This window comes from Drosophila hydei, unplaced genomic scaffold, assembly GCF_003285905.1.
Source record: "Drosophila hydei strain 15085-1641.00,03,60 unplaced genomic scaffold, DhydRS2 tig00008119-arrow-pilon, whole genome shotgun sequence".
Classification (NCBI taxonomy): Eukaryota; Metazoa; Arthropoda; class Insecta; order Diptera; family Drosophilidae; genus Drosophila; species Drosophila hydei.
This window is the reverse complement of record NW_022045830.1, coordinates 143,360-246,605: the sequence shown is the minus strand read 5'-3', so window position 1 is coordinate 246,605 and position 103,246 is coordinate 143,360. Positions and strand designations below refer to the sequence as shown.

Below are 103,246 nucleotides of genomic sequence, written 5' to 3'. Positions count from 1 at the left end.
ATGCGCTTGCATTTCAATGACAAATTGTTGCATCTGCGAAGAGCGACCTGACAACCTGGTGTGTGTGCGCGTCAGTGTGTGTGTGTGTACGTGAGGAATGCCTGTGTGCAGGCTTGAATCAATATTCCGTTTACTGTTTGCAATTTCATTTGCTACTTTTTTTTACGTTTCGAAATTGTTTTGAGTGATTTTGGCTGTTTTTTGTTGCATACTTTTGCGGGCCGCTCGCAAGTGCAAAAACGTATTCAACAAGATATATGTATGTGTGTTTGGGTGTAACATATTACTATTTGAATCAGGCAAGCACTTGGCTTTAAGCATTACATTTTAGTGTAAGACTTAGGTAGAGGAATTTTTAGTTTAAATATGTGAGTGCATTTGCCATGAAGGCAAATCATGATTTCTATCAATTATTATGATAATAAATATAATTAATAGGCAGCATTTAAGAGGTGGCCAATAAAAACTCATAGAGAGCAGTCCAGAGCCATTGTACTGGAACTAGGAGAAGAATAAGATGCCTCCATTCTCTTGACCTACTTGACCCGGCCTTGACTTAAAATTAATTTATTAATTTCATTTGAGATTTAGTTGCCTGAAAGAATACTAAACTGTGTATATATACAATAATGCATATAAATAATAATAATAATTGTGCATATAAATATATATATATATTGGTATTTTAAAGATTATTTTCCTAATTTGCTCTGGGGCCCTCTTAAATATTTAATACTTCGATTTATTGATAGCTCGACTATTCACAGTCATAGAAATAAAACAACTTGGGCCACAAGCACTTATTTCGAAAATATTTATGTGCCTACTGCACGCAGAGCCAGATGTATGTGTGAATATTATTCATGAAAATGGCTTACAAAGCATTTAAATTTATTACTCAACAACAAGAACAGTAACAACTGATAGCGAAAAGTTTAATGGGAAATGTAAATGTAACGCCATTGTATGACATATGACAATAAAATGAAATGAAACAATGGAATAAAACGAAGCCGATGTCGCCGATGCCTATGCCGCTGCCGTTGCCGATACCAATGCCAATGCTTATGCTGCTGATGATGAGCGGGAGAATGAGGTTGAGGATACCGGAGCTGGTGCCGGTATCCGCACTAGGCCAGCATCAGGCCAAGTCAGATTCCTGCAGAGGTTGTTGCCTCCTGCAGTGCCGTTGCCAGCTTTAAATTTTCCCAACAAGCATTCTAAATTCGTAACGAAATGTGTAACAAGTGGAGGAAATAACACAGCTCCTTAGCTGGCTGCCTCGCTACGGAAGCCTGGCTTTCTGCAGTCATGAGAGCGGGCTTAAAGTTAAGGCTTGGCTTGTCCTTTTGCAATTTAAATTTAAGAAGTTAAATTACAATTTTACATACGTTCACTTTGAATTTTTTAATTGAAATCTTTATTGTTAGATGAATGCTTTAAATCGTTGAGCCCTCAGCTATTTAGGGTCTGTGATTTGGTCTATTCAATATTTTTGTTATTTATAAAATATATTAATGTTTCAGTCTGGCAAGACTTCAACTTTGTTTAATATAAGCTTGTTAGTTCATAAGCTTTTCACCATGCTATATCTAAAGCCGTATTTAACCCAAGTCTACTCTGTCGTCTTATATAAAACTATGTAAATTTAGCTCTTTATCTTTTCTGCAAGGGCATTCAATGTTCGTTAGACGTCAGTGTAAATGCTTTGTTTTCCTTTGTTGATTTTATTTGCTGTTATTTTTCTGCGGCCGTAGCCATATTTTACAGTAACAGCAACAGCTACGGCAATGGCAACGGCTACGGCGGCAGATACATAAATGCGAAGCTGAAAATGAAAGAGTCTAACAATGTGGCATGGCTGCTGCTGCTGCTGCTGCTGTTTGCATAGCATCCATTGCGAGACCATGTTGCCTGCCCCTTCGCCCGACGCCATTTTCTATTTCAGTTACCGTTACGACGCCAGCGTCGGCGTCACAGCGTTATGCAGTCAGAGAGTCAGATATTTCATTACGTCTCGCTCGATATGTCAGGCTTCAGCTACACCATTGTGTAAGTGTGAATGTGTGCGCGTGTGTGTGTGTGTGAGTGTGCATGTGATTGCGTGTGTATGTGTCTATGAAAGCTATAATTCAATTTCAGCCATTGCGTTGCCCTGGTGTCTGCCTTTTGCATATACGCAGCACCCAGCCACTGGCCCACACCTCCACCGCAAGACATCGATATGTGCCCCATAGGGCTTTATGCGTGCTATGCGTGTGGCTGAAAAGTTTAACGACGCATCAACAAACATCGCCAGCACCGCACTAAACCTATTGTCATTTTTAGCGCCTGACAGTTATCATTTGAGCCGAATGATGCCTACAAATATGGGCTAACAGCCGTCACAGTTAGTTGGGAAATGTCCCTCTTTTACGACTTGTCATTTTAATAGTAGAAAAATTGTGAAAAAGTGTGCAAAATTTATAGAAATGTAAATATGCTATTATTTTCATCGTAGGTCTAAGCTAGTCATTCGTGAAATGCACTCGATCGTAGAAAAAGTTTTGTAAGCAATTGAAATATTATCGTTTGATTAGCACGATGCTAAGAATCGCTTTAGGTAGATAGATCGATATATATCGAACGCAAAGTCAAATGGACTGGAAGTATTTAATGATTGAAACTTTGTTTTATGGAACGTATACGTAACCTGTACACAAAATATCACGAGCTTTATTTTTTTTTAAATTCTTATTTTCTTATGGATATCCATTTTAACCTCCTTCTTTTTTTAGATTTTTCTCTGGCTTTTGAATTAATTGTTTTATTATTTTTTTTTTATTTTTTTCCTAGATTTTAAACTTGATCTTAACTCTCGTAAATTAATGATAATTCGACTCAAGCATTACTTCGTATTACTTATATATTCCACGTAATATTTATTCTTTAAGTTATAATATGAAAATGCATATTGATTTGCTACGATCAGCGAGCACTTAATTAAATCATAAGCAGGTTATAGCTGAAACATCTTAACTAGCTAAACGCGTTAGCCTAACTGCAGCTAGTCAACACATGCAACACATACATGGCTTGGCTCCCCTGACGCCCATCAAACGCACTCGAAATTGCTATAAAAATCGATTAGCGTTGTGTATGGCAGCCAAGCAACCAGCCAACAGCCAACCAACCAGCCAGCCAGCTAGTCAACCAGTCGATTGCCATATGCTGCGCTGTGTGTGTAATTTCCAAAGCAATTAACCTGCGCTTTAGCTACACACATATATATAAACCCACACACACACACACACACATCGACTTCAAGTTCTATGCAACATCCTTCGTGCATGTCGCCTGTTGCTTTGCCAGCTGGCTGCTAGCTGTGTGTATGTGTGTGTTTTTCAACGCACTGAATGCGAACAGAATGTTGTAAATGAATTTCGAAAGTCAATCAACAGATTCGCTCTCTGACCCCAATCTTGGCTATTATTTGTCGCACTTGATTGTTAATTGGATTTTGTTTATTTGACACTTGAGCCATACGCCATAATCTACCGACGTCTTCAGTGCATTGATATTGAAATGGCCACATTGTTAGCTTCCGGCCGTTTGCTTGATTGAACTCTGATATTACGTATACGACACGGCTGCCTACGCACATTTGCGAACTTGTTAATGCTAATGAGGCAATTATATAAGCTGAAAGGCGGCGCTTTTGTTTTACATTTCAATTGAATTTCAGTTAAAACGTCGTTAGGCTCGTTACACGCATATCAGGGCAACATATTCCATCAATAACTTTATTAACTCACTTAAATGGCAATCAATGCCAGCCCACGGCTTATGGGTAAATAAATAAATGTGTATGCGTGTGTGTGTGTGTGTCTTTTAGTCTACACCCTATATGCCAGCAGCTTTCAAATTAAAATAAAAAATTATGGAAGTGTAAAAATTTTATAAAAATTGGCAAATGTGTGTCCTTTATACACATTCAATTGGCTTTTATACCCTATTATTTAAAATAACAATTTTTGGCATCAGAAGAGTATACACTGCGGAAAGCGCTTACAGTCAAGATTTATTTGTTTTTTCTTTACTCGTTTAAAAAGTGAAAAGAGCATATTGGTTTTAACTGTCCTGCTATCCATTTGGCTTGTCGTACGTCTATTGCTTTAGGTGGTAGTGATGTTGGAATATATATGCCTTTGTAGAATTAAGAGTAACTAAATAAAAAAATTATATATATATGTAAATATAATATATATATATCTATATATAAATATAAATATGCATGAATGGCAGAGTTAATCTGATGTCGAGTATTATGCAGTCAGTAGCGCCCATCTACACGCATTCTTATTTCTTTTGCTTTAAGTCTTGCAATTTTCTTTTGTTTTTCTTTTGTGAAACTTTTCATGTGTTTCGAACCCAACAAACTGGTGGCAGCTTCGACCATTCTACAGGGTATACACAAGCCCAGAGCACTCTTGCTACCCTCTTCATGCATACATATATATTTGTTTCCCTTAATTGACTTTGGCGCTGACTGTGTTGGATTAAGTGCTTGTTGTTGTTGTTTTTTATTTTTAATTTAAAAAGGAGTAAAAGAAAATCAAAGGAACAAAAAAAGTGTAAGGGATAACTGGAACTGTCATTTACACGCCAATGGCGGCAACAATTGAAATTGAATGCCAATTTTATTGGCATGCAACTAGTTGGTTGGGCTGTCAGTGCAGCGCCCAGATATAATAATTCAGTTGGCCAAAGCGAATGCTGAAGCAGCAAAAGAAATTGGCGCACAGTTTTTCTTTTTTTCACTTCTTTTTTTTTGTTTGTTGGCAATTTCTATTCTATTTTATCCCAATTTTTATTTTCGAAAGTTTGCTGCTTGCAACGCCTGTAGCACGTGCTGGCTGCCTGACTGCCTGTCTGTCGCAGTAAACTGGAGAGGAAAAGCAGCGGAAGAAGCGTTTGCGCGGCATGCAACATCCGCATCAACAGCGAACTGTCGTTGTCGCCATTCTCATGATGAAAATATAATTAAAGTTTATGACAGTTATCTTCCAGCAACAACAATGACTGACACTTTAAGCTGTGCGTGCGTGTGAGTGTGTGATTAATGACAGCGCTTTCGCTCTAAAAGTATTTCAGCAGCTGCCGCCATAGCAAATAAATGGTCAGCAGCTGCCCAGCAATACATCGATTTCCATATCCAGAACGAAACGTGCTGGCTGAGGCAATAATGTTGCTGTTCAACATATAATGTGAGGCAACTGGTTCCCCATTGATGATAACGATGAGCGCCATTAAATCGTGCCGCAAATCTGCAATTTGCGATCGTCTTGCTGCAAGCAAATTAGAAAACGGGACTCAATTTGCATATATTAAAAATATATAATTATAATTATTTTTTAATTATAATATATATGAAGCTATCAAATGTCTTTATTCCTCATTATCATCTTCAGCACGCACGTCTGCAGTCAATTTGAAAACTGTTGAAGTGAAAACATGTTGCACCATGTTGCGGCACGTGAAAATTTGGGTTTGCAATTCACAAATTGATTTTAGACAGCCGAGATTCCCTCTCTCTCTCTCTCTCTTCCTCTCTCCTTCTCTGTCGTGCAAATTGAACTAGTTAAACGGGTAATTAGAGTTGACAGGCGACCACAGTTGCATACAAGCGGAAGCCCAGTTGCCACTGCTGCTTTTGCCACATTTTCCATTAATTGCGTGGCGTAACTTTGCTTTGATAAATGCAGCTAACGGATTACAGTGCACCGAGTGGAAAAGACAGAAACACCAAGAGAGAGGGCGAGAGAGAGAGTGAGAAATAGGGAGAACGTTGCCCATGCAGGTGTCTGGTTACTTACGGTTTATGCTGGCAGCAACTGAGCCGAACGGCTTATAATCAGGTTACATATGTGTATTTGTGCGTATACGTGTGTAGCTGTCCTTGCCACATGCTTGTTGCATACTGTCTGCTACTCTGACAACTTCTGACAATTTCCAGCATCCGACTGCTAAAGCAGGTCATTTACCTGTTCTACTTGGAAACTGAAATTAGATCGGGATATGAGCTTAGAACTAGAATAAAGACAGGACTTAATTGACTATAGTTGACTATAAGCAACTCATTAAATATAATTATAAGATGCTGAATCCATCCATTGTAAGCGTCAACTTATATAATACCTTAAAACTATATCTTATACTTCATACAATCTTCTTTAAAGTTTCTCTTCACTTCACATTTCAAGGCTTTAATTTTCAAGATCTGCCCAAATATCGATCCATACAGTTGCTCTTTTACGCCTTATGGCCATGACTTGTTGCATAGCTCTTGCCAAATGGGTTTGTCATGAACATTTAATTTAATTTGCTAACATGTGCAGCTTTAACTGCAGCCGTGTTTTTTACAGAGCAGCACGAAATAATTTCATTAAAGCCAGCAGGCAAATAAATTCGGGCACATGCTGCGTATACTCAATGCGGCAGTCTGTCGGCGTCTTCAGCAAACGTATGCATGTATATGTCTGAATGGTTGCGTGTGTATTGTGCTTGTATATTTAAGTGTAAGTGTGTGTCTCTGTTCTGTATTGTCGCAGAGCTTTGACTTGCTTTTGGCATAGGCTTTGACAAGAAAATCCTTTTATACCACATTGAGGTTCGCTGTTGTTATAGTTGTTGTTGCGAATATTATTGCGGTTGCTGGTGTTGAAGCCTTTGGTTGTTTTGCAGTCGCTTTGTTGCGTTATGTTTTGTTATGCTTTGTGGCGTGGAGTTGCCACAAGCACAATTATGCTCAAATATTTATGCAGCACAAAAGTGTTGCACAGAGCTCGCAGGTTAATAAACCAACGGACAAAGCGTGCAAATCATAGACAACATTTGACAAGAAATGGCAAGTTGGCAAGCAATTAAAAGTTTAATCTACTAGTATTAAGCTCTTTCACTCTCAGCAAATATTGATTGAATCCAGTTTCACTTTATCGAAGTTAAAACACATTTTCAGCTACAAGTTGATAAGCAACAAATTCTTACTCGATTAATTATTTTAATATTAATGTATTCTTGTTCAGCTTAAGATTCATAACGGAAAATAGTTTAATTATAAATAGATTTATCTAAATCTTCAATCAGAATCTGTTAATTAAATGCTTTAAACTAGCCTTTACATGACAATCTGACAACATCTGTCGGCTGTCGGCTGCCGGCTGTCTGCCTGCTGGCACTTTCAACTGATTTCACTGTCAAAAGTATTTTCGCAAAAATTGTGCAGCATTGCAAGTCAAATCTGGACTGGCAACTGTAACGGCAGCGCAATCAAATCATAATGGAATTCAAATGGAAAACTAAATAAAAAACAAAAAATGCGCAGATAGATATAAAATGTTTAGCATGTTGTCTGCTTGTTTCTATGGCAACCCAAGCAAATTCCCAAAGGTCAAACTACTTTTGGTCAAACTGTCGTTCGCAACTGACAAACTGAATGAAATGTTTACGACAAGCGCAAAAAGTTGTCAACGCTGTTGGCGCTGCAACAAACATTGGCCAAAATACACAGACTCACAGTCACACGAGAGGGCGTGGCTTAAGTGTGTGTTTGTGCGTGCGTGCGTGACACAAAAACCAAAATCACGAAAGCTCTTCAAAGCTGCTTTTTGGATGGCGCATGCATAAATTTTTGTTTGGCACACGGGGCGTATGCGTAACAAGCACTTTTAGCCTGAGCAATTGAAGTGCACACTCAACAGCCCGGCCATGGTCCAACAAAAGGCTGTTACTACACGCTTCACATTGTCATTTCGGGCCAATTCAATTAACACAACAAGTTGACAAAAACAAAAAAAAAGGCAACAGCAAAAATAAACAAAAGGCGAAAAAAAAAACAAAGCAAAAGTGACCAAGTCGAGCACAGTAGGCGTGGCAGAGCAGCTGCTTAATGGCTCATTAAATTGAATGTGGCGCCAAAACGGTCGCTCTTAATAAGCTCTCCTTGCTATACATATGCAAATTTCTGTAGTACATGCATTTTAAGTGGCCTGAATCCAATTAAAAACTCTTCAGGCTGGCCTTAAATTGCATTAAAAGTTTGAGCCAAAAAAAGGCAAATAAATTTTATCTTACATTTACCTTTGGGTTACGTTTTAATGCACTTATTTAATCATATTTTGCAGAGCTTTTGGCCTTTCATTGAACATCAAAGCGTTGCGTCTGATAAAAGCAAATGTAAGCGCATGCAAAATTTATTTTATAATTGGTCTGGACATGAAGGCGAGGCTGCTAAACGAAAGGATATCCAGTTGTAGAATTTAAGGTCTATAGAAGATAGAAAGATTTATCTATGAATTGTTGCCTAAAATAATAAATAGTAAAACATATATATATTTATCTTTCATCTCTATCTACCTTTCATCACTATCTCTCATATATGTGAAACTCAATCAAACCTCCTTCAACTCAGTTTGCCATGCACAGGGTATTCAAAAAGAAATCTCAGAGGCGCTTTCGATTGGAAAAAGAAAAAGGGAAAGCACATGGTCGTACAAGTACTTATATGCCATATAATGAGTTTCGTTTGAATGCTCAAAGCCATTCGCTGTCCAGGCCAAAGCCGCAGCTGGCAAACAAAGCGACAACCGTTGACACTTTGCCCTGTGTAGGTGTGTGTGCCTGTGTGTGTGTGTGTTTTTGCAACCATGTTGCCAGTCTGCTGTTGAAAGTCTCATAATGGTGATGGACATTCGCTTTGATTTGCTGCCGTTGCCGTTGCTGTTGCCGTTGGTCCTCTTTTTGTTTTTAGCCCCGCAAAGCCGCATAATGAGTTGCCATTTGATGTCCCATGTGTGGTTGGAAGGCCTAGTCTTATATCTGACTTAATCTCGCTCGTGCTCGGCCTTTTTTTCCACCTATGCTTTGTTTTTTTTTTGTAGCAGCTCTTTGTGTTTAAGCTGCGGTTCGGCAAGCCCCATTGACACGGCTTTTGGCAACGTGACGCTTAAAATCAATTTTTGTGGCAAGCCATACAAAATGCTGCTAAAAAAAGTTCAACAAACTCCAGCCTTTTTTTTCGTGTTTGAGTCAGTGTCGACTTTGTTGTTGTTGTTGTCAAGTCCAATGAGTGAGCCAGAACTTAGACATGTGCAAATATAAACAGACTTTTTTCTATATGCCTGAGCATACATCGCCCGCACACACTCAGTCTGCTTTTCAGCATTTTGTCATTTATTTTGAACAATTTTTTTTTTATTTTTTTGTCGAACAAACAGCTTCCGTGGTTTGCTCCTGATATGAAGGTCATTGCTGATAAGCCAGTCAAGCATAGAAAATTTAGTTACATTCTGCATTCCGCACTCTGCACTCTGCATGCTGCAGTCAGCCTGTGCCCGGTTCAATGCACTGCGAACGCTTCCTGTTTCTGACCAGGCGGAAGCAAAAGTTCATTTGGGTCATGTTGACATTGCCCAGAGCCCGGCCACAGCCCATGTCACTGGCAACAAGTAGTCGTACATTGGCTTCTTGCCATCAATTACAAGACAACTATCAGAAGAGCAAATGCACTTGCAAAGAGTTGTGGCATAATGTTAGCTAGAGCTTAATAGAGTTAAGTCTACTTTGATTTTAAAAAATGCAAGATAAAAATTTTAATTAAATCTAAATCTAGTTTTTCAAATATTTCATTAAGTACGTTGCATATTGGCAAGCATAGTTAGCATGCCGTTTGGTAGTGCTAGAAACAGACTTAGTTCACCTGCTGAGCAGCTTCAATTAAACAGTTTTTCAAATGGCAAAAGGGAAATTGCGCGCACTTACTGAGCAAAGTTCTTGCATAAAATTGAAGTCAGTTGCCACCTGACGTCGACGGGCAAAAAGTTTCATTTGAGGCGGCCGTGTTGTTTGGGTTGTGGCAAGCGAAATTATTCATTCGACGTTTAAGTGTCTGCTGCTGAGAGGTAAACGTAAAAGTTTTATGCACCGGCGCACACATAAGCCACAAAAGTAAAGAAAATTGAGGAAAGACATACTACGCTCTCTCACAACAACTGTCAAATGCAATCCCCAATAAAATGTAGGTGGCTCTTAGAGGCCAGGGCGGGGGCGCAGCACTTTCCACACATGACAAATTGCACGCATCTCACTTTCTTCGCTGCATACTTTAAGGCGAATCGCTTAAGCGTACGACACTCCACTCGACGCGATTGTGCATATGGAATTTTGATGGGCCCACGGAATCGATATTCGATGGAAAAGCTTTGCCGTGAAAAGTGATTTCCCGGTTTGGTTGCCCGCCTGCCAAAAAAAATCTGTTTACCCCGCAAACATCGTGTTCTCTTATCGTTCGCTATGATGCGACAAGGGACTGGCAGTGGGTGGAACAGCTTTTCAGTGCATGCCGGATATGTTCAACACTTCCGCAGATTTTATGTCTTCCTCAAGCTCGGAAAATAAGCACAAAATAATAATAAGTAGAGTAAAAAGACGAGCTCCTTAAAATCCAAGACACTAAATTGAAGCACGTGCTCAGCCAGAGGCTGTCGGCCACGAGCTGCTGTTTTATTTACCTTAGTGGCCCACGACCTTCTCCTGCCCTTTCGAGGGACCCACAATTTAGCTATGAATGCGATTTCTATGCAAATGTGAAAAGCGTATGTGCCCGACCAACACGTGTAGCCACACAAAATAAAATATAGACGAAATATCATTTATTTATGTACAATCGAATTCTATGAGCGCAACGGCAACGGCAAATGTAAAATAAAATTTAAATATTCCATTTTATTATAGTTTTTTTACCATAAAAATACATAAGTTTGACTTTGTATTGAACCAAAGATTTTGTATACAATAATTTATTTACTTAATTGGTTTTCGAGGACATTATGCCTTTATATAAATATATATAAACAAACAAAGAGGCAAACATAAACAAGTTAAATTTAAATACATATTGAATATGTGTTTAATGAAAGCAATTTAAAAGTTAAAAACGTAAGTATGAGTTTAAAAGAGTTTCAAGAGACTTAAGTATAAATGGTTTTGCAGTCTTGGTAAGATGATATGTGTAAACTGACTAAGACGAAGACGAAGACGAAGACGAAGACGAAGACGAAGACGAAGACGAAGACGAAGACGAAGACGAAGACGAAGACGAAGACGAAGACGAAGACGAAGACGAAGACGAAGACGAAGACGAAGACGAAGACGAAGACGAAGACGAAGACGAAGACGAAGACGAAGACGAAGACGAAGACGAAGACGAAGACGAAGACGAAGACGAAGACGAAGACGAAGACGAAGACGAAGACGAAGACGAAGACGAAGACGAAGACGAAGACGAAGACGAAGACGAAGACGAAGACGAAGACGAAGACGAAGACGAAGACGAAGACGAAGACGAAGACGAAGACGAAGACGAAGACGAAGACGAAGACGAAGACGAAGACGAAGACGAAGACGAAGACGAAGACGAAGACGAAGACGAAGACGAAGACGAAGACGAAGACGAAGACGAAGACGAAGACGAAGACGAAGACGAAGACGAAGACGAAGACGAAGACGAAGACGAAGACGAAGACGAAGACGAAGACGAAGACGAAGACGAAGACGAAGACGAAGACGAAGACGAAGACGAAGACGAAGACGAAGACGAAGACGAAGACGAAGACGAAGACGAAGACGAAGACGAAGACGAAGACGAAGACGAAGACGAAGACGAAGACGAAGACGAAGACGAAGACGAAGACGAAGACGAAGACGAAGACGAAGACGAAGACGAAGACGAAGACGAAGACGAAGACGAAGACGAAGACGAAGACGAAGACGAAGACGAAGACGAAGACGAAGACGAAGACGAAGACGAAGACGAAGACGAAGACGAAGACGAAGACGAAGACGAAGACGAAGACGAAGACGAAGACGAAGACGAAGACGAAGACGAAGAGGAGACGAAGACGAAGACGAAGACAGAAGACGAAGACGAAGGACGAAGACGAAGACGAAGACGAAGACGAAGACGAAGACGAAGACGAAGACGAAGACGAAGACGAAGACGAAGACGAAGACGAAGACGAAGACGAAGACGAAGACGAAGACGAAGACGAAGACGAAGACGAAGACGAAGACGAAGACGAAGACGAAGACGAAGACGAAGACGAAGACGAAGACGAAGACGAAGACGAAGACGAAGACGAAGACGAAGACGAAGACGAAGACGAAGACTAAGACGAAGACGAAGACGAAGACTAATACGAAGACTAAGACTAATACGAAGACTAATACTAATACTAATACTAATACTAATACTAATACTAATACTAATACTAATACTAATAGTAATACTAATACTAATATTTATACTAATACTAATACTAATAATAATACTAATACTAATACTAATGCTAATTAATGTAAATGTTCGGATGCGCTACAGACTAATTGATGCTAATTATAATAACAGATCAATTGTTAATGTAATCAGGCTTAACATATTACAGCTGTAATCACAAAAAACACCTGAAATTTATTGTCATACTGCATAAGCCCATATAGAATACAAAAGAATTAACTAACCCATGCATAACGGCAACAAAAGCAACAATTGCGACACCATCAGCGACGACAAAACCAAACAATTGTTGTCTAAATTCATTGTATCGGTTGTGTTTGGTTTGGCGCGAAAAATGGATCACTCGAGATAGGTGTGTGGCATGTGTGTGCATGTGCTGGTGTGTGTCTGGGTGTGTAAGGGCGGGTTTTGTATGGTGTATGTGTCAATGCTTGTGTATGAATATAAAAATTTACATGACGATTCTGGCGCATTGTCTGCAATGGCGGAAATATTGTTTGTTGTCGTTGTATAAGCGAGGTTGCTATGTGTGTGAGTGTGTGCATGTGTGTGGGTGTATATGAGTGTGTTAACTCAAGCAAACACACATACGCAAACAGCTGCCATTTGATTGTGCTTCATTTCACATTACTGTCAATGGGTGTTTGATGGGCGTGTCAGTTGATACAGTTTATTAATGCCAGTCGACTGAATGCTGACGACAACAAATTTTGAGACAGAGAGAGAGTGAGAGAGATAGTGACTGCATATTGATGATGCTGCCACACTAGTATTATATTCACACAAATCAAGTGCATGCCATTAATGTGCATGTCTTTATTGCAAAAGAAAGACTAAAATCGAGTTCCGTTTGCTACTTCCCTGAGTGAGTGCTGAGCAACTGATGCTTTCTTTTCAACTATAATTTCATGTGCAATTGGAACTAATAAAAACACTTTTTGGCAAGTATTAATACTCTTCGGAGCGGCTGCAGCTCTTGGTAATGCCTCCGCCAATCTCCATTAAATTCATGAGAAGAAATTTAAAAATTCTATGTAAAGTGAGTGAGATTACGAGATTTATAACTCATGAGTTAATTGTGCTGATTTTGATTTATTAAGCATTTCAGTGGAAACAGTTGGCAGCTAAGTGGCGAAGAGGCGATGACTATAGTCAATAATTGGGGGACTTTGCCACACGCTCTGCACTGTGTCGATGGCCACTTGATTGCGCCAGTCGCCGATGCCTTTGAATAGGTTCAGAAACATGCTGGTGAAGAGCGTCACATCTTCCGGATTAACTGAAGCCGTATTCTGCTTTGGCGGTATCAACGGCAACTTGATCGCTGTGGCATTGAGAGGCAGCGCCTTAACAGTCTGTTGGATGGAAAGAAAAAAAGTTTAATCCAGCAGCAGATGCAAGTCGCATGCCACTTACAGCTGCATTTAAGAGTGGCAGTAGCATTAATAACAACAGAATTGGCAGCATTTTTCTTGTCCTGGTGGTTCGTCTTTCTACGCTTGAAGTGAACTGAAGTGCCCAGTGGAGTGAAGCTTGATTTTAAGAGCAGTTTTTTTTTTAGTTAGTTGACCCCGAGGCCTTAATTAATTGCCAAGTTTGTAGCTCGTTTGACATGCTAGACTCTCTATTTGCTATTTGCCCAAGTCAAGCAGTTGGCAACATTTGTGTCAAGAGTTCGAGATAATTGAATATTCTCCTCAGCGAAATTACTGGGCAAATATTTAAACTCAGCGAAACGAAATGAGTCAGGTACAGATAACACTGAGTAGATATTAATCAATGCTGGACTGACGCTTGACCTTAAGCTACTCAATGCGAATGCACAGTAGTACAAGGTCTCATTGAACTGTTGTGAATTGCTACAACAACTGATATTGCATATATTGCATAAATTTCATTTGAATTCTACTTTTATTATTAAAATTCTGATAAGAGTAGAGCAAAACAAAATGTTTTTTCCCAAAAATGTTGTGAACTTTTACGAGCAAAATATAATTATCTGGAACCTGACTTTCAATTGTTGGAAATTTTTCTATATATATTTAGCATTTAGCACGCATTAACTTGTATTCCTAATGAGGCGGGTAATTTGATAAATGTGCTATGCATTTCATTAAAGTTTATATGAGGGCTTCGACTCATTTCAAGTTGCATTTACACACTTACCAATTACATTACATAACATGAAACTAGAAACTTTATACATAATATATACATATATATTTGCCAGCGTGACTCTTATGCTCATTTAGTAATATATATTATATTTTGTATATATATTTTATATATTTTATTTATAAATTTAAATTTATTCTTAACTTATAGTACAGTGCATTAACCACAAGGCTCTGTGTAGTTTAATCAGCAAGTTGGCAATTTGTAAACAATTTTCTTAATACTTTATTAAAATGAACCAATTAAATGAATTTAAAATTTCTGAATTATCAGCATCAAGAGCAAATATAATATATTCCCTTGGCTTTCATATACACTTGAGCATTTTTTGTGTCTTATTTTCTTGGCACTTCTTTAGATTAAAATCTTTTCATGCATATGAACAGTAAATGTTGTTCTTATACCTGGCAAAGTGGCAGAGAAGCAGATATATTTATTTTAAATTAAATCAGATATTTTTCTACATGCCATGCCCTATAATTGGGACAATAGTAAATAAATAAATAAATAATTCGATTAAATCTGAAGTCTCTCGAAAAAAGACAGATATACTCTTTAGAGCTGATGATTCAAAAAAAGCAATGATTTTAAAATATGTGTTTATTTTCTATACAGATCAAACACATAATTTCATGCCATACAAGTCAATAAATATTCATTTGGTGTATTGGATCGCTCCCTTATGTAACGCACTGATGGAGGTAGGTGTGACAGCGTTTTCTGCAGCATTGGCTGCTTTCTGTGCACTGAAAGTATTGTTATATATGTATATATATATAAGCAAATGAGGGGAAAGTAAGATAGTAAGTCGAAAATCCACTTACGGGTTGGCCGACAGGTAAACAGCTGGCAGTAAGACCAATGATTGGAGGATTGGATGAATCATGTACATTGCCCGCTTTCTCTGTTGATTGGATGCTGTTTCCAATGACATTATCAACATTTTTCAGCGTAACAATCTCAATTTCTTGTCTCTGTGGATTATATACAGGGTTCCAGAAGTCAAGAAAATAGCTAAGATCCGCTCCACTGTCTTTGTTGTCGTACAATGTCTGTGGTACCCTGGGCGCACACTTGTAGGTATATGTCATGCACTTGCCAGAGCAACATTGCCTATGCATTTGACACTAAAATAAACAGATAGAAATATGTTTGTATCAATATTAGTGCTAAGCACTGTATGTTCTATGTACTCACATATTGTCCATTCTTGGCGCAACTGGAAAAACCCAAATCTGGCCGCGCCTGCACATAGCTCGCAGCACAAATGCAGAGCAAACCCAATAACAACAACAGCTGAGCGCAGTGGTAAGTTGACATTATCACGTTAAGAGAGTGAAACGCTGACTGAGCTGTGCGGCTTGTGCAACTCAATGCTATATACAGTCGTCTAGAGCTGCCTATAGCCTGAAATCGATCGTGCACAAAGCAACGAACCGAACGAGCGCTGTGCCGAGTCGATCGTTAAAGAAATTATTTTAATACACTGTCAAAAAAACCTACTGTAAAACAAAAATAAGTTCATTAATCAGTTATTGAAATATGATTAGTAAAATGAAATGCTATATTTAAAAAAATAGCAACAGCTGCTTTAGCTACAACTGAGCATAGAGGTGTCTGAGCATCTGAGAGTGTGCATGAAAGAGAGCTTAAGGAGAAACAGGATTGTGCACTGACCTGTCTCAAATATAAGTGAGAGAACATAATTTCGTCTACGGGCGTATAAGAGGCCATCGAGAGCGCAACACTCGCTACGCTCTTATACGATGATCATCAATCAGGTCTTATCTTATCTGTGTAGGCTTTAAATGCGTTTAATTCAGAAACGACAAACGATCAGTCGAGTGTCGGTAGCCAACGTGTACGTTCACATAATCACACATTGCCGTAATGTGCACGCCGTGTTTTATAATTTTGCTGCTTACATCGGCGCTGGGGTTGTCGCAGGGAGCTGAGATAGTTGCCTCGGAATCGCCTCACCTGTTGACCGCACGCTCGCTGCGACTGCCCAACGATACGTATCCCTTGAGCTATCAGCTGCACATTAGCACCAATATACATCTCGGAGAATGGCGCTTTGCCGGAAATGCCACCATAGACATTGAGATTAGGCGTTCGACGAACGAGATTGTGGTCCACGCCAAGAACTTGAGCGATATTCAGATAACGCTGCGACTGCTAGACAGCTCCAGGCCAGAGGAGCTGGGTGAACTTGTGGATGATGTTACGCACACGTACGATCCGTATGCCACATTCCTTATCATTCATCCGCGCGTTGACTATCAGGCCTTCGAAGCCGGACAGCGATATCGACTGCACATCTCCTACACGGGTCTGATGAGCACACGCCCCAAAGGCCTCTACTGGATGTCCTACGAGGAGCCGCTTAACAATCGCACTGTGTGAGTTAGCCCTGTCTGCTTCCATTTGTTGCAGTTCCGGTTCGATTAGCTAAGTTCGGACTTAGTAAATTCATTACACGCATATATATATTTTATATATTATAAAAAGTTCTATAACTACGCGCGCGTGCTCTGCTATTATATAATCAAAACACTTAATTCAAATGATAATAATGTAGGCATAATCAAGTCCAGTTAACTTTTGCTTTTGTTCTCGCTTTAATTAGCTCTCACTTTTTATGCCGCGTTACCAACAAACTGCTAAAAGCCTTATCAAAAGCTGCAGCAATGTAAACAGAAGCGGCGATCTCAGACAATAAAAGATAAACTTTGGTTTGTATACCTCTTAATAATAGAGATATAAATATCAAATTTTGGAATTTGGTTATAGACTTTGGTAAACTTGTATAAATTGCAAAGTCTTTTATTTTCCCGTCACTGTATATCAGTTAATTAAGTCACTTAATGAAAACATGTTCACGGGGCAGCTGTGTCTAGTCAAACGCTCTTATCTAAAGCACACTCACTTGTTGATATTACGTCCAGCATGGCCTTATCAATGTTAGTGTACTCATATTCGCTATGCTTGTCATTCATGTTGCATGTAAACAAAAATATACAAGCAGAGTAACAGTATGGCTGGCTTAATGGTTTCTTCATAAAGAGGCATGACTGTGACTGCTGTCTTATCGACGACGCCAGCCGAACGGCAGCGCCGATAAAGAGTTCACAAAAAAAAGTATATAAAAATAAATAAAAATATATATATTATATATTAGCGTATTATTTATTATATTTATTGCTCTTTTCATGAATCGTCATGGAAACAAGGCGTTGCGTTTGTTTTGATTTGATTTTTTATAAAGTGAGGAAATTTTTTATGAAAAGATTCCCTAAAGTGCTTTAGATCACAGCTCTGGGAATTACCCAATACAATTTTGCCAAGATTTTGTTATTGTTTTATTATTGATTTGTCTCTCCAATAGAACAATTAAAAAAGTTTAAACACATTGCATTGTACGTACTGTACGACTTAAGGGGGAGGATAGCTAAAGAGGGAGAGCAGTTAGTAGACTCTAACATAACGATGTGGAAGGTCCAGTGGGTGATATTTGCTTATCCAGGAGATTGTGTGTGTCTAGTCATTCTATGTGGGCTTGGAAATCTCTTGATGAGCCCTTGAGACGAGTTCGAAGTCACACGTGGATTTCCTTGTTTGAGTGAAGTACATAATATGACAGTTGAAATGGCTGGCAGAACGCATGGGTTTTATTATGACTTTTAGAAACTTGTTCATGGTTTTATGGCATAGCTAAAGTCAAAAGTTAATTATTTGTTTACAGTTATGTGGCAGCCACACAATCGGAGCCGACATTTGCGCGGCTAATCATGCCCTGCTACGATGAGCCAGCCTTCAAGTCAAACTATAGCATTCGACTGACGCACAGCAGCAGCCTGATGGCCATTTCCAATATGCCAGTGAAGGAGCTGGTAAATCATGGGTAAGTCGTGCTCTAACCTATTCTGTTACTTAGTTATAATGCGATTTTATTGAGTGCAGCGAGCTGACCACAACCACTTTCCAGACTACACCGCCCATGTCTACGTATTTGGTGGCCTTTGTCATATCCAATTTTGACCACATCTCGGAGACATATCGAGGTGTTACACAGTCCATCTATTCGTCGCCTACCAGCAAGGACAAGGGACGCACCGCGCTGAAGAATGTCGTGTTGACCGTGGCAGCTCTTGAGGATTACTTTGGGTTTAGCTACATGCTGCCCAAGTTGGATCACGTAGCATTGAAAAAGAATCAGGGTGCTGCCATGGAGAATTGGGGCCTAATCACCTTCAGGGACGACAGCCTACTGTCGCAGGATGTAACAGACAAGCATAAGATGTTGAAGTATAAGGTAATGCAGAATCACGAGATATCGCATCAATGGTTCGGTAATCTGGTATCGCCCGAATGGTGGTCATACGTCTGGATGAACGAGGGCTTTGCCACCTACTTTTCATACGTCATAACCGATTTGGTAAGAGACTGAAAGAAATACGAATTACGAAAAGTGTATAAACTTGGGCTTATATTTCGCAGCTTCACCCCGAGGACAATGTGATGGAAATATTCAACAGGGATGAAGCGGAGCACGCCTATAGCTACAGCAGCTTTTTTGATGTACGTCCGATGACTCATTACGTGGAGACCGAGAGTGACATTATGAAAGTGTTCGATATTATAAGCTATAAGCGTGCCGCCTGCGTCATCAAGATGTTTCATCACGCTTTCCATCAGAAGACCTTTGTGCAGGGCATTAATCGTTATCTGAAGAAATTGTAAGTCCCGGATGGGGAGTCACTGAACTGATCAATTGCAATTGATGTGCCATAAGTTTAACGCTCTTCCAGCCAATACAGCGTTGTCAGTGAGCTGGATCTGTTCGATGCAGTTCAAGAGTCGGTCTTGGACGACGCTCGATTCCAGCATCAAACTTGGAAGCATATAGTCCGCGACATCATGCTATCCTGGACGCATAGCGAATGGCTGCCAATTGTCTCGGTCATACGCAATTATGAAAATAACACGATCACCCTGAGACAGCGTTCAATACACTCCAAGACCGAACACTGGTGGATCCCATTGAACTTTGCCACCGCCCAATCGCCCAGCTTTGTGCATACGCACGCCGAATACTTCATGCCACCTGTTGTGGAGCACACGTTGACTTTGGAGGAGCTGCAACTGCAGTTGGGTGGACGCGACTGGTTGATAGTTAACAAACAGCAGACGGGCTTCTATCATGTGCTCTACGATACGGACAATCTGCATGCCATTGCACGCCAGCTGCAGCTCAATCATTCGGTTATACACGCCATGAACCGGGCAGCGCTCTTCCAGGATCTGGCGCCACTGATCGAACGGAACGAATTCGAATCGGTTGATGCACTGTTCGAGCTGTTCAAGTATTTGGAATTCGAGGATGATCTGACGCCCTGGAGTCAGGTGGCCAATACCATAGAGTTTTTCGACAACAATCTCTATGGCACAACAGCCTATTCGCTGTTCAAGCAGTTCGTGCGTCGGCTAGTTGCGCCCACATTTCTACGTCTCTTTCACAAAGATAAGGCAGAGGTGGTCACCATGGATATACTGGTGCGTACGGATATTTTGAGCATGGCCTGCCGTGTGGATATGCCGGAGTGCCTCGACTATACGCATCGGCTGGTGCTCGAGTACGTCTTCAAGGACATCAACTTTGAGAGCGATTATCCAGACTACTATGCCATACACGATGCCATCTTGTGCATGGGCGTGCGGCACTTGAGCGATCAGGAGTTTGAAAAGTTAATCGATTTACTGATTGTCACCGACCAAAATACCGCAATGCACGACGACTTGATCTACTCGCTGCGCTGCACTCGAAATCATCGGCGCATGCATCACTATCTGAATGTATTGGTGGGCGAGAACTTCACGTACAATTTGCTGAATGAAAGAGAGTCCATGTTTTATCTAGTCTACGTGTTCAAGTCGAATGTGGCGGCACGATCGAGTATTTGGCATTTCATTGATCAGAACTATAAGCAGCTCGCCCGCTCGCCCCACTTTGTGGTGCTCTTTAACGATATTGCCGAATTTGTGCCAGAGCGTCAAAGGGCCTATGTAAGTACATAACAAACTAATTCCATACAGCTTATTAATAACAGTTCTTTTACCTTTCAGTTTGCCACGTTACATCAAAACATTGATATGTATCTGCGAGCTGAGCACCTGAATTCGAAAGAGCCTTTGATACCTGTCGACTCGCGGCGAGTGGGCAAAAAGATGCGGAACAGCGAAGAGTTTCTGGATAAATTCGAGCACCAAATACACAACTGGCTGCTCAAGGAACTCTCTCCAGCTGACAGCGATGCCGCCTATGCGGCATCCTTCAGCGTGGGCAATGGCTCTACTCGACCCACAAGTCTATTGAGTGCGGCCAGCGACATCGTTCGCAGCGCGATAGGCGTGTAGCTGAAACCTTGTATTAAGCATAACATTTAAGTCGAAAGTTAACTAAAATAAATGTACCTAAGTAGAACAATAATTAAATTGGAAATTCGTATGAGCAAATTAGCACTGATAGGCATTTATATGACAACTAATCGAAAGACTCGAGGCCTTGATATTTTTTTGAATTTTTTATTTACATTTTCTAAGGCCTCCTGTTTTTCTGCTGTTCTCTCTCTCTCTCTTTCTGTTTTTCTTTTTCCTTTTTTTATTACTCTATTTTTTTTATTTTTTTGAGAATTAAATAATTCACTTTCTCCGTCATATTTTTCTCTCTCTCTCACTATCTTACTTTTCTCTCTCTCAATACTTTATCTTTATGCCTTTATCTGTCTCTTAGTTCTCACTCCATCTCTGTCTCTCGCTCTCTCTTTTTTAAGTCGAATGACTTAACTCTTAATCTATTTCTTTCTCTCATGTCTGCCTCTCTCTTGCTTTCCGTTTATTATGTTGTTTTCCCCATGTCCCATTCGCTATATTTCTTTCTGTTATTCTTTCTCTCTGTGTGATTCTCTTTCTTTTTTTTCTTTCTTTTCTATCTTTCTCGCTTCTGTACATCTTCGTTGTCTTCTCTCTCTTTCTCTCTCTTTCGCTCTCTTTCTCTCTCTTTCTCTCTCTTTCGCTCTCTTTCTCTCTCTTTCTCTCTCTTTCTCTCTCTTTCGCTCTCTTTTGTCTCTCTTTCTCTCTCTTTCTCTCTCATTCTCTTTCTCTTTCTCTCTCTTTCTCTCTCATTCTCTTTCTCTTTCTCTCTCTCTCTCTCTCTTTCACTCTCTCTCTTTCTCTCTTTCTATCTCTCTCTCTCTCTCTCTCTCTCTCTCTCTCTCTCTCTCTCTCTCTCTCTCTCTCTCTCTCTCTCTCTCTTTCTCTCTTTCTCTCTCTCTCTCTCTCTCTCTCTCTCTCTCTCTCTCTCTGTCTCTCTCTATCTATATCTGTCTCTCTCTATCTATATCTGTCTCTCTCTCAATCTCTTTCTCTCTCTGTTGCACTATATCTTTCTCGCTGTGGCTTCTTAAGGTTTATCTATCTATTCTTCATACATTTTCAATCAATCTACTTAGATCTGACTGAACTACTCATCATTTACCTTACTCTCTCCCTCTCTTTCCATTAGTCTCTATCTTTCTGAGTACCTATCGGTATTCATTAATTACTTAGATCGCATTTTTTCAGATTAAATAATTAGCTCTTTTCGGAAGAAGCTTTGAGCATGAGCTGGGTAATAATACGATAATGAAGCGAAACAAAATTGATTAAGCAACTAAAAGTTAAAAGTCATTCAGCTTTATTGTTTTTATATGTATTAAGTGGAAGGTAATGTTCTTAAGTACTAAGTGCATATAGTTATTCCATAAACGGTTTTTAATGTTTGGACAGGAGGTATATTATAAAACATTTATAGACCTTGTCTAGAGATAAGCTGCTAGTTACTCATACATATACAAGCCGTGTGAATTGGCATAACTATTTTGGTAATAAACCAATCCCGTGTTGCGTTTATCAAAGCATTATCTTATATTGGCGATAGGTAGAGTGGATTAGATATGGCGATTGCTATAAATATCACATTATTCCGCACTCAATGCTTCATATACATCTAAAAAAGCGCGGACCGCTTAACATGGCGCGCCGCTTAGTAAATTCATGGCCGCTGCTCCTGCTGCTGGTGGCAGCAAGCCAACAGGCGAGCCTCATACCGCCGCCTGTTGATGATGTGGCACAGCTGGAGACGAAAGGAGATCAAAGCTTAGCTGGATACATCGAGTCGCGAGTGGATGACAATAGCCAGACTAACTATCGACTGCCGAACAATACAGTGCCCATCTCCTACAATGTGGAGCTGTGGACGGAAGTGCACAATGGCACAAGGGAGTTCCGCGGCGTTGCGAAGATCGATATTCAGGTTGTAGAGGATACCAAGACGATCACACTGCATTACCGGGAGATTGACGAATTTGGATCCACAATTCAAAGCAAGGATATTGCATCGAGTCAGCCAATACCAGTGGTATCCACCCTTGCATCGCGCGAGTTTCTGGTCCTTACGCACACAGATACCCTTAAGGCAGGCACCAACTGGACGGTAGTCATCACCTACACTAGCAAGTTGCGTAGTGATATGGGTGGCTTCTATATGTCCAGCTATGAAGATGATGACGGCACTGTGCAGTAAGTGCATACAGATTGTATATAGCTCAGTAGAGTTTTTATATTGATGGCTTACTCTGCAGCTACCTGGCCACCACACAGTTCGAGAGCACAAATGCTCGTCATGCCTTCCCCTGCTATGATGAGCCAGCCAAGCGAGCGAATTTCACGATTACCATACACCACGATCCCAGCTACACAGCCATCAGCAATATGCCAGTGGATGACATCGCATCTAGGTGAGTGCTATAGAGAGTGACTAGACGATAACATTATCGATTGCATGCCTAATAAATATCGATTTTATGATAGCGCCGGCACAACGGTATTTCAAACAACGCCTAAGATGTCCACCTATTTGATAGCTTTTATTGTGTCGGACTTTGAGTCCACAGGCGGCGAGCTGAATAATTTGCCTCAGCGCGTTTTTTCACGCAAGGGCAAGCAGAACGAACAGGAGTGGGCCCTGTGGTCTGGCCTGGTAGTCGAGTCCAGTTTAGCGAAATACTTAGGTGTTCCATTTGCATTGCCCAAGCTGGATCAGGCGGGCATACCTGACTTTTCAGCTGGAGCGATGGAGAATTGGGGCCTGGCCACCTATCGGGAGCAGTACATGTGGTGGACCAAGGAGCAGTCTACCGTTAATCTCAAAACTAGCATTAGCAATATAATTGGACACGAATATGCGCACATGTGGTTCGGCGATTTGGTATCGATTAAATGGTGGACCTACCTGTGGCTTAAAGAGGGATTCGCTACACTCTTTTCATATGAATCGAATGATATTGCGTTCCCTGAGTGGGATACCTATCAGATATTCCATGTGAGCGACTATTACAGCGCCTTGATTAACGATGCCTTCTTAACGACGCCCATGTCGCATTACGTACAAACGCCCTCGGAGATATCGAATCGATATGGTACCATCTCCTATGCCAAGCCTGCTTGCGTGTTGTATATGTTTAAGAATGCGTTTACGGATGCCGTGTTCCGACGAGGATTAAACCTATATCTATCAAAACAGTGAGTCTTTTAACAAAATATATTCGAAAAAATATATATCTAGCATCTTCTCTTCGCAGTCAATACAACTCTACGGATGAATGGGATTTGTTCGCCTCGCTGCAGAACGCAGCCGATGAGTTGACCTTCCCGTTGCCCTACGGCGTTGCCGATATCTTCTCCAGCTGGTCCACGCAGGTGGGTTTCCCCTTGTTGACCGTTCAGCGAAACTATGATGCTGGCACCTTTACCGTCAAGCAACAACGGTATTTGAACGACAAGGATAAAGCAAATGAGGATACTTGGTATGTGCCTATCAACTTTGCAACTGCCTCGAGTCCCGATTATCGCCAAACTAAGGCCTCGCACTATGTGGCCAAAGTCAAGGAGCAGACAATAAGCGATGTTAAAATTGGGAAGGAGGATTGGTTGCTTCTAAACAAACAATCCAGTGGCTTCTACCGCATATTGTATGATGAGCAAAACTATCGGCTAATTGCACAGGGTCTAAGGGATGAGCCCTATGCCTTCCATACGCGTAATCGCGCTCAGCTTATACACGATGCGTATCGCTTCGTGGACACGGGTCGTCTCAGTCAGAGTATACTGTTGGACCTGATGTCGTATTTGCGCAATGAGTATCAATATGCGCCCTGGTATACAGCTAGCAGTATTTTTAATATTTACGATACATATCTGCGTGGCGATGCGAATTACGTGCACTTCCGTCAGTTTGTGATCGAGCTGGTCGAGGATATCTTCAGCAAGCTGGGCGTCAATGAAATACCCGGCGAGCACTATTTGAACAACTATCTGCGCGTGATTGTGCTGAACCTGGCTTGCCAGGTGGGCAGCGCTAAGTGCACACAGCAGGCACACAAGAAACTGCAGCAGTTCCTGGAGGACGGTGTGGTCATTGAGCCAACATTGAGAACTCAGGCCTTTTGCGCCGGATTGCGTCAGGCCGAAGACACAACCTTTGATTTAACATTTAACATGCTGCTGGCCTCCAAGAATGGCAACGATCGCGGCACCCTCATCTCTTCGTTGGGCTGTTCGCAGAACGCAAATCAACTAAAGAAATTCGTAGAGAGCTCCCTCGATAAGAACAACTCTCTAAGCTCTTATGAACGCACCATCCTGATAAATGCCGCCCACACACGAAGCGAGACTGGTATGACTGTTAGCTTAGACTTCCTCGATGCTAACTGGAAGGCATATGGCGACCTGAACGAAAGTCAGAAGCCATTGGACACTGCCCTGCGGAGCATAGCCAATTCAGTGGTCAACGAGTCTCAAAAGAATAGAGTAAGTCCAAATGTTCAATTGTTGTTTAGAAAAATTCTTAAATTCATTTTCCTCACAGCTCACTGCGCTGCTGGACAAAATCAAGACAAATGGCCCTGAGTATCTGGCCGACAACACTGAGGCCTCTGTGCAGGCCGCCATGAAAGGCAACTTTGATTGGTTAGACGTGCACCGCCAGCCGATAATGAATTGGATAGTTGCCTATCGCACTAACGGCAGCAGCTCCCTGTCCGCCTCCCTTTTAATCGTGCTGGCAACGTTGCTAACTCTGCTATATCATGAATTCCACTGAAATTAGATATCTTTAAAAGAAATCTACGTTATTCACCTTCGATAAGCAATTAAATGTATTTTAACAAGTTGTGAAATTTCCGATTTTCCAAGTAGTATTATTAACAGCAGTTGTATTCGAGCTGATTGTAGGAAATAAGATTTTATTGACCGTACTTGACTTTGGTCAATATTATCGCTACAAGCTACCAATAAAGAAATTATAGTTCTAGGTGAAACCTATATACAATTGTCCTAAATAAATCATCTCATGTTTCGGCCATAATAGCGATACTTCAAAATGTTTATGATACATTTAAGCCTTGAGTTCTTCGATTGATGGCTTCGAAAGGTCAGCTCAGCACTTATGTAACGTGGTTGGTTTTAGTTCTATAAATGCATTTAACGACTCCACAAAAGTCTCGACAGATTAACATCAGTCTATATTCTGATGAGTACAGCTATAACATTGACGAGTCACAATATTTTAGGATTAGTAAAGAACCTATTGAGATCACTATGAATTGGTGAACTTTTTTTCTAGTCAAGAATTTGGTGTTTCTAGGAATTAAAATCATTATCGACTAAAGAAACCAACTTTCCCGTATTACGTTTTCAATAGAATTACTAATTTACCACTGCTAATCTATATGACTTTATTTTAATCGAGATTACATTTATAGATAGGCGAAATTAGAGTCAAGTACTTATTTCGAGATAATTTGCAGTTATTTGTTTTCAGAGTTAACCTTTGATTAAATATATACCATATGATATAGCAAACTCATATTGACGACTCTGCTATCAGCAGAGGCCGCCTGTATCTTCATCTTTAACTGGCGTCCACTTGATGTTCTATCTAATTAGTTAACACTCTGCCCATTGCCCACCAACAAATAATCTTGCTGCCTTGCCGGCCGATTAGACTTATAAGTGGCAAATGAGCGAGCGCTGCTCAGTTGTTGTCGCACCGTAGACAACATGACTCGTGTTTTCATTCCGATCTTGGTCCTACTGCTGGTGTTGGCCACCACCCTCGCATCCGTTGTACGTCAGTTTCCGCCCTTTGAGCTGCAGCAGCAGTTCATCGCATATCCCAATCTGCGTTTACCTGTGCGGCCTGAAAAGGAGAGCTATCGGTTGCCCAATAACACGGAGCCGTTGGAATATAATATCGATCTAACCACGAATGTGCACAAAGGCGAAACAGAATTTCAAGGAACTGTGATCATTAGCCTAAAAGTTCTAGAACCTAGCACAGATATTGTGGTGCATGCACGGCAACTGGAGATATTGACGGTGACAATACGAAAGTCCAATGCTGCTGAGTCAACTGCAGTACCGCTAGACGTCGAAGAAGATAAAGACCGAGAGTTCTTGAAGCTATCCGCGCAGGATCTAACCTTTGAGCAGGATACCACCTGGCTGTTGACTATTAAGTACAAGGGCAACCTGCGCACGGACAATGGCGGCTTCTACCTGTCCTCGTACACTGATGAGACCGGTGCTACCAAATACTTGGCCACCACTCAGTTCGAGAGCACCGATGCCCGTCACGCTTTCCCTTGCTATGATGAGCCAGCGAAGCGAGCCAACTTTACGATTACCATACACCACGATCCCAGCTACAATGCCATCAGCAATATGCCAGTGGATGCGTCCAAAACGAGGTTTGTTTTATCAGCAAAAATGTGGAATGTCCTAAAGAGATCATTCCTGTCTTAAGAAATGTTGTTCCCTTTCCTATCTTCCCTGGTATTTCATATTAAACATACTTTAACTATGCTATTCTATGCTATTACAATTGACAACGCTAGCACTGGAACCACGGCTTTCCAGTCCACAGTAAAAATGTCTAGTTATCTGGTGGCCTTCATTGTATCGGAGTTTGTGTATTCGGAGGGTGAGCTTAACGATCTACCCCAGCGAGTCTTCTCGCGTAAGGGCACCGAGCATGAGCAGGAATGGGCTTTGACCACTGGCATGTTAGTCGAAAAACGTCTCTCCGGATATTTCGACGTACCTTTTACTCTACCCAAGCTGGATCAGGCGGCTATACCCGACTTTGCTGCTGGCGCCATGGAAAACTGGGGCCTAGCCACATATCGTGAGGAGTATCTGCTGTATAATGTCGAAAATTCTACAATAAATACACAGACGAACATTGCGACCATTGAGGCTCATGAGGATGCACATATGTGGTTCGGTGACCTGGTTGCCATTGAATGGTGGAGCTATCTCTGGCTTAAAGAAGGTTTTGCCACACTCTTCGAGATCTTGGCTGTGGATTTGGTGAGTGAATATTTTTGTCGTTAACCGAGTTTTTATGTAAACTTGGTTGATTTACTGACAGGCCTATCCGGAATGGGATATATTCCAATATTTCCATATTGACTCGTATCAAGGCGCCATGATCGCCGATGGCAATCCCTCAGTACGTCCGATGACCTATTACGTAGAGGACCCTTCGGACATTGAACTACTCTATGACTCAATTGCGTATGCCAAGGCAGGTTCTGTGTTGGACATGTGGCGTCATGCCCTGACCAACACCGTTTTCCAGCGGGGTCTGCACAACTATCTAGTGAAAAAGTAAGAATATCATCAGGGTTGATCATATATTGGAAGCTAATTGTCGTTATTAAAGGGCTTACTCCGCTGCGAATGAGACGGATCTGTTCGATGCCATTTCATTGGCCGCTCGCGAATTGAACTATCCAGTGCAAGCTCCCGTGGGAGATATGCTGACCAGTTGGACCCGCCAAGGTGGATTGCCGCTGCTGACTGTGGAGCGCAACTATAACGATGGCTCTTTCACTATCAAGCAGCAACAGTACACCACCAACAAGGACGTAGAGACAAGCAAATCCTGGTACGTGCCAGTGAATTACGCAGTGCAATCGAATCCTGATTTCCGTCAGACCGAGGCTACTCACTATCTGATCAAGGAGAAGGACTTGGGCATCATTGATGCCAAGCTGAAGAGCGATGAATGGTTGATACTAAACAAACAGTCTACGGGCTACTATCGCATCAATTACGATGCCCGCAACTGGCAGCTGATCAGTGAGGGCTTGGCCGATCGTCCGTACAAGATCCATCCGCGTAATCGGGCCCAGCTTATTGACGACGCGTACCGCTTCGCCACTAGCGGTCGCTTGGCACATGGTGTGCTTCTGCAGCTGCTCACTTACCTGCCACAGGAAAACCAATATGCACCATGGTCGACTGCCAACGTCGTGATCAGTCTTTTCAATCGGTATCTGAGCGGTGATGGATCCTACGACAATTTCAAATTCTATGTTGCTGCATTGGTCAGCGATCAATTCGACAAATTTGGCGTGAACGACATCAACGGAGAGCACCACTTGACCAAGTTCACCCGCAATGTGGTCATCAATATAGCCTGCCTGGCTGGCTTGAAAACCTGTCTGGATGAGACACATGCTAAGCTATTCGCTTTGGTCGAGCAAGGCACTCCAATTCAACCCAATCTACAGATGCCCGTCTACTGCAATGGTCTCAAGCAAGCCGACGACCAAGTCTTCGACTTTGTCTACGACAAACTAATGACTTCAACGAATCAGGCGGAGCGTCGTCTGCTCATCTCCGCACTGGGCTGTGCTCAGGATGAGAAGCAACTGCACAAGTATGTGTCCAGTAGCATTGATCTGACTAACCAGCTGCTCATTCAGGAGCGCTATACGCTGCTCAATCCCACCTACTCTCGTGGACCAGTGGGACTGAATGTGTGCATTGATTTCCTGCTCAACAATTGGGAGGCGTATGCCAAGCTGAGTTCTGGTACCGGTGGCATTAATCCATTGTACATTGACATTGTGCTCATGTCCACCTATGTGGTCAACGACAGTCAAAGGGCAAAGCTGCAGGAACTGATTGATGAGGTCAAAGACTCCTCATATGTGTCCTCAATACTACAGACCAGTGTGGATACTATCGTAGACGCTAACATGGCTTGGCTGGCGACCAATCGGGGGCCCATCATGTCGTGGGTAACGTCCTTCCGTAACGGCAGTCCCGCTTTGACAGCATCTGGGTTGGCCATAGCGCTTTGCCTTTTCGTTGCCAAATTGTTCTAGAATGTTTATAGTAAGAATTTCTTAGTTTAAGGTACGACTACCTCGATTGACGAATTTGTTTGTGTAAAATATTCCGAAATTATCATTTCCCAATAAAAACGTTCAAATGTTTCAGTTGGGCACTCCTGATGGCATAATGCTCACAAACGATGTCAACTACAAACAATTGAAAGATACCCTTTAGACCATTAATGAGCATTATGCAGCCAGTAGCGTCCGTGTTCAACGTTTTTACTTGTTATAAACAAGTAACTGATTAAAAATGGAAAATCTTGGTATTCTGGTTTTATTAAAATATATGTAAAAGACGGTGGCGTGGCAGACCCCTTATAGTGTATACATTCTTGATCAAGCCGAGTCCTATTCATCTGTCCGTCCGTCCCTCTATCCGTATATGTGATCACATCGATCTCAGCATTTATAGACGCTAGAGACTTCGAAATGTTTTTTGGAGGTCCGTCGATATCGCGTGCATATCAAGTTTGTTCTCATTTTGATGTTATCGATTTAAAAGCATAAGAGCTAGAGCCTCTAAATTATGTATTTGGTTGTTTATTAATTATATACTAATATATGTAAGAAAACAGATGAGAAATTAAATATTACATATATATATATATATACGTATATATAAATATAAATTTATATAGCATGATCAGTAGCTGTTTATATAGTTGCATATATTTGTCTGTTTTTATATAATATTAAATGAGTGAAAACGTTATAAATGTGCTCAACAGTGGAATGAATAAACACATTTGAGTCACATATATATGAAATATATATATGTAGCATAAATATTCCCGACCAGAATGACAAGTTGTGTGTTTGGGTATAAAAGGGCGAAGCAGCGGCTGTGGGCGATCAGTCAATTTCATGACCTGGACTAGATCAGTGCAAATTGTGATAAATTTAATTTTTTTTTGTTAAATTGTTAAAGATTAAATAATGTGTATTTCTTTAATAAATATTGTATTTGTTTAAATAAATTTATTTTATGTATATTTATTTTATTTATATTTAAATATATATTTACGTTTTTCTTGTTTTTGATCATTGTCAATTTGCTAAATAACTATTTAATATTTAATATAATTTTATTATAATACTGAAGTTCGTCGGAATGCTCATTAGCGATAATGATCATTAGGAAGAATGATAATGATTATTACTGCTAATTATCATTAACGATAATGATCATTAGCAATATGATTTTTTAATAATCGTCTTCGTAATACTTATTAATTTACCATTCAAATACCCATGCTGCCTTGTTCTCTTTAAAATTGTTAATTAGTAAATTTGCTATTATTTGATAAAGTATATAATTATTAACAGCACTTTATTTTATTTGTTTCCTTGTGATATAGTGAAGTTAGTTGCAAAGTTTGCTAAGAGCAGAGAATCTCCTCTCTCAATTTTAATTTGTATAACATTATTATTTTGCACACATATATTAAATATTTACAAAAACACTTACATAGATATTGATATTTTTAATATTTAAATATAAATATAAAGAGTATTTAAAAACAAGAATTTATGAATGAATTATATAAATAAGTATATTTAAAATGTAAATGTATATAATATATATATATATATTTAATATATTAAATAACAATAACAATAACATTGAAAAGTGTTTGCTAAATAATTTATTCATGTGCTAAAAAATTAATATATGTGACAATTTTCTTTTTTTTAATTTATTTCAAAAATAAAAAATGTGTAAGCATACAAAAAATAATATAAAGTCAGAAAAAAAGGAAATTTGAAACAATTAATTAATTAACTAATATATATATATATATATTAATTAATATATATATATACATTATAATAATAAAATAATAAATATTTATACCTTTATTTAATACCCTTTAAATTTTATTAATTTAATAAGCCTTTAAATTTATTTATTTATTTGGTAGAGTTGATGCGGGTAGTGTAGGCGATGTTGGTTCTAATCTTGGTGTCCTAATATGAGTTATTATTAAGCTAAGGCAAATATTAAAAAAGGTAGATAGAACTGGGATCAGGGCATCACCTAGTTGGGCACTTTCTCACTTATTTTAATCTTAGGTTGTTCACACGAGTAAATATTCTAAATTTCCAGTTTTCAGCTTTTATAGCAACGAAATGATTTATGATCAGAAAGGCAATTTACCTTTTCTCTTCGATAATGAATATAAAAATCATAGCGTCAGCAATTGTGTTGTTTTTGTTTCTGCATGTTAACAAAAATTTCTTGATTAGAAATACGCTCGTTATAAAGTAAAATCACAATGAGAACTCTGTTATCAGCAGAGGCCGTCTGTACCTTTATCTTCAACTGGCGTCCACTTGATGTGCTGTCGATTACTGATGTACTGTCGAATCTACTCATTGCCCACTCAGACACTTGACAACCGTCTTTAGAGAGCTTGTTGTCTGAAGTCTAGGCGCACGCGTTTCAGTTTAAGATCGTTGGTACAATTTACGGCATTTATTTATTGGCCAACAAATTGAAATATGCTTGGATGGGTTTATGGGCGGTCGCATATGATTACAATAATCTTTATGCCCTGCCAGCCGATAAGATGAACGACAATAGTGAAGTGCGAACTAAAAATCTACAGCGATTCGCGTAACAATTTGGCTTATATAAGTGGAAAATCAGTGAGCGCTGCCCAGTTGTTGTCCAGTTGGTGTCGTACCGTAGACATCATGACTCGTGTTTTCACTCCGATCTTGGTCCTACAGCTGGTATTGGCCACCACCCACGCGGCCGTTGTACGTCAGTTTCCGCCCTTCGAGCAGCAGCAAAAGTTGATCGAAAACCCCAATCTGCGTTTAGCTGTGCCTGCTCAAGAGGAGACCTATCGGTTGCCCAATAACACGGAGCCGTTGGAATATAATATCGATCTAACCACGAATGTGCACAAAGGCGAAACAGAATTTCAAGGAACTGTGATCATTAGCCTAAAAGTTCTAGAACCTAGCACAGATATTGTGGTGCATGCACGGCAACTGGAGATATTGACGGTGACAATACGAAAGTCCAATGCTGCTGAGTCAACTGCAGTACCGCTAGACGTCGAAGAAGATAAAGACCGAGAGTTCTTGAAGCTATCCGCGCAGGATCTAACCTTTGAGCAGGATACCACCTGGCTGTTGACTATTAAGTACAAGGGCAACCTGCGCACGGACAATGGCGGCTTCTACCTGTCCTCGTACACTGATGAGACCGGTGCTACCAAATACTTGGCCACCACTCAGTTCGAGAGCACCGATGCCCGTCACGCTTTCCCTTGCTATGATGAGCCAGCGAAGCGAGCCAACTTTACGATTACCATACACCACGATCCCAGCTACAATGCCATCAGCAATATGCCAGTGGATGCGTCCAAAACGAGGTTTGTTTTATCAGCAAAAATGTGGAATGTCCTAAAGAGATCATTCCTGTCTTAAGAAATGTTGTTCCCTTTCCTATCTTCCCTGGTATTTCATATTAAACATACTTTAACTATGCTATTCTATGCTATTACAATTGACAACGCTAGCACTGGAACCACGGCTTTCCAGTCCACAGTAAAAATGTCTAGTTATCTGGTGGCCTTCATTGTATCGGAGTTTGTGTATTCGGAGGGTGAGCTTAACGATCTACCCCAGCGAGTCTTCTCGCGTAAGGGCACCGAGCATGAGCAGGAATGGGCTTTGACCACTGGCATGTTAGTCGAAAAACGTCTCTCCGGATATTTCGACGTACCTTTTACTCTACCCAAGCTGGATCAGGCGGCTATACCCGACTTTGCTGCTGGCGCCATGGAAAACTGGGGCCTAGCCACATATCGTGAGGAGTATCTGCTGTATAATGTCGAAAATTCTACAATAAATACACAGACGAACATTGCGACCATTGAGGCTCATGAGGATGCACATATGTGGTTCGGTGACCTGGTTGCCATTGAATGGTGGAGCTATCTCTGGCTTAAAGAAGGTTTTGCCACACTCTTCGAGAACTTGGCTATCGATTTGGTGAGCGAACACTCATTAATGTTAGCTGAGTTTTTAGGTTAACTTACTCTTAACTCGAATTGATTTACTGCACACAGGCCTATCCGGAATGGGACATATTCCAAACCTTCCATACTGGATCGTATCAAGGAGCCATGAACGTCGATGGTAATCCCGCAGTACGTCCGATGACCTACCATGTTGAGAAACCTTCGGAAATTTCACTGCTCTATGACTCAATTGCGTATGCCAAGGCGGGTTCTGTGTTGGACATGTGGCGTCATGCTCTGACCAACACCGTTTTCCAGCGGGGTCTGCACAACTATCTAGTGAAAAAGTAAGAATATCATCCAGTTGATCATATATTGGAAGCTAATTGTCGTTATTAAAGGGCTTACTCCGCTGCCAATGAGACGGATCTGTTCGATGCCATTTCATTGGCCGCTCGCGAATTGAACTATCCAGTGCAAGCTCCCGTGGGAGATATGCTGACCAGTTGGACCCGCCAAGGTGGATTGCCGCTGCTGACTGTGGAGCGCAACTATAACGATGGCTCTTTCACTATCAAGCAGCAACAGTACACCACCAACAAGGACGTAGAGACAAGCAAATCCTGGTACGTGCCAGTGAATTACGCAGTGCAATCGAATCCTGATTTCCGTCAGACCGAGGCTACTCACTATCTGATCAAGGAGAAGGACTTGGGCATCATTGATGCCAAGCTGAAGAGCGATGAATGGTTGATACTAAACAAACAGTCTACGGGCTACTATCGCATCAATTACGATGCCCGCAACTGGCAGCTGATCAGTGAGGGCTTGGCCGATCGTCCGTACAAGATCCATCCGCGTAATCGGGCCCAGCTTATTGACGACGCGTACCGCTTCGCCACTAGCGGTCGCTTGGCACATGGTGTGCTTCTGCAGCTGCTCACTTACCTGCCACAGGAAAACCAATATGCACCATGGTCGACTGCCAACGTCGTGATCAGTCTTTTCAATCGGTATCTGAGCGGTGATGGATCCTACGACAATTTCAAATTCTATGTTGCTGCATTGGTCAGCGATCAATTCGACAAATTTGGCGTGAACGACATCAACGGAGAGCACCACTTGACCAAGTTCACCCGCAATGTGGTCATCAATATAGCCTGCCTGGCTGGCTTGAAAACCTGTCTGGATGAGACACATGCTAAGCTATTCGCTTTGGTCGAGCAAGGCACTCCAATTCAACCCAATCTACAGATGCCCGTCTACTGCAATGGTCTCAAGCAAGCCGACGACCAAGTCTTCGACTTTGTCTACGACAAACTAATGACTTCAACGAATCAGGCGGAGCGTCGTCTGCTCATCTCCGCACTGGGCTGTGCTCAGGATGAGAAGCAACTGCACAAGTATGTGTCCAGTAGCATTGATCTGACTAACCAGCTGCTCATTCAGGAGCGCTATACGCTGCTTAGTCCAACCTACTCCCGTGGACCAGTGGGCCTGAATGTGTGCATTGATTTCCTGCTCAACAATTGGGAGGCATATGCCAAGTTGAATGCTGGCTTTGGAGGCGTTAATCCTCTCTACTCTGATATTTTGGGCATGTCCGCCTATGTGGTCAACGACAGTCAAAGGGCAAAGCTGCAGGAACTTGTCGATGCGGTGAAAAACTCCGTATATGTGCCCGAAACACTTCAGGCCAGCGTAGATACTACGGTTGACGCTAACATGGCTTGGCTGGCGACCAATCGGGGGCCCATCATGTCGTGGGTAACGTCCTTCCGTAACAGCAGTCCCGCTTTGACAGCATCTGTGTTGGCCATAGCGCTTTGCCTTTTCGTTGCCAAATTGTTCTAGAATGTTTATAGTAAGAATTACTAAGTTAGTTTAAGGTACGACTACCTCGATTGACCAAATTGTTTCTGAAATGATCGTTTCTCAATAAAAATGTTCAAATTAATGTCCTGTCGTTTAATTGACAATTATTATTATCGCTTTATAGGACCTGATAAGAAAGTGTTATCAACTATTTCCACGTTGTCATGCTAAAAATATTTTAGTATTTATGAAGGTTATGAAATGAATTTTTTGTATTTGATGACTTGGGACCTTTTAGTTTATGTGCACCATAAATATTTCATTGACTTATCAAAATGAGCAATTTGATCACATGGCAACAATAATCGTTATCGATAACAATAACGATAACGATAACGTCATATGCAATTGACTAATCCGTACATGACAACCGCCATTTCTTGCTTATCAATCGATGATGCTATTTAATTAAACTTCAAACAATTCTACAACAGTTAAGCTAACCGAAAGCGACCAGCATATATTTTGAGATTCGGAGTGCATTGGAAATGATTGGGAAATTTTAATTAACTTGTATGTGGGCTTACTATTTTGATTGACGACGATAGAGCTCGCTATAAATCGTATTTCATTAACAACTGAAACGTTTGGATTTTATAAGCGCCGATTAGAAAAACAAGTAATAAAGCTCTAGTCGGTATGCCCGACTAGGAGATACCCTGATCCCAGTCTTGTCGGCGTTTTTTAATATTTTTCATAATTTGCATTGAGTATTAAAAAAAAAAAAAATAACAACGTGCCTCAATTCTACCAACACCGCCACTTCATAATAAAAAAATAAAAAAATAAAAAAAAAACAAAAAAACAATGCTCCTTCGCCGCCAGGCTCGAATTCAGAGATTGTCGCTTACGAGCTCAGCCTCTACTAACACCACCACTGCACTTCTCTTGCTGGAAGCTGCTAATCTCAGCTTAAGTAGTAGCTGACAATTCATAAACAATTCATAAATCAATCGCAATTTCGATTCTTTGAATTGATCATGTTTTTAATCGAATATTTGAAACAAACTTGATACGCGCGTGTTATACACAGACCTACAACAAATGCCAGTCTCTAGCCTTTCTAGATGCTAAGATCGATGCGTTCACACATACATACAGACGGACAGGGCTAAGTCGACTCGACCTGTCGTCCTGATCAAGAATGTTTCCTTCTGCCTGTTACTCACATTTGCATAAAACCAATATACCCTGATTTCCCATTGTCAATGGGACCTGGGCAAAAAAGTTATAGCTGAATGGTCTAGCCTCATGTGATAGATTAGCAATAAACCCCACAAGCCTTTTATTGGCCTTAAAGTGAAGTACACAAACTATATACTATTATTTTATTAGAAAAAGTTGATTGTAACGTCCCTTATAATTTCAATTTATGATTAATGCGATTAGATAAAGATTTGTAATACATATATGGTTCTTTTTTCGTTTTTTTTTTGTTTTTCATTCTTGAGAGCAAGTCATACATAAGTTGTAAAGAGAAACACAAATACCTATGAAGTAACTATTTAGTAAGTGAGCTAAGTGACTCAACTGCATGGCTTGGGACTGAGCCGCAACCTATAAATAAAATATCAACGAAAAGTACATAGTCTATAATATTTGTAGATTTTATGATAAATGTTGTCGCTGTTTTCCGATGCCTATAAATCAATTTATGAATATTTCGCTTAAGCGAAATATTTAAGGTGCCATTGAAAATGGGAATGTTGGTTTTCAGCTGAAGACTTACTGTGTTAGTTTCTCTAATCTTTGTATTATTTTGTATATTTTAATAACATTAGAGACTTGTGCATTAGCATAGGACACATATATATTCTGAATCAATCAGAAAGTCCATCTAAGGGAAAAGTTATTCAACAATTAAATTTCCATAGCCCAAGCCAGCGCAGGATAATTGAAATTTCATCTCTACTCTGGATACAGGGTATCTCCTAGTCGGGCCGTCTCGATTAGAACACTCATTTGTTTTTTTTTCGCTGAAAATAATTATAGATTTAGTGATTTAGACTCTTTTTCCAATGACTATAAATCAATTTACGTATGTGTTTCTTAAAAATATGTTGTTTGTTTTTTTACTAACAACATTCACTAAGTGTTTAGTTGATGAGATCTCGGCATCGACTGACTCGTCGATCTCCCCATCGAATATTATTATCTAGTTATCTTTCCGGAATTTTGTTATCTATAGATACTGTGCATCTGTTTATGAACTTGATTGGAAAAAAATAGTGGAGTCATACACAAATTTAGACCTGTTTAGATTGTGCATCGTGACATCTGCTTTTTTCGATCAATAAGTGTCAATCGTGCTGTTTCGCTTAAGGACGCCACCTACTTGTGTCTAATAACCTGTGATATCTCTTTATCTTGAAGTGGAAAAAGCATATATAGGTCCAATCGAACGTTCATTCGGGACAAACATATTCTTTTTTTTCTACAATTTGGTGTGATTTACCTGCATTGTATGAGTCACTTCCGTTATGGTATTTGGATTAGTCTATCATTAAATCTTTCAATATATGTATAACTGTCGGTCGTACATAAGTCTGTGATTGGCATATTCTTATATAGGGCATAAATCACCGCTCTCTCTTATCGGCGTGGCACCGTAATCGTCGTTTAATCTATAAGCAAAGTGTATATTATCTTGACTCGAATAAAATGTTTTAAGGTTAGAGATAAATCGTTGCTAAAGCCATCATATATAGCTCACGCAATTGGTTGTCGACTTTAGTTTAGTTTTTCGCGTTTCTGGCCGCAGTTCTCGCGAATTATAGTCTAACCAAATATATATTTCAAACGGAAAGTGAGTGCTTATTAATTATATAATGTGGTGAAATACTTGGTGTAATTATCTATTAGATTACTGATTTCAAATCCCAACAATTTGCAGTTGAAATGTTCGGCCTGCGTTTGGCTGTCCTCGGAGCGTTCTGCCTGTGTGTCGTGTTAGCGGCTCCACGGCAGGAACCGGAAGTGGTGCCACCATCCACTCTTGCAGGACCAGAACCCTACGAATACAGATTGTCAACGAACATAATTCCGTACAACTACAATATCACATTGCGGCCGTACTTGCTGGAGAGCGATGAAAAACGTTTCACTTTCGATGGTGAGGTATTCATCGAAATTGAACCGCTCACGACGACACAGCTCTTGTCGTTCCACTCGAAAAATTTGACCTATAAGTTGTCTGAATACTGGAAAAAGCCAGCAACACGTGGTGAAATAGTAAATCCAATTAAGTTGGACGAGTCAACGTTAACGCACGACTTGGTAACTGATATTAAAAATCAGACCACATCCGAACCTCTTCTGGCCAACAATCGTTATATTTTGCATTTCGTATATACGGGACTGATGGAAGATGATATGCATGGTTTCTATCGCAGCTACTATGTGAATGATAACAATGAGACCAAGTGGGTATAAAAGATTCGGCGTCGGTGTCCACTTTTGTATAATGAGACTTACGTTTTAACTTTGCCAGATGGTTGGGTTCCACACAGTTCCAGACAAATCACGCACGTCGTGCTTTCCCCTGCTTCGATGAGCCACAGTTCAAGGCGACCTTCGATGTGAACTTGCAGCGTCATAACAGCTTCAATACTGTTAGTAATACAAGGCTCGTATCCTCAACGCCTCTGGATAATGGGTAAGTTGCGACTGATCACGGTAAGTGCTGTGCTAACTCGTATGTTTGCTGTAGCCAATACTTTTTGGATGTATATAAGACCACGCCCAAAATGTCTACCTATTTACTGGCCTTCATTATCTCGGAGTTCTCCATACGCAAGGACGACAAATTCGGTGTGCTAGCACGCCCCGAGTTTTACACGCAAACGCAATATAGCTTCAACGTGGGTCGTGAAATTCTGGATGCGATGAGCAAATATTTGGCCATGGACTACTACTCGCTGGGCAATGATAAAATGGATATGGCGGCCATACCCGATTTCTCAGCTGGTGCCATGGAAAACTGGGGACTGCTCACCTACAGAGAGCGCAGTCTGCTGGTGGATGAGACCGCCACGACGCTAGCATCCCGCCAATCGATTGCTGCTGTTGTCGCACACGAACAGGCTCACATGTGGTTCGGTGATCTGGTCACCTGCAAATGGTGGAGTTACACCTGGTTGAATGAGGGCTTTGCCAGATATTTCCAATATTTTGGCACCGCCATGGTCGAAAAGGAGTGGGAACTGGGCGCACAGTTTGTGATCGATCAAGTACAATCGGTAATGGGAATGGATTCGACAGAAGCCACAAATCCCATGACCGACGAGAACACTTACACTCCGGCCGATCTGAGCCGGATGTTTAATAGCATCTCCTACAATAAGGGTGCCACCTTTATACGTATGATTGAGCACACAATGGGCACCGAAAACTTCCAGAAATCTCTGCGGGAGTACCTCATCAAAAAGTAAGTAAATGCTGTAGAGCGTTATAGCTACGCATATTTATCATCTGATACTTGCAGCCAATATGAGTCATCGATACCGGAAGACTTGCTGAATGCCTGGCTTGCCAACTGGCCCGTTGATCAGTTCAAGGCAAATGCGACAGAGATCTTCAACAGCTTTACCACCCAAGTGGGCTATCCACTGATCAATGCTGAGCTGAGTGCCGATGGCAAAACCGTTAAGTTCGACCAGAGGCGTTTCCTGCTCAAGCAAAATGACAGCGCCGACGCCACGTTAGTCTACACAGTGCCAATTAGCTACACCACCAATCTGGAAAAGAACTTTACCAATACAAAGCCTAAGCTGGTGCTGGCCTCAAATGCTCAAGCGTCCGTTCTGTTGCCCGATGGCGTCACCTGGGTGCTGGCGAACATTCAGGAGACGGGCTACTATCGTGTCAATTACACTGAGAAGAACTGGCATGCAATTCATGCGGCGCTTACCAGCAGCAACTGGGGCGATATACATGAGGTAAATCGCGCCCAGGTGGTTGATGACCTACTCAATTTGGCACGCGCTGGATACATTAGCTACGAACTCACACTGAAGGTGATCGAGTATCTGGAAACGGAAATCAATTATATACCTTGGACATCGGCATTCAATGGCTTCAACTTTTTGTCCATACGCCTGGGCACAGATACCGACCACTTCAGCACATACATTCGCCAGCTGACCAACAAGGCCTACAGCACGCTAGGCTTCGAGGAGAGCAGCCAGAACTCGGCGCTTGAAATCTATTTGCGCACAAAGGTTCTGTCCTGGAGCTGTCGCTATGGCAATGTTGATTGCATCAACAGGGCCAAGAGCTATTTCAGGTCACTGTCAACTGTGCCCAAGAACATCCGCTCCGTGGTCTACTGTGTGGCGCTGCGTGAGGGCAGCACCGCCGAGTTCGATTCCCTGTACGCGAAATTCAAGACCGAAAAGGTGGCCACCGAAGAGACTCTGCTGCAGAACTCGTTTGGCTGTGTGAAGGAAGCGTCGCTCATTGAACGTGTCTTCAACTTGGTTTTGAGCGATGAGATTCGTCGCCAGGACAAATCCTCAGTGCTGAGCACCCTGTACACCGAGAACAACGAGAATGTGAGCCCCGTCTTCAAGCTGGTCACCGCCAATTCCGATGCATTGGCCGAAGCGTGAGTAACCACTTAGCTAACCCATCTATATATAACATTGAATTTGTTTCCCTATACAGCATGGGTGGCTACTCCTCGGTGGCCACAGTCATCTCCAACATTGCGGCACGCTTCACCGAGCAATCGCAGCTGGATGAACTGCAGAAGTTCACTACTGTTAACAGCGCCAAGTTTGGCAGCTCCGCAAGCACGTTGCTGACAGCCGAGAAGACCGTCAAGGAGAATCTAGCCTGGGCCGAGACCAAACTGGGCTCCTTCCGCACCTATTTGGCCAAGCGCAACGGCAGCGCCATGTTGAGTGGCTTCAGCCTGTTCACCTTGCTGCTGGTGGCCCTGGTCACGTTGCTGCGTTAAGGCCACATTGGCCTATTGGCCATATTGGAATTGCCGCCGTCGTCTAACTGTAAAAGTATTTGTACGTCTAACGCCTGTGCAGCAGGCCATAAAGCAGCCCGATAAGCGAGCTTTGAATAAAACTACGTTGACTTTAGCTTATAATAAAACAATCTAAATTTCTATCTAATCTGTGTGGATGTTGTCGCGAGTTTAATAATTCTTAGCTGTCCATGCTAGAGACTGGACGAATATTTTTCAGCATTTAACCAAGTTCAATCCATTTCATATCAACCACAAATATTGTTCATATACCATGTCTATCATTAACGATGTACGATAACGAAACAGTTTATGATCAGCTAATATGTCAGAGCTGTCCACCGGAAATAACTCAATCAATTTTACTGTTTATGTTGATTGGGAATATTTATATTTTTATAGTTGACAAGAGTATCAAAATAATCTACACAATCTCCATTGTGGAGATTATTTTGATACTCTTTCCAAAGCCCTCTTTCAAATCAATATCTCAGTTAGTAAATATTTTTGGCTAAGTTAACGAAAGCGTTAAAAGAGCTTTGAGCACAAGATTAAACTTTGGGAGAGAGCAGCTCGATAAAGTTTAATGAATAAGCATATATATATATATATATATATATATATATATATATATATATTTGTTTATGAAATGTAATTTGAGTGTTTATGAATGCTGTTAGCCCGTATTCAGCATGTTTATTTTACAAATACCTCGAAATCCCACTCAAAAACTGGTTTACAAACATTTTGAAAGTGACTCGAACACGAAGCCGTTTCAGAATGCACATCAGACGCATTGAAATAAATCTGTTTATATGAAGAGTTTATGTTGTCAAATATTTTATTCAAAATACTTTTTCTTTTAAATTCTGCTCAGTGTCTTTCTATTTGTTTAAATTTATGTTGTTTTCTTCTGTAAATAGTTTTGACGTTATTATGCAAGAGCTATATCGGAATAACAATAAGTATGCCTGCCTAATCATCTCATCGACTGCTATTGTCCACATTATCTTATCATCGCGCCAAAAACAACATCATCATCTGTGTTTGGGTGACTTTCAGTCTGCTCAATTTTAAATAGGCAATACGCTCAGTGCTAATACTGCTCTCGGCATGTACAGTTTTGGGCGCAGCACCTGGCTGCTCGCCGGGCTTTTATCTATAGCCCTGCTAGCCGGCGTCGAGTGTAGGAATTATCGGCTTGACCGCAGTGTGCTGCCTATGTTCTATAATATAAGTATAATTCTGGCGACCGATGGAAATAAGCCGAACACAACGTTTAGCGGCGATGTTTCCATAACGCTGCGGGCGATGCAGCCCAACGTGCAAGCGATCACACTGCACAAGGAAGAGATTCAATTGGCCCAAGTCGGACTCTACGATCAGGCTGGCTCTCTGCTGTATAGTATTCCAAACAGTTCCTTGACCTATGATAAGACCACACAAAAGCTGACTGTACACTTGGCGGAGACTTTGACCGTCGATACGAACTTCACGCTGCACTTCAAGTACACGGGCAAGGTGAACAGCGATATGAAGGGTCTGTTCTCCGCCAGCTATGTGGATGAGCCGACGGGTAAGACCAAATGGATGCTCTTAACACAGTTGCAGCGCATCTATGCGCGTCTGCTCTTTCCCTGCTTCGATGAGCCCGCCTTCAAGGCCAAATTTCAGTTACACATCGGACGACCCAACGGCGTGAAGGCCATCAGCAATACCAAGCTAATCAGAACAACAGAACTGGGGTAAGCTGATGTAGATAGTGCACAAGCGCGTTGCCAGCTTATCGATTAAATTTCAATTGCAGCAATAATTGGTTTATGGATCATTTCCAAGTTACACCTAATATGTCCACTTATCTATTTGCGTTTATGGTGTCCGACTATCAGGCACGTGGAGATATCAACGACTTGGCTGTGATAACTCGACCACAGGACTACAGCAACTCCGAGCTTAGCTATAATGCGTCTAAACGTGTGCGCGATGCATACGGCGAGCTATTCCGACAGGACTACAAGGATCTGGGCAATGAAGTTCTTTTGCATGCGAACTCACCTCGCTTCCCACACAATGGCATGGAGAACTGGGGTCTCATTATCTACAGGTGCGTTGCTATATCTCACTTGGCCTTAGACACAACTGAATCGTTCTTCAACCCATCGCCGTATGCTTCACTTCAGCCATAATATACTAGTACATCAGCCAGAGTATACGGACGGCTGGAGCCATAAGGAGAATAGCATACGCATCATCGCGCACGAGACATCGCACATGTGGTTCGGTAACAGCGTTACTTTTGCCTGGTGGAATAACTTCTGGCTAAACGAGGCCTTCGCTCGCTACTACGAGTACTTCATGGCGCATCAGGTAAATATATTAATATTGGTTAATATCTATGACGACTTGAACTGTCCTATTCCAGCTGTATCCAGAGTACAAATTGGATAAGCAATTTGTAGTGCGCCAGTTGCAGTTGATCTTTGGTACAGATGCCACCAATAACACGCAGCCAATGTCAAGCCATGAACTGGACATCGAAACCCCTTCGCAGATCGCCTCCAAGTTCAGCAGCATTGCCTATGCCAAAGGCGCGAGCATAGTGCGCATGTGGCGCAATGCGATGGGAGAGCAGAACTTTGATGAAGCCATTCGTAACTACCTCAGGGAGCAGTGAGTATCGTTGGCTTAACAACAATTCAATAAAGGTATTAATTCTCACAATACCCTCAGCCATTTGGGCAACACCGAGCCAAAGCATTTGTTTGCACACCTCAAGGAGAATTGGCCAGCCTTTCATAACGTTGACTTGGATCAATTCTTTTACGACTTCACGGAGCAGGTGGGCTTCCCAACGATCGTCGTGAATCGCCAAGCGTCTAACGCTTTCATTCTGAAACAATTCCGATTCGTAGTGAATCACAATGACGTCAAGAACGTGGACCTACGCTACACGGTCCCCATCACCTACGCCACAAATTTGTCGCCCGACTTTAAAAATTTAACGCCCGCTACGTATTTGAATAAGTGGGATGATATTACGCAACTTTCATTTGCGGAGCCCATCGACTGGATTGTGCTCAATCTGAAGCAGTCGAACTTTTATCGCGTTCAATATGCGCCATCGCTGCTGAAACGGATTCAGGAGGCCTTGTCCAAGCAGAAGCACAGCAAAATAGCCGTAGAGAATCGCGCAGCTCTCATTGATGATCTGTTCAACTTTGCTTTGATTGGATTGAATGACTATGTGGAAGTCTTCCAGTTTATGGAGTATATGAGGACAGAAACCCACTATGTTGCCTGGTATGCAGCCTATGTGGGACTGGATAAGGTGGCGAAGCGCTTGACCCCACATCAGCTGCCCAATTTCGCGATATATCTAAGCGACATCACCGAGGCGGCATTGGACAAGCTGGACGTGGGCTGGAGCGTTAACGACACCATCTTGGACGTGTACAACCGCAACAAGCTGGTGTCATGGCTCTGCAAATACCAGAGTGCCAATTGTGAGGCCCGAGTGCAAACAAAGTTCGATGAGATCAGTGAAAAGCCATCCCGAGACTATCGGGAGACATTTTACTGTGCCGCTTCCAAAGCAGGTCGATACGCAGTGATAATGAAATACTTCCAGGCCGAAGCGAACCCAGCGGAACGGGAGCTTCTTTGGCGCGCCGCCAGCTGTACGAGGGAATATCAATGGCACTACTACAATGAGATCTTAAGCAGGTCCATTAGCGTGTCTCTAAAGACAGTTGGCCTGGCACAGCTCTATGAACAGAATCCCGACCTAATCACTAACATTTTCTTTACGGTAACCGCGGACATCACTCAATTGGCTCGAGCGTAAGATCTATCAACGATTTCACTGTCAATCGTTATTAATAAACATAAATGCTTCATTTGCAGCTTGCAAAGCTGGTCGACGACTGCGACGGCTTTGAGCGACATGGCGGAGTACTTTACCACAAGTGAGCAGCGGGAACTCTTTGCGGAGTTCATCAATGAAAACCATATGCTGTTTGGCAGCTCCAAGGCAACACTTGTCAAAGCTTTGTCCACCGTGGACAACAATATTGAATGGGCCGACCAGAACTTGAATAGACTTAACGACTACCTGGTCTTGAGGAACAGAGCTGCTGATCTGAAACTGGGATCGGCGCTGCTAATGATAGCGACATCGATTTTAAATTTTTGTTGGTTTTTTATAAAAATTTAATCTATTTCAGTTGACTGGATAAAATGAGATTTTTTATATTAAAGAGAGCATAGTGTTATGTGAAATGTTTGTTCATCTAGAGACTTGGAGTACTCGTATGAGCCCTCGTTCTATAATAACTATGTACATAGAAGCTAAGCTTGGAATTTGGTTTATGTATTTATATACCTATGATCAAAACATGACAAGTATTCATGCACATCTCTTTACAACTAACTGTTACTATGAACCATTTTATTGCTAAAAAAAAGTTTGTCAAGTTTTTTTACTGATGGCATCAGCTAAAGGGGTTTGGATTTAGGCACACCAGATTGTGGAAATGAAGTACTATTGGACCTCAGTACATTTAGACCTATAAATTTTATGTTTAGCAAAGCGAAGTCTGTTGGGTTATGGAAGACTGAACTGCCTAAATGGGAACTAGTTGTATCTTTCAATATACGTGAGGCTTATGAGAGTTTGTTAACTGATTGCCCTTTTAGTTTTCTTTTAGAATATACTAATTAGAATCTAAAGTATTTATTTTCTTTATATAGTATCAGCAGTTAGAACTATATATATATATATATGAGCAATCAAGTGTCCACGTCCAACACACGCCCACTTTCGATAAGAACTAATAGTCAAAATTCATATAATCTAATCATTGAACAAATGTTCTAACATTATATCAAAGAGTTGCGACCACGCACAGTTCGTAAAGATATACAAATGAAACCTTAGAAACAGTGCGTCACACACTAATAGTAACTAATTCGATTGGCCTTACTCACGCTTAAAAACTAATCTTTCAGAAAAATCACCGATAGTTTGGAAGTGTTTCTGAGTCAATTTGAATGGAACTGACAACTCACTTGAATTAATCTCGATAGGGAATTAATTTGAGCACCTCACTATCAAATGAAAATAATATTAATTGCCTTTAAAGGTCAATTTGTCTTCTACATTTTCAGTAACCTTTGGCCAAATTAACTTAACATCATTTGGCATTCATAACATTTCCATAAACAAACCACAAGCATCGACTGCAAAATTTCTCTCTTCTTTCAACTACCCATTTATTGATTAAAGTCTACCTCTACAGCATTTCTAGTGATACCTACAACAATTATGTACATATCTTTATAGCTACTCGTGTGAGAAATTCAAAGATACTAGTTCAACAATACAATGATATGTACCTAATCATATCATTGGCTTATATGACTTTACGGATTTCCAAATAATACTACGTAATAGTTCCGAACCTATATAAAAACATATATACATACTTTCTTATCAGCGTTTCTATTTCCTAGTAGAGTGTGATTATGATAAAAGTAATAAATTTCCATAAAAAGCGATATCAAGACTTGGAACCCCAGCAGACCAATCTACAGTTGGAAACAATGTGCCAAAATCAACTCATTTACCGATTCTTCATCCCTAGTCATATTGTAATCTAATCTTTCAAAAAAATCACAATATTTGGAAGGGCTCACGATTCAATATTAAAAGAAATGGACAAAATCTAATTCAGTATTCGACGAGCCATCGACATGAGCAGTTCGTGGTTCAGCTTTTGGCCTCTGGTCGCACTTATCACATTAACATGGATCGGAGGATACGAGTGTGAAATCAACTATAGGCTAAAAACTGACGTATTGCCCTCGTTATATAACCTTAAAATACAGTTGCGCGACAATACGATAACACCTGATAGCCCTGCTACAAATTACGATGGCGAGGTCAGCATTACTTTGCAGACACCACTGGAGAATGTGAAGGAAATCACGCTGCACAAGGATGTTTCGCTTGTAATCCTGAAGTGTGTGCTTTTGAATGCCGCTGGCCAGCAGGTCGAATTGGTCAACAACGCCAAACTAACATCTGTAGAGCAGTCGCAGCAGCTAACAGTGGGTCTGACCCAAGCCCTAGCTCCCAATGTTAGCTACGCCTTGAATTTCAATTTTGTCGGAAAAATTCAGACGGATACTGTGGGTCTTTTCTCTGCCAGCTATATGGATGCGGCGGCAATGAAGACCAAGTGGGTGCTGTTAACCCACATGCAGCCCATCAACGCACGCTTAGTCTTTCCTTGCTTCGACGAACCCACTTTCAAGGCCAAATTTCAGCTGCAGATTACCCGACCAGCTAGCCTCAATGCCGTCAGCAACACGAAGCTAATTCAAACGGTTAACGAAGAGTATGTTTCGAAGGATTGACCCTTAAGTAGAGCTACATTAATTATCAAACCATTGCAGCAATAATCGCCAGACGGATCACTTCGAGGTGACACCCATTATGTCAACCTGCTCGTTGGCTTTCGTTATCTCCGAGTACCAGGTGCGAGGCAACAGCGATATCTCCATTCTTACCCGACCGGCGTACAATGGCTACATGGAGTTCAGCTACTCAGTCGCAGAGCGTGTACTGCCAGCATACGGTAATCTGTTCAATCAGTCTTACAAGCAACTGGGCAACCAGGTGCTGCAATACGCGTCCACACCACGTCTTTCCCAAAATAGCGTCGACAACTGGGGACTGGTCATAGCCAAGTGAGGAAACTCCTACATAAATATGCAGCTGTGCTTTAGGAAGTTGTGTTTGCATTTTAGGGATGACGTTCTGCTGGAGCAGCCAGGCGTTACTGATGGATGGACGCAGAAGGAGTTCACAATTCGCAACATAGTCCAGGAGAATTCCCATATGTGGTTCGGCAATAGCGTCACATGCAAGTGGTGGAGCTACATTTGGCTGCACGAGGGCTTTGCGCGCTACTATGAGTACTTCTTGGGACAGCAGGTGACCCCGCAGTGAATTACTTGTTATTGAAAATATAATTAAATACTTTTTAAATGTTCCTTACAGCTATATCCGGACTACCAACTTGACCAGCAATTCCTCGTGCAAACGCTGCATCATGCGATAGTATTGGATTCGAAAAATAGCACGCAGCCAATGACCAGCGCCCTAGTGAACATTAATTCACCTGCAGATATCGACTATAAGTTTGAGAGAATCGCCTTTGCGAAGGCAGCTAGCGTAATCCGCATGTGGAGCGTCGTAATGGGCGAGGAAAACTTTAACAAAGCAATCCGAAGCTTCCTCAAGGATTAGTGTGTGCAAGTTCCTTATGGTTCAATAGCCTAGTCTAACTTAAGCCTTCTCTATTAGCCATTTGAGTAACGCCTCACCCACGGACTTGTATCCATATCTTACGGAAAACTGGCCTAAGGAACAAGATGTCACATTAAACTCCTTTTATTATGACTTCACCATTAAAGTGGGCTATCCGCGGATAATTGTGACCCTCAGGCCGGATGACCAGACCTTCCGCTTTCAGCAGAAACGTTTCTTGTTAGATAGTAAAGATGGCAGCGATACCACCTTGCAATACACAACGCCCATCACATGGACCACGAATCTTTCCCGTAACTTTCAAAATCTGACACCCAACTTTTATTACGAAAGGGGAAATCCTTACTATGAGGGCTATATAAACACGCCAATTGACTGGATAATTGTCAATAAAAAACAGGCCTTCTACTATAGAGTGCACTATCAGCCACCACTTCTAGGTCGGATTCAAAAAGCCTTGACCAAGGACAATCACAGTGAAATCCCTGTCGAGAATAGAGCGGCTATCGTTGATGATCTATTCAACTTTGCCCTCGCCGAATTGATTGACTACGTCGAGGTCCTCGAGTTCATGGAGTACATGAGCACAGAAGCCGATTATATTCCGTGGTATGCGGCCTATGTGGGATTGGAGAGGGTGGCAAAGCGTTTGACTCCACAGCAGCTGCCCAACTTCAAGACATATCTAAGCGACATCACAAAGGCAGTCTATACCAAGCTGGGCGTGGGTTGGAGCACCAGTGACAAGGTGTTAGATGTCTACAATCGCAACCAGCAGATCTCGTGGCTCTGCAAGTACCAGACTTCCAACTGCACTGCGAAGGTGTTGGAAAAGTTCAATGCGCTGAACTCTGAGAAGCCATCACCAGACTATCGAGAGACTTTCTACTGCGCAGCCGCCAGAACAGACGGGTATGCTCGCGTCTTGGAGTTGTACAATAAGGAAAGCAACTACATAGATCGCGAGATCTACTGGCGCGCAGCCAGCTGCACGAGGGACTATCGGACGCACTACCAGAACGAGATCTTGGGCAAGGGTAACAGCGTGGACCTGAAGATTGTTGGCCTAGCACAGCTCTATGAGCAGAATCCCGACTTGGTGACGCCCATCTTCCAGATGGTAACCGAGAACATTGCACAGTTGGCCGAGGCGTAAGTTCTGTGATGAGTTAGTTCTATCTAGAACTAAACTTCTCTATTTCCTCTACAGCTTGGAATCCAGCTGGCCAAAGACCGCTCAGGCTCTGAGCGATATGGCGGAGTACTTCACCACGCGGGAGCAGCAGCAACTCTTCTCTAACTTCTACAAGCAAAGCCAAGCATCATTCGGCAGCTCCGCGGAGATACTCAACCAGGCACAGGTCAAGATAGAGGAGAACTTGCAATGGTCGGAGAAGCGCTTGGGCAAGTTTGTGAATTACCTGGCTCAGAGAAATGGAGTTGCTGGATTGGCGTTGGTTTCATCGCTGCTGATGGTCGTGTCCACCGTATTGAGCTTTGTACTTAGATAGAAAAAGAAACAAAATATTATTTTGATACGGGAAGATAATAAATTAATTGATACTGTTAATCGATCTAAGCGAATGGTTTAATAAATTTAACAATATTTTTTAAAAAACTGGTACTTTATTTTGTAAACTTGATTATAATTGGATTTGGTCTGATTGGAACAACTGTGTAGCATTATAGTTCAATGTCCACGGCGAACTAATACCTATAAAAAGTATGTACGTATCTTTATGACTTCTCGTGTGAAAATTTTAATGACACTACTTCAACTACAATGTATCTAATCATACCATTCTACACGGCTTATATGACATAATACTACGTAATAGTTCCGAATCTATATGCCTATATACATATAAACGCATATTTTTATCAGCTTTGAAATTTATGACGTTGTCATTAAAAGCGATTTTATATCAAGACTTGGAACCCCAGCAGATCCGCAGTTAGAAACAATATGCCAAAATCAACTCATTTACCGATTCTTCATCCTTAGTCATATTGTAATCTAATCTTTCGAAAAATCACCTCATTTTTGGAAGGGTTCACGAATCTATATTAAAGGAATTAAACAAAATCTAATTCAGTATTCGACGAGCCATCGACATGTCCAGTTCGTGGTTCAGCTTTTGGCCTCTGGTCGCACTTATCACATTAACATGGATCGGAGGATACGAGTGTGAAATCAACTATAGGCTAAAAACTGACGTATTGCCCTCGTTATATAACCTTAAAATTCAGTTGCGGGACAATACGATAACACCTGATAGCCCTGCTACAAATTACGATGGCGAGGTCAGCATTACTTTGCAGACACCACTGGAGAATGTGAAGGAAATCACGCTGCACAAGGATGTTTCGCTTGTAATCCTGAAGTGTGTGCTTTTGAATGCCGCTGGCCAGCAGGTCGAATTGGTCAACAACGCCAAACTAACATCTGTAGAGCAGTCGCAGCAGCTAACAGTGGGTCTGACCCAAGCCCTAGCTCCCAATGTTAGCTACGCCTTGAATTTCAATTTTGTCGGAAAAATTCAGACGGATACTGTGGGTCTTTTCTCTGCCAGCTATATGGATGCGGCGGCAATGAAGACCAAGTGGGTGCTGTTAACCCACATGCAGCCCATCAACGCACGCTTAGTCTTTCCTTGCTTCGACGAACCCACTTTCAAGGCCAAATTTCAGCTGCAGATTACCCGACCAGCTAGCCTCAATGCCGTCAGCAACACGAAGCTAATTCAAACGGTTAACGAAGAGTATGTTTCCAAGGATTGACCCTTAAGTAGAGCTACATTAATTATCAAACCATTGCAGCAATAATCGCCAGACGGATCACTTCGAGGTGACACCCATTATGTCAACCTACTTGTTGGCTTTCGTTATCTCCGAGTACAAGGTCCGAGGCGACAACGATCTCTCCATTCATAGCCGTCCGGAGTATTACAACTACACGGAGTTCAGCTACTCAGTCGCAAAGCGCGTACTGCCAGCATACGGGGAGCTGTTTCAGCAGACTTATCAGCAATTGGGCAACGAGATACTGCAGTACGCGACCACACCCCGTTTTTCCCATAACAGCATGGAGAATTGGGGCCTCGTCATTTTCAAGTTAGTAGAGTAATGAGTAAGGGGGCCGTGGCACATGGGGCTAACTTTTAATACTTTAGGGATAAGGTGCTTCTGGAGCAGCCAGGCATTACGGATGGATGGATGCAGAAGGAGTTCACGATTCGCAACATAGTCCATGAGAGTGCCCACATGTGGTTCGGAAATAGCGTCACGTGTGAATGGTGGAGCTTCATTTGGCTGCACGAAGGATTCGCGCGCTACTACGAGTACTTTATGGGTCACAAGGTAAGATTTGCCAAAAGTGGTTTGAGTTGTCTTGCCTTTTGATCTATTTATAAATTACTTCGCTTAGAGTTTATTCAATTAATGTATTTATTCGCTGATCCCTTTGAAAATGGGATATATCCTGAATTCCCTTGTTCAATGATTTCGTAAAAATGTATGGCAGACCCCATAATTATATATATTATATGATCAGGACGTCAAGCCGAGTCGATTTAGGCACGTCGGTCTGTCCGTCCGTCCATCCGTTCGCCTGTGCGTATGTGTGAACGCATCGATCTCAGCATCTTTAAGAGCTAGAGACTGGCAATTTTTGTTGTAGGTCTGTATATAGCACGAGCATATGAAGTTTATTTAAAATAATCGATAAATATTCCCGTCTTGTTGTGATCGATTAAAAACATGTGCAAAATGCAGTTATTAAATTATATCTCGTGCGGCTCTAGAGTTAGAGCCGCCAATTTTGGTATCTAGTTTATTGTATATTTTATAAAATTTTGATTTTTGTTAAATTTTGGATACCGGCTCCAAATGTCCCCAAAAAACAGTAAATTAAAGTTCAGCTGGAAATAGGACAAACATGTGAAAGAGATTGCTCTTTTGCTAAGTTGACAAGTACTTCAATAGAATATGCAGATCATTTGCTGAAAATTTCATTCAAATCCGTTAAGTAAAATAGAAGTTATTAAACAAAACGTTTGGAGCAATTTGCAAAAGGACGTGGCAAGCAGTGCCAAGCGTACGCATTTTTCCTATATAAGTGCACACATACATGCAAATGTGTGTCTTCTCTTATACTATAGGCATGGCACTGCTTGTTATAGAAAAGGCAGTTCAGCAAGCAGTGCAGTGGCGTAGTTGGTAGCGGCGTCGCTTGTGGATTCTGTGTTGACAAAATTTGATTTTTCTTTTGTTTTTATTTCAATACGCAGATTGGGCAGGATTCAGGGTGTCTCCTAGTCATGCACCGCGATTAGAGCTTTTTCAGCTGATTTTTTCATGATTTCAAAACTAAGGATTCCACACTATGAATTTATATAAATATAAATTTAGATCCTTTCGGCGTGACTCGTTAGCCCTTGCCAAATTGATTTTCTTTTTGAAAATATCTTGCAGCTATATCCGGAATATCAACTGGACCAGCAGTTCGTGGTGCATAAGCTTCAGCACATCCTCACGACCGACTCTCTTAATTTAACACAGCCGATGACCAGTGCAGAGGTGGACATAAACACACCTGCAGACATCGACTTCAAGTTCGGCAGAATCTCATTTGCCAAGGCCGCAAGCATAATCCGCATGTTCAGGTTTGCAATGGGCGAGGACAACTTCAATACGGCCATCACGAACTACCTCAAGGAGTTGTAAGTTCAAATGCCATTGGCTTTGAAAATGTGAATCACAGATAAGATTTCTCCTCTAGCCACTTGGGTAACGCATTGCCCTCCAATCTGCTAGGACATCTCAGGGAACATTGGCCTGGAGACGTATATGTCAACCTAAATCAGTTCTTTGTCGACTTCACCGTGTTGGTCGGCTACCCAATGATCACGGTGTCGCTCACTCAAGATGGCCGTCAACTAAATTTCGAACAGAGACGCTTTCTGCTGAACGCCACTGATGGCAGCAACTCTCGATTGCGCTACACGGTTCCCATCACTTACACCACGAATCTGGATCCTAATTTCGAGAATCTGAAGCCAGCATTTTACATTGATAAATTAATTGATGTATATCAGCGCAGGTCAGAAGAACCCATTGACTGGGTCATAGTTAATCTGAAGCAGGCCAACTATCATCGCGTTATGTACAAGCAGCCACTGCTCGATCGCGTTCAAAAAGTTCTGATCAAGGATGGCCACAGTGGAATTCCCGTCGAGAATCGTGCGGCTATCGTTGACGACCTGTTCAACTTTGCCCTCGCCGAATTGATTGACTACGTCGAGGTCTTCGAGTTCATGGAGTACATGAGCACAGAAGCCGATTATATTCCGTGGTATGCGGCCTATGTGGGATTGGAGAGGGTGGCAAAGCGTTTGACTCCACAGCAGCTGCCCAACTTCAAGACATATCTAAGCGACATCACAAAGGCAGTCTATACCAAGCTGGGCGTGGGTTGGAGCACCAGTGACAAGGTGTTAGATGTCTACAATCGCAACCAGCAGATCTCGTGGCTCTGCAAGTACCAGACTTCCAACTGCACTGCGAAGGTGTTGGAAAAGTTCAATGCACTGAACTCTGAGAAGCCATCACCAGACTATCGAGAGACTTTCTACTGCGCAGCCGCCAGAACAGACGGGTATGCTCGCGTCTTGGAGTTGTACAATAAGGAAAGCAACTACATAGATCGCGAGATCTACTGGCGCGCAGCCAGCTGCACGAGGGACTATCGGACGCACTACCAGAACGAGATCTTGGGCAAGGGTAACAGCGTGGACCTGAAGATTGTTGGCCTAGCACAGCTCTATGAGCAGAATCCCGACTTGGTGACGCCCATCTTCCAGATGGTAACCGAGAACATTGCACAGTTGGCCGAGGCGTAAGTTCTGTGATGACTTAGTTCTATCTATAACTAAACTTCTCTATTTCCTCTACAGCTTGGAGTCCAGCTGGCCAAAGACCGCTCAGGCTCTGAGCGATATGGCGGAGTACTTCACCACGCGGGAGCAGCAGCAGCTCTTCTCTAACTTTTACAAGCAAAGCCAAGCATCATTCGGCAGCTCCGCGGAGATACTCAACCAGGCACAGGTCAAGATAGAGGAGAACTTGCAATGGTCGGAGAAGCGCTTGGGCAAGTTTGTGAATTACCTGGCTCAGAGAAATGGAGTTGCTGGATTGGCGTTGGTTTCATCGCTGCTGATGGTCATATCCACCGTTTGGACTATATTGCTTAGCTAGGCTTTGAAATCAGGCCATGTCAAAGTGCCAAAGACTACAAATCAGACGAAAATAAATTTAATCGTTTAAGTGATTAAGGCACAACATTTAAACATTTTTTATTTTCTTGTCATCGCGCTTGAAGCCGGGAATTACTCGATTGTCGACTTGGAACAGCATCTCAGAGGTCAGCATATTTCATCTTTAAAGCTTCCAGACTTGACTCAGTTAGAAAACTTTCCTTACATCCGTCTAAATGGCACAAGCTCTAACCTCTCCAAGCTATGAATCCAACAAGGCTCCGGCGGACAGACACTCATCTAGCTGGCTAGTTCGACTCAGCTCGTCGGCCTGATCAAGAATATATAGACTTTATGGGCTCTGCCACGCCTCATTCTGACGATTCCCATTTCCAATGGGCTTAGCTGAAACCCCCTTTGACACTTTGTCTTATGCTTGATATATTTTTGTTATTCACTCAATGTACGAGGCTTCTAAAGTTTTTTAGATCTCATACTTTCTTGTAGATAGGACAATATCTTTATGAGTTGAAGTTTTTATAGCATTTATGTTGAAATAATATATAAAATTAAACATATAGTAAGATTAGTCATGGCCCCCGTGAACGTTGTCCAAATAAAGACGTTGACAAACAGCAAAATATGCTTATCGACAATGTTTTATTATTTATTTATTTATTATCTTTGACAAGAGTGAAAAAGTGGACGAATCGGGATTTTAGAACTAAACTTAAGAAGACTTGTTGAACTCAACTGCAAGAGCTTGGCTAGCTTAACTCGTTTATCTGAGATACACTTTGCAAACGGCATTTCCCTCGGAAATATACAAAGCCATCTGCCTACTAGACTAGCCTATTCGAGTCTATTGAGCTGTGGTCTTGCTCTCCATGAACCATAATTCCTAGTTATATCTGCAATATGCTTAAGATATAATTCGCTTTATCGCAAAATGCCAAAAGTACTTCCATATTACTACGATCTATATCTATATATGCTTATCAGCTCTGATACTTCTAAGTGCCTCTTGACATTAATGAAGATATACGAGTATTTTCAAATATTAAATCAACAACGTTATCTATATAAGAGGCGCCTCGGAAATGTTATGAAAAGCTACATAAGAAGGCAACCAACTACATAGATCGAGAGATCTATCGGACGCACTACCAGAACGAGATCTTGGGCAAGGGCAACAGCGTGGACCTGAAGATTGTTGGCCTAGCACAGCTCTATGAGCAGAATCCCGACTTGGTGACTTGGTGCACATTTGACCGAGACGTAAGTTCCTTGATGACTTAGTTCTATCTAGAAATATTTCAAGTAATTCACTTCTAAATTGCTGCTACAGCCTGGAATACAGCTGGCTCTCTCTCAAACCTGTGCAAGGAAGTCAGGCACTGAAGATGTTGCAATGGGTTAGCTGCTTAACTTGCTGGCTTGGAGGAACGGAATGGACTGAAGCTGGCGTCCGCGGCTCTGATGATGATTGGATTTAGCTTATGCTGTGATTTGTGTGTGGTTGGGGCCATAAGTGGCGCAGCGGGACAAATGCGAATTTCGTGTATGCAATTACTAGGCAAAAAGGTTTGTGCTGGCCGCGTCGCTTTATTGGGCCATAAGTCATGTGCCGTGGCTGGCCGGGACATTAGGGCTACAGCTGCGGCCGGCTACGGGCCACATATATAAAAAGCGTCAGGCGGCTGGAAGCGTTTTCCATTCGGAGGCGTCGCGACCTGCACTTGACTTGAACTTGACTGAACTAGCAAAATGCTGCGCCATGTGTTACGCCACGAGAACAACAGGATATTCGTGCTCATACTGCTGTACTGCGTTCTGGTTAGCCTGCTGAAGCTGTGCATGGCCCAGTCGGAGGGTACGGCGACTGCCAATGACAATGGTACGAAAGCAGTCGTTTAGCCTATACTTGACCAAAGGCAGGCTTTATTTTGTCTTTGCAGATATCGGGCATCTGGGCGACGACTGCCAGGTGACGCCGGTCATCCATGTCCTGCAATATCCGGGCTGTGTGCCAAAGCCAATACCCTCCTTCGCCTGTGTAGGGCGCTGTGCCAGCTATATACAGGTGAGGCGACTTATTATTATTATTATTATTATTATTGCTATATTGCTATTTGCCTGCGTGCATCAGGTCTCGGGCAGCAAAATTTGGCAAATGGAGCGCTCCTGTATGTGCTGCCAGGAATCGGGCGAGCGCGAGGCAGCCGTCTCGCTGTTCTGTCCCAAGGTCAAGCATGGGGAGCGCAAGTTCAAGAAGGTTCTCACCAAGGCTCCGTTGGAGTGTATGTGCCGCCCCTGCACCTCGATTGAAGAGTCGGGCATCATACCACAAGAGATTGCTGGCTATTCGGATGAGGGGCCGCTCAATAATCATTTCCGACGCATTGCTTTGCAGTAAACAAATAAAAGGAAAACCATCATTAGAATAGCATTTTGTACACAATTTGCACATTGAAATAAAATTAACAAACGCATTAGTTAGAAAAGCATTTCAAATTTTTCGCGCCACAATAAATTGTTGCTTCGTTCTTTTTCTTTTGATACGGCAGCCTCTAAGAGATTCAAATAAAATGCTTAATTTACTGATCTGGCAGCTTCGCACATTTTGCCTACCAGTCAATTTTTATTTTAAGTTCCTCAAATAAATTGCAGACTTAAGATATTGACACAGCTAAACAGAAAACATAAAGTACAACTAAATTCAAGTATTGGAATCGATTATTTTTGGGTTCAGAACATATTGTTGTCTCAAGTAAATGCTATCATATTAAATGGGCAACTGAAAGCGCAAAAATGAGTATGCTGACGCAAATAAAAGCATGTTAACATCCTGTTAGCCTACATAATTTATATTCTCTCAATAATTTTAATAGAGCTGGTCCGTCAAGCCAACAATAAATGTTGACAATTATTCTGACAATGGATTATATAAGCAGGAAATGTTGCTGCAAATATTAAATGTGAACAGCATACCATTTGTCATTTGAATAAGTATCGATGCTGTTATCGAATGAGATATCGATGCCTATGCTAGCGTGTTAACATCCCATTTACATTATTTTAATAACAAAAAGAAACTTAACAGATGTTAGTCGAAAAAAAATCTTTGAACGTAACGTACACGCTTCGTTTGTGTCGACGGTAGGGGCGGATAAGTGTTGCGCGAGTTTAATGGTTTTTTCGCCAGTAGAAAATCCAATTTCCGACTGTGTTCCGTAACCGTTTCAACATATTTTAAGAATTTTAACAAATTGACGCAATTTCCACATAAAGAAATGCAGTTTAAGTGATATATGAGTGTTGAAAGAGCACGCAATAGTCACGCGTGTGTGTGTTGAAAGCAAACCGTATACGAATACACGAAGCAGAGTCAAAGCGAAGCACAGTGCAAAAGGCATTTAACAAAAAAAAATATAGAAAAAAAATTAGCACTTGAAAAATTACAAAAAAAAATTAAAAAAAAGCATGAGACGAAGCAATTTCAAATTATACATAAAGTGTAAAATTCGATGAAGTGCATTTTGAAAATGCCAAAAAAGTGAAAATTTAACAACGCGAATGCAACAGTAGCGCACAAACACATATAGTAACACATATACACACATACATAAACAAGAAGAGAGACGCATTCATATGAGCTTGTATTGAACGCAGTGTGGCCAAGCAGCAAGCAGAACCCAGTACGTATTGTAAGAGACACGCACGTACGCATACACAAACAGACAACACATAGTTGTTTTTGCGCTCTCTTGCATATTTGCTTTTGTTTTGTTTGGGTTTTTGTCATACGCGCCATTTCGTTTATGTTATTGTTGTGTTCGTTGAGTCGCGCGCGTTGGGCAAGGACGACAACGACGCCATCTATTGGAGCAAAGCGGCGCCAACAGCGAGTCATTTGACAGCCTTCTCCGAACACTGATTAATTGTCAACAGTGTGGGGCAGACAGGCGTAAGAGTGAGACGGTGGCTGAGCTAACGTTCTAACAGCTGTTAAGCTGACGGTAACGGCACGGAACGGCTAAACCATGGATACATTTCGCAAGTGGCTAAACAAACCAAAGGTGCGTATGCAAACAGAAAAAACAACAACAGTGGCTCTGATAACCCAATTTGCATTACTCACACAAACATACAAACGCAGAGACATAGTTCTATATTTGCGTTGATAGTGAGCCTTCACTACGCTTATCATTTTTAATGATACATATATGACAAAAGAAAAATAGAGAAACACAATGGAGCAGACCTGTAATTAATTGAGTGCAATAGCGGGAATGGTGTCAGGCAGCGAGACGTTGACCAAAGCAGCGTGATGCGCTTGTGACGTCATCGATGCGCTCACTGCTTTGGCCCTGGCTGCCATAGAGTGGCGCCCTCTCCTTCTCGCTTTTTAGGTTTCTTTCCCTCTTTCACACACACCGACATACGGCCAGCTGCGTTTTAACCGTAGTTTTATTTTTTATTTTCCTCATTCGTAGTTGGGTATTGTAATTGCTGGCAGTGGGGCTTGCATGATTAATTCGCTGACGTTGGCAGAAGTTGTTGGAAAACAGCCGCAGTAAAATCAACATTTACCAATACTAATGCACAGTCGGTTGCATTAACATGTGAAAAAAAAGCACAAAATGCATACGTTACCCACACTATACAAATTGGCAACATGTGCGGAACACAACACTTGCTTTATACAGCTCACAAACAAAAACAAATACAACAACAGCAGTGGCCGTCAGTATATGTTCGTGTTGTAAATTACGAACTACGTATAGAAATTTTGATTCTGTTCTTGATTTTAATAAAGCCATATATATACGTATATATGTATGTATATATTATATATATATATATATATAATATATATATATGTATATATATGTGTGTGTGTGCATGTATGTACGTATATAATTGTCTGAGGCGACTTTGAAAATGGCCGCACCAACTGGGAATTTTTGTTGTTGTCTCGCCAAGCAGCTCATTTCAATGGAAAAATAAACTGGAATTTTTAATTGAAAGCCCTTCCATTTAATATAAACAAGCTAAGTCTAATTAGATAAATTCTGTTTTCAAATGGATATTGAATTCGTATTACATTTCTTAGTTATTTTTAGCAATAAAAACATCACTCAAAGTGAAACAAAATTTCCCAATACGAATTCATCGAATTCTAAATTTAGGCATACAACAAATCTCAATCGTCTGACGCGCAACACGGCGCTGCTGCTGGCTGGAAGTGTAAAATGTCCCGTTAAGTTTCGTGTTCATTTTGGATTGTTTTAAAAATATAAAATTTCTCTCCCTCTCTCTGCCCCCGATACGAATCGGTTTATTTAAGTGTTGTATGCCCCCCCCCCACTCTTGTTGCTCTTAGATGCTATCGCACGTCAATCCATCAATCCGCTTGACGTTTTGATTGCCCCGCTGAACAAACTTCGTGCTTAAAATACATATAAAAAATGGTTTGAGTGAAATTAGAAACAATTAAGTTAAGTTTTTGAAAATAAAATCAAGTCTCACAATGAAGCGATGGTACCCTGTGCTTGGACATAAAATGACTAAAATATTTGTTAGGTACATACATTTATATATTTATATATTAAAAGCTTTACTAAATCACCTCAATAAACTGTAGTCGAATTCAAATGCAGTTAGATAAAATATTTATAGGATTATCTAACGATATTATACAGTTAATTCATGTGGGATTACCCACAATTTGGGCCTCATTCCAATCTAATACCCCCCAAACATGCATGCACATAATTTTAGATCAGCGATGCATGGCATCGATTTGGTTGCTTCCTATTTTCCATTTCCCATTTATCATTTACTTCAGCTTTACCCAATTTTTACAACACGTGCATAAAGTGCACTTTTAATTTGGCTTTAATTGAAAATTTCTATGCTTACTGCACTGCTATGCTAGCAATTAAGCTTTTTATATTTATTTATATATTATATATATATATGTATATATATATATATATATATATAGCCACTGGAAATGCGCACACTAATGTATTATGGAGTTAATATTTGTCCCTCCCTCTCTCGTTCTCTTTTTCTTTCTCTCTTTGTTTTGCACTTATATGCATGCATATATGTGTGTGCATGTAAATATATATAATACAAATAAAATGAAGCAGTTTTTCAAGTTGCTTCACTTTCCGGTTGCCTCGTTAGTGTTGTTGTTGTTATTGCAATTTCTTTTCAGTCTTTTTTTGCAGTGTTCATTAACACACTTCTTTGTTTGCCTACTCTTGCCTGGCAAAGCTCGTAAATAACGTTACGTTTAACCAACAGTAAAACAGAGAAGCAGAAGAGTAGGCAAAAGGCTGCCAGTGTATGAATGAAATAGAAAATGCAGCATAGTTATTTGCAGTCTATGTGGGCCTTTTTCCTCTCATTCTCTTTCATTGACTGCACATGTGTAATCCGTCAGTAGCTGCTTCCTGGTGCCGTTATAGTCTACGCGTATATATGCGTGTGTTTGTGTGGCTTTGCCGCAACTTTCTTTTGTTTTACTTTTGTCTTGCGATTCTGAATGCAGAGCGTCTGCTAATAAATTAAGGCAACTGTGTCCGAAGTATGTTTTCCTATATACGCAAATGTATGTATGTATGGACGTATGCATGTAAATAAATACACAGGCAGACATTGTTTTGTTTATTGTGTCGTTTAATTTCCAGCCAAAGTTGCCAGATTTCTTACAAAATGAAATTGCTCGCCATCTGGTGAGACTTTATTTAAGTCGAAAAAAAAACTAGGCATTCAAGTCGGCCCAGACTGCAACTATTTTAATAAATTTACATAAAACCGAAACAGAAACAGAAAAAATGCAGTAAAAGCGCAGCGAATCTCCGCGAAGCTTGAAACAATAGCAACCCACAAAGGTTGCCAGAGGGGCAAAATTTCCAACAACCAGTCAATAAGCAATATTGCAATCATTATGTAAGACTCAAGACAAGGGTTCAATGTGCACTGTACTAAAAATAAGACTTTTCATCTGATTATAATTCTATAGCTGTTGTGATATTGCTTTTATTCTATATACATATGTATATATGCAAAGTATTTGAGGTGTGTTTACACGGGGCTATTTATTTATCTATATACATTTGTATTTAACTGAACTTCCGTATCTATATGTACATACATATGTATATAGTAGGATTGTATCTGAGTAGATATAGAGACCTAGCTACCCACCTATCTGCTATCCCAAAGTCTTTGCACGCCTGCTACCTGTTGTTCATATAATTATGAAACACGGAATGCGAACCAAGCGCAATTTGCAATTTTATTCAGTTCCCTCATTATCCATACTATACGTTTTTATATTGCCTTATGGCTTGTCTATTTTATTTGTTTATTGTGTTTGTTTTTTCCTTTTTCTTTTTATGACACTTGAATTGTTCTTGGGAGTTTTGCGTGTCGCCAACAATTGTGCGTCATTAGCTCGATTGAAGTTGGCATTGAATTGTTGTAAGGCAACAAAAAATAATAATAAAAAACTAGCTTTTAAAAGTGAAATCGGGCTGGCATTGCTTTTTATATGATATTATAAATCTGATAGCTAAGTTTTAAATCTCTCGTTTCTATATAAAAGCTATATCTATATAGTATTCTCTATCCAAATAATATTACTATGTATGATATTATGTCATATAAATATATATAGATATATAGAGGTATATAGAGGTATATACATTTATATATGTATACCTATATTTTTAATTTTCCTACAATTACTTCGTTTTCTCCGCATTCGGAGTATGTTGCAAGGGTAAAGCACTTAAGTGCGCCCCATCAGCCCAAAGCGTCCATTAACACAGTAAACTCTGCCTGCCACGAATTACGACTTTGTGTAGCCAAGAAAAAAACATGAACAGGCGAAATGGCAAACAATTACAATAAGCAACTACAAAGGAAAATGAAATTAAAGAAAAAAAGTTAAAAAAAAAAAACACAACATTTAACAGTCATTTTTGACATAAATCTCTGTGGCCCCAAAGAAAGTCCGCAATGTAAGAGATGGCGATACTGCGAAGGAATGAGATAGCAATAGATAGAGCGCAGTAGCTTCGAGGTCGCAGATGAGGCCGCGACTGCCTGTTGAAAATTCATTTCGTAACGCTTTCTTAACCCAATAAAAAAAACAGCGAAAAAAAAATGGAAAAAATAATAGTTAAAAAAGGTAACAAAAATAATTCGAGAAAATTGAATAAAGCTCGCCCTTTGTCGAGGAAGTATGTAAATAAAATAGAAATATATGCCAATGAAATGCACAAGAGCCGTAGCAGCCACGTACATTTGCTAATTGTATAGTTAATATTGGTAATGACAGAGCGACGACTACTTTAATTACGCACACAACATTACAACAATTTCCCTCTCTCTCTTTCTGTTTACACTTAAAGAAATGAAGTACAAGTTGAGGGAAAAGATCTCTTATTTGCTCTTTTTCTATATTACTAGATTATTTATTAGAAGTCAAAAATACAATTTGAAGCGATTGTATTCGACTGCCTCATACTCGTTCACAATATAATGTAATAAAAAAACAATAAAGACATATATTGATACATAAACGTATATATATCATATTATTCAAATATATATAATTTTTATTACATGTATGTAAATGTTTTAAATAGCTTTTATATATAAAATATATGTTAAACGGTTTTATTTTCAGTGTAAAACCAGACCAGAATATTCCTATAACAGTAAATCTTTTTCAATGACTATCATATAATAATAATAATGGTACGAAATATATTATACATAGATATTTCTCTCAGTGCATGTACTTACATACTTGTGTATATGTATTGAGCAACTACAAATAGTCTTTATGAATGAGTGCGATGCTCATACGCACCGTTAAACCGCAACGACGGCGACTGCAACAGTATATGTGTGTGTGAAAACTTAGCTGTGTGTGTCTGTGTTTGTCATCAAGTGAATGGCGGACGCGGCTTGCTGCGCGTGCTCACCAGCAGCAGCAACAACAACAACCAACCTGTTCTCCATTGGCTTAAAATATTTGGGCCATATTGACATGTGCCACTGTTGACGCCGTCTGTTAACACATTTTGCTCTATGCTCACTTTAGTTGGCCCCATTTGTGGCTGCTTCTAGCGGAGGCCGCAAAAGGCTCTCTCAAATATTACGACACACAGATGCACGCATTTGATTGAGTCAATTCAAATGTATTTCAGAGAAAACACTTGGAGATCGTTTAAATTAATCCTCTGAACTTGTGCTTATCCCCAGTCAAATGATTTGCACGTGATTTTATCTGTGAAAATTATTTCGTTTAACCATTTTATTTGTTCAATGAAATCTTAATACACTCAAATTGAGAGACACTCAAGACTTATTCACTAAAAGTGTAACAGATGTTTGTAGCTTTGATCTAGACTTAAACTACATAGCAAATCACATTGATTCTACAATAAAAGGAAAAAACCCGCTCTCTAATACCAAGTTAATCTCTTCTATACCTTTACAAACTGTTCAATTACGAGAGTTCTTATCTATATTAACTTATTGTTCAAGATAAGATGCACAACTGGGTCGCATATCAATCATATGTGTCAGTAAGGGCATTTAATATTCGTTAAATTCAAATCAAATTGAACTCGAGCTCCGGGCTTTTGTACGCAACCAAGTAAAAAATACAACGTATTTGTGAATTTTCCATTGGGAACTATGAAAATGAATACACAATTTGTTAATAATGTATGTATACCGACACAGACAAAAGTGATAGTGTGTGTACTCCATGCGCTGTTTAGTGTGCCCTTTGTGGCACATACGGCCCAAGCTGTAATAAACAAGTGATAACCGCGCTGGGAATTGATGAATTGATAAATTGTTCAACGTATTGAGTGACTGAGCATTTTGGAAAATGTATTGCATATAAGACGTTTACTTACAACAGCAACAATAAATTAACAGAGTGTGAACGTTTAATCGGAAATTTACGAGCTACGATTGACGGGTGAAAATATTAAGCTTTGTGGAGAGCCTTGGCCGTTAATTGGCTTGTCCGCAATTTGTTGCCATAATCTACATAAATCTTGTGTACGGTGCGATAATGCAAGGTACGAAAGTTGTCTATTGGAGAGATTGTTAGCTTTGCTGCTATTATTGAATAACTTTTCATGACATTTTCATGAGTGCCTAGCCAGACGAGTTCGATCTGACAACAAAAAAAGGCAAAAAGTAAAAGGAATAAAAAACAATTGAAAATGTAGTGAAAAATATGAAGAGATTGTTATTTATGGCAACGACGATCTGGCAACACTTTTTAATGAGTTTTGTTAGATTGGCTAACCGCCTGCTTGTTACCAATAACTGAGCTGAAAAACATATTTATTTTAAGATGAAAAATCAAATATTTTTAATGAACTCTAAATGTTTTGACGTTTGGATTGTTGTAAAATGTGTTTAATGAGCTAGTCAATTTGTTATGTGTTCAGCAACGATCTGGCAACACGATTTTCTGTAAGATGTTCGTTAAGTTGGCGGCGGTAGCACAAAATTTTAACGGTAAATGACATAGTTTGCTAACTCTAAGCTTTAATTCAAGCCTTAAGCAATTGTGATTTCAACGATCTGGCAACGTTAATTAAGTTGACTTTGTCAGAAAAGTAGATGACAGAGAGTTTGATTTCTACAAAAAAAAAAGCAAAAAACCTATCAAACTTTGAAGTTACCGCGCTCAATGCGCTTAGCTGTTTATCAGCTTATCAGCGCGCTGTTATCACAGGGCATTTCACTCAGACAGTTGTCTGATTCTGTCTGATTGCAAACTGAAAGCGTTACAATCTAATACTACAAATGCCATATGGCTAAAGACCCCCTATTTGTGCCTTTCCACTCTTTTTGTTGTTGCATCCTCTGCAGGTGGCTTGGCGTAGCGCTGTCTGCGCCAATATGTCAATTATTACGTTTACGGTTTACGTGCTGACAGCTACATTTTCCAACCAAAATAAAAAGACAGATTTATATATATGTATATATCTATGTATTTGTGTATGTATTTATAGTCAAGCAGACCGCTGACCATGTGCAATGGGAAAAGTAAAAGCGGTGAAATTTTCACCATTCACATCGAATTGATCTCGTCGCATCGTCGTTTGCGTCTTCGTCGTCGTCGTTGGCGTCGTTGGCGTCTGCATTGCGAGCAGTGCAATGCACTGGCCGTCAGCCAATCTCCTACTTTCGAATGGCCACTGTTGCACTCACTCGTACATTTATTACCTAATGCCCGCAAGCCGAGCTGAAGCCTAGGCTAGCCGAGAGTCTGCCCTACAGAGAGGCCGAGACCGCTTATCAACAGCTTTAGGCGTCAGCTGTTGCATAAGAGCACGCGCAGTGCCCGGCATATCAATGAGATGCGAAAGCTAATGGAGCCAAAATGGGACAGGGGACTCGAGGGTAGGAGCTCCAGTTCGAGCTGTGAAACTGGAACTGCTTGCCTGCCCCCATCCCTCACCAACGCACACACTAAAACACGACTCGCCTGCTAACTGAGAATCGCGCTGGTTATTCAATTAGCGTCTCGTCACTTCCGAGTGCGGACGGACAACGCATATCGAATGATTAAGCGTTGCGTCGCTTGCACTCTAACCTCCTCACACGTGAGGCTTAACAAAAAGATATTGTAAAATAAAAATGGAAAAAAAGTGAAAGCGTTTGCGGTTTATCTTCAATGAAAGGCAGACAGTGGCGCCTACTGACGAACATAATGCGTTGCTTTATGAACGAAATAGATCCGTGGGCAGCCCCTGAGCCAGTTAATGTTCGGTTTAACCTGGTTTTTTGCTCAAACTTGCAAATCTTGAGAGCTAAAAGAAAACGCTTTTAATGCATCTTTAAGGGAAGTTGAGTCGGGAAGATACCCTGAACACTATTATTATTATTATTATTATTTCAAACTTAGATTTAATGGACTTTTTCATTATACCCCCCATGATCCAACTTTCAATGGGTATTATAATACACTTGATATGAATAGAATTATAACAATATATATTGATAAATAATATTGATTATATTAAATAAACAGTATTACGTGTGCTTCTTGGTATGTGAATCTGATAAAACATTATGGATTACATTTCGCTGAAAATTCCACACAATTTTTATATGCTGATAATTATATAAAGTATAAAATCCAAGCGATAAGAAATAACTGTCTGATATGTGCTTAGTATATGATTATATTTTATATATCGAATAGTGAATTCTTTTAAATTTAGTATTTCTGGAAGAAACTATGAACTGTAGACCATATACGAGAGAAGTTTGATGTTTAACAAAGATAAATCTGTTAAAGCCTATTTAAAGAATCCACTCTAAAGTAAATCCATTGGTAAACAGCAGCAGCAGCAGCAGCTCATTAATTTGTTGTTGCCTTTGCTGATGCTGATCAAATGGAAATAGGTTCAAACAAATGACATAAGAATGGAAATGTTACATCAACTGGCGATTCATGAATATGTAATCGGGTCAGCCCAGTTGTAATCGACCCAAACGGGGCGTCTCGCGCCTCGGCTATTATTATCCAATTTATTGGAATGGCTTTTATAGTCGTTCGTGTTTGTTGGGTCTGTTGTCGCCTCTTCCGCATTAGTTTTTGTTTGTTTTGCTTATTTACTCATCTCTCTCCCTCTCTCTCTCTCTCTTGCTGTATGCAAATGTGGCCTCTTATTTGTTAACAAACTGAATAAATTTTGACAAAATAAAATGTTTTATTTTCATTTTCGCGGGCGTTGCCACCTCGCTGCAAATGTTCATCGAATAGAACCTGAAACGAAACGTGGATTAACTTCCGTTCAGGAAATTTCTCTGCTGCGAATACTAACAGGAACTTGAAATTCTCATTTATATTTTGGCAAGTTGAATGCACTCGCCCAGCCGGAGGCAATGCATTTGAAATTGCCCGGAAACAATATGTAAAATCCATTCACGTTTTGTTTATGCCCTTATAAAGAGTATTAAAATGTTGTCACTGTTGCATTCCCTCGATTATATAGATGCAGAGTGTGTAGCGACAATAAAAAATCTTTTCCTCTGTTTATTATACCTCAGTTCAATAATGATGTCAAATCCCATCTCAATTCATTTCTCTCAGTCGAATCTTTTTGTTTAATTAGTTTTTTTGTTTTCTCAACTAAGTTTATTAATGTGTCTTTGTTTTTGCAATCAGAATCGTGCGTAAATGATTTCGCTTGTGTTAGCTATCCCTGACTGAGTGAGTGAGTGACTGTTGTATGTTTGCATATTGAGAGATTATCATTTTATTTATATATATGCATATGTAATTCGCTTGACCATGACTCACATTTTGGCGCCTCATTAAATTGCGCTCATTTCCCTTGCTTGGGGCCCCATGAATCCCCAATTATCGGCACCATTGCCAAAGGCGACGATTTCACAATCAAATTTACGTTCAATACAAATTTATGTATTGCCTGTTTATCGAAAATGAAAATAAATATTCAATTACGGATATATATATATATATATATATATATATTTGTTTAAATTTGAGTTGTGCTTGCTTGACATTTAATGCCAGTTAAGCTAATTGTAAAGCAAACCTAATGCCTCGAAAGCTCATAATTAGAAACAATTAGCCTGACTATGGCTTATATATAGCCATATTTGTATAATTTGAGTAAATGATATGGTCAATGCTGTTAAGTCTTCTGAGAACACATACATAATATCCCTTATGATTTGCATTTGGTTAAGCTAAAGTCAGTTTAGCCAAACATACATTTTTTTTCAAATAAATTTATTTCTATGTAGTTTTATAGAAACATTTTGTAATCTACAAATGAATTAATCAATCATAAAATGCTGTCTTTAGTTGCAGTTGCTTTTAATCAGCAAAAAACAGTTTAAATTTTTAAAAAATCTCTATGTCTCCCATATGATATCTATTGACACAGTTTTAGTCTATATATGCTGGAGTGAGAGACGTGAATCATCAGGTTTAGCTAAGCTTAAACAGCTGTTTGGTAAAGCAACAGACCTTCAGCTTAGTAGAATTTAATTGTTGTTTATTTAATTTCATGAAATTGTATTTTAGAAGCTCTATTATTATTTAAGTAAAAAATATAAGCTGTCTTTCAATCACATAAATTTGATATATTTTTATAATTACATTTTTCAGTAGAAAATATAATATTATAAATATATAAAAGTAACTAGTAAATCCTATTGAATAACCACTGAATAATTAGTATTTTCCTCTTATAGTTTTATTTCAACTTCCGAATGTATTTATTATGATTACTTGCGACGCCATATTGTTTGCTGTTTATTGTTAATAACTTTTATATTTTTATGGCAAACAACTATTTGAGCTGAACAAATTCGAGAGGTAAAGCGACGAAATTATCTCAGTTTGGCGTTTCTCAAGTGTTGTGTGGCGATTTCTTTTGCAATGTTTACTAAGTTCTTTGTCTTTGTCGACTATAGAACGAGACCAATACACAGGCATACAGTTATAGCTATATATATATATTTATTTAGTATAGCTATATATAGTATAGTGGCTGATAAGTGTCGGCAATTAGGGTGAACTTGGGGCCATCTGGAACAGCTGTTAGTTGCTTGATAATTTTCTCACCGTTTCGCGGCTCTATTAAATTTGACACTATTCTAGTTATAAATTGTGCAGCAATTAGATTCAATTGATAAATCAATCAAACGAAAGCAGACGAAAGTGTCAAAGCTTACCTCTGCTCTTCTCAAATTGCAAATTGCCAATTAACCGTGGCAGGTGCCGCCTCAGGGCAGGCGGAGGAGCACAGAATGTATCTTATTTCTGTTATACAATCGTTCAGATGTAACCGATATATATATATATATAATCGTGCTCATCAGAAGGTCATGCTTTGGGGTTAACATTGGGTCTCCACCTCACTCACAATCGATGTTGTTGTTGTCTGCCTTCAATTGCTAGCATTCTCTTATTTCCCAATTGATGAACCGATTCTGATTGAGTGCCAGAAAAGATGCGACCTCATGGCGTGTATTCAATGTCAAGTGCGTCCATAGACAGCAAATTGTTGTTGTTAAGGGAATCGGCATGGCAGTCGGCTTGGCGTCACACTGCACACAAATGCAATTAGGTTTTCACTTGGTTTTCCAGTCAAGGCTAAAAAAAATGACTATTTCCTTGCACTATCCAGCCTGTCCGTCGGCGCGTCCTTGCGCCGTACGGCTCAAGGATCTGTCGTCAGTTGCCTGTTGCGACGACGAGGTCGTTCTTTGTGACGTCAGCACCGCTGTCCTTAACAACCGCTATCCAAAATATAATTATTGACCGACGTTCCATTATTCTGGCAAGCATATGTCCTTTACTAATAGGATATCTTGGTTTTATTTATGTGTAACGCTTCAGTATATATTTTATTGATTGTTCTAGAGAGACTAGAAGTAATAGTAATTTTGATTTTAAATTTAGTTTGACTTACATTATGCAAGTTAGCATAGCTCGTATCGAATTACTCTTTCATGTAATTGTGTTATACGTTCTCTCACTTATGATGAATGACTACATCATCCATCATTTAACAGCTATGTTTCTGCGTAAAGGATATCTCAACCAACATCAGCCAAAGTGAATTTTACTTTTCTAAATCGTTTTGGTAATTAATCCCCTATATATGACTTCCATTGAAACAATTGTTTAGGGTCTACAGGGAATATCTTTTGCTCGTACCGAAATGCAATCGTCACAGTCACAGCCCGCATGAACACACTAAAAGTTGACAATCTGAGCTTTTCATATGTTTACTATAACTGTGGCAGTAACTGTGTGTGTGTGTGTGTGTTATCAGCAACATTCGACTCGCTTACTCACATTTAATTTATTATTTCTTTGATGGCTGTGGTTGCTGCAATAAAAACACAATCAACCCGTTTGAGGCAATAATTCAAATATTGAGTGTATAATTTAACAAAAAACACTCACAAATATTAAAATATATTAATTAAAAATACATTGACATATAGGGGTAGCCCTACCTCTCTTTGTTTATGCCAATTTCTGTCGTGAAATCGCATTTTGTGCCTGCAGAAATCGTTTCATTTATAATATTGAAAAGGCGCAATTGAACTTAGCTTAAGCATAAGTTTGCTTTGCTTATCTTACTTACTGAGCATGCAATCAAAATCGCATTAGCTAATTGGGGAATACCCGCAATAATTGCTCTAAGCTCTGGCGCAGCCAACTTAACAATAAGTTCCTGTTGCCAGATTGCGGAAAAGTGAGCTTTGAGAAATTCAAATTGAAATATTTTCTTAAAAAATAATATATACTTTTAAAATTTGTTTAACAACTTAATTGTTTGTTGTTTGAGTTAAAATTAACGCACTTATTAATAATAAATGAATGAAACTTTGTAATATCTGCGCTCATTACAAATTGTCTTTACTCATGCCTCCTTGATAGGGCCTTAATCGGCTTAAGCTGTTCCTTAGCCTGTTTGGCTAAGAGAACGCTCTTGGCATATTTAATTAAACATTTACGCTTTGCTCTTTGTTTCGCTGGCTTTTAATTACATTTTGCGCCTTCGTATATCGAAGCTAATGTAAACGTTAAGTGCAATTAATTAATTAATTTTAGATGAGCTGCGGTGGAGGGGTGGGGGTTTGGCATCAAGGTCGGTCATTGGCAGCAAATGAAAGTCGTGGCTGCGATGTACGCACTTTATCAATCATATTTGATTGATATGCGTTGTTCGTGCAGTGCCACGTCTCTAAGTATCGAGTAAATGGCCATAATAAATCTGGCGCTAAGCAACAAATGGCCGATCAACTGCCAAGTCGCTTGTTTTCTTTTGACCAATAGCAGAGCGGAGGTGGAAGAGCGAGAGAGCGCAGAGCGCGAGAACTTAAGTCTGTGTGTGTGTGTGTGTGTGTGTGTGTGTAGCGACAGTCATTGAACTATTTACTCACGGCCTTGCATACATAAATACTACACATAATGCTCATACCTAAAACATGGCCCCAAAAGAACCGAATGTTAAGAGACCTACACACACACACACACTCTCTCTCACACTCTCACATACACACACAGTGTTTCGCTTATTGCACGTTTAATTGTTGTGTAAACAAATGGAATTGCCACATGTTGTAGCAACAACAACAGCAACCACAACGACGCTGACATCGGCATTGAGTTTTGCTTCGCTTTCAGCTCAAAATTATTATTATTATTTTTTATACGAGTTTTTTTCGTTAACTTCATTTTATACGTTTTCCATACCTATGCCACACATTCATCGATTCGCGCGTGATTCATTTTCTTATACAAAAACTTTGTTTGTTTTTGTTTTTGTTTTTTTTTTTGGATTTTGTTTGTTTTGGTCATTCGCTGACGTTCACTGGAAAACTAACTGTAAACGTTATAATTAAGCTCTTTGGTTGTTGTTGCTGTTGCCCTCTTGCTTTTCCCTTCGAGCATTTTTTGCTCGCTTTTTACGCAAAACTTTGCAATTGCTGCTTTGGCCGCACCGCACCCCACCGCGCCCCGCCCTCCTCGCAACTTGAGTTTGCTTGTCGAACTGCGCAGTTTGTGCGGAGTCAACGCTTTTTCGACGTGTTTGCCTTTATAATAAACACATTTCGTGTATTTCTGTTTCCTTCCAACGCATTTAGCATTTAAGCTTTGCTGTGCTGTGCTGTGCCGCTCTCGGCCGCGTTTTTTATTTCATATTTAAACAGATCACAAATGCATAAATAAAGCAGAAATATATATATACATATATATATATATGGGGAAGAAAAGGTGCAAAAGCTAAAGTTAAACAAGTTCAGCTGCCGCTAACTTTATAGCTAACAGAGAGAGAGAGAGAGAGAGAGAGCAAGAGAGGGCGCGGGAGAGCGGCAAAGAGAACGAGCAAGTCTAAAGCTTTTTAGTTTTTACTTCAATCTTGTCAGCTTGAAAATAGCTGAATATTTAATTTATTTAATTAGCGTATTTAATTAATTAGAAATAAAAAGTAATCGAATGCATAGATAAATCATTTAGCTTGAAAAATTTGATTTATTTATTTGTAGTTTTCCTTTGAATATGGCGCAGTTGATGAAAGCAAAGAACTGAGCAGAGAGATCGAGAAGCACCTAGTGATAATGCTAATAGGTGTAGCGTTTGTTCTCTGATTCAACGCTTGAGCAACAGTGATCACTCGTCATGTAGAACACAACATTTGCAATGCGAATTGAATGCAATGATGAACTTAATTCATATTTTGTAACCAGTCTATATTTTGTAATCTAAGAACGTTGTAGAGTTCTTATTATAAAGCAGCAGTTTCCTCATATTAAAATGACTAATAGTTAGAGTTATAAAAGTTGTAATATAACATGAATAATGGAGGTAAGCGAGTTAAAGGTCTTTAATTGTGGTGAAATGTGTATTCAGCCTGTCACAGTTGACCCCCCTATAACAGCGCATATCATACACATTGGAATGCTTCGATCTCATAAACTACATCAATTAGAGACTTGCAATATAATGTATATATTGTCAAATATTGAACGAAGCAGGAATTCATAATATTTTTTATCTGTTTACATATTCCTAATTTTAACTAGCTTAACTTGAATAACTTTATAGTTATTAAAATAATGCATTTAGTCACTTCACAAATATTAAAAGTTTTTCTAAGCAAATAGAACCCATTTTAAATAGAGTAAAGTCTTGGTCTTTGGGTTATATGTATGATCTGAAAGTTTCTTTAAATTTGTATATCAAAAAGCCAAGGCGATCGAGTGTATCGGCACCCGCAGGTATTGTTAATCATATCGAACGTGCACTGTGTGCATTTAGCGTGCAAGATTGTCACCCAGTACTATCGCCGCTTACCGAGTTACTCACCTCAGCTGCGTTTGTTCCATTACGTGATGAAGTGCATGAATTGGCAACGCAGTTGCTAAATCGCAAGTGTGTATGTGTGTGTGTGTGGGTTAGTCATCGACTGCATCCTGTACCATTTTAAAATGAAAGACTCACCCTATGCCACAACTAATCATTGTGCTCGTTTGCTTCTTGAAGGCTGATGACAAATCCTTGCTAGCACGCTTCTACCATGCCGATCGTTCGTTGACCGCCGTGGCTAGTGAGCTGGACAGCTTTGATGGACGCGCCGAGCCGGATCGTTGTACGCGTCTGGTTAGCAGATTGCGCCAGAATCAGGTAAGTGTGCCGCAGTTCTCACTGCTTACCCATAATTTACTGGATTCCATATTGCAGGACAAAGTGCTGGCCATAACCAATTTGATTATGGAGGAGCTGCTAGGCGAAGAGCGAGATCCGCGCGCCTTTCGTGCCAAGTTCCCAGAGGAAGTGCTGCAGGAGAATCTGGCCGGCCAGCTATGGTTTGGTGCCGAGTGCCTGGCCGCTGGCTCGTCGATTCTAAATCGTGAATCCGAGAGCAAAGAGATGCGTCCGCTGGCGCAAGCAGTCACCAAAAGTCTGGGCAACGTGCGCGTCCTGCTGCGCGATCAATGCCTGCGCAACAATGTGCCCAACAGTAAGACACTGCATCTGGACTTCAACGACTCAACCACCGAGCAGCTGTACGAGAGCCTGAAGATCTTCGATCATCTATTTGCCGAGTTCGAGCTGAGCTATGTGAGCGCCATGGTGCCCGTAAAGTCTCGCCACGAATACGAAATGCAGCAATGGATTGGTGTGCTCTTTTCGGAAACGTTGCAGCGTGCTCTTAAGATCGGGCTGCTCGAGCAGGACATGGTCGATGCCTTCGATCCGGGTCTAATGTTCTCCATACCCCGATTGGCAATTGTCGCCGGGTTGGTTGTCTATGCCAAGGGTCCGCTTAATATGGACATGCCGGGCGATGAGCTTTCCGAGATGTTTCGTCCATTTCGCACAATACTTATTAAGATCCGGGATCTGTTGCGCAATCTGAGCAAACAAGAGCTAAACCAGCTGGAGAAATTGCTCTGCACCAATGAGGAGATCAATACGAAGGTTAGCATAGACACTGAATTGTAATTTTTAGCTTTTATTTATTGTGTCGAGTGCATTTGCAGGTGCCAGTGGGCTCCAGTAGCATTGAGGCGCCTAGTCCTGAGCATAACAACACCACCAGCAGCCCCACCAGCAACGGCAACAATAATAATAACAATAACTCTAGCAGCAGCAGCAGTGGGAGGGGCAGCAACACAGCGAAAGGCAGCACAACTGGCACGCACAAAGCCGTGGAACGCCTGGTGGATCATCGCAACAACAACAACAACAACAGTAGCAATGCGAGTGCAGCCCAGCCGGCGACCTCACGTTCTCCGTCCATGATATCGCTGTCAGCAGGCAGCACACCAACAGCCTCGCCAGCGCCCTCGCCGACGCCCTCGCACTCCATAGCGTCCACTTCATCGGCGGCAACAACGTCCACAAATCCTCCAGCCAATTGGAGCGATTACGATGAAGATGATGAGGGCTTAGACGAGGAGGTTGGCATGCTGGATAGCGATGAGGACGATTTAAACGATGATAGCGACAGCGAAGTGGACGAGTATATTGAGGCGCAATTGAAGGCGATTGTGGCAGCTGCCGATTGTGCCTCTGGCTATCTGATACCCAATACAAATCTGGGCAATCTGTTTCAGCCGCAACAGCTGCCACTCACGGACAACTTCGTGGCCAGCGAAGACGATGAGTTTGGCAATGCGACAACGGGACAGCAGCAGCAACAGAAGGAAGAGCTGGAGCTGGAGGACCCGCAACAGCAGCAACAGCTGCAGGAGGAGCCTAGTACGAGCGCTGCCATGTTGGCGGCACGACGCACACTACAGCGTCTGCGTTTGCCCAGCAGCAGCAGCGAGAACGAGCAGACGCCCAGCAGCAATCAGCAGACGACAATCAAGACGCCAAATGGCAATCAGTCAATACGCAACAGCAACAGCAGCAGCAGCAACAACAATCGCCATCGGCACAGTCACAGCAGTCATCATCATCACCATCATCATCGCCACCATCATCATCATCAGCAGGAGCAGCAGCAGCAGCAACAGCAGCAGCGGCTGCAGCCAGCAGATCATCACCATCATCATCATCATCAGACGCATCCACATCGCACAAATCGCAGCGCACGTAAACGTTGCAGCCAGGAGCATTGGGAGTCCACAGTTAATGTGGAACAGCAAGCAGCAGACCATAGCCCGGCCAGCGCTGACACCAGTAATGCCTCGTCGTTCTCCGACGATGTGTCGCTGGCCATGCGCAACACCACGGCGCGCCTAAAGTTCAAGTGAGTAGCCAGCTCGTATATATTCGAAAGTCTCCCGAGACTAATCCATATAATTTCTTCTGCAGAAGCACGGAGAATCTGCTGCATCGTCTGTTCGTCTGCATTGCTGGCGTTGCCGATCAGCTGCAGACGAACTTTGCCTCTGATCTGCGCCAGATATTGCGCAGCGTGTTCCTTATAAATATGTCTTCGTCACAGGACGAGGACATTGATATACCAGAAAAGACAAAGGAATCGGAGCTATTCGAGTTTCGTGCCTCCGAAAATGATGTGATACAGGAAAGCGCCGGCTCCAATCAAAGCATTTACTCAGCCGAGGAGGTCAATCCGGAGCTGGACAATGTGTTCAACAATAGCAACACAGCTGCCCGGCATTCAGCGGGCGCAGCAATGCAGCGCAACAATACGATAGATTTGGCCAGTGGCAATAATAACAGCAGCTCCAATGCCACGACGCGCAGCCATGTGGCGCGCAGTCGTAGCTTGGGTGATCAGGACGCAGCCAGCAGCGGTACGATACAGGATGAACAGCGACAACAACAGCAGCAGCAACAACAACAGCAGCAGCAACAACTTCAACAGCAACTACAAATGCAGCGACAACGCAATAATTCTGTCGGCAGCAATTCACCTTCTAGCGCCTCCTCGAGCAGCTCCAGCTCGGAGCACAATTCACCCATAAGCACGCGCAGTGGCAGCCGAAGGCGGCTGCACAGCAACTCGTCCATTGGCACAACATCGACATTGGCAGCCACAACTGCTGCAACAGCAACCACCATGTCGCCTCCCGCTTGGATACCCGATGGCAAGGCGCCGCGTTGCATGTCCTGCCAGACGCCATTCACTGCGTTTCGGCGACGTCATCATTGTCGCAACTGCGGCGGCGTCTTCTGCGGTGTCTGCTCCAATGCATCCGCCCCGTTGCCCAAATATGGTTTGACCAAAGCTGTGCGCGTCTGCCGCGAATGCTATGTGCGTGAGGTGCGCTCCGCACGCCAGCCACCGACGTCGCAGGCGCACAGCCAGGCGAGCAGGCCGCAGGCAGCGAGCGCCTCTTAGGAGTGGCCATTGGCGCCACCAACGCCGAGACCAAAAATGTGCCCCACACCAAAATTGGAGCCCGACCAATGGAAAGAAAAGCAAACTGTGAAACGCAATCGTTGTCGAAATTGTTTTCGTTTTTTATACTTTATGTACACGCGCAAAAGATATCCAATTTCCACATATAAGAAAAGAATCCGACAAATATACATATATAACTAACTATACACTGTCGTGTATACAACTTATATATATGTATTTAAAAAAACTGAAAAAATTGATTATTTTAACAAATTGACCAATCGAGAGTCGTTATCCAAACTGTACAATAAAGCTTCGATCTATGTATTATACGCAACTATCAATGTAACTATATATATATATATATATATGCATACATATATATACTAATTGTAAACAAATGCTTTCAGCTCATATCATATATATCAATGCAACATTTAACACACACCCACACACACACACATGAATGTATGTCTATGTCAGATAATGACCTGCATTTCAAATAGATCTTTTTCGGTTTTGGGACTGCGCAACGGATCGTAGCTTTTTAATTGAAATCGTTCTGTCACGTTTAAGATCTAGATTCTAGATTATATAATGTATATATATTTTTGTAGTATGTGCAGCAAACTGAGCAGAATAATAGACATAAATTCTAGCAAAAATTTGCAAAAAAAAAAAAAAACATTATTGTGATTTATTGTTATTTATATGCCCTGTAGAGAAAAGCGCAAAAACTTGTATGCATTGACGATTCAGCTGTTCGCAGCTTAATCGAATACATTTACTTTATATGCAGGGCGTGTAAATCGTTATAGTCGGTATATATCGGCTATTGTGTTCTTACTTTATACGAAATCCATTTTATGTTAAACAATTCTTTAAGCTAGCGAAAAAATTCAGTTGAACCCTTATAAAACACAGTTTTACACACAATATACATATATGCCTATATACATATATATATTTTTCTGACTTGAAATAAAAACTAATAAATTGAAAAATAAATAAAACCACTATATTGAATTTAATAAATAAATAAATATATATATAACATATTTTTGCTTAAATCAATAAAACAAAATAAAAAACTTATTGGCTCGGCATTCATTTGAGGTTGAGCATAGATAAGTGTCTTGTGGGAGGCATTTCTCTTGTAAAGAAAATTAATTTTAAATTTATTTTATATTTTTTAATTCTTTTAAACAATATTATACTCATTCACAAAGTAAAAGGGGCATAATTCAATATTTTTCTTATTTTTTTATTTCTAAAAAAATATTAAGACTCCTCCACAGTCTTAAAACTGTAATAGTATTTTTTTTTTAATTTTATTTTTAACTTTTTGTATTTAATTTAATTGTTTATATCTTCACTAACAGAAAAGTCAAAGTATAAAAATTAGTTCTATAATTTCTAGAGACTAGATTCAGTTTACATTTTTATTCTGTTCGATTTGACTTGTTCTTAAGCGAATTAATTTTTTTTTTTTTCGTGCTTTTGTGTTATTTAACGGGTCTTTGCTGTTGCGTTAGTTATACGTTCTTTCATATTGCGTAGGCGGCGATAATGTTGAATCAAAAGCTTTTGAAAAGGAAGGTCCTCCATGAAGAAGTATCGGACGTATGGAAAGAAATTGAGGGCAATAGCAGGTTCAACGACAGCATCGAGGCGGCACAATTGGATCTGATTGTTGATCTGGACGAAGAGTTCTTTAACGTATCCTATGACCTGGTGCAGCAGCTGGTGCCGCTGAACAGCTTCGTGGCCGGCAAGATGAAGCTATTCGTCGACATTGTGGGTCGGCTGCATGAGCACTACGTCAAGAAAGTGAAAGTAGTTCAGGATTTGGAGGATACAGTAAATGCCGCAAATGAAAGACTGAAATTGGCCCTCGAAGTATCTGCGGAATCGTCGTTTGTGATGAAGGAGCTGCGTGTAGCACTGGAAGAGGCTTGGCGTACTACGGATGCTTCGGAATATCGAGAGTCTCTGTTGACCGAACATAACATTGATTATGAATCTAAATACGGTCAATCTCCCACCCAGAGCTACAGCAACTTGAGTCAGCCGTAAGTAGCGCCAGCTTCAGCCAACATATAACGCTTACCCTCTCCCACTCAGTAAGGAACGTCAAATGCGGGCCCTTGTCTATCGGGAACGTGATCGCCTGGCCGGAGAGCTAAAGGAGCATCAGAAGCGACTCGAACAAAATCGTTACTATTCGGCTGCTGTGGAAGCCGTCAATGAAAAGAATTTGGCCAAGCTTAGAGAACAACATGTGCAACTGAAGCAGATTGAAAACCAAAAATACAACGTGGAGCGCGAGAATCGTATAACATTCGAGCAACTGCGGGAAAAGATCATTAATCAGCGAAAGAAACTGGAGTTGCTTACCAGCAGGAACAAGGAGTTAAATGCATTTGAGACAAAATACAAGGAGACTCTAGCGGTCGCCAGTGGTCTGAAGAACGTCATCGAGAACCTCGTCAACGAGAATTACAATTTGCAAAAAGTCAATCTGCACATCGCAGATGAGTCTCAAGCCAGGCTTGCAACAGTGACAGCTTTAAGGACCGCCAACAAATCGCTGACGGTCGAAAATAATGAATTTCGTCAAGAGATTCGTCAACTGAAATGCGAAAGAAAAACCAAAGATCTTCTCTTCAATCAGCTCAATCGACGATTCCTTCAGCTGTCCCAAAAGAATGCCAACTTAATTTCGAATAAAGCGTTGCTCACGTGAGTTTCACTATTGAAGTTCTCTATCAATCAGTCAATCGTTGTCATAGACAGTTTAGTGGTCATTCACTTGGTTGATAGGTAAATCAAGCGTCGAGTAGACAGTCTCATAGTAAGGAACCCAGTCCAGCAGCTCTTTTAGTAGACTAACAATTTCATAGCTTTACTTCGTCTAAGCAGTCTATCAACAAGATAATCAATCAATCTGTTTGACACTCCATCAATCAGTCAGTCTATCCGTCCTACATACAGTGAATCAGTCAAGCAGTGTGTCACTTCGACATGCAATAAATCAATCAGCTAATCAATCAATCAGTTATGAGACAATCAATCAAACATCTTATCATTCTGTACATCTTACTGACATTCATCATGTGAGTCAGGCTGATTGACTTAATTCTGTTTGACTTACTGAGAGAGAATCTGCCACATTCAAGCAATCAATCAATTAGTAAGTCGTGTCAGTCAATCAGCTTGTAAGCAATCAATCAATCAATCAATCAACCAGTTAGTTATTATATACGGCTTACTCACAGTTAAGCAGTCATCATCAATCAATAATGAATTGGCTTGCAAAGCAACCAATCAATCAGTCAATCAGTTAGTCAATTAGTCTTTTAGTTCGTCCGTCAACTAATCTTGCAGACAGCTATTCGGTCATTCAATCAATCAGTTAGTCTATCAGTCATTAGCTAGGAATTCAGCTAGTCAATCAATCAAACTTCTCCATCTTCCATGTATAACCGTTCACAGCAATGAGGTGACAGGACTCGAGAAGAGTCTGTTGGGAGCGAATGCGAAACTGAACGAAATGACGCTCGGGAAGGAGGCAGCCGAGCGGTTGCAAATAAAATTGAACACGGATCTGAAGCACCAGGCGGACATGAATGCTACGCTGCAGCACGATCTGTCGATCCAGCGTTACCGCACGCAGGACGCGCGACTCATGCTCGATCGGGCCAACAAGGGGCTAGATGAAAAGGAAATTCTGATACACAAAATCAACAAGGAGAAGCACGAAATTGAACAGGAGAGCGGCGAGCTGAGCCGGACGATCGAGGCACTAGAGGGTAAGTGGACAAACTGGACAGACATACACAGCAGCTGCTCACACACGTATTTCTAGCGAAAGTGGCTCAGAAGGCGGAGAAAATAGAGGATCTAAGCCAGCAGCTGGAGGCCAAGCATCAGATCTATATTAAGGCTCGAAAGCAAATGGAAGTGGCGCACAGCGAGAAGATGATGTTGCAGAAGAGCATGGATCTGTGCGGACGTGAACGCCAGAAACTGCAAAGTCTCAATGCGAAGCTCATCTTTCAGATCAATCAGTTCGGCCAGCAGGTGGCCAACAACGAGAAGGACATGAACCTCCAGAAGAAGCACATCGATCAGCTGGACACTCGGCTGAGGCACAAGCAGAACGAGATTCATGGCAAGGAGCGACAGGTGGAGCAGATGCATGCCGCGCTGGCCGAGCAGAAGGTGCTCAACGAGCAGATGCACTGCACCATCGATCAGGACGCCAAGCGGTTCAAGCAGATGGCCATCACGCTGGAGGAGAACAGCAAGGAGAAAATGGTGGTGGGCCAGCAGCTGGTCCGGCGCAACTGCGAGCTGAGCATCGTGCGGGAGAAGCTGGCCATGATTCAGTTGGCCATGACCCGCGGCACCACCCAGTACAATCAGCGGGTCGAGGATATACGTTTGCTCAAAACCGAAATCAACAACCTGCGCATGTCCAACACCTGCATGCAGCGCTCGGTCAGCAAAACGGCCAACATGCGCCACGAGGTTGTGCGGATCGAGCGTCAGCTCGTTCGTGAGCGCTTGAACCTGACCGCGATCACGGAGGAGCTGAAGTATCCGTGCCGCATACATCGCTGGCGTCTGCTAATCGGCCGAGATCCGTCCAAATACCAGCTGATACGCAAGATCCAGGTGCTGCTCAAGCACAACATCAAGCTGAGCGTCGAGCGCTTGAATATGGAGCACAAGGTGGAGGACATGCAGAAGCTATGCGACTCGTTCCGCAAGCAGGTCGAGCGTATGCCCGATCCCAGCATCGCGCAGCGGCTATGGAAGCAACAGCGGATCAATCAGCGACAGGGCCGCAAGCTGCGCGCCATGAAAGCGGAGCTGGCCATCAACGAGATTGACATGCACTCGCGGGATATGATCATCAACGAGTACAACAAGGTCATCAGAAAGGAGTGCTGCCAGCAGCCGAACAATGTGGTCGACACACTGCTTGGCGTCATAGCCATTGGCCGGGGGACGCAGGAAGTTGACGAGCACTTCCAAATGTCCTCCAGCAGTGATTGGAAAGTGCTGGAGGACACAGCAAGAGTTGTTGCTGCTCAGGAGCTGAGCAATAAGCTCATGTGCCACAAGGAAAACTCAGCTGATGCTACTGCTTAATGCGCATTTATTCAATGGACTCCTCTAGAGCAGCTGGCTGATCACCTTGAAGCCGGCGCCCAGGGTGCGCGGCAGCTGGGCGGGCGCCGAGTAGCAATGCGCCTGCATCTGCTCCAGCAGTTGTCGCTCCTCGAGCAGCTTCTGCTTGCGCCGCTTCTCCTCCAGCAGCTGTGCCCTCGTCTGCGCCAGGCTGCCGCGCAGCTCCACCAGCTGCTGGGCATTGCAGCGCTCGCCCGCCTCCCTGGCACTCAGCTCGGCCATCAGCACCTTCAGCTTGCGATCCTTGGCCGAGAGGCTGGCCTGAAAAGAGCAGACGAGAAATATGAAAAGATTCGTAAACTTTTATCTTCAAAGATTAAATTATATTTTTTTTAATACGAGCGCGTTGATGGCATTAGGGGGAGCTCACCTTGACTGTGTTGAGCTGCGCTTGGACGCGGTGGCTGGGCAGCTTAAGCATGAACTCCTTGAGCGCCGTGTAGAGCTGCTGAGCCTCATTCAGGGCCCGCTCCTGCTCCAGGGCGGCGACATTCTGGCTGAGCAGCTGCTTGCGCAGGATGTGAATGCGTTCGAGCAGGTCCATTTTCTCGGGGTCCTTGCCGCGCAGCAGGCGCCAGCGGTGCACGTTCATGGGCGTCATCATTTCGTCCTGCAGGGCGCGTGCCTTGATGCGTTCCTGGTTCAGCAGGCGCTGCATTTGGAGCAGCTCCTGGCGCAGATCGGCGGCACTTTCACGATCGGCGCGCAGCACGTTGCGTTCGGTGCGCAGATTCTTGATCTCAACGCCCATCAGCCGCATGTCGTCCTGGCACTGGTTGCACTGTCGCTCCGTCTGATCGTAGGCGGTCTGCAGGTTCTCTAGATTGTGCTGGAGTCGGGCGTACTCCTCGTTGCGCTTCGTTAGCGCCGCACTAATGGAGTTCTTCTCGTTCATCAGATTGTCCACATCCTTGCGCAGGCGAGCAAAACGCTGCTCGTCCTCCTGCAGCGACTTGGCATGCCGGTCGATCTCCTTGCGCTTGTCCAGCAGCTCCGCCTTGGTGTGCTGCTGACCCAGCTGGGCGTGGCGCACATCGTTGCGCAGCAGCCGGCGCTCCTTCTCCATGCGATCGATTTGCAGCTGCAGCTTGCCCAGCTCCCCATCCCGATAGCTGATCTTGCCCTTGAGCGTCTCGATCTGCGCCTGCAGATTACCCAGTTGATCCCGCAGCTTCTGGCGCTCCTCGTCGGCGGCTTGCAGCGAGCGCTGCAGGCCCTGCCGCTCGCTGGTGAGCAGATCGTGCTGCTGCTGGAACTTCAAGCACTTGGCCTCCAGATCGCTAATCGTGCGCTTCAGCTCGATCTCGTAGTTCTCCTTCAGGTGGATCTCATCTGCAAATAGTAGATCCTAAGCCAAAGGCACTGCTTGGAACCAGGTCACTTACTCTGCAGCAGATCGATCTTGTCGATGCCATGCTGAATCTCGTCCAGCTTCTTGGCCTTGTCCTTCTTTTGCTTCTTCAGCTCCTCCTGCAGCTTTTTCAGCTTGAGGTCGGTGCTGCTGACGATGTCCTTGAGCGCGCGCACCTCGTGCTGCGACTCCTGGTAGAGCGCGCTCTGCTGCTCGACGCACTGATGCTCGCTGTGCAGATCCCGCTTCAGCACATCTCGCTCCTTGGTCAGGTTTTCGCTGTTCTTCTCGAAATGATGCACCACACGGCGCATGGACTCCAGCTCCTTATCCTGAGTGCCCATCTGGGTTCTGCAAGGCATTTCAATTAAACTCTGAAGGGGAAGGGGAAGGCATAAGACTCACTTGAGCCGCAGGTTCTCCTGCTCCACCTCCTGCTTGGACATCTCCAGGCCTCCATATTTGCGTGCAATAGCCTCCTGCGACTTGGCCAACTTGGCATTCTCCTTTCGCAGCTTGATGAGCTCATCCTCGCGCGTCTTCAACAGATTGATGCGATGATTTAGCGCGCGTTTGTTTTTGTCCCGCTCCTGCACCGTGTACTCCAGATCGACGGTAATCTTGGCCAGCTTGTTGCAGGTGCTGTTGTGCAGCGTGTTGAGGTGCTCCATGTTGGTCTTCAGCGAGAGTATTTGCAGATTCTGGCGCACCTTGACCTTGGTCAGATGCTCGTTGTTCGCCTTGATGTGTGCTATTTGCTCCAAGTACTTTGTCTCCTCGCTTTTCATGGTGGCCAGATCCTTGGACAGCGCATCGCTCTTGCGCTTCAAGTTGCACGCATCGCTGGAGGTTTCCTTTAAGGAAAACCAGTGAGCAACTGTTGGTTTCATTGTTCATTGCACTTACATCCAGCAGCTTGAGCAGCTCCTTGTTCCTGCCCTCCAGCGTCTGAATGGTCTCCTCCACCTCGGCTGCATAGGCGCGCTGCAGCTGCAGACGTTTGTTCAGCTCTTTGATCTCGTCGTTGAGTCGCTCGCACTCCTTGTTGTCATCGCGCCTGCTGCTCCTGGAGCGTCCCTTTTCATTGAGATGTTCGATCATTTTCTCGGCCGCATCCAGTTTCTGGCGCAGACTCAACACCTCATCCTGTGCCGACTGCTCGCGTATCTGCGAGGCATCCTTCTGCTTCCAGGCACCCTCTAGGCGGACAATTCGAAAATCATACAGAATCTTCTACCTGTGCTCTCACTCACCTATAACTCCACGCAGCTGCTCAATGGTGGCCAAGTCCAATTTGCTTTGCTGCGCCGCATTTTCCAGCTGCTGCTCGAGGTCGGCTATTTGCTCGCGCAGCTCCTGGGTGCGGCCCTCCTCCAAGCGCAGATCACTTTTGTAGCGCGTGCCGCAGATGACTAGACGCTGCACGTTGTCCGCATTGTTTGGCGTATCCTTCTGACGCAGCGCCTTGGTTGCCTACGAGTTGTTTAATGAATTGATTAATGGAATCAAGGATTATGCTAAGGCGCGGACTTACTTCGGGTATCTTCTCGCACAGCTCCCTGTAGAAGTCATCGTCAAAATCATCCGGCACTAGCGGCTCATCCTCTGATCCAGAAGCTTTGGACATCTTGCCTATGCTTTGGCTCCTCTTCAACTGAGCTGTTCGTATCGACTAAACCGGAAGCCGCAACTTTGGCGTCCTGGCAACAAGTTGCCATACCGGCACAAGACGCCCTAGCAACGTGGCCAATCAACAGGTATGGACGATGTTACAATATTTATTGAGTTCTTGCGTACATATATATATTTCTACATCTCTATGGAAACGCGGACTGCACTACATAGTTAATGCTTAGCTTATGGAATTGCCAGACTTAAACCTAAATTAAAATTATATTTTCTCTAATTTGACATCACAAAAGCTTCGAATCCTGCGCTCAAGCGCAGGCCACGGACTATGGCCACTCGTCCTCGAAGGGTGCATCGTGCACAGTGTGAAAACTAAGACCATCGCCCTCCGGTTTGTGCCACGAGGGCAGCAGCACGGTGCGCCAAAATGATCTAAAATATAGAATGAGTAGTTAGAGCAGGCAAGGTGTGCAAAATCTCATTTGTTTTACCTGCCACGCACAAGGCCCAGAAACAGTTTCCAATTCTTTTTGGGGCCAAAGTTATAGGGATTTATATAGACTCGATTTTGTTTCTGAAAACGCTTGCGTTCAGCCTCGTTAATGTGCGCCTCGATGCTTGTCTCGCCGCGCGTGATTAGCTTCGCATGCCAGATGCACAGGCTTCCCAAGGCAAGGACCACTGCCACATTGATCACAGCCATAAACCATAAGACACGTCGTCGTGTGGGCGTGGCATCGGGCGACTCTGCCATGGGCGTGGGCAAATGATGCACAGCTGCCGGCATCAAAATGTCATCGTATTCATGCGGATGCTTCTGTTAGGTGGATACACATATATCATAAATATTCTATATAATCCATGTCGAATCTTACAACAGCTATAACATGTCCACTCTGATTGAATTTCACTGGATGACCCTCGAGAGGTTCCAGCTCTGTCCAGTGCTCGCTGTGATCCAGCCAAAGATACTTGTAGCCAATCTCCACGCCAGCCACAATAAGGAAGAGGCAGCCGAGTGTGGTGTAGACCATGTAGAGGAAGAAGTAGCGATGATTGGCAAAGCCAACGCAGTTATTAAGCCAGGCTGAAACGGAATATTTGTTATTCGATGTTAGCTCAAATGATGTCTATACGCACGACAATGATGATCCATTTTTAAGATGCAGCGATTGCAAATGGAACAGTGATGCGTGCGTGGAGGCTTTGGGGAGATGCATTTGCTGCACATGCTCACAGCCTCGACATGGGCAACACCTTCAGCTGGATGACCAGCTGGGGTCATCACACCCATCACATAATGAAAAATGATGTTCAGCAGCAGCCAATTGCCTACTATGAGCAGCAGTACGGTTACTGCTTGGCTCTTGGCCCACCAAAAGGGGAAGCCAATCCAATAGGCAATGGACACTATGGCAGTGGTTAAAATGGCAGTGCCTACAACGAAGAACTGAAGGGTAAAGGATTAGCTTTGCTATACACAATACTGACACCATATCGATATATTACTGTAATTAGTGAATATATACAAATCAGAAGTTACTACTTCAAAGTGTTACATATTCCATGATAAAAGGTGTATACCCGCTACCAGTGTATATCCTGTAACCAGCGCAATATAGGCCAGCCAAATACTTACTGGGCCTAAGCAGTTTGTATAGTTATCTACAATCCAGAAAATAGGCGTCAAGCAAACGTCTGTAGCATAGCTGGAATTCATATGAGCATTAAACGTAAGCGAATGCCAGCAATGCTTCATATAGCTCCAGCGTAGTCGCGATTTCGAGCTGCCGGCAAAACAGCAAATTATTAAAAAGACAAAATCAATCAAATATCCTGCTCTATACTTACACTAGATTCTGAGTAAAAGTTGTACGCCATGTAATACGCGCCATTCTTTAACTTTTAATTTAGATGGTTACTTTAATAATTATATAAAATTAAATAAAATGCGAAACTTAGTACATTTTAATGGTTTATTTACAATCATATGTTCGTTGTACACATAAAGTGTTGAGTTATCGAAAATCCGCCACGGCAGAAAGTAAGTGTTATCGATAGACCAATACGATATAAATAACGTTTTTTCTACTTATTTAAGCGAAAATCTTTGCGTCAGATCGTTTTGTATGAGAAACAATAGAAATCCAGCGACGGTTGAGAATATCATATTGATCAGCGATCCATCCAGCTCTAGCAGACCCATTGGTTCCAATTTGTATTTAATTGTCTTTACTTCCAGCCACAATGCATCAACAACTTGATTGAAGCGAACATCTGAGTGCTGCAAGTTAATGCGCTGCAGCAAGTTACCCGTTTCATTGGCCTGATAAAGAGAAAACTTTGTTTATGGTATATATAATATATAAAGAAGACACTAATACTAACCTCATCTATCACCTGCTGACAGACTCGCGCCAGCAAATAAATATCCGCCATGGGAATAACGAGAAATACGAAATGCGCCAAGGCTTGATATATATCGTATGATATATCCAGCATTAGATAATCGGCAACGGCCTGATATTGCGTGTAGATGCCCAGTGTAGTGCTAGTCAGACAGATGGCCATATATGTGACCAGCGAGAAGGCAGTCAGGTCCAAGTACTCCATAGAGTAGGCAGTGGAAAGAGCGTATTTGCTCGTCAGCTCATCCAGTCGATCGGCCAGGTCACAGAAGCGTTGCATGCGATAGTAGGGCTTGTGCAGCAGCAGCTCCAATGGAGTCTGCAGTCTGTTCACCTCCAGCAGAATCTCACGGAGACGCTTATTGATCTCGATGAGCACACATCTGGTCACCACGATGCCGCCAAAGAAGCAATTGTTCAGCTGATTGCCCAAATAGATGGGCAGCATTATGTGACTCGATCTTATCCAGCTAAGCTCCGGATGCGTGTACTTCTGGTATATGATCAGCGTCAGCTGCATCACCAGCGGGCAGCCAAACATTTTGACGCCAGCCAAAACTGTCGAACGCGCCATAACACCCAGCGTGAGACGGAAGTACTCCATGGTCTTAAACAAATCCAAACTATTCTGAAAGCGTAAGATGTCCGGAACCATGGCCCATTGCGTCACATAGTTGAAGACAGCCGCGCACGCAAACATGTAGCTATAAATCTGGATGGGATCGCGCAAATTGATTTGCTTCTCAGTGTACGCCTGCCAAACGTGATGTCCGTAGTAGGCGCCAAACAACGTGGCCACAGTCAAGCCATAACCGGCCAGAGGCAAGCAAAACACGAACTTTTTACGCTTGAATTGAAAGCGACATGGAAATATGCCGTAAACAATATTTTGTGCTATCAAAATAACCACAGAGATGAGCACCACCTGGCTGCCCGTCAAAGAGTTGACCCATCGTCTGGATATTCGCCAGAGCACACAGATCCTACGTATTGCCGTCTTCAGTCGCCGCATGTTACTGAGTCCAAAAGCGAGCCGCCCGCCAATGAGGGCGGCTTCCTTATCGCTCAGCTCCAAATCATAAAAGCACTTAACAAATTAAGGCTAAATTTGTATTTAAATCGTATCAAATGAACGTTGGCTATTAGTCGTTTAAGGCAGCTAACACTAAGGTTTTAATGTAACTGTATTCTCATCTAAGTTCCACTCACGGGTGGATTTATGTGAATTTGAATAACAGCTAACAGCTAACTTTATTTATTTGTGTATCAATTGAGTTAGTTTATGATGAAAATTGAATTCTTGACCATCATTCAAGCACTTTTTCACTCATTTTTTAGTGAATTTTTCCTAATTTAGTGAGAATTAGAATTGAAACTAAGTTAGCTTCTTATTCATTCTTCCTTCCACCCATTTTCCACAAATGTAAGTGTATTTTACTTTAGTAAAAAATTTATTTTGGCTTCTTTCTTTAAGTTAAAACTTGCCTATAATATATAATATAATACTTTCATTGTATTTAATTGTTAAGCCCAAAGTGTATGTTCCATAAAATGTATTACCCTTTCACACATTTTCCACGCTTGACAGTGAACTCTATTCACATATAACTTATAAAAATCTAATTTCCATAGTTTAGATAAACCAAACTCAAGCTTAGCTTTTCTATATCCTAAACCTATTTATATCTACATAAACATGCATTTCATCAACTACTCGACTCCATCGTAAATCGACTCAGAAATATCTATATAAATTATCTCAAACAAATGCCAATTCACATACCATCGTTTCAAAATCGAAATCGACTGAAGTTTATAAATAAATAAATTATATTTGACATTTGACATTTATAATTATAAATGTAATTTGATGATTTTAAAGCGGCTTGTACTCCAGCTTGGTCTCCAGCTTTTTGTTGTCCGCCGTTTTGCGCACGGCCTTCATGAAGTCCTCGTGGATGACGTATTCGCGATCCTCGCGTAGAGCAAACAAGCCCGCCTCGGTGCAGATGTTGCGCAGATCGGCGCCATTGAACATGTCCGAGAGTTTGACCACGGCCTCGTAGTCGATCTCGCCCTGCTTGCTTAGCGGTGCTGCATGGATCTTCAGTATATCCAGGCGAGCTATCTCATTGGGCAGCGGGATTTCCAGCTTGCGATCCAAGCGTCCAGGGCGCAGCAGAGCCGGATCCAAAGTATCCGGACGATTGGTGGCCATTATAATTTTGACCTGACCCAGTGCATCAAAGCCGTCCATTTGATTCAGTAGCTCCATCAGAGTGCGCTGTATTTCACGATCAGCGGAGGTGCCCTCCGAGAAGCGCCGCCCGCCAATGGCATCAATCTCGTCCATGAATATGATGCACGGCTGATGGTCGCGTGCATAGGAAAACATTTCACGTATCAGTCGAGCGCTCTCCCCTATATACTTGTCCACGATGGCCGAGGAGACGACCTTTAAAAAGTTTGCATCCAGCTGGGAGGCAATGGCGCGTGCCAGCAGCGTTTTGCCGGTGCCAGGTGGACCATAGAGTAGGCATCCCTTGGGCGGATTGATGCCAACGCGTATGAAGAGCTCTGGATTCATGAGTGGCAGCTCGATGACCTCTCGCAGCTCACGGATCTGGTCACCCAGGCCGCCAATTGCAGAGTAGTCAACATTGCCAGGATCCTCATGCGTCATGTTGTACACCTGGGGATCGACTTCACGCGGCAGATACCGCATAATGGTGAGCGTAGTCATATCGAGAGCGACACGGGTGCCGGGCTTCAGCTTCAACTTGTTCAGCTGACGACGACATCCGACCACATAGCGTGGTCCATTGGCGGACTTCACAATAAAGTTGTCTGGCGTCAGCTGTTTGAGCACCTCGCCCAACATTTGGCCTACGCTTTGGAGTGCCTTCAGATCATCCTCAGACTTTTGGAACTCCAATTGCAGCTCCTTGTGCTTGTCACGCAGGGATTTCAAACGTGATTCGATTTCGCGATGTTCCAGGAGCTTGGTGCGATAGCTGGTTAACGCAGTGAGGCGCTCATTTGCATCACTTGCCGTAGCTGACATGTTTATAATTTCGATTGGAGTTAAATTTGAATCGTTCACCGGACTTGAAACTGCAAATCACGTTTAACGATTTTGACGTTTGAAATATAAGGGAAAGCAATGAGCTCAGCACAACTTTGAAAATGGCAGCTTAATCGAGGTTGCCCAACCGCTTGGGAAAGAAAAGCTCGTGTCTTATACTGGACAGAAGTTGTGGAAGTAAAAGTCAGCAGAGAATTGTAAGATGAAATTGAGTCCTACATTTTCAGTCAGTTTTCCTTTTAATTTACTTACATATTTTCGTCTGAATAATTATGGCAACATTTTTATTGCTTAAAATTTTATTTGAATTATATTGTCAGTTGAGAGAGTTTCCGATAGTTTTACAGAAGTATAAGATACAAGAGATCATATCGGTAATAATTTAAAACATCGATATGTTAAATCATCGGAATTTAACATAATAACACTGAAAACGATAGTATTCTCAGCTTCTGTTTTACTTAATATTGCTTACTTTAATGATTTAATGACTCAAAGCTCAAATGTTTTATGCAAAGGTGTTTGTGAAAATACTCGAGCAACTCTTTTAATATTCCACTAAATATGAAGCCATGGCATGTTGAATTAAAAAGAAAACATACTGGTTAAATATCGGTGTATGTTAATAACAGCTAATCACATGTTAATAGACTGTCTCTGTAAAAAAGCTGTTAAATAACATTCCACCTGGTTGATTGGCCGAATTTTTTTAGTCCACAAAAAAACGCGTCGCAGATGAATTTTAATTTCGTAAAAACATATTAAACCTGCCCTCCTGTGTTCGTGCTGCAGCACAAAGTATGTAATAATGTGCAGTGAAACGATATATTTAATAAAAATGATTGAATTCAACTGCAATTCAACTGTGCAATTGGCTGCTGGGAGAGCGAATGTGTAGACATGAAATAAAAGCAAAAAATTTACAACGAACTGCGAAAAGCAGCAGCAGTAGCAGTAGCAGAAGCAGAAGCACGAGCAGCAGCAGCGCAGCCACAAGCAACGTCAACGGATGATTGCTTGGTCGGTCGGTTGGTTGGTCGATGCTAATAGTTTCTCCGGGGGCTCTCTTTCTCCCATCTGGCGCTCCGCTGGACAAAGTGCGAAAAGAAAGTATATACACTCATATACACGCATATAAATATATATATATATATTTATATGCATATGAATGTGCCAGTGTGTCGGTGTGTTTATGTTGTTCAGCAACGAAATCAAACGAATTAGCTTAAGAATGTTTGTGTGCAAATATTAATTATAAGAAACGCAAAAGTGCAAAAATGTTTACCAAGAAATCGCATGCCGATGTTAAAAAGTCGACGGCCAAGTTGCAGGATTGCAAAAAGGATTCCGCCTCCCGCCTACGCCACCTGCGCACAATATTAGGTAATGTAGTTTAATGTCAAATTAACGCCTCTCTATAAATTATTTAATAAATTGTAAGCGAACGCCAAGGAAAACGAGTTGTATATTGGTATATACAAATGTATGTGTACGTATGTTTGCATTTATTGTTTCTTTTGGCTGGACAGGTGGGCGTTTGGCCATGGTCGTTGATATTTAAGTGTGGTAAATATTTAACGACAAATGTAGATTATTATTTAAATAGCAGCGGCCCACAGTGCTTAACGCTATTTCCTGTTGGAATCACAATGGAAGACATACAAGCACACATATACACTCTTCCAGTATTTTGTTGTTTTGTTCTAACACTGATGTAAACAAAATACTCACACACACACATAACATAAACATGCCTACGTACTTGTACTAAAGAAAACACTTATACTCCGTACTTGTTCTATGACTTCTTATATTCACATTTTAATTACTCTTATCTTAATGTCAGCATAACGTAACAAATGGCAATCATAATTATGTATGCAAAACGGAAATAGTTACACACACACTTGTTTATATATAGAAAGACACTTATACTACTACTGCTACTACTACTACTACTACGACTATTACTACTTTTACTTCTACTTCTACTCACACTGTAATGTTAAAAATCATGGCTCAATATCAACGTCGTTTCAATGCATGCAAAACAGAAACATACACACACACGAATACCATATATGTATACACGCTTGCATACATATTCATAACTCACAATGTGTGAAAAACGTCAAATGATAAACGCGCCACACACAATTATTATGGCGCTTACCAACTGGCTGCAACTGTTGACTGAGTGGCAACTTTGTTGCTTTAATTTCAATACTAGCCAAAAAAGAAAAAAAAAGCATGGCTGCAATATATATGTTACATATGTACACACACTCTCACAAATACATCGCAGGCATATGTATGTAGCTGTGTAACTTTCTTTTTGTGTCATTGAACGCAGATATTTTGAAAAACCACCCAACAGGTGCTTGCCCACCCGCTCGACTCCATTGTTATTGTTGCTCTTGCTTGGCAAATTACACGCAGTCTGTGCCACACTCACATACACCAACACGTAGCTAGTTCTTTTTTCCCAATTGTTTGTAAGTTTATCAACAACTAGCGTTTCATATTTGGCCTTCTATGAAACCAGTTTTAAAGGTTTCTTGGCCTACTCTTTCCGCTCAACGTTTAGCTTTCTTCTGTTTTGCAGCGTTTCGCTGATGACAGCTATGCCGGCGGCTGTCTCTTCTCTCTCTCTCTCTGTCTCTCTCTCGCTGTACCCCTCGCTTTTTCCCCCTTAAACACTCTGAGACTGATTCATCAAATGTTTTTCAACGCATTTTTTGAACCCGCTTCTGCGGTTTTTGCTCATTTGTCATGTTTGATTTTTCTTTTCTCGAGTCTGCAGCAGAACTTAATTATGGAAGTCGACTGGTCATATACGATACACACATATATATATATATATATATATAAATCTATCGTTATCGGCACACTTGCATATGCGGGCGCTTTGTTTTCAGGTGCCAATCAGTGTGGACAATGTTGCGTCACCTGTTGCCCATGCAGGAAGCATTCTGTGCTTATCACCTGAGTGGGAATTGGGTTACTTGGATTATATTATATTATACCATATGCTAACATTGTATATAAATGCCTTCTCTCTTTTGCAGATAATGTGGATTATGAGGAGTCAAAGTCGCTGTTCGAGACAAATTATAGCCATGTCTATTTCATACTCTACGATACCTTTATTCAGGCCGAGGCCAATCTTAAACAAAAAGGTAATTAACTATAGTGAAACTAAACAAAAAAAGTTTTCTGGTTTTTTAATCTACCCTGTACCCAATGTAATTAGCAAGATCTGAAGTGTATAAAAGATTTGCAAATATGTATAGCCTGATAAAGTTAGGGATCCGATTTCTTTCTGTATCGATATATCAGTTCATATCGATAAATTGCGATATTCCGACGACTTTCTTTTAAGCTAATATCAAAGGTCGTAAACATATTAAACGTGTAAATTTATTCAAGTAATATTTTATATGTGTGTACGGGGTATCAGCTAGTCGAGCACATCCGACTAGAGCACTTTTATTTATTTGCATATTCATTTCTTTTGGTCCGTTCTAATTTGTTAATCTTCTTTCTACCAATTAGAAAAGCCAACCGCGTTTAAATTAATGGTTGCTTCTTGTTTGTGTCTTTTATCTACAAACACACACACACACGCACCCACATAGATATACACACTCAGATAAATATATAAATTTGTTTATACCTTTTAGTCCCAAAAACAAAACGAAAAATTATAATGCATAACATAAATTTGATATAAAATTCTTTACATTCAATTCGTTTTAAATTTTTTTTGCCCTCTCTTTTGTATACCTTAACCGGCAGAACTTCCGTTTCACATTGGTAAGTTTGCGGCGTGGTCTCTTATTGACTTGATTCAGTAATTAATCACATTGCGACATTGCTTTGATCTTAAGTCTATCTATCTATCTACCACATTGTTTACTATATTTTCTGTACATTTCTCTAATTCCTTTCCTCTTCGTTTTTACCGCGTTAACAGAGCTCATTAAGGTGCCATATATTTCGCTAGCGTAACAGAGCCTGTTTCATTCCAGCATTCCTTGGGGCATATGCATTATGTAGATAATCTATAAATGGGCAATGAAAATGATGTGCCATTTATTTTTGATTTAACACTTTGTTCAATTCCAGCATTCCATTAGGTGTATGAATAAGTCACTATAAATATGCCATTTTACTTTACATGCGTCGAAACAACTAGAATTAGAAATGACATTTTATTTATTTATATTATACAGTCGTGTACATTCCAACATTCCATAAATCTTGTGCCATTCCACTTTTCCTAATACTAATTTTTTGACTAAGCGTATCCCGAATGTAAATGAATTTTGTTTTATTTTTTTTTTATAATATGCAAATGTGTTCCACTTCATCATTTTTTTATTACTTTTTGCAATATTAGAAACTAATTTATTTTATAAATAATGAAATCTATGCAAAAAATGTAAGCATCTGTTCCATTTTCAATAGTTCCATGTAAATTATGACGGATATTTCAGCATTCATTATGGCGACTATAATTTTGTTTAATTTATGAAGAAATCGATGTCGAAAATGTAAAAGTCTGTTCCATTTTCATTCGTTCCATATACATTGAGATGGATATTTCAGCGCTCATTATGACGTATTATAGTTTTCTTTAATTAATGTAGTCCTTGCAGAAAATTTAGTAATCTGTTCCATTTTCATTCGTTTCATTTAATTTATGAAGGATATTTCAGTGTTTATTTATGGCGTATTATAATTTTGTTTAATTAATGAAGAAACACTTGCTGAAAATGTATAAATCTGTTCCATTTTCATTTGTTTCAGGCATATAAATATTTTAAGCTTTGTAAGCCTTATTGAAATGTATCTGAATTAGAAAAGATTCATTATAGCACTTACAACTTACTCGCTTTGTCTCTCTCGCACTCTCGCTCTCTTGCATTTTGTGCTCGTCCTTGACCTTGTGGCATGTGCTTGTTTAGGATTCTCTGATGGATTGCTTCTACAGATATTCTTGCCAAGATTAACTCTTTAATTGAATAATTTCGTTTATCTCAATGCAGTGCACAAGGCGCATCGCGAGGAACTGGATGGCTCGCTATGGCTGTTGGAGAAGATACTGTGCCTGCTGCCGGAGCTGTTGGCTCGACGCTGGCAATGCCACTCGCTCAGCAGAATCATGGCGAAGCTGCTCCATTTGGGCAACTCGCCCAAGCTGCGTCGCGAGGGTGTGAAGTAAGTATTCAAGATGAAATGCTTAAGGGACTTTATATGCTTATAAGATACCCTCCAACTTTCAGATACTTTCTGCTCTGGTACCAGACATTGGGCGACAATGCGCCTGGCTATGTGCACGCCATGTATGCGGACCTTATACCCGGCCTCATTGTGCCGCAGAAGGGCATGGTGGGCCCCGATACGGAGTTCAGTGCCTCGGATTTTCTCTCGCATCCCAATATGAAAGCAGATGGAGGCATGGCCTCCGTTTTCCATGATAATACGTTCTCGCATCCCGTGCAGAGCTCCGAGGTTGTGGCCTTGCTGCCGCCTTCGTCCAGCGAGAAGTCCGCACCGCCAGATCCACGCGACGGTCTAGAAGTCCTGCTCAATAGCATGGTGCAAACAGCTGCGTGTCTGCGCTGGCGCGACAATCGTACGCAGAAAGATCATAAAGCGTTTGCATTTCTGCTGCAACGCTTCAAGGAGGTGTTTCTGCCCGTGTTCTCGCCCAGCTTTGATGCGACCACCTCGATTTATAATCCACGTCTGGAGATGCCCGTCATGCGTTCAATACACAAGAAGGAGGAGGTCATGGCCTCCTGTGTGGTGGTGCTTATCAATTGGGTTTCACGCTTTACGCACGAGCGCCTGCTCAGCCATCGCTTGGACTGCGCCCTGCACATTGAAGGTGTGGATCATGCCCGGCTTCTGGGCTATCAGCAGGGCCTTATTGTGCGCGATGTGTTCTATGTGAGCCGCGAGAACATCAACTTTGTGCACGAGGTCTATCGCCAGGCGTTTCTGCTTAACTTCACATCAAAGGCGCAAATCGAGGCTATACGAACGGCCATTGCTGTCTATCGGGATTGGATGACGGGCACAACGCCGCCACCGTTCCTGCTGGAGCCAAATGATGAACAGGGCGCACCGTCAACGGCTCCAACAAGCCTCAGCAATGCAGGCGGCACGCCACGTAGCCAGCGCCTACGAACACCTTCCTATGTGGGCGCCATGCAGGGCAACAAGGAGCAGCAGCAGGTATTGCGCGCGGGCATGCAGAATGTCCTGCAAGTGTTTGTCACCAACGCGGCGAACGTGTTCCTTGTGAACACTGCGAACCTGAATATATGCTTTCCCACACGCTCACGTGACTATCGATCGACGCCGCTGCAGGAGCAGACCGAAATATGCAAGAAGGTGCTGAATGTCTATCGGACCATGGTGATGAACACACGCATGGAGTCGCGCACATGGGAACAGATGCTGCTGGTTTTGCTGCAGGTAACGTCCGTAGTGCTGCATCAGAATCCGCCGCCCAGTGGCTCGAAGAGCGCCAGCTTGGGCGGCATACTCGGCTCAGCCATATTTCAAACGCTGATCGTCACCTGGATACGGGCACACACCAATGTGCCAGTGAATGTGATGCTCTGGGAGAAGTTTCTCACCGTGCTTCAATCGCTGACGCATCGCGAGGAGCTCATTGTCGAATGGAGCAAAACGATACAGACGCTGACACGCGTCTTCTCGCGCTATACCTACGGCATTAATCTGTTGGACTTGCCACTGGATCGTGTGGCCGAGAGTCGGGGCAAGAGGCGGCGCATTGGCAGCGTCTGGCAGGGCTCGGGCAGCGCCGCCGGCGCACGAGCCCATGTGGCCACCAGCGTACAACGCGAACGCGAAAGCATCGCCGAGTCCAACAGCAGTCGTTCCGACGAGAACTCGCAGGCGGGCAGCAACAACCAAGCGCCGTTGCTGCAGCCCGCCAATCGCACGCATCAGCACTCGCAATCCCATGGCGGCACCGGTCACGGAGTACGCCCAGTACCACTGACGCCCATGCTCAGTCGCAGTTACAGCGAGGGCAGCCTGGCCTCGGCGGCGCGCAATTCACGTATACGCCGCCGACGCCCTGTGCCGCAGAAGACGGATGCCACGGCTGCCATACGCTCGGGATTGGAGGCGTCGAGCAGTGGGCAGGATATGCGTCGGGCCATGTCGCTGGATTCGTTGGCGCCCATACGCAAGAGTCGGCGACGTCGCGGCTCACAGCAGGCCGTCGACGATGTTGATGGCTATCAGGATGCGGTTGAGGTGGAGGACACTGAGAGTGGCGCGGGCTCCCGCAGTCCATCGCCGACGGCCAGCAGCGGCATCGAGGGCGGCTCCATCAAGGATGCCCAGCTGCACATCGATGTGCTGGCCGCGGACTCCGGCAGTCTGGAAGATGGCAATTCGGGCAGCTTTGGCGCCGGCAACTACGGCTCGGAGCGTCGCTCGATTATGCTCGGTGGCACAGCCACTGGCTGGCTGCCCGACTCTACGTCTATCATGTGGAAGCGCATGCTGGGCGCCCTGGGCGATGTGAATCGCATTCCCAAAGCGGAGCTGCATGCGCAGGTCTTCAAGCACCTGCTGGAGATGACCCAGAACCTAATCAAAATCAAGCAGAATCAAGGCATCTCAACGGATAACCAAAGTACGCCGCCACCGCCGCCCTTGGTGCCGCCCATTGGTGTTGTGGCACCTTGGTGCTACGGCGCCTTGACCCTGGATCGTTCCTTCAAAAGCGGCAAACTCTGGGCGCTGCAGTTGCTCTGCGCCTTGGCGTTGCAAGGCGCCATTGGCATGCAGCAGCTGGCGCTCTTTTATCATGCACTGCATCAGCTGTTGACGGGCGAGGATCGGGATCTGATCTATGCGATTATGAAGCACTTGGAGGGACCGCGTTTGCTCAGTCTTCTGTTGCCCGGACACACGCTCCTACTGCTGGATCTGGTGCATGCCAGCGCCATATTGTTGACCTCGCTGGAAGTGACGCCCAGCACGCCTCGCGCTGAGGTGGCTGCTCTGCTGGGCTCGCTGTTGGCGTATCCCGCCACACTGTTGCCGCGACCCGTGCTGCAGCCGACGGCGCAGCAGTTTGAGCTGATGGAATGCCCCGATCTGCAGGATCACATACTCAACATAATGCTCCGCTGTGCGCGCCGCGAGCCCTCGGCGAAGGCGCGTTGCATTGCGCTCTGCCAGCTGGGCCAGTGGCTGCTGCTGCGTCTCTCGCAGCCCACACGCAATGCGCAGCAGCGCGGCCAGTTCCAGCAATCGGTGCCGCATCCCAAGGACGTGCTGCCTAAGGATACGAGCGCACAAAGCTTTCATCCGCGCATACGTGAGGTGCTGCAGGTGCTCCTCCAGGCGCTACAATTCAAACATCACACCATCGCAGTCATCGCTGTGGATGCGCTGAAGCTGTGCGCGGAGCGTGGCCGTCAGCTGGCAGCCATTGAGCGTGTGCCGCACCTGATTATAACGGCACTGTGCCGGGCTCTAGATATACAGAACGTGTCGAAGCCCAAGGATGCCGACAAGGTGGTGCTGACATCGCTGATGCTCTGCCTCGGCGAGTTCTGCATGGCTATACCAGCTGCTCTCATGCTGGCGCCCTACAATGATCAGGGCGACACACTGGTGCTGCAAGTGCTCAGGGTCTTGCTTCAGGTGGCATCGGGTGCGCCGCGCCACGAACGCGTCAAACTGACCTCGGATGAGGATTTCGACATGCACATTGCCAGCGATGATCTGCAGGGTGACGGTCGCCTGCCGGAGGCCACCTATCAAACATCGGAGACCATACAGGCCTGCATCTCGGCGATTCGATTGTGCGCTCGCGCCGTTGCCATGCATCTGGTCACGCATCTGGGCCATTTTCCCATGGGCATCGGCGCCTCACGGCTGAGCTCTATGGTCGAGGAGCAGGATGATATTTATGGCGTGAACAGCGCCGGTCAGTCGGGCAGTCAGCTGGAGCGTCGCGACTCTATGGAACTCCCGTCGGTTGTTAACGCACAGAACCTGCAGCTCTTCATGCTCAACACGGGCCTCGTGGCCAGTTTCATAGAGCTGCCCACGCTGAAGCTGCCAGGTGGCGGCATTACAGCCGGTCTGGTAACTGCCGAAAAGCAGGTGCGGGTGCTGATGCGCGATCTAAATGGCAAAGCTTGCTGGGATGCCTCCATACTGTACTCGGAGCCGCGCAAAGGCGATGCGATACCAACACCAGCGCATGCACAGTACAGCTCGGAGCGCTACGATGGCCCGTCGACGTTGGCCAAGGCGTGCCAGTCCATGGACTCGTTACACGTTCAACAGCAGCCGCAGCTGCCGCGACACACGCTGCGACATCGACCACCTGGAGTGCTGCCGCTAGCCAAGGATGTGGCGCCAGACCTGGATCAGCTGGACGATATGCTGGCCTACATAGGCCACACCAGTCCAGAGTGCGTGCCGCCCACCATTTCCGAGTTGAATGCGCCCAGCCTGAGTCCGTTGAGCAGTGCCCAGGAGGCGCAGGCAATATCCGTCATACTCAATCAGCGTGTGCTGGAGCAGGAGTTTGTGGCTCACTCGGCCCAGCAGCCGCTCACGGCTGCCGGTTTGCGGCATGCGGGCTCCAGTTCATCGCTGCCGCAGGCGGATCAACGGTCGCTGCAGAGCGCATCCGCATCATTTGACTCGTTTACCGGGGCTGGCAGTTTGCCAGGTCGTGCGGAGACACCATTTCAATACTGTCGCCTGCTGTTTGCCCATCTGGGTCTGGCCGGCTGGGAGCGACGCTCGCGTACACATCTGCTGCAGCGTAGCGAGAAGCTGTTGCGTGAGCTACGCAACGTGGACTTGCAGAAGTGCCGCGAGACGCACAAAATGGCTGTCATCTATGTGGCCGCTGGGCAGGAGGACAAGACGAGCATCTTGCGTAATACAAACGGCAGCAGCATGTACGAGATGTTTGTCTCGGCGCTTGGGTGGGAGATAGAGCTGGAGACGCATAATGGCTTTTTGGGCGGCTTGCCGCGTCAGGGCTGTGGCGCCACGGCGCCCTATTATGCCACGCCCTTCTTGGAGGTTGTCTACCATGTGGCAACGCGCATGCCCTCGGACTCGTCGGAGGCAATGCTGCTGAAGACACGTCATCTGGGCAACGATGAGGTGCACATTGTCTGGAGCGAACATCATCGCGACTACAGACGCGACATACTGCCCACAGAGTTCTGCGATGTGCTTATCGTTGTGTATCCGCTGCGCAATGGTCTGTTTCGTGTGACGGTCAATCGTAAGCCGGAGGTGCCATGGTTTGGGCCGCTTGCCAATGAGAGCGTTGTCAGTGGCGCCTGCCTGGCCACGCTCATACGCGCCACGGCCATCAACGCGAGTCGCACCAAGCGCGCCGCCCTGCCGCTCTACCAGCAATTGTGAGTAGAACCTCGAATTGACTTTAGAATAGCCTTCAATGACCAATGCTCTTTCGCTAGCTATGAGGAGCGTAATCGTTCGCTGGAAAGCGTCTCGTCACGGTACAAGGAAAGCACCACATTCGAGGACTTTGCCAGCCGCATTTACAATCCCATGCCGGTGTCCATACTAAGCACATTGCGTGAATCGAATGCGAGCAGTTCGGCCGCACCTCTAGCCGCCGCGTTGATTGATCATAATCGCGCCTCCGTCAAAGGTATTTCCGAGTGCCATTCAAGTTTTGAATCTGTTTATTGATTACAAATGATTTGCTTGCAGGATGGGTACAAGCGTCCATTGATGCGGGCCCAGCGCTGGGCATAGCGCCCTCTGTCTCAGCTGGCTCCACGGCAGCCATGGAGGCCAATTCCAATAGCAGCATTAGCTCAGCATCGCCTCGCGGTCCACGAAAACTAGGCGCGCCCTTTAAGAGCGTGACCAAGAAACATTCGCTGCAACATATTGCCGTGGGCGGTAGTTCCGGTGGCAGTGCGGCTGGCGATACACCACCAGAGAGTCCCACACTGCCGCTGCGACGCATCAAATAGACTACAATACGCACTGGCTAACGTTGCAACAACAACAGGAACTGCAACAACAACAACTAATATATAATAACATCCCCTAACTTAACTCATTCCCCGCTACAAAACAAATCCAGAGCCAGGCGGCTACTCGAATAGCCAACAACCACGCGGAGTTCTATTGAAACAAGAAAAGTATTGCAACAAAAAAACATACACACAACCACACACGTTTCCTGTTATGTTATATGATTTCTTATATTTCTTATTGATATTGTAATTTATTTCATTCATCTCGTTGCTAACTTAGTCTAACTAATCACCGTATTTAACTATTTATTTCCAATTTTCAAATGCTAAACTAAATACATTGGAATCATAATTTGTAAGTTTGTTCGATTTAAAAACAATTCCATGTTACTTACGTCCACTAAAATCTAATTAAAAATATTTTATGATTTTATTTAATATATTTACATATATTTTGAGCTTTACCCCCATGAGAGCATAGTTTATATACGATTCATAATTAACTTGAATTATTAATTCATCAGGCTTTGTTTGTTGTAATTTTGTTTAACATTCACTAATACATAAACAAATTCTTTATACGCAAAGCAGTTCTATTTACATATAATGTCAAGATTTGAATGTTTGATCTATAGTTAAGTGTTAAGCACAAAGCAACAAAATCAAAATTTATTTATACATTTTACAATTCGAGAATCCAAACACCATATATAAAGCAAGCTCTGCGCCCATTAAGCAAACCACATTTACTCGTAGTATTATATGTAGTCGAAATCTATGTATAGACAATCTAGTTAAGTAATCTAAAACTAGCGAGTCGATCTATCGACTCCAAATTGTTCAAACAATCGGGTTTTAATAATATAAACTATATAAATATATATATATATATATATATATACATATATATGTATATC

The 103,246-nt window shown here is 42.3% G+C and overlaps 15 protein-coding genes across 15 annotated transcripts; 10 read left to right on the top strand and 5 right to left on the bottom strand.

Moving 5' to 3' along the window:
* Positions 1 to 15,149: 15,149 nt before the first annotated feature.
* LOC111605460 lies at positions 15,150 to 15,843 on the bottom strand. The gene is made up of 3 exons (XM_023323977.2): positions 15,704 to 15,843; positions 15,331 to 15,633; positions 15,150 to 15,252 (listed from the first exon to the last, which is right to left on the bottom strand). The coding sequence occupies exons 1-3, from the start codon at positions 15,824 to 15,826 to the stop codon at positions 15,187 to 15,189; spliced, it is 492 nt and encodes a 163-aa protein (XP_023179745.2). The 5' UTR covers positions 15,827 to 15,843; the 3' UTR covers positions 15,150 to 15,186.
* Positions 15,844 to 16,332: 489 nt separating this feature from the next.
* Positions 16,333 to 21,024, top strand: LOC111605456 (aminopeptidase N). Its single transcript, XM_023323975.2, has 6 exons — positions 16,333 to 16,908; positions 18,252 to 18,410; positions 18,470 to 18,944; positions 19,007 to 19,245; positions 19,318 to 20,572; positions 20,633 to 21,024. The coding sequence occupies exons 1-6, from the start codon at positions 16,397 to 16,399 to the stop codon at positions 20,921 to 20,923; spliced, it is 2,931 nt and encodes a 976-aa protein (XP_023179743.2). The 5' UTR covers positions 16,333 to 16,396; the 3' UTR covers positions 20,924 to 21,024.
* Positions 21,025 to 22,537: 1,513 nt separating this feature from the next.
* On the top strand, positions 22,538 to 30,054 carry LOC111605455. The gene is made up of 9 exons (XM_030224788.1): positions 22,538 to 23,125; positions 23,188 to 23,343; positions 23,417 to 24,127; positions 24,187 to 25,414; positions 25,473 to 25,704; positions 26,619 to 27,354; positions 27,502 to 27,976; positions 28,038 to 28,276; positions 28,332 to 30,054. Exons 1-9 carry the CDS (start codon positions 22,539 to 22,541, stop codon positions 29,782 to 29,784), a joined length of 5,817 nt encoding a protein of 1,938 aa, XP_030080648.1. The 5' UTR covers position 22,538; the 3' UTR covers positions 29,785 to 30,054.
* A 2,395-nt stretch (positions 30,055 to 32,449) lies between these two features.
* On the top strand, positions 32,450 to 35,730 carry LOC111601382 (aminopeptidase N). The gene is made up of 4 exons (XM_030224833.1): positions 32,450 to 33,182; positions 33,330 to 33,804; positions 33,882 to 34,120; positions 34,175 to 35,730. Exons 1-4 carry the CDS (start codon positions 32,494 to 32,496, stop codon positions 35,625 to 35,627), a joined length of 2,856 nt encoding a protein of 951 aa, XP_030080693.1. The 5' UTR covers positions 32,450 to 32,493; the 3' UTR covers positions 35,628 to 35,730.
* Positions 35,731 to 38,362: 2,632 nt separating this feature from the next.
* LOC111599036 (membrane alanyl aminopeptidase) lies at positions 38,363 to 41,759 on the top strand. The gene is made up of 6 exons (XM_023314551.2): positions 38,363 to 38,454; positions 38,542 to 39,070; positions 39,139 to 39,303; positions 39,358 to 40,074; positions 40,132 to 41,253; positions 41,313 to 41,759. The coding sequence occupies exons 2-6, from the start codon at positions 38,547 to 38,549 to the stop codon at positions 41,605 to 41,607; spliced, it is 2,823 nt and encodes a 940-aa protein (XP_023170319.2). The 5' UTR covers positions 38,363 to 38,454; positions 38,542 to 38,546; the 3' UTR covers positions 41,608 to 41,759.
* A 698-nt stretch (positions 41,760 to 42,457) lies between these two features.
* LOC111599035 (membrane alanyl aminopeptidase-like) lies at positions 42,458 to 45,913 on the top strand. Its single transcript, XM_023314550.2, has 6 exons — positions 42,458 to 43,373; positions 43,436 to 43,732; positions 43,809 to 43,995; positions 44,051 to 44,298; positions 44,359 to 45,468; positions 45,532 to 45,913. The coding sequence occupies exons 1-6, from the start codon at positions 42,742 to 42,744 to the stop codon at positions 45,839 to 45,841; spliced, it is 2,784 nt and encodes a 927-aa protein (XP_023170318.2). The 5' UTR covers positions 42,458 to 42,741; the 3' UTR covers positions 45,842 to 45,913.
* Positions 45,914 to 47,752: 1,839 nt separating this feature from the next.
* Positions 47,753 to 55,296, top strand: LOC111598230 (aminopeptidase N-like). The gene is made up of 13 exons (XM_030224787.1): positions 47,753 to 48,026; positions 48,085 to 48,378; positions 48,439 to 48,625; positions 48,692 to 48,939; positions 48,998 to 50,113; positions 50,172 to 50,460; positions 50,967 to 51,013; positions 51,058 to 51,723; positions 51,782 to 52,075; positions 52,135 to 52,321; positions 53,435 to 53,682; positions 53,742 to 54,857; positions 54,916 to 55,296. Exons 1-13 carry the CDS (start codon positions 47,842 to 47,844, stop codon positions 55,214 to 55,216), a joined length of 5,178 nt encoding a protein of 1,725 aa, XP_030080647.1. The 5' UTR covers positions 47,753 to 47,841; the 3' UTR covers positions 55,217 to 55,296.
* A 1,302-nt stretch (positions 55,297 to 56,598) lies between these two features.
* LOC111598227 (bursicon) lies at positions 56,599 to 57,700 on the top strand. The gene is made up of 3 exons (XM_023313387.2): positions 56,599 to 57,112; positions 57,174 to 57,298; positions 57,365 to 57,700. Exons 1-3 carry the CDS (start codon positions 56,983 to 56,985, stop codon positions 57,629 to 57,631), a joined length of 522 nt encoding a protein of 173 aa, XP_023169155.1. The 5' UTR covers positions 56,599 to 56,982; the 3' UTR covers positions 57,632 to 57,700.
* A 633-nt stretch (positions 57,701 to 58,333) lies between these two features.
* Positions 58,334 to 78,550, top strand: LOC111598226 (lateral signaling target protein 2 homolog). The gene is made up of 5 exons (XM_023313385.2): positions 58,334 to 59,294; positions 74,327 to 74,467; positions 74,525 to 75,265; positions 75,328 to 76,544; positions 76,610 to 78,550. Exons 1-5 carry the CDS (start codon positions 59,259 to 59,261, stop codon positions 77,601 to 77,603), a joined length of 3,129 nt encoding a protein of 1,042 aa, XP_023169153.2. The 5' UTR covers positions 58,334 to 59,258; the 3' UTR covers positions 77,604 to 78,550.
* A 500-nt stretch (positions 78,551 to 79,050) lies between these two features.
* On the top strand, positions 79,051 to 82,845 carry LOC111598228 (cilia- and flagella-associated protein 58). Its single transcript, XM_023313388.2, has 4 exons — positions 79,051 to 79,678; positions 79,731 to 80,348; positions 81,102 to 81,418; positions 81,475 to 82,845. Exons 1-4 carry the CDS (start codon positions 79,176 to 79,178, stop codon positions 82,764 to 82,766), a joined length of 2,730 nt encoding a protein of 909 aa, XP_023169156.2. The 5' UTR covers positions 79,051 to 79,175; the 3' UTR covers positions 82,767 to 82,845.
* LOC111597768 (cilia- and flagella-associated protein 58) lies at positions 82,775 to 85,798 on the bottom strand. Its single transcript, XM_030224757.1, has 7 exons — positions 85,691 to 85,798; positions 85,410 to 85,629; positions 85,063 to 85,355; positions 84,562 to 85,010; positions 84,191 to 84,507; positions 83,176 to 84,137; positions 82,775 to 83,066 (listed from the first exon to the last, which is right to left on the bottom strand). The coding sequence occupies exons 1-7, from the start codon at positions 85,781 to 85,783 to the stop codon at positions 82,791 to 82,793; spliced, it is 2,610 nt and encodes an 869-aa protein (XP_030080617.1). The 5' UTR covers positions 85,784 to 85,798; the 3' UTR covers positions 82,775 to 82,790.
* Positions 85,799 to 85,935: 137 nt separating this feature from the next.
* LOC111597761 (palmitoyltransferase ZDHHC16) lies at positions 85,936 to 87,771 on the bottom strand. Its single transcript, XM_023312616.2, has 6 exons — positions 87,637 to 87,771; positions 87,425 to 87,572; positions 86,926 to 87,235; positions 86,661 to 86,872; positions 86,277 to 86,602; positions 85,936 to 86,217 (listed from the first exon to the last, which is right to left on the bottom strand). Exons 1-6 carry the CDS (start codon positions 87,678 to 87,680, stop codon positions 86,112 to 86,114), a joined length of 1,146 nt encoding a protein of 381 aa, XP_023168384.2. The 5' UTR covers positions 87,681 to 87,771; the 3' UTR covers positions 85,936 to 86,111.
* Positions 87,772 to 87,877: 106 nt separating this feature from the next.
* LOC111597760 (putative gustatory receptor 97a) lies at positions 87,878 to 89,205 on the bottom strand. Its single transcript, XM_023312614.2, has 2 exons — positions 88,174 to 89,205; positions 87,878 to 88,111 (listed from the first exon to the last, which is right to left on the bottom strand). Exons 1-2 carry the CDS (start codon positions 89,203 to 89,205, stop codon positions 87,878 to 87,880), a joined length of 1,266 nt encoding a protein of 421 aa, XP_023168382.2.
* Positions 89,206 to 90,055: 850 nt separating this feature from the next.
* On the bottom strand, positions 90,056 to 91,398 carry LOC111597765 (26S proteasome regulatory subunit 10B). The gene has a single exon (XM_023312622.2). It carries the CDS (start codon positions 91,255 to 91,257, stop codon positions 90,070 to 90,072), a length of 1,188 nt encoding a protein of 395 aa, XP_023168390.1. The 5' UTR covers positions 91,258 to 91,398; the 3' UTR covers positions 90,056 to 90,069.
* Positions 91,399 to 92,238: 840 nt separating this feature from the next.
* Positions 92,239 to 102,620, top strand: LOC111597762 (probable Rho GTPase-activating protein CG5521). The gene is made up of 6 exons (XM_023312617.2): positions 92,239 to 92,661; positions 94,347 to 94,457; positions 96,330 to 96,501; positions 96,567 to 101,735; positions 101,796 to 101,992; positions 102,055 to 102,620. The coding sequence occupies exons 1-6, from the start codon at positions 92,556 to 92,558 to the stop codon at positions 102,321 to 102,323; spliced, it is 6,024 nt and encodes a 2,007-aa protein (XP_023168385.2). The 5' UTR covers positions 92,239 to 92,555; the 3' UTR covers positions 102,324 to 102,620.
* The last annotated feature ends 626 nt before the right edge of the window (positions 102,621 to 103,246 follow it).

Bases quoted from the DNA above. Each gene is read 5' to 3' on its own strand.
- LOC111605460 (XM_023323977.2), bottom strand. From the start codon at position 15,826: ATGTCAACTTACCACTGCGCTCAGCTGTTGTTGTTATTGGGTTTGCTC. The intron at 15,634-15,703 runs GTGAGTACATAG...TGTTTATTTTAG, and splicing joins GCGCCAAGAATGGACAATAT to TGTCAAATGCATAGGCAATG. The intron at 15,253-15,330 runs GTAAGTGGATTT...CAATACTTTCAG, and splicing joins GTTTACCTGTCGGCCAACCC to TGCACAGAAAGCAGCCAATG.
- LOC111605456 (XM_023323975.2), top strand. From the start codon at position 16,397: ATGTGCACGCCGTGTTTTATAATTTTGCTGCTTACATCGGCGCTGGGG. The intron at 18,945-19,006 runs GTAAGAGACTGA...TATATTTCGCAG, and splicing joins CATACGTCATAACCGATTTG to CTTCACCCCGAGGACAATGT. The intron at 19,246-19,317 runs GTAAGTCCCGGA...ACGCTCTTCCAG, and splicing joins AATCGTTATCTGAAGAAATT to CCAATACAGCGTTGTCAGTG.
- LOC111605455 (XM_030224788.1), top strand. From the start codon at position 22,539: ATGCTTCATATACATCTAAAAAAGCGCGGACCGCTTAACATGGCGCGC. The intron at 23,344-23,416 runs GTGAGTGCTATA...ATTTTATGATAG, and splicing joins GTGGATGACATCGCATCTAG to CGCCGGCACAACGGTATTTC. The intron at 25,705-26,618 runs GAAATTAGATAT...TAGACTTATAAG, and splicing joins GCTATATCATGAATTCCACT to TGGCAAATGAGCGAGCGCTG.
- LOC111601382 (XM_030224833.1), top strand. From the start codon at position 32,494: ATGACTCGTGTTTTCACTCCGATCTTGGTCCTACAGCTGGTATTGGCC. The intron at 33,183-33,329 runs GTTTGTTTTATC...TGACAACGCTAG, and splicing joins GTGGATGCGTCCAAAACGAG to CACTGGAACCACGGCTTTCC. The intron at 34,121-34,174 runs GTAAGAATATCA...TCGTTATTAAAG, and splicing joins CACAACTATCTAGTGAAAAA to GGCTTACTCCGCTGCCAATG.
- LOC111599036 (XM_023314551.2), top strand. From the start codon at position 38,547: ATGTTCGGCCTGCGTTTGGCTGTCCTCGGAGCGTTCTGCCTGTGTGTC. The intron at 39,304-39,357 runs GTAAGTTGCGAC...TGTTTGCTGTAG, and splicing joins TCAACGCCTCTGGATAATGG to CCAATACTTTTTGGATGTAT. The intron at 41,254-41,312 runs GTGAGTAACCAC...TTCCCTATACAG, and splicing joins TCCGATGCATTGGCCGAAGC to CATGGGTGGCTACTCCTCGG.
- LOC111599035 (XM_023314550.2), top strand. From the start codon at position 42,742: ATGTACAGTTTTGGGCGCAGCACCTGGCTGCTCGCCGGGCTTTTATCT. The intron at 43,374-43,435 runs GTAAGCTGATGT...TTTCAATTGCAG, and splicing joins ATCAGAACAACAGAACTGGG to CAATAATTGGTTTATGGATC. The intron at 43,996-44,050 runs GTAAATATATTA...GTCCTATTCCAG, and splicing joins AGTACTTCATGGCGCATCAG to CTGTATCCAGAGTACAAATT.
- LOC111598230 (XM_030224787.1), top strand. From the start codon at position 47,842: ATGGATGCGGCGGCAATGAAGACCAAGTGGGTGCTGTTAACCCACATG. The intron at 48,626-48,691 runs GTGACCCCGCAG...TGTTCCTTACAG, and splicing joins AGTACTTCTTGGGACAGCAG to CTATATCCGGACTACCAACT. The intron at 53,683-53,741 runs GTAAGTTCAAAT...TTTCTCCTCTAG, and splicing joins ACGAACTACCTCAAGGAGTT to CCACTTGGGTAACGCATTGC.
- LOC111598227 (XM_023313387.2), top strand. From the start codon at position 56,983: ATGCTGCGCCATGTGTTACGCCACGAGAACAACAGGATATTCGTGCTC. The intron at 57,113-57,173 runs GTACGAAAGCAG...TTGTCTTTGCAG, and splicing joins GGCGACTGCCAATGACAATG to ATATCGGGCATCTGGGCGAC. The intron at 57,299-57,364 runs GTGAGGCGACTT...TGCGTGCATCAG, and splicing joins GCTGTGCCAGCTATATACAG to GTCTCGGGCAGCAAAATTTG.
- LOC111598226 (XM_023313385.2), top strand. From the start codon at position 59,259: ATGGATACATTTCGCAAGTGGCTAAACAAACCAAAG. The intron at 74,468-74,524 runs GTAAGTGTGCCG...TCCATATTGCAG, and splicing joins GCAGATTGCGCCAGAATCAG to GACAAAGTGCTGGCCATAAC. The intron at 75,266-75,327 runs GTTAGCATAGAC...GTGCATTTGCAG, and splicing joins ATGAGGAGATCAATACGAAG to GTGCCAGTGGGCTCCAGTAG.
- LOC111598228 (XM_023313388.2), top strand. From the start codon at position 79,176: ATGTTGAATCAAAAGCTTTTGAAAAGGAAGGTCCTCCATGAAGAAGTA. The intron at 79,679-79,730 runs GTAAGTAGCGCC...TCTCCCACTCAG, and splicing joins TACAGCAACTTGAGTCAGCC to TAAGGAACGTCAAATGCGGG. The intron at 81,419-81,474 runs GTAAGTGGACAA...ACGTATTTCTAG, and splicing joins GACGATCGAGGCACTAGAGG to CGAAAGTGGCTCAGAAGGCG.
- LOC111597768 (XM_030224757.1), bottom strand. From the start codon at position 85,783: ATGTCCAAAGCTTCTGGATCAGAGGATGAGCCGCTAGTGCCGGATGAT. The intron at 85,356-85,409 runs GTGAGTGAGAGC...TTGTCCGCCTAG, and splicing joins GCAGCTGCGTGGAGTTATAG to AGGGTGCCTGGAAGCAGAAG. The intron at 85,011-85,062 runs GTAAGTGCAATG...TTTTCCTTAAAG, and splicing joins AGCTGCTCAAGCTGCTGGAT to GAAACCTCCAGCGATGCGTG.
- LOC111597761 (XM_023312616.2), bottom strand. From the start codon at position 87,680: ATGGCGCGTATTACATGGCGTACAACTTTTACTCAGAATCTAGT. The intron at 87,236-87,424 runs GTAAGTATTTGG...TTTACCCTTCAG, and splicing joins ATACAAACTGCTTAGGCCCA to TTCTTCGTTGTAGGCACTGC. The intron at 86,873-86,925 runs GTGCGTATAGAC...ATTCCGTTTCAG, and splicing joins AAAAATGGATCATCATTGTC to CCTGGCTTAATAACTGCGTT.
- LOC111597760 (XM_023312614.2), bottom strand. From the start codon at position 89,205: ATGCGGCGACTGAAGACGGCAATACGTAGGATCTGTGTGCTCTGGCGA. The intron at 88,112-88,173 runs GTTAGTATTAGT...TCTCTTTATCAG, and splicing joins GTCAGCAGGTGATAGATGAG to GCCAATGAAACGGGTAACTT.
- LOC111597765 (XM_023312622.2), bottom strand. From the start codon at position 91,257: ATGTCAGCTACGGCAAGTGATGCAAATGAGCGCCTCACTGCGTTAACC.
- LOC111597762 (XM_023312617.2), top strand. From the start codon at position 92,556: ATGTTTACCAAGAAATCGCATGCCGATGTTAAAAAGTCGACGGCCAAG. The intron at 94,458-96,329 runs GTAATTAACTAT...ATCTCAATGCAG, and splicing joins GGCCAATCTTAAACAAAAAG to TGCACAAGGCGCATCGCGAG. The intron at 96,502-96,566 runs GTAAGTATTCAA...TCCAACTTTCAG, and splicing joins CTGCGTCGCGAGGGTGTGAA to ATACTTTCTGCTCTGGTACC.